The 144,179-nt window shown below is 46.7% G+C and overlaps 1 pseudogene; it reads right to left on the reverse strand.

The window, feature by feature from the left end:
- Positions 1 to 22,320: 22,320 nt before the first annotated feature.
- Positions 22,321 to 102,852, reverse strand: LOC140912933 (up-regulator of cell proliferation-like; annotated as a pseudogene).
- Between the last annotated feature and the right edge of the window lie 41,327 nt (positions 102,853 to 144,179).

Here is a 144,179-nt window from a genome sequence, read left to right on the forward strand (position 1 = left end):
GGCTAACTCTAATGCAAAACTTGTAAAGGCAAAACTGGTAAGCGTATAAAAATTGCAAAGCAAAGTTGGTTTTAACCTTGCCTTACAATAACAATAAAATGTAATTGTTTAACATTTTTTGCTACAAATAAAATATAAACAAGTATAAACAAAACAAAGCTTTATTATTACATAAATAATAAAAAGCTATAAATACTTGCTTTACATTTTTTATACTTTAAAAATTTGCGTAAGGACACTCTGTCCAAACGGACGTCTTCCTTCTTGCAATTGCCTAAAAATAAAACTGTCTCTAACTTGTTGCATCCAAACTAAAAGTAAGAACTTGTTTTCTTCCACAATTTGGTGCCGTGACTCAGATAACGATTCCCGGCTAAAACAGCAGCAACTACTACAAACCTTTCCCCTTCAAAGTCCAAAGCACCAAACAAAAGGTAAAAAAAACCTATAAAAATCGATACTGGGGTATCAAAAAAAATATCCTAACCATGGGACTGTCTGTCCCTTTGGGCTCACGCCATGCAAACTTATTTATTATGCAACAAGGCCAAATGCACAGTGGTGCTGAAAAACTTTTTTCCGCACCCCCAATATGAGGTTGAGGTCAAACCTAATCAAAGCTAAAAAATTTTGCTGCCTCAATAAGGGTGTATTACGTCCAAACATAAAACATTAAGGTTATAGATTAAAAAAATGCATCTAAATATAAAAGTAAATAAAATAAAAGTAAATAATAAATGTGTAAAAAGTAAGTGCCGTTATCGAGGTCTGGGACTTAAGCTAACTTCAGGCACACCAGGGCCCTCACTCTCTAAGTAAAAAAGTTCTAAACATAAGGGGGGAGGGGTCAGCCAAACCACATGACCCAGCAAACAGTGCAAAAAAGTAAAAGCCCTTCCTACTTATAAACTGCTACCCCGCAAACCCTTTCCCTAAAGTATATAAAAATCTTTTTAGCTTTTAAGCAGCTAACACAGCAAACAAAATAAATAAATAAAATCATACATGTCAAAAAAAAAGCTACAAAAACCTCCATAAGTCTCAAGTGCAAAAGCCAAAAAACTCCCTCCCCAAATTAAAAACTCAAGTACAAAATGTAAAAACTAAATGTAATGCAACCAAATGCCTCCCTACCCAAACTATATTGTTAACCCTCTCAGCTCTTTCATATCCCCAATTAGTTAAAGCTAAATGAAAAAAACAATAAGGGGGGGGGGAGGGTTAATTTAAAAGTCAGTTTGGCCTAAAAATAAAAAAAGCTGCCCTGCATTCAAAAATCAAAAAACAGAGACCAAGCCAAGTAGAAAAAAAACTGCTTTCACACCCAGCTGGCTGTAAAAAAAATATAAACACACATAAAACAAAAAGCAAATAAGTTGCAAAACTAAAATTACATTTGCAAAGATTGGCTGCCCGGTAAAACCCAACAGTCTGCCTTTGCAACCCTAAAGCCAGAATGGTTTGAAAACGCTAAAAAGGCCACAAACAGCCGGCCTAAACTAAAATACCAAGCAAAGATCCCTAAAAGGAACGCCCCCAAAAACCCAGGGCATAAAAATCGCTCCGAAAAGGAAAAGCAAGTTACAAAATTTTGCAGCGTACCTCTAAACAATCTATACACAAAACAACCTACCATCCACCTCTCTCTCTCTATCTCTCTCTCCTACCCCCAGGGCTGGCTAGCCCGGGCAGCGTGTGTACATGTATAAAAGTGGGTCAAGGTTTAAGTATTAACATTTTTTCTTCCTTTAAGTGACGTAAAAGCAGTTCCTACACTCACCACTGTGTTAGTTTATTAATAAAGATTTAAAATTCAGTCACATGGTGTGTGCTCTTCATCTCCGCCCCTGCGATCCTGTGGTCTTAGCCTAATTAACTAAGGCACAGGCAAATTGGTAACAAAAAATCTGAGACAGTTGAAGAAAAAATTGCAAAGGGAAAAAGCCCTGAACAGTGCACACCATCTATCTGTTTTATCCTTGTTATTTTACGCTTGCTTTGTTTGGCACTGTTGGTATTATAGGTTAAAAATTGCATAATTAAAAATAAGCCCCACTCTCCATTGTAGTATGCCTAAAAACCAAAAAAATGGTTTAGCATTCCGCTCTCCACCCCGGGCTGCAAACAAAGGGTGCAGGTGGGTCTACCCCAAGTCATAGCAAAACTAAGCAATAAAAAAAAATTTAAAAAATATGTGTACCCAACAGCTCAAAAAAATGAAGCAACTAAAAGCATAAATCACTATCCAAGCAGCAACTCAAACCTCTGCCCAAAACAAGTTGCAAGCCTTAAAACAAAACTTCCAGGCAAAAAAAGCGGAACGCACATGCCTGAAGCCCTGGCTAAGCAAGTACCAGCCCTTCAGGAACATGTGAAAATGTAACCATGTGTGCTCAGCATATGCCGCAATGGCCGTGTGTCTGCCGTAAAAAAACATGAAACAGTGAGAATGCCAATTGGCCATGCATTCTGCCCAGGTGGCCAGCCTCACACACCACCACCCGGGTAGCCCTTGGAAATAAAAATGTTTCCAAAAAAATAACCCAAAGGGGTGGGGGCTAGTTCAAAAGCCCACCCTCCTTGCTAAAGTGGTAATAAAACAAGGCTTGTACCCATAAAAAGGAACGGTTCCGCAAAAAAAGCAAAATCGGGCCCAAGCAAGCAACACAAATTTTTTTTTAAAAGTTAAAAACTTTAAAAGCATAGCTAATAACAAGCATCAAAAATTTAAATCCCTAAAACAATTAATTAACTTAGATTTTACTATTTTAAGTGTCATTTTAAAAAATAAGTAATTTTAAAAAACTAAAGTTAACTCTATAATTGCTAAAAAAATTAAGTAGTTAAATTTTACAAAATGCTGGGAAGAAAAAAGAAATTCTTGGTTTCTTTGCAGCCAGTTGAAAGAAAAAAAAAGGGCCCTTTTCAAAAAAAGGTCTGCAAATAAATCCAGGCAAAAAAAAAAATGATTTAATTAAAATCATTTGGCCATAAACATTTTAGTCAAATGAGCTAAAAATACATAAGGGGTTTTATTAAAACCTAACTGCCCCAAGAAAAAAACGGGGGCTTAAAATGGGTTCAAGCAGCCGTAAAATCTGCAGAACAATGCCAGGCATTAATAAAATGTGTTAGGTCTCTGTATTCACAGGTAAGACAAGTCCTGCTCCAAGAAACTTCACCCAGCCTGCCATTGGTTAAAAAACAGGTAACTGGGTCTACGTACAGGTCCATGAACACAAAACTGCTCTTGCCCCACGCTAAAAAGGCCCTTAGCAAGTCCTGCTAACTACCAACACTGCTGTAAAGTGCCAAGAGCTCACTGCCTGAACCCATGCTTCTTTCTGCAAAAAAGTCCCTCGGCCTCAAAATAACTCCACTTCAACTACTAATCAGCCTGTCCCTCCTTCTGGTATTGCTTTTCCTCCTTCTGGACAGCAAAACTAACAAACAAACAAACAAACTGAAGTGCTAGTAACCGCTCACTTGTCCAGTAATGAAATTACCACACAGCCAGCATTTGCCAAAAAAACCCAGACCACTGCAGGGTAACGTGCTGGTCATTCTCCCCTGCATGGTACTAAACCACAACTGCTTCAAACAAAAAAAACCCGCTCTCTCTGCTAAAACTGCCAACGTCCAAAAATTCCTAACTACAAAAAATATTAAAAACTAACCCTGGTAAAAAACCAAAAAATTATACACTGGCCAAAAAAGCCTTGTAAAACCCATGCTTAACAAAGTGGTATTAATTAAATGTGGGGCTTTATTCAACAGGCTGCGCCCTATGTTTTTAAATAAGTATCTTCAGCATGTATTGTCCTTTCTGATTGGCTGTTAAATAACAAATACCAGAAACGCCTTGTTGACACTGCCCCCGCCATTTTCTCCACTATACTATCCCCCGTAACACATCCAAGTACAGACAATACCATAGAGTCTAATAACACCCAATAGCCAAGGCCTTCCCACTTTAGTAATTTATTTAAATATTGTTTAAAAATATTTTTAACGTTCAAAATATCCCATATAAGCAAACAATTAAGTAATACAAACTGGTCAGTAAAAGTAAAGGTATATCACATGACTACAAATAAGCCTAAAAAATTTAAAATGTAAATTAGTGGGTTTTATAATGGGGTTAATATAATGGCCATTCCAGGGGTCTGTAGTATATATATAAAAAATGGGTCCTTATTGATTTTGGTGACCCAATTAGAAAATAATTAAATTCATATTTAAAAAAGGTGTGTTCTGCCACCAAAAAATTACCTGTACTAAAATAGTCCCAGTAATTAATAACCTAATCTGTACCATACTGCAATATACCCCTTCCTATGCTATTCATGTCAATGCTTCTTAAAGGTACATAAAAAAATTTAAACAAATGTGGTACCGTATTTATTGAAAAAAAAGTTTTAAAATACTAATTTACAGTAATTTATGTTCCATTAAAAATTGTAAAATTTGTTTGGCCCTATCTCATTTCAGGTCAATTTTATATATCCAAACTGCTCCAAGGGGGCTGCTGTTCTGTTGGCACAACAAAGGCCCTGGGTCTCCTCTAGAAAAAGGAAATCTGGTAAAACACCTGTAAAATGGTGCCAGGAGTGCAGCAGCAATTTAAAACATTTCAAGGCCAACAGCATAATAAAAAATTAAAACAGCTAAAAAAGGCCACTGGTCTTATTACTAAAGGACAGTCAACCCAGGTACAGGCTAAAGTTGGTAAATTACATGTTATCTCCACCCTTAGTTCAAGGACCCAAAAGCGGTTAACAAAAATGGTATTAAATATCACTAAGGCAAAAAAAAAATGCAGTAAAATCTGGCATGTTCAAACATGCAGAATTTCCCAGATAACCAGCTAACGGCCATTCAAAGTGACCTTAAGCATCAGGCTTGGTCCATTGCCCTTACTAGTGCTTCAAAAGTGCCATCTGATCTGTGGCCGTAAAAACAAACTTAAATGTTTTCAGGGTAAAGTTTCAGGCACTCTCAGTGCTCCTTCCAAGCCTACGGGCCGGTTAAAGGGGAGTGGGCTCCCACATACCAAATCCTGCCAGGTCCATAAAAAAAATGCAGGTAAAGTTAAATAATTCACCGTAATATTTAAAAAATTAAACCACCTTGTATGCCTAGCCAATTAGTTGTCAGTGCTCCTAAAATAACACCTAATGTTTAAATAAAAATAAAAAATTAATAAACACTTTGGCCTTTAAAGCCCCCACAGCTTCAGTGCGTACAAAAGCTAAAGCCAAAAAAAGTCATCACTGTTTATAACAATGGTTGTTAAAAAGGTAGCAAACAGAAAACGACCCGAACAAAACACCGAATTTCCCAGTTAGTAACAGCTGTGTAAATGTTGAGGCCACCACTTTGTAAAATATACATTTTAATCTCATCACTGCTGCCAACAATTCCATTATTGTCCTGCAAATAAAGTCCTACAATTAAATCTTAGGTTTCAAATACCTTTGAATTAAACTACCTTCATACCAAACCAATTCCAAAACCTACACTCACTCCTACCAAAGGTTCAAAAAAATTCTAAATTACAAGGTCAAATTTATGCACTTCAAGTTATATTGTATTTATGTACTTCATTGATGTACATATATATTTATGTACTTCAAAGTATATTATATTATACTTCGAATTATATATTCAATTAAAAACCATGCATTCCACAGTTTTGAAAGTGTCTATCATAATGTAGTGTGTTATGTAACTAAGGCTATAAATCAACCCCAGCAGATTGTTACAATAAAAACAGTAATGTTTATACTGTTTTCATGTAGTTTAAAAATATGTTGTTGTAAAAAATGTAATAACAAAAATACCTTTCATGTTCAAACAGTATGCTTTGTTGTTATATCCAGTCACAGTTGATAAGGCTAACCATTTAATCTAAAATCAAAAATACAAAATCTAATAAAAATAAAAAATATAAAATGGTAGTTGTGCTAAAAAATGCACAAAAGGCGGGGGGAGAGTGTAAAAACAAAATTAAAAAACATTAAATGTCGGCCTCTCAGTTGATTTAAAAACAAAGCAACAGTCAGGCTAATGCAGAACCATAATAACGCAAAATATGTAAAGGCAGACCTGCTTAAGCGTATAAAAAACTGCAAACAAAGCTGTTTAACCTTGCCTTAAAATAAAAATAAAATGTAATTGTTAGCAAAAAATTTTTAAAACAAATAAAATATCAAAAAAGTATAAACAAAGACACCATCTTATATAATCAAAGGGTATAAATACCGCTTTATATTGTTTATACTTTAAAAAACTACTAAGGCAAAGGTATTCTTCATCCATTGCATTTCTTCCCTTGCAATTGCTTAAAAATAAACTCTTTTTGGCTTGTTGCATTCAAACTAATATATATATATATATTTTCTTCCACAGTACTAAACCACAATTGCTCCAAAACAAACAAACAAACAAAACAAACAAACAAAGCCGCTCACTCTGCTAAAACCGCCAAAGTCCAAAAATTCCTAACTACAAAGAACATTAAAAACTGGCCCTGGTAAACAAGGCGAAGCGTTATACACTGGCAAAAAAAAAAAACCCTTGTAAAATCCATGCTTAATAGTGTGGTATTAATTGGGTTTGGGGGTTTATTCCAAGGCTGCGCCCTGTGTTTTTCAATAAGTACCTTCAGCATGTATTGCCCTCCCTAATTCGCTTTCAAATAACAAATACCAAAGGTGCCTTGTTGCCACTGCCCCTGCCATTCCCTCCGTGATACTTCTACCCCCGTAACACATCCAAATACAAACAACATCAGATATTCTAATAAAACCCAATGGCCAAGGCCTTCACATTTTAATAATGTAATTAAATATTGTTTAAAAAATTAGGTTAAAGGTTCAAAATATCCTATCTAAGAAAACAATTAAATAAAAAACAAACTAGTCCATAAAAAGAAAAGTATACAATATCACTACAAATAAGCCTCAAAAATCTAAAATTAAAATTCGTGGATTTTATAGCGGGGTTAATATAAAAGCCATCTTAGGGGTCTATAATATGTCATAAAAAAGGTCCTTATTGTTTTTGGTTGCCCAATTAGTAAAGAACCAAATTCATATTTAAAAAAGGGTGTGTTCTGCCACCAAAAATTTACCTGTACTAAAATAGTCCCAGTAATTAATAACCTAATCTGTACCATGTTGCAAAATACCCCTCCTATGCTATTCATGTCAATGCTTCTTAAAAGTATTTTAAATTATATAAACAACAAATTTGATATGGTACTTTACTAAAATAAATGTGTTAAAGTAATAGTAATTAATGCTATATTAAAAACTATAAAATTTACCCTTGCCCTATTTAGCTTTCAGGTCACATATATCTATCCCAACTGCTCCAAAAAAGCTGCCATTTGGTGAGCAGAGCAAAGCGCCCGTGTCTCCCCTAAAAAAATATTGGGTCAAACACCTGTCAAGTGGGGCCAATAGTGCAGCAGCAATTGAAAACATTTATAGAAGCCAACAACATAATAAAAAATCAGGGCACCTAAAAAAGGCCACTAGTCTTATGACTGAAGCACAGTTAACCAAAGTGCAAGCTGAAATGGGTAAATTACATGTTATCTCCGCCCTTAGGTTAATAACCCAAAAGCTGTTAATAAAAATGGTATTAAATATCACTAAGGCAAAAAAAATTGCAATAAAATCTGGCATGTTCAAAATTTCCTAAATAACCAGCTAATGGCCATTCACAGTGACTTTAAGCACCAGGCCTGGCCCACTGCCCTTACTCGTGCTTCAAAAGTGCCATCTGATCTGTGGCCGTAAAAACAAACTTAAACGTTTTAAGGGTAAAGTTGCAGGCACTCGCAGTGCTCCTGCCAAGCCTACGGGCCGGTGAAAGGGGTGTGGGCTCCCACATACCAAATCCTGCCGGGTCCGTAAAAACAATGCATAGAACATGAAACAATTCACGGTAATATTAAAAAAATTAATTCCCCTGGTATGCCGAGCCAATTTGTTGTCAGTGCTCCTAAAATAACACCCAATGTTTACATAAAAATAAAAAGCCAATAAACATTTTTGGCCTTTAAAGCCCCCACAGCCTCAGTGCGTACAAAAGCTAAAGCCAAAAAAAAAAAATTGTCACTGTTTCTAACAGCGTTTGTTAAAAAAGTAGAAAACAAAAACCGACCCTAACAAAACACCTGCTCTTCCAAGCTAGTTACAGCTGTGTAAACGTTAAGGTCACCATTTGCAAAACATACATTTTAATTTCACCATTGCTGCAAAAAATCCTTATCTATTGGTCTGCAAATAAAATCCTATAATTAAATCTTAGGCTTCAAATACCCTTTCATTAAACCACCTTAATACCTGACCAATTCCAAAACCTACACTCACTCCTACCAAAGGTTCAAAAAATCTCTAAATTACAAGGCCAAATCTATGTGCTTCAAAATATATATCAAATTAAAAAACATGCCTTTCATACCATCTATAAAGCATTTATCTTATGGACTAATTATAATATATTGTGCTATGCAACTAAGGCTACAGAATAACTCCAGCATATTATTACACTAAACACATTAATGTTTGTATTGTTTTTGTTTAATTAAAAAATATGTTATTGTTGTTATAAAAAACAGAATAACAAAAATACTTTTCATGTTCATACTAATTATGCATTATCGTTACATCCAACCAAAAGTTATGGAGCCGATCCTTTTAATCTAATATCAAAAATACAAGGTCTAACAAAATAAAAGTTTAAAAATGATGGTTGGGCTAAAAGCACTGAAGAGGGGAGTGTGAAAGTAAAAAAGGGCATTTAAGTGCAGCCATCTTAGTTCTGTTAAAAAAAAAAAAAAAAAGCAAAAGTCAGGGTAACTCTAACCCCTAAGAATTCAAAACTTCTAAAGTCAAAACTGGTGTAAGCGTACAAAAATTGCAAAGCAAAAACCTTGCCTTAAAAGAACAATAAAATGTAATTGTAGCAAAAACATGTTAAAAACAAATACAATATAAAAAATGTATAGACAAAGCAGAGCTTTATGTAATAAAAAGGTATAAATACTTGCTTTACATTGTTTATACTTTAAAAATTTGCATAAAAACAGACACCCTGTCCAAACGGCTGTCTTCCTTCTTGCAATTGCCTAAAAATAAAACTGTCTCTAACTTGTTGCATGCAAACTAAAAGTAAGAACTTGTCTTCTTCCACAGTATCCATTTGTTCTTGTGTCCACATTGGTACTGAGCTTAAAGAATTCCTCTCCCTCCATGGTATTTATCCCTCCGATATATTTACAGAGAGCAATCACATGTTCCCTCAGCCTTCTTTTGGTTAGGCTAAAGCAGCCAAGCTCCTTGAGTCTCCTTTCATAAGACAGGTTTTCCATTTCTCGGATCATCCTAGTAGCTCTTCTCTGTACCTGTTCCTGTATCCTTCTTAAACATGGGAGATCAGAACTGCACACAGTCTTCCAGATGAGGTCTCACCAGTGCCTTGTAGAACAGTACTAACACCTCCTTATCTCTACTGGAAATACCTCACCTGATGCATGCCAAAACCGCATTAGCTTTCTTCACGGCCATATCACATTGGTGGCCCATAGTCATCCTGCGGTCAACCAATCCTCCAAGGGCCTTCTCCTCCTCTGTTACTTCCAATTGATGCATCTCCAGCTTATAACTAAAATTCTTGTTATTAATCCCTAAATGCATGACCTTACACTTCTCACTATTAATTTTCATCCTATGACTATTACTCCAGTTTACAAGGTCATTCAGGTCTTCCTGTATGATATCCCGGTCCTTCTCTGAATTGGCAATACCTTCCAGCTTTGTGTCACACACAAACATTATTAGTGTACACTCACTTTTTGTGCCGAGGTCAGTCATAAAAAGATTAAATAAGATTGGTCCCAAAACCGATCCCTGAGGAACTCCACTGGTAACCTCCCTCCAGCCTGACAGTTCACCTTTCAGTAGGACCCTCTGTAATAATTAGTATTCTTGAACTAATAATTCCCCATGTAGCACCATAACAAACGCCTTACTGAAATCTAGCTAAATTAGATCCACTGTGTTTCCTTTGTCTAAAAAATCTGTTACTGTCTCAAGGAAGGAGATCAGGTTGGTCTGGCACGATCTACCTTTTGTAAAACCATGTTGTATTTTGTCCCATTTACCATTGACCTCAATGTCCTTAACTACTTTCTCCTTCAAATTTTTTTCTATACTACAGATGTCAAACTAACAGGCCTGTAGTTACCCGGATCACTTGTTTTCCTTTCTTAAAAATAGGAACTATGTTAGCAATTCTCCAGTCATGTGGTACAACCCCTGCGTTTACAAATTCATTAAAAATTCTTGCTAATGGACTTGCAATTTCATGTGCCAATTCCTTTAATATTCTTGGATGAAGATTATCTGGACCCCCCATTTAGTCCCATTCAGCTGTTCAAGTTTAGGTTCTACCTCGGATATGGTTATCTCTACCTCCATAGCCTCATTCCCATTTGTCATGCTACCATTACCCTAAGATCCTCATTAGCCTCATTAAAGACAAAGGCAAAGTACTTGTTTAGATATTGGGCCATGCCTAGATATCCTATGATTCTATGATTATCCTTAACTTCCACTCAGTCCTCAGTGTTTAACTGTCCCACTTCTTCTTTCTTTGTTTTCTTCTTATTTATATGGCTATAGAACCTTTTACTATTTGTTTTAATTCCCTTTGCAAGGTCCAACTCTATATGGCTTTTAGCCTTTCTCACTTTATCCCGACATGTTCTAACCTCAATAAGGTAGCTTTCCTTGCTGATCCCTCCCATCTTCCATGCCCTGTATACTTTCTGCTTTGTCTTAATCACCTCTCTGAGATGCTTGCTCATCCAGCTTGGTCTACAAGTGCTGCCTATGAATTTTTTCCCCTTTCTTGGGATGCACGCTTCTGACAGCTTCTGCAACTTTGACTTGCAGGAATCCCAGGCCTCCTCTGCCTTTAAATCCATAAGTTCTTCAGTCCAATCCACTTCCCTAACTAATGTCCTTCATTTTCTTAAAGTTAGCCCTTTTGAAATCAAAAACCTTACTCACAGATCTATTTTTTGTTATCCTTCCCTTCAGGTTAAGGTGAATTGGCTCATGATCACTGGAACCAAGGGTGTCCCCTACAACCATTTCTTCTAGGAGGTTCTCACAACTTACCAAAACCAAATCTAAAATGACATCCCCAGTTGTTGGTTCAGCAACTACTTGATGAAGGAATTCATCAGCTATCGCATCTATTAAAATCTGAGCCCTATTATTATTACTAGCACTTGTCCTCCAGTCTATATCTGGGAAGTTAAAGTCTCCCATGAGCGCACAGTTCCCATGAGTATTTACTTCATTAAAAACATTAAAGAGGTCTCTATCCATAGTGTGGAAGAAAACATGAGTTTTTCATTGTGTCCTCCACCGCTTGGGTCACCACCACTGCTGCCTCTGTGTCTGTCTTTCCCTTCTCACCTCAGTCCTTCTCCTCCAGCAGAACTCCCCCTCAACCTCCCCTGTCTCCAGCTCTGGTGGCTGGCTCCTCTGCCGCTGCAGCCACCTACACTCCTTCCGGCCAGATGAGGGATTTCAAAACGTTCTGAAGAGTGCGCAGAAATGGGTAGAGGAGCTTCACACTGAAGCTATTTCCCCACCCATTCAAGAATACAAGAGTCACCAAAGAAGACGACATTTTGTATATGAGGCACGGGAGAATCTCATAAGAGACCCCAAACAACAATTCAAAGCTGAATTCTTTAACCGGGTGCTAGACTGTGCGATACAATCCGTTGCAGAACGTTTCATGCAGCTCAAGGATCACAGCAGCATATTTGGGATGTTGTAGGATGTTCCCTCCTCACTGTACTGTACTCCTCACTGTACCTGAAGAAGACCTAAACCAGCAATGCAGGGCACTAGAGACCGTGTTGACACATGACAACATGTGCGATATTGATGCAAGTGATATAGGTGATGAACTGAAAGCCCTTTTCAGATACATTCAACAGGATCAACTCCAAAGGCTGTTCTGGAATATACGTGCACAAATAAGATGACCACCATCTTTCCAAATTATTTTGTGGCTCTGTGCATACTTCTAACACTTCCTGTAACAGCTGCCAGTGGAGAACACAGCTTCTCCAAGCTGAAATTAGTAAAATCACATCTACGCTCCACAATGACTAGCAGAGGCTAGTCGGCCTTGCAACCATCTCAACAGAGTTTGAGTTGGCCCAGACTGTGGACCTTCAGGAAGCAGAAGCAGTTCAAATCTCTGCAACTAAGAAGGCACGGAAGCACCACTTTGATTATTCAAACATCAAAATGCCAGTGTTAACTTTCAAATGCCTGAACAGCAAATGTAACTTTTCTTGTCTGCATAGTAAAGTGTACTGACAATTTTTGAACAAGGCATTTAAAGTTGTTAGTTCTCCTTTATTGGGGTAGGTAGCAGAGCAGTACCACGGGCGGAGTAGAACAGAAAGAAGGCAGAATTGAGACCTTTCAAAGTTTTGGCCCAAGCAAGGGGGCATGGGGGTGTCATTTGAGCTCCCCGCCTGATAGGGTGACCAGACAGCAAATGTGAAAAATCAGGAGAGGGGGTGGGGGGGTAATAGGAACCCATATAAGAAAAAGACCCAAAAGTCGGCACTGGCCCTATAAAGTTGGGACATCTGGTCACCCTAATGCCTGAGGTGCCAAAATGTTGTGGGCCGGCCCTGGCGGCAGGTGCAGTGTATTGAATAAAACAAACACATACAAAACAGGATGTGATTGAAGAGAATTAGTCATTAAATAACTTATTTCTCTTCTGTTTATCTTGATGGAGGTATTAAATCAGGAATCACAGACTCTGCGAGCCCCAAAGCTGTGGGAGAAAGGTGGCATAAATCCCGAGTTGGAATTAGACTTTCAACAAACCAGAGAGCCGGAGGAGACAGACCTTCCCCAAGACAATGTCCTCTTATCGCCCTTTGTTCTGTAGTGGCAGTGAACATGGTTAGAAGAGATTGGCACTGCCAGGTGTGAATGGGGCTTGTGAGAGTGAACTATTTTCATTGTATTCTGCAGATAATATCGCTCAGATTCAAAAGGAGATGCCGAGTTAACTCGAGCTACACCTTATGCATTGCCCTAACTCGACTCCTGTCCACACAGAAAAACCCTTAAGATGTGCTGCTAATAACTCAAGTGAGCTGGCCCCTCGGGGCACAGGCTAAAGCCTAAGTTAGCACAACTCACCAGCTAACATGATCTTTCTGTAGTATGGATGCAAGCTAGCTGCACTTGAGTGCTTCTAATTCTCCAATGCCTTCCCACTCTTCCCCCTGTGTCCCAAGAAAGGACAGACAAGTTCTCCCACCATCCACTGGGAAAGAATCCATACAGTGGCTCAGCTCACTGCTGGGCAAAGAGCCTTGGGATGAGCTCCTAAAAGTCTCAGTGCCCCACCTGAGTGAGTGCAGTGCCAGTCTGGAAACAGCAGGACCTTTGTTTATTCACAGTGCGGCTCTTCTCATGTGAGAGAGGCTGACTCAAGCCCAGTAACTGAGTGTAGAAAACTCAGGTTAACTCTGCAGTGAAGACAAAGCCTCAGATCTTTCAGCTGACAGGGATCTATTCTACCACAGTGGTTCTCAACTGGGGGGTCTGTGGCCCTGTTGGAGGGGGGGTGTCACAACAATAAAGAGAGACTGGGAGTGGCTAAGTCATTATGGAAGATAGCCTATTTCCCCTTGTTTTTTCCTACCCACCCCCCCGACGTTCTGGTTAAACTTGGATTTAAACTTGGAGAGCGGTCAGTTTGGATGAGCTATTGCCAGCAGGAGAGTGAGTTTGTGTGTGTGGTTTTTGGAGGGGGGTGAGGGGATGAGAGAACCTGGATTTGTGCAGAAAATGGCCCACCTTGATTATCATGCACATTGTGAAGAGAGTTGTCACTTTGGGTGGGCTATTACCAGCAGGAGAGTGAGTTTGTGTGGGGGGGTGGAGGGTGAGAAAACCTGGATTTGTGCTGGAAATGGCCCAACTTGATGATCACTTTAGATAAGCTATTTCCAGCAGGACAGTGGGGTGGGAGGAGGTATTGTTTCATGATCTCTGTGTGTATATAAAGTCTGCTGCAGTTTCCACGGTATGCATCCGATGAAGTGAGCTGTAGCTCACGAAAGCTCATGCTCAAATAAATTGGTTAGTCTCTAAGGTGCCACAAGTCCTCCTTTTCTTTCTCCCTACACATTTACTGTAATAACTCTAACTTCCCTTTTAACTAGAAATCCCCCTGCATTCAGCTTCCCTCAGTGCTGTTACAGCCTCTCCCACCCCAGCAGTTACCGAGCTGTGCCCCGTTGTGCCTGGGCACCCCAGCAGGAGCCACCGAGGTTCAGGGCTCCCTGGAGCCTTTTTACTGCCCCAGCGCCCCCATCCCCTGTGCTGAGCTGCTCGGAGAGTGCAAACCTTTCTTCTAGACTGGATGGATGTTCTTCAAACTGTTATTAACATGAAAGATCAGTGAACTGAGGGTGTGTCTGTGTCTCTCCAGCCTCTCGCTCTCCAAAACAGAGGACTGTATGTTTCTGAGCGTGTCTTCTCTCAGTTCGGAGACGTTCCTTCACATTCCCAGGCCAGGCCGTGTCGGTAGCAGTCAGAGAGACGGGGGTCAATGGCAGCAGGAGGGGACGGCTCTCTTTCACTGAATGAGAATGTGGGAGGCTTGCAACCCATGAAACAAAGAGCTAAAAATAATGAGGTGTTTTATGAAAGGGGCCCCCGCTGTTACCCCAGCATTATGACTGAGACTGGGGTATGAATGAAGCCCAGTTTGTCCTCCCTTACAGGGGGGATCCCAAGCGTGTGACAAATGCTCCAGACCTCTCCCCTGGAGCCCCACAGAGGGGGAGCTGCAGTGACTGGGGCCTCTTGTACCCAGCTCTTGCCCCACCCTGCGCAGCACCAGAGCCTCCCGCTTCCCCTGCCGGCTCTGGGGCTGGGCCCAGACCCCTCCCTGACCCTGCAGCCCGGGCTCACAGCCACAGCCCTGCCCAGGGGTCTGCAAGCCCTGAGGAGCCCTTTATAGCCCCCCCGGCACCCAGGCCAGCCCCTGATTGGCTGCTCCATTATCCTCTGTGCAAATTAGCTCCCACCCCCGAGGCTAATGAGGGCCCAGGTGGCTGTAAGTGGGGAGGGGAGCTTGGCATGTCCTGGGGTGACAGTTAAACCGACACAGCAGAGTCACCCTGTGGAGCTGGGGGTCACTAGGGAAGGGAGGGGGCAGTTCAGGGGGGCTGAGGTGCAGGAGGGGCTGCAGGGGTCAGGAGATGGGTTCAGGGGAGCAGAGGGGGTTGGGGGTTCATACAGGGCTCATTAGGGGGACTGAGGAGGGGGCCAGGATGTGGGAGGGGCAGAGTCCAGGCACGGGGTAGATTTGGGGGGCAGAGTTGAGGGGATTGTTGAGGAGGGGGAAGTTCAGGGGCAGTTTACAGGGGTCAGTGTTGGGGGGAGGTTGGGGGGGGGAGAAGTTCAGGCTGACTCCCTCCCTCCCCAAGGCAGGGCTGTGGGGCACAAACTGGCTTTATTAGCAGGCAAGGACTTTCTCCTCCTCCCAGCCCCATGCGGTTTGGGGCTGGGGGCACAGAGGTTGGAGCAGGGGAGGGGTGTTATCAAGCCAAAGGGCGCGGGGTTGTTTGCTTCAGGGCAGGGAGCAGAATGGGGCGGGTGCCGTTCAAAGGGCAAGCGAAGGAGATGGAAGCAGGAGGCGGCAGGTGGCAGTTCAGGGGGCATGAGGGGGAAAAGGCTTTTTGGGGGTCACTGAAGGGCAGGAGGTGCAGGGCGAGGCAGGGTGTCAGGAGGCGGATTCAGGGGAGCAGAGAGGATTTGGAGGGGTTAGTAGAAGACCCATGGGGAGATTTGTGGGGGGAGGGTGTGGGAAAGGTCAGATTACAGGAACTACTGCTGCTTCCCCCTGTCCCTCCCCCCCCCCCCAAATCAGCCCAGCTGGGCCCCTCTGCCCTGGGGTGGGGAACTTGCAGGATGGGGCTGCTTGCACTGCAGCCCCAGCCCCTGCTAGGGTGCACAGATAGCACGTTTGAAAAATCAGGACAGAGTGTGTGGGGGTAATAGGCACCTATACAAGAAAAAGTCCTGAGTATCGGGACATCTGGTCACCCTAGCCCCTGCAGTGTCCCTGCCCCAGGAGACCTGTTGCCCCATTGCCCCCAGGCCGAGCTGTGGGGAGGGAGACCTGAGCCACCCAAAGGAGGGAGGCCGGAGAGCCTCAGTGCAGCAGCAGGAGGGGAGAAGAGCCCAGTGCTGGGAGCAGCGGAGAGACAGAGCCCATATGTGAGGTGTAAGAATTGGATGGGGAGAGGTGGGAATTAATGATCACCTGGAGAGTGGGAGGCCCTGAGTGGCAACACTAGGATTGGTCGTGTTCTGTGTGTTTATTATTGACCTAGAATAATGGACTAAAAACTTGAGATAGGAAAACTTGGCCGGGACACCGAATTCTTTTGTTTGGGTGGATTGTGAGGAATTTCAAAAAGAGCTTGATAATGTCAGGCAACATTCAATGTGTCTGTGCAAGGTGCTGCCTTTCAAGAAGGCTGACTTAAGAAAATTCAGGGAGTTGGTAGGTAAGATCCCTGGGTAGCAAGTCTAAAGGGAAAAACAGTTCAAGAGTTGGCAGTTTCTCAGAGACATTATTATGGGCCTGTAGCAAGGCAAAGGCTCACCGGCATAGCGCCTCCTGCTGGACATCTTGGAAGTCAGCTCTTCAGCACTGGGAGCCCCCTCTGCAGGCTGGTGTCTTGCCTGCCTTAGGGCCCCCATATCCCTCCTGGACCTCGGTGCCCTTTTACCTTGGGGTGCTGCCCCCTAGCTGTACCCCCACACTCTGGGTCTCCCCTCCCAGGGGAACCCCCAACCCTCTAAACCCACCTTGCCTCAGTGGCTATTGCCAGTCATCATCTAGCCCCTGTTCACTGGAACAGACTGCAGTTTGTAATGGCCACTCATCATTGGTGAGGGGGTAGGACCTGCTGCCTTTGCCTATCCCCAGGCTGCCCCTCTGCCTCCCCAGTACCTTTCTTAGGCCTTCAGCAAGGCCTCAGCCTGGGGATTTACCAGGCTGCTGCTCCCCAGCTCCCTTTGCCCTTCCCCAGCACTGCTCCACTTCAGGTACATTGCTCCCAGGCAGCTCGCCCTTCTCCCTTCAGAACTAGAGTGACACTCCTCTCACTTCTGGCCCCAAGCCCTCTTATAAGGGCCAGCTGGACCCCGATTGAGCTGGCCACAGCTGTGGCTGCTTCCCGAATCAGCCTAGCCCAGCCACAGCCCTCTCCAGGGATGCTTTTAACCCCTGTTTTACTGGAGTGGGGCAGTTGCCCCACTACAAGGCCTAAAAGAAAACTATTCCACTGCATAGGAAAGATAGGAAGTATAGCCAGAGACCATGCTGGCTTAACCAGGAGATCCTCAATGATCTAAAAATTAAAAAAATGTTGTACGTAAAGTGGAAACTAGGTCAAATTACGACAAAGGATGAACATAAATAACACAAGTATGTAGGGACAAAACGAGAAAGGCCAAGGAACAAAACAGATCATAGCTAGAGACATAAAGGGTGACAAGAAAACATTCTACAAATACGTTAGAAGCAAGAGGAAGATCAAGGACAGGGTAGGCCCATTACTCAATGAAGAGGGAAAAAAACAATAACAGAAAATGTGGAAATGGCAGAGGTGCTTAATGACTTCTTTGTTTCAGTGTTCAAGAAGAGGGTTAGTGGTAATTGGACATCTAGCATACTGAATGCCAGTGAAAATGAGGTAGGATCCGAGGATAAAATAGGAAAAGAACAAGTAAAAAAATTATTTAGACCAATTAGATGTCTTCAGGTCACCAGGGCCTGATGAAATGCGTCCTAGAATACTCAAGAAGCTGACTGAGGAGATATCTGAGCCATTAGTGATTATCTTTGAAAAGTCATGGAAAACGGGAGAGATTCCAGAAGACTGGAAATGGGCATCTATAAAAAGGGAAATAAGGACAACCTGGGGAAATGCAGACCAGTCAGCTTAACTTCTGTACCTGGAAAGATAATGGAGCAAATAATTAAGCTCTAAATTTGCAAACATCTGGAAGATAATAAGGTGATAAGTAATAGTCAGCATGGATTTGTCAAGAACAAATCGTGTCAAACCAACCTGATAGCTTTCTTTGACAGGGTAACGAGCCTTGTGGATGGGGAGAAGCTGTAGATGTGGTATATGTTGACGGTAGTAAGGCTTTTGATGCAGTCTCACATGACCTTCCCATAAACAAACTAGGGAAAGACAACTTAGATGGAGCTACTATAAGATGCGTGCAAAACTGGTGGAAAACCATTTCCAGAGAGTAGCTATCAATGGCTAACTTCCTGTCAGGGTGGTTAAGCACTGAAATAAATTGCCTGAGGGGTTCTGGAATCTCCATCAGTGGAGATTTTTAAGAGTAGGTTAGACAAACACCTGTCCGGGATGATCTAGATAATGCTTAGTCATGCCATGAGTGCTGGGGACTGGATTAGATCAGTGGTTCTCAGCCGGGGGTCAGTGAGCCCTTTCAGGGGTGCCGCGGAGCCCCACGGCTGAAACCTGGAGCCCCAGGGCTGAAGCCTGGGGGCCCCCCCTTCCTCCTAAGCCAGGAGCGGTGCGGGTCTGAAGCCAGTGGGCCCCCTGCCCTAGTTAGGAGCAGCGCGGGGCTGAAGCCCGCGGTGCCCTCCCCATCCCCCGCAAGTCGGGAGTGACGCAGCCAGAAGCTAGGTGGCGCTGAAGCTGGCAGGGTCCCCACATCCCCTCCAAGCCAGGAGCAACGCGGTGCTCGAGCCGGCAAACCTCCCCTCCCCCACAAGCCAGGAGCAGCAGGGAGGCTGAAGCCGGGAGTCCCAGTGCCTTGCCCCTGAAGCTGGGCATTGCACTGGAAGCCCCCCTGCCTGCATACAGCCCATAGCTACCCCCTGCCTGTACCCTGAGCTACCCCCTGCCCATACACAGTCCTTAGCTATCCCCTCCCTGTACCCTGAGCTACTCCCCTCATTTCACACAGCCCCTAACTAACCTCCTGCCCGCACCTGAGCGGTTTTCAAACTTTTTGAACTGAGTCCCCCCTTTCAGTTATATTTTTGGTTGCATCCCCCCAGAGCCCAGACAAGCAGGGTGCACTCCTGAGTGAGTCAGGGGGTGGAGATGGCACATCCTCCCTGGACCCTGCTGTGTGGAGCTGGGATAAGCCATGCCAGGCCTTCCTTACCCCCCCACCACCAAAAAAAAAAAATAGAAGTAAAACTATGCCTATGCCCAAGTGTGTCCCCCTGGCCTGGAACCCACACTTCCCCCCTGCCGGCCCCTGTTGTTTTTATAGGATGTTTTTATAGGGGCCTCAGCAGGAAAAAGGTTGAGAACCCCTGGATTTGATGATCTCTCAAGGTCCCTTCCAGTCCTTTGATTCTATGTGGAAAGGAACAATTGAAACCGGGTGACATGGGCAAATCCACTGAGCAGCTGGGCTGACAGATAGAGTACGGCAACTGCGTGGCATGTGGCAATGAAGAGAAGAGATTCCCCCGTGGGACAGTACACGGAGCCACTGCCCAATCCAGCTACACTCACAGCCCCACTGTCGAGAAGGGACACAGAGAGGGAGTGTCACGGGTTGGGATCACTGCAGAGAGTTTGGGCCATCAATGTTGTTACTGGGGATTTCTTATCCTACATATTTCGGTCTGTTTGTGTGTATGTGTGTATAGTTATCTAATTTCCCTTGTAACTGTGGAAAATCCAGTCTTTGGGTTGGGGTTGAACTGCTTCACCTGGGGGTTGCTCCATTGACTCCACAGCTGGCCCTGCCTATCCCACCACAGCGATTACTAACTTGTGCCCCATTGGGTCTCCACACACACCGCCCCCCACAGTGAGAGCTCAGGGCTCCATGAAATTTTCTCACTGTTTAAGTGAGAAAACAAAGCCCATTTTTCATGAGGTCAGTCATTCTTATCAGCATCAGGCCTCTCAGAAGGGCTCATTTAAATGTTAAGGGGTCCTGTATCGCTTGGGATCTTGGGTTTGTACTTTGGAAGCATCACATCTCCTGAAATGTTTGCTGACCTCACCCACTATCCTTCCTCTCAGGGCTAAATAAAACAAAAAGTTTCAAGGCAACATTTCAAAATAAATAAGCCACCACAAAAAAGTCCGTTCCCAAGTTTATTTTGTTTAATTGTAAATGGTTTTCTGTTGCTTCTTATGCGTGATTACATTAAAACAAGAATACTAATTTCTTAATGCACAATAGGGAGAGTAAATGACAGTCATGCTCTAAATATTGCAGTTTAATTGTCTTCAACGGATTCTTATTTGGGGGGGAGAGACTCAGTTTAAACACTCAACATACATGCCAATCATTTATCTGTGTTTACAGCCTATTCTAAAGTAATTACTTCCTACTATGTAATACTCAGGTCCTGAATCTGCCCTTGTCTTGAATAAAGAAAGTTTCACTGATGTAACTTAGGCTATGTCTACACTGTCAGATGTACAGCGCCAGGAGCTGCAGTGCCCCTCAGAGAGCGCTGCAGGGAAAGCACTGCTGTGTGTTCACAATGCCAGCACAACGGCAGCTCTTGCAACGGCCACAGAGAGCAGTGTATTGTGGTAGCTATCCCAGCATGCAAGTGGCTGCAACATGCTTTTCAAATGGGGTGGAGTTGGGTGGAGTGTGACAGGGAGTGTGTTGTGTGTATGTGGGCGGAGAGAGAGTGGGTTTTGGGGGGGCTGAGAGCATGTCAGCATGCTGTCTTGTAAGTTCAGACAGCAGCAGACTCCCCTCCTCCTGCCTCTCAAGCAGCATTCCACAGTAATGGTTTGCTTTGTCCCAGAGCAGATAAGCATGCCAGCTGTCAGAAACGGAGCTTTGAAAGGACAGATCCGCATTCCTACAGCCGATTCCAAACAATGACAAGAGTGGCCACTTGACTTAAGTGGATTAGGGGACGTTTCCAGAGGCCGATCAGAGCGCAGTAATGCAACACCTCGTTCACACTGACGCTGGGGCGTTTCAGCCGAGACGCACCAAACGTTATGCTTCTGGTGGAGGTGGATTAGCAGGGGCACTCCCGCTGCAGAGTCCGGGTGCTCTACATGCCTTGCCAGTGTGGATGGGTCGCGAGTTAGGGTGCCCGGGGCTGCTTTAATGCACTCTAACTCACAAGTGTAGCCAAGTCCTTAGTGATTTTCAGCTATTAGGCTGGGCAGAAACGCTGTCCTGCCACAAGTAATTGTCAGCTCTTTTGAGCACTTAAAATAACAAAAGGCCCTATCTTCTGAACAGTGGGGAGAAACAGGTTAAACCAGACCAGGGACCCTGAGGGAGAGTTCACTCCTCCTGGCAGAGATACCTCTCCTCACCCCTCTTACTTTCACAGGAGTCAGGCATTCGAGCACCTGGCTTAATGAGTCCTTTCAGCTGAGGGTGACCCCTCATTTGAGACAGGTTAAGCACAGTTCTGCTCCCCTTTACTTATACAATAAATGCAACAACACTGACAACAACATTTCACTACCCCTTCATTCAGTACTAAAGTGATCTGTAACCCAACACAAGTCAATATTGATCACTTTGAGCAACACCTCTATATCTGATGGATATCTAGGCAGAGTAGGTGAGTTCATGTAAATACAATTTGCTCCTAAAGTCTCTCCCGCTCCCAGCTAGCTGTCATGGGAGAACTCATTCGGACCCTGTTTACATAGTTATGTTAGGAAGAAGCTTCTCCTCTAAAAACGTTTCTATACAATTTCCATTAGATGGTTTCTTGCACCTCCCACTGAGACATCTTGTAATAGCCACTGTCAGAGACAGGATGGATCACTGGTTTGATCCAGTACAGTAGGGAGATGAGATACAGAGCTAGATGGCCTTTAGGTCTGATCCAATACAGCAAGGATGTGGGATACTAGGCTATATGGGTGATTGGTCTGATCCAGTACTGCAGAGAGGTGGGGTTACCAGGCTAGATGGGCTGTTATTCTGGTTCAGCAAGGACACAGGGATACACGGACTATCAGTTTGCTTTGGTATGGCTGTTCCTGTGCAGCAGCCTTGCACTAACTGGAAGATGTGACCTGCAATTGATTTTTTTTTAGTTTTCAATTTTAAAAAACGATACAGGCTGTCAGATTTGTTCATATTCCGTTTTTTAAAATTAAGGGTTTTGTTTTGTTGAAGTGTATCCTATTTAAAGAGACTCTTGGCAGGTCTATTATTTCATGTAAAACGCTTCCTTTAGGCTCTTCAGAACCTGCTCTTTAGTTATATTTTTCCAGTCTCCTGGAAGTTCTGCTGCTTTAGCACCATACGCTCTAGCTAACTGGTCATTGAATGATTTGAAAACAAATTTCCAGAAATCAGAAGCATCAATACTGGGATCAGGCTGAATGTGCCAGTCTGGGTAGTAATGGCGGTAATCTTTGTAGGGATGAAATTTCCCATCTGCGGCTGCAGTTCGGAATTCACGATTGGAAACCACATCAGAGGAGCATATGGAATGCTCAAGCTTTTGTGAATCACAGTCCCTGAAGTTCCCTAACCCTTTGGGTCGATGGACTGATACAAAATGCTCTTTATGGTCAGTGCCTCCTGCTTCACAGGGGGCTTCACAGAACGGACACTGCTTCCCACAGCCAAACACTCGCTTGAAGATCTCATCCTGGGGTTTCACTGACAGGCTGGAGAGTTTGGTCTCAAGTTCCAAATGATTAAACTGGGTTAAGATTTGTTGTTCCAGCTCCAGAAGGAAGATTTCAATGTTACCAGAAAGCTGCTCAATTTTTGCTGTGGTTTTAAACTATACTCCAACCAAGCTATTGCTGGAAATGGCCAGGTCCTGCTGCAGCTCTTTGCAAAAGCTGTCTAAAACGGCAGAAACTGTGTTATTGTTTTTATTTATGGAGTTTTTCAGAACTCGCTTGATTTTATTTATTATTCTGGATAGAATCCCTTTCTCCAAATCTCTCAAACTTGCCTTCCCTCCATAGTGGTCTATCAGACATCTCTGTATGCGGGATTTGACAAACTCTTCATAGTTACTTTTGTATTTCACATAGGTGTCAAAGTTCATCTCCTCCAGCAGCTTCTTTAGCAAAAAGAACTGAAAGAAGCTTCGGCTGGCGTATTCAAGGGCCTGTTCACTGCTGAGAAAATTGTCAACTATTTCTAGTCCGAGCCTTTTGTTGACATAACCCACCAGGGCAGGTTTGAGACACTGATCACAGAAATTCCTCGCCCTCGTTTGGCTTTCCTTCTTTTCCAAATAGAGATCAGTAAATATGGAGAAATAATGAGGTTTCAGCTTCTCCAGACGTTGCTGAGGATCGTTTTCTTTGATAAAATCTTCATGCATCTTCTGAAATGCCCAAGCTGCTTCCCCCAAACGTGACGCTTCAGGTCAACTTCAAACAAAGGAGAAGTGTGAAGTTTCTCAATATCCTCCTCTTTTAACCTCTCATTAACCATATGCAGCAGTTCTCTGCAATAGGTTTCATCATAGTCTGTTTTGGATTTAACTTTTTCTTCAATGTATTTCTTGCATTCAGTCATTAAAGATAGAGCAAGCTCTTCAGTTTTACAGTAACATTCCTGTGAGAAGTATTCTACAACTGCTCTGGTCCATTTTAGGTTTAAGTATTCCTTCTTCATTGTGAAAGACTTCATTCTATAATCCAGCAGGCTTTTTGCATGTTGCAGTATCTGTCTGACAGCACCCGCTCTGTGCTTCAGATCCTTTCTCAGCTGGAGATCCATATCTTGAACAACTTGACATTTCTGTAAAGTACAGAGCGTTAACTCTGACAAGAAGAAAAGGAGGACTTGTGGCACCTTAGAGACTAACCAATTTATTAGAGTAGCTCTAATAAATTGGTTAGTCTCTAAGGTGCCACAAGTCCTCCTTTTCTTTTTGCGAATACAGACTAACACGGCTGTTACTCTGAACTCTGACAAGGTTTCTCGTCACATTGTTTCAAATTCTTTTTTCAGTTTCTCATAGTCGAGTTTATCTTCTCTGTTTCGGCATTCAGCCAAGAGTCTGGCAACTTCCCCTTCAATTTTCTGCTTGTGCTGTACTCTTCGTATTCGAATTGCTTCCTCACAGTTACTGGTTTTCAAGTTCTCTTTTGAGGCTATTCGTGCTCCTTTTGAAATTTTCTCTGTACTTTTCTATCAGGTTCAAATTTGGAGCTTCACCTTTAAAATACTGTTCTATGTTATTCAAGAGCTTCTGCTCTCCCTGCTGTAGTTTCCCTTGTGCTTCCATTTTTAAGCTGTGAAAGAGATCACCCTCTAGTGTCTCTGGCAGTTGATTCTGGATAAAAGTTTCTTTTTCAGATATCCAGAGATACATCTCCTTGCGAAAACCCCATTCCCATTCAGAATACTTCACAGACAGCAGGTTATAGGCTTCAGCTACAAGGCTGTTTCTAAAGCTAAAGATGAAGTTCTCATGTTTCACTGACTTCCACAAGCTCTTCAACCATACAATAAAATCAGCTCTTTTCCGTGAACGGTTCTCTATGAATTCAAACAGGTATTTCTTTAGCTCACACACACTCTCACTGTATCCAGTGTTTACGGGAGCCATGGGAGGGACTTCATGCCACAAGCCAGGCATGTACCAATTGTGTTTTTCTGGGTCATACTCCATAATATCAGAAAATGTCATTTCCCTGCTTTGCTTTTCCATCCTTGCTGCAGCTTTGGTCATTTCATTCAGCTGCTCCAGGAGGTGTTTCCTGTCCCTCATGTTTTGAACATGAGCAGACACATCGCTGACGTTCTGGTGCACAAACTGGCAGTTTGGCTGTTCTCTGTTCTGAGAAATGCATGGACCACAATTTGCAGAACATCCTTCATTTCTGTGGCATTCTCCATGGCCATGTTAACGATGGTGATGTCACTCAGTCCAATCACCAGGGTGGCCAGCTCATTGTCATGTTGATAACTGTCTTCCAGTGCTGTTTGTTCAGGGGCCTTCAGACCTTCAGTGTCTATCACCAGGATGAAATCACAGCCAAGCAGCTCCTGAACAGCTTCTGTAACTTTAATGAGCGTCATGAAGACTCCTCGCGCACTTCGACCGCTACTCACTGCAAACTGCAGGCCGAACATGGTGTTGAGAGGATGGATTTCCCAGTGCTCTGCACTCTCAGCACTGTTATAACCACCATTCTGGATCTATCCCCTAGCCTGATATGGAGATGAGTTAGAACCTCTACTACCCAGTTCATGGGGATGTTGGAGGCATCTCCATCGATCAGCTCCACAGGAAACCCTTCCAGCAGCAGGTCAGCTGCTATGCATGGGAGACGGGTGAAATGTCTTTGGCTTTCTTCCATTTTCCCTTCTTTAACCATTGAGCATTCAGCGTCATAGAACTGCCCCCACTCACGCATGAAATGCTCCACCCCCAAGGAACTATCAGATATTAATTCATCTAATTCCTCCAGCTGTTTTTGGTCCACTCCTGGAGTTTCACATTTCTCTTTATAGTCCGCCCGCATTTCAGAAAGATTCCCCCTAGCAATATTATCCAGGCTAAATTTCATCCATTTCAGAAAGTAATGTTTCTCCACTGGCTTCAGCTGTACTATTCCATTGATAAACTTAGTCAAACCATTAGTACGGTCACACTGATTCTGCTGTCTGCGTATCTCTAACCATTTCTGTTTCAGCTCAGATTTATAATTTTCAGTGGCCATGACCCCTTGCCTTTTCATTCGGCACATCTCTTCTTCCATTTTAGCCAAGTTTTTCCATAGGTCTCCTTGCAGGCTCAGCATTTCCCTTTTGTATTTTGCCCCATCTCTTATTTCTGCAGTGATTTCTTCAGTATATTTGCTCACACATTGACATGCCTGACAGTCCTCATTCACCAGGATTCCTAGGTCAGGTGCCGTCACAGCCATGGCTTCCAAACTCACTGTCTTCAGAGATGAATTCACTATGGTTCCTATGGTGGACTGCACCTTTTTCACAAATCCTGCATTATTCATGGTACGATCTTTCACCAGTAGCTGTGATTTGCTCAGCTTCAACACTGAGGACAGCTTATTAAGGAATCCCAGAGTTTCTTTGGGTTTCTTATTCTTGTAGTTGAGGATGAAGTAATATTTAGAGCTGGATTCTTTCCAAGATGATATCAGTGCCTATTCTCTCTCACCGATGCTCTCGGTAACTATGAACACTGCGGAGGAGACCTCTGTTCAAAAGCTAAACTGTAGCCAGTGGGACTCAATGCCTCCACGCAGATTTATAACTGCAATGGGTTCTGGGAAAAGATCAGAATTTTCCGTCCCCCCAGGGAAATACCAGGAAATCTCAACCAGCCCATCTGCGATTTTCCGAAGGAAGTTCCCAGACTCCATGTCCCGCACTGATAAAGAAATCGTGGTGCTGCTGGGAGGGGCTGAGAACCTCATTGAGGAGGTGGGACTTGGAGAAGCTGCAGCTCCCCATCCACACAAAAGAAATGGTTGGCATTGATGTGAGCATCAAGCTCTCCTCTCTGAACCCTCTGCTCTCTGCCAGGGAGTGCGGCCTCCACTTCCGCACAATGTCCCTCATGGCCCACAGTATTAGGGTGCACTTGGGGGTGTCAAGGGTGAGTAGCAGCAGAGGAAGGGCAAACTGACACATGGACATTTTGGACAGGATCTCCTGCTGTAAGAAACTGTCTGAGCAAAGCAGAACAGCACAGAGAACATCAAGAGGTTGCAGAGAAATTTTCATCTCAGTGTCACTAAAACAGAAAGTGCCATCAATATGCAGCTTCTCCTCATAATCACCCATTTCTTCTGCAGGAGCCTTGTGCCCAATGCTTGTATTTCTGGCCGTCCCATTCAGAGCCATGACCTTCCTCAGGAAATGCCAAGGTAAATCACCTAATGCCTCTGGAATCTTGTTCTTGATGCTTTCTGGGCAGATCTCCAGGACATCCCTCAGCCTGATCTTGATGCTTCTGTGCTTCTCCAGATTTAATCTGGACAGAACATCTTGAAATGCTTTACTTCTTTCTGCAGAAGGAAGTTAAAACAAACCAAAATTTCAGAGCAGAAAATGGTGACTTTATATACAGTTTACTCATTCCATAGACAGCCTGATGTTTGTAATTTAAAGAAAAGCAGTACCCAGTAAGTAACAGATGACTTATACATCCTGGGTTCAATTCTTCTCTTACTTATATTGGTTTAACAAAAATGAAGCCAATGGGATTACTTCCATGCAAATAAAACATAGTTCTGGCCCACTTTGAACTCCACTAGGTTGGTTTGCATTGTTTGATCCCAATCCTTATCCTCAGCGCAGTGCAGAGTCTACTTGAAAATGGCTTAAGTGGCCAACTGAGAATTTCCTAGAAAATCTTCCAGTATAACCAGCTCTATGACATCCCAGCTCACAGCTACTGGAGGAGGGGGCATAGACTCAGGACCCTGTCTCTGTGGTGATCCCAGAAGCTGGAATGATCCCTTGGCTGCTCTAAGCTGCTGCTCAGGATCAGACTGGTGCCTGGCAGTCTGAGGATCAGGTGGCTGTGATGGTAGCCTTCACCCCTCACCCTGAGCTGTGCTGGGCATCAATGGCTCATCCGGAGGATCTGACCCTTTATTTTCCTTTCAGCAGTCAGTGCAGATTACGCCTTCTGGGAAGACTCATTTTTGATTTTCTTCATATCTTCCTCCATCTCTTTGCTGGGACATGTCTTTTACAGGTGTAGCTAACAGCACTGTGGCTTTGCTTACCTCCCAGCGACCAAATCAGTCCCTTCACTCACGCTACTTCCTCTCTCCTTTTGGGGAGCTGTGAGGACTGTCATTACTTACAAAGCAAATTTACCCACATTGCAACCTGGGGAGCTAATGCTAAGACACCTCCAGGCCAGTCCTGGTATGGTAATGTCTCCAGTGCAGTGTTAGGGTATTTGGACCTGATAAACGATTAACCCATTTATTATGTGTTATAGAGACATTATTAAGGTCACAAGAGCAAACTATTCCACTGCACAGGAAAGATAGGAAGAATGGCAAGAGACCACCCTGGCTTAACCAGGAGATCTTCCATGATCTAAAAATAAAAAAAAGAGTCCTACAAAAAGTGGAAACTAGGTCAGATGACAAAGGACGAATACAAACAAACAACACAAGTATGTAGGGGCAAAATTAAAAAGGCCAAGGCACAAAAGGAAATCAAACAAGCTAGGGACATAAAGGGTAACAAGAAAACATTCTACAAATACATTAGAAGCAAGAGGAAGACAAAGGACAGAGTAGGCCCATTACTCAAAGAAGACAAAAAACCAATAACAGAAAATGTGGAAATGGCAGACGTGCTTAATGACTTCTTTGTTTCGGTTTTCACCAAGAAGGTTGGTGGCGATTGGACACGTAACATAGTGAACACCAGTGAAAATGGGGTAGGTTCAAAACAGGAAAGAGCAAGGTGAAAATTACTTAGACAAGTGAGATGTCTTCAAGTCACTAGAGCCCAATGAAGTGCATCCTAGAATACACAAGGAGCTGACTGAGGAGATATCTGAGCCATTAGCTATTATCTTTGAAAAGTCATGGAAGACGGGTGATATTCCAGAAGACTGGAAAAGGGCACATATAGTGCCTATCTATAAAAAGGGAAATAAGGACAACCCAGGGAATTACAGACCAGTCAGCTTAACTTCTGGACCCGGAAAGATAATGGAGCAAATAATGAAGGAATCAATTTGCAAACATCTAGAAGATAAGAAGGCAATATGTAATAGTCAGCATGGATTTGTAAAGAACAAATCATATCAAACTGACTCGATAGTTTTCTTTGACAGGCTGACGGCCGTGTGGATGGGGGGAAGCGGTAGATGTGGTATATCGAGACTTTAGTAAGGCATCTGATATAGTCTCAAATGACCTTCTCATTAAAAAACTAGGGAAATACAACCTAGATGGAGCTATTATAAGGTTGGTGCATAACTGGTTGGATAACCATTCCCAGAGTAGTTATCAATGGCTCACAGTCATGCTGGAAGGGCACAACGAGTCGGCTTCTGCAAGGATCAGTTCTGGGTCTAGTTCTGTTCAATATAGTCATCAATGATTTAGATAATGGCATAGAGAGTACACTTATAAAATTTGCAGACGATACCAAGGTGGGAGGAGTTGCAAGTGCTTTGGAGGATAGGATAATAATTGAAAAAGAGCTGGACAAACTGGAGAAATGGTCTGAGGTAACTAGGACGAAATTCAATAAGAACAAATGCAAAATATTCCACTTAGGAAGGAACAATCAGTTGGACATGTACAAAATGGAAAATGACTGCCTGGGAAGGATTACTGCAAAAAAGGGATCTAGAGGTCAGAGTGGACCACAAACTAAATATGAGTTAACAGTGTAAGACTGTTGCAAAAAAACCAAACATCATTCTGGGATGTATTAGCAGGAGTGTTGTAAGCAAGACATGCAAAGTAATTCTTCTGCTCCAGTCCACTTTGATTATGCCTCAGCTGGAGTATTGTGTCCAGTTCTGGGTGCCACATTTCAGTAAAGATGTGGACAAACTGGAAAAAGTCCAGAGAAGAGCAACAAAAATGATTCAAGATCTAGAAAGCATGACCTATGAGGGAAGATTGAAAAAATTGGGTTTGTTTAGTCTGGAAAAGAGAAGACTGAGAAGGGACATGATAACCGTTTTCAAGTACCTAAAAGGTTGTTTTAAGGAGGAGGAAGAAAAATTATTTTCCTATCCTCTGATGATTGGACAAGAAGCAATTGGCTTAAATTGCAGCAAGGGAAGTTTTGAGAGGAAATTTTTCCTAATGCCCGAACTGTCAGGGTGGTTAAGCACTGGAATAAATTGCCTAGGGAGGTTGTGGAATCTCCGTCATTGGAGATTTTTAAGAGCAGGTTAGACAAACACCTGTCAGGGGTGGTCTAGATGGTGCTTGGTCCTGCCTTGAGGGCAGGGGACTGGACTTGATGACCTCTCAAGGTCACTTCCAGGCCTATGATTGTATAATGAAGCACCAGCTCTGCTTTAGTTTAGGTTGAGAAGCCCTTTCTACTTAAATGTTATTTCTTCTTAGTGCTGTAAGATCTGTATGCTTACTTGGACTGTCTTGAAATTTGTTGTCTCATGGGGGAACAGGATAGGGTTAGTGACCCAAATTTTGGGGTCATTTGAGCAAGGAGTTCCCTAGGCACAGCTTGTCAAAAACACAGCATTTTGCAAAATCAGCAGTCTTATAATGGAGGGGATTGTGCACCACACAGCTCAAGATCCCCTACTTGATCTCAGTCACTCAGCATTTATTTCAGCCAGTGTGTGGCACTGACTGCCCGTTTGAGGAAGCAAAACTGAAAACATCTATTAAAGGAAACCTTTGTCTTTCTAGAACACTGCATGCAAACACTCATGAGCCAAAGAGATTGAAACGTGCATGGGCTGTGAGCCTAGGCAAGAGTCTTTCCAGACAGTCCACTCTCACAGTAGCTGGATGGCTCAAGTACATTTGAGCCCTACTCTACTCCACAGTATTAACAACCTTCCTCAGAATACCATCCTTGCCACCATGGATGTCACTTTCCTATACACCAATATCCCTCACAATGACAGGATAGCTGCCTGCCCCAAATATTTAAAAGACAATGGACAACCATCAATTATCCATCCCAAACACATAGCCAAACTCATCCAGTTCATCCTCGCCTGTCATAGATTTACCTTCAACAATAAACATTTTGTCCAAAGCATGAGAACAGCCAGGGGTACTAGGATGGCTCCCCAATATGCTAACCTCTTCATGGGTCATCCTGAAGAAGAATTACTGGAGAAGTGCATCATGAAACCAGTGATATACCTGAGAAATTTTCATCCTATGGGAAGACAGCTTAAACTCCCTCAGACTTCCACCACAACTTCAACAACCACCACCCATCCATTAAACTCTCTCTGGAGCTTTCCCACACTAGCATCAACTTCTGGACACCACAATCAGATTCAGCAATGGAACCCTACAGACAACCATATACAAGAAACCCATGGATCACCACACCTACCTTCATAGATCTAGTAACCACCCCAACCATACCAAGAAATATGTTATTGACAGCCAGGCACTCAGATACCACAGAATGTGCTCTGAGGAGAAAGTAAGTGATATATACCTTAATGAAGGGATAGCCTATTTTTGTCAAGGTCCAAATTTCTTGGTCAAGGTCCAGTCAAGGTCCAGAATCCAAGAAAAAAAATGTTTAAAAACCCATAATGATAATAAAGAAATAAAAACATTGTGGGGTCCATTCAAAAGCATCTCGCATTCCGGATTTGGCCCACGGTCCACCTATTGACTATTCCTGGCTTAACACACTTGTTGTCGATATTGTGAAGGCCAAAACTATAACCGTGGTCAAAAAAGACCTAGGTAAATTGATGGAAGATAGGTCCATCAATGACTATTAGCCAGGATGGGCAGGGATGGTGTCCCTAGCCTCTCTTTGCCAGAAGTTGGGAATGGGTGACAGGGGATGGATCACTTGATGATTACCTTTTTGATTCATTCCTTCTGAAGCACCGGGCATTGGCCTCTGTCAGAAGACAGAATACTGAGCTAGATGGACTTTGGTCTGACCCAGTATGGCTTTGAATCTAGGCACCTCTGATATGAAAAGTTTACTGAAAGTTAGAAAAGAGATAATCCAGTTGGGGTCATTATGACCTATGTGTTTTGTAGAAGTTAGTTATAAAAGATTAGCTAATAGAGTATATTGTGGAGCAGTCCTCTGAAGCCATCTTGAGACACTTTTTTCTGACACCCTTTCTCCCTGGTGGGTGAGCAACTGGCCACTGCAAACCTGCTGTTAATTACTCAATACCATTCCAGATCTTAGGAAAATATCTGGGATGTTCTAAACCTATTGCTTATGTCTCTGCATGCTTAAATCTAATAAACTGCAGTGTTAGATAAAAGCATACTTACTTGCATTTAATCCTTGATCAGACAGAAGTGCTGTGTTCCTATTGATTGATTCCTGACACTACATGGAGTGAAATAGTTAAGTTGCCCCTGCTGTGGGTTCTGAAAACCCCAGGTAACACTCATCATCAAGAGGAAGCTCCCCACAGACCAGGACACACCCACTCAAAGCAGCACCAGACTCTGCCAGAACTGTAGATGCAAAACTTGCAGACATATCTCCATTACTATAATGATCAACATTCCACACAAAACACCTTTCAAGATCCCAGGATCTTATACATACCTATCACATGTAGCACACTTCATCCAGTGCACTAAATGCCCGAATAATGATTATATGGATGAAACAGATAAGCATTATAAACTCAAATGAATATACACAGGAAAATGATAAAAGACAAAAACACCCTATCACCTGTGGGTGAACACTTTTCATAAAGTAATCACTCTATATCTGGCCTATCAGACCCAATCCTCAAAGGCAACTTGCACAGCATTTTCAAAAGAAGAACCAGGGAGCTTACATTCATTACTCTGCTGGACACCAAATCATGGATTATGGACATCATGGATTGAACAGAGACACTAGATTTATGGTTTATTAAAACAATCTGTAATCCACTAACCCCTTCTTTTTTTCCTATGTTTGCAGCGGTGCTAATGGCCCATTCTACTTTGAATGGTGCCTTACAATATCTGCTAACTAATTATGCTAAATAATCTGTTCCATCTTGCATTTTGCTCTGACATTAGGAGTAATGTTCCCAGACCTGAAGAAGAGCTCTTTGTGGCTCAAAAGCTTGTCACTCTCACCAACAGAAGTTGGTCTAAGAAAAGATATTACCTCACCCACATTGGCTTTCCAATATCCTGGGATCTACCCAGCTACAACTACACTGCAGACAACCCTATGCTTGTCAGAAATCTGAGAATAATCTCTAGGAATATTGACAGGTTTCAGAGTATCAGCCGTGTTAGTCTGTATTCGCAAAAAGAAAAGGAGTCCTTCTGGCACCTTGAGACTAACCAATTTATTTGAGCGTAAGCTTTCGTGAGCTACAGCTCACTTCATTGGATGCATTCAGTGGAAAATACAGTGAGGAGATTTATGTACACACAGAACATGAAAAAAATGGGTGTTATCATACACACTCACTTAAGATGAGCTATTACCAGCAGGAGAGTGGGGGCGGAGGGTGAGGGGAAGAAAACCATTCTTGATAACTGCTGGAAATGGCCCGCCTTGCTTATCACTACTAAAGGTTTTCTCCCGTGCCGACCCCCCCCAGTGGTAATTATTATTTTCTGCGGGTATCTGCTGCTGTTCTTGTGACACAGTGCCTTCTGATGGGCAAAAGGTGGAATGCAGCAACATTTTGGCAGAAGCTTTTTTTTTTCTTCACAAAAAATTAAAGATCTGCATGGCTTATTAATTATGCATGCCTACAGTAGTACAGAATTCCTCCAGGAGTAACGTTTGGCGAAAACCTGATTTCACAACAGCTGTTCCTTTGTGGAAGATTTTCTTCTTTGATGAAACACAAATGTCTCGTGATTACAAAAATCCCATTCCCCATGCACCAAGTGAACACTCCAAGGGTTGAAATGCAGTACTATTCAAGTTCAAAATCTTGGTCTTTATCTTCAAGGTGCTCAATGGCCTTGGCCTAGTGTATCTAAAAAATCAACTAACGCTACAGGACAAAGACTGTGGTCAACATTTAGTCTTGTCTGCCACAGTGAAATGGAATTCTTTACAAGGTAAAGCTCATCTAGGTAGGAGACAGAGTTTCCTTGAAAAGGTGACCAATAATTTAAATCTGATTGAATATCAGATGAGGAGTGAGCAGAGGGATTCAAAGAGGAAAGTGATGGGTTCAAATCAACAGGTAGAGAACATGCTTTTAGCAGCTCAACCTCAATACATTATTTCTTTAAAAAAATGCTTGTGGATACACTGGACACAGAAATATTTTGGATTGCTTTTTCCCAAAATTGGCATTTCTGAATTGTTTGGGATATATACTCAATGTGTGTCCACCTCAGATACCCATCCTACCTGACCTTCAATGAAATTGAGGAGTTCAACATTAAAAATTAAACGTTGTTTTAAAACTAAGTATTTTAAATACTTGTGGCACCTTAGAGACTAACAAATTTATTTATATGCTCAAATAAATTGGTTCGTCTCTAAGGTGCCACAAGTCCTCCTTTTCTTTTTGCGAATACAGACTAACACGGCTGCTACTCTGAAACCTATTTTACATACATTATTCTTCCTCTATAATGTGGTCATGGCCTTTCCAGTGTGCAGTAAATCAGTTACTGAATTTGCGAACTGATGGTAGTTGGCTTATTTAGGCACATTATGGTACCTTTCCTCAGTCCTCAAGTCCATGCAGTTCCATCCCCCCTCTTGAGTCACATGAGCTTGGGGAGGAGAGAAACTACGGAGACAACCCAGAAACTCAGCTGAGGGGGACTGGGGCATGCAGCTCTAATGAGGACCTGCAGATTCGGATGGTGTCATCAATCACACGTTCATAGAATCATAGAATCATAGAATATCAGGGTTGGAAGGGACCTCAGGAGGTCATCTAGTCCAACCCCCTGCTCAAAGCAGGACCAATCCCCAATTAAATCATCCCAGCCAGGGCTTTGTCAAGCCTGACCGTGAAAACTTCTAAGGAAGGAGATTCTACCACCTCCAAAGGGAACGCATTCCAGTGTTTCACCACCCTCCGAGTGAAAAAGTTTTTCCTAATATCCAACCTAAACCTCCCCCACTGCAACTTGAGACCATTACTCCTTGTCCTGTCCTCTTCTACCACTGAGAATAGTCTAGAACCATCCTCTCTGGAACCACCTCTCAGGTAGTTGAAAGCAGCTATCAAATCCCCCCTCATTCTTCTCTTCTGCAGACTAAACAATCCCAGTTCCCTCAGCCTCTCCTCATAAGTCATGTGTTCCAGACTCCTAATCATTTTTGTTGCCCTTCGCCGGACTCTCTCCAATTTATCCACATCCTTCTTGTAGTGTGGGGCCCAAAACTGGACACAGTACTTCAGATGAGGCCTCACCAATGTCGAATAGAGGGGGACGATCACGTCCCTCGATCTGCTCGCTATGCCCCTACTTATACATCCCAAAATGCCACTGGCCTTCTTGGCAACAAGGGCACACTGCTGACTCATATCCAGCTTCTCGTCCACTGTCACCCCTAGGTCCTTTTCCGCAGAACTGCTGCCTAGCCATTCGGTCCCTAGTCTGTAGCTGTGCATTGGGTTTTTCCGTCCTAAGTGCAGGACCCTGCACTTATCCTTATTAAACCTCATCAGATTTCTTTTGGCCCAATCCTCCAATTTGTCTAGGTCCCTCTGCATCCTATCCCTGCCCTCCAGCATATCTACCACTCCTCCCAGTTTAGTATCATCCGCAAATTTGATGAGACTGCAATCCACACCATCCTCCAGATCATTTATGAAGATATTGAACAAAACCGGCCCCAGGACTGACCCCGGGGCACTCCACTTGACACCGGCTGCCAACTAGACATGGAGCCATTGATCACTACACGTTGAGCCCGACAATCTAGCCAACTTTCTACCCACCTTATAGTGCATTCATCCAGCCCATACTTCTTTAACTTGCTGACAAGAATACTGTGGGAGACCATGTCAAAACCTTTGCTAAAGTCAAGAAACAACACATCCACTGCTTTCCCTTCATCCACAGAACCAGTAATCTCATCATAGAAGGCGATTAGATTAGTCAGGCATGACCTTCCCTTGGTGAATCCATGCTGACTGTTCCTGATCACTTTCCTCTCATGTAAGTGCTTCAGGATTGAATCTTTGAGGACCTGCTCCATGATTTTTCCGGGGACTGAGGTGAAAACCCGTTGTGGGTTTTTTATATATTTTCACTCTAGACATTAGTAGTATACAGCTCAATAGGATTCATCAATATATATATTTTTACAGGTTTCCACACCCTCTTTTGTCCTCCAGTTTCATATGTTGACACATACACATTTGGCACTGTTGACCATTTTTGAAGGAAAAAAAAGTATTTTTTCCTTTTCACAAGGCATATTTATTAGAGATGACCTGAAGAAGTCTTCTTCTGAAAGCAGTGAAATTGAGAAAGCCTTTACAAAATACATACACCACAGGAAGCTGAGTATTTTGTACATTGTGCAAAATGTGTTTTGCCAGGGGAAAAAAGACAAATGATTATTTTAAAAACAAAATATATGGTTCTCTTTAAAACCATGGAGATAAACTGCAAGTTACAACCCAGGCATGGCAAACGTACCCTGGGAAAACACAATTCTTTTGGGAGGCTTTTGAGGATGCTATCAAAAAGCCCAGAAGTTTCTGCTGGTGGATTTAAATGTTTTAGCACCCGAAGCCTACAGGTTAAGAACAAGCATTTCTCCCCCAGACTGGCCCTATGTATACACCTTGAAAAAAACAGAAAAGTAGTAATTTTTTTAACAATCCTTAGCCATTTTAAAAAAAAAGAGCATCCCCCTGATAAGCATGTCTAGCCATGTACACAGAAACCTAGCTCTTTTGAAACTCCTCATCAAAGCCAGACCGCATCAAAGGAAGGTTATTCTGTGCTCAGCCTCTGACAACCTGGTAGTGGCCAGCTCTGAAATAGCACTCAACTCTGTAAAAGGAAAAGTCCCCCAGAAACCCTAACAAGTAAGCATGCTAAAAAGAAAATGGGGGATTAGTAAAACACTGAGCGATTACAAAAACCTGTTCCTCAAAAGAATAAAAGATGATTGTAAAACAGATCAGGGGTTTTATCAAACATTTGTTGAGTTTTGCTGTCAGGCATTTTAAATAAAATGGTTGAAAAATTGTACCTCGTTCCTAGCCATCAGCTAGAACAAACACGCCTCTAGTGATGAAACATGCCTCTAGTGATGAAGAAAATATCAGAACCACACCTCCTCACCAATTGGATTCAGAGATGAAAGACGTTCTTGAAAGATCCAGTTTATCAGACTCTGAAAAGGCTAAACTTTACGAGAGGGTCCTACAAAGGTATCTGGTATTGGCCAAGAAGGGTGAAGAGAAAAGACTAAAAGAAGTCTCTTTCTCCCAGAGTAAGAGGAGCAGGGGGCTGGGCCCATGGCCAAAAGGCGGAGGGTCATGGCCCCTTGGCCTCCCCATCTTCCAGCATCCCTGTCACCATGTGGTCATTTTCTGGCAGGGGCATGCCTATGGACAGAACTCTAAGGCTTTCAAGCCATGTGTAGGGCAGCTTGTGTTTGGAACAAAGGAAGCACAGGCTGCATGACAAAAGACTATAAAAGGCAGCTGCATCTTCTCCATTTTGTCTTCAGTCCTGCTTCTTATCTCTGGATGAACTTTGCTACAAAATGAAGCTCTGAACAAAGGACTGAATGACCCATCCTAGCTGGGGTTGTGTTCCAGAGGGACATTCAAGCCAGCAAACTCACAAGTACTGATAGGAGCCTGATATATGGACTTTCAAATCTTTGTATATATGTAACTGCTTTACCATTTAACATCTATCTTCTTGTTCTTTCTTTTTTCTTTATAATAAACCTGGCTGGCAGAGTGGTATTTTGGGTAGTATCCAAACCTATACTGGCCTGGTGACATGGCTGACCCTTTGGGGTCAGAAGAACATTTTGTATATGTGAGCAGAGTTTTTAGATAACTTCTCACTGTACTGGACGTAGGTGTTGATTGGGAGCCAGAGACTGGAATGCAATTAAGGGGCTGTGTGATTTCATTTTTGCTTCTTGATAACCAGTGTGGGGGATTGGAAGCACAGTTTGTGACTGGTTGGGGAGTTTAACTTCAGTGTTACCCACCAGTCTGGGGAGTATCTGCTCTCCCCTTTGCAGCCTGCCCTGACATTGGCATTTCCAGTGAGGGGTTCCCCTCGCACTGCTGGTCACACCCCGTTTGGACTGTATCAGTTAGTCACCATGCCTTTTGGTTTCTGTGCGGCCGCAGCCACATTTCAGTGACTTACGGACAGGCTGCTGCAATCTCACCACCTATATGCAGCAGCCTACATAGACAATATAGTTGTAGACAGCCTCATGTGGGAAGAACATCTCCAACACCTCACAACCATCTTGCAAGCTATAGGGGAAGCCGGGCACACCATCAACCTAGTCAAGTGCCATCTTGGGCAGCGAGAGGTAACATAGTTGGGGTTCAGTGTGGACCGAGGTACCCTACACCCCCAGTTGGATAAAGTACAAGCCTTAGGGGACTGCCCGGCCCCTATGACAAAAAGGCCGGTAAGCCAAGTCTTGGGCCTAGCAGGATACTATTGCTACTTTGTGCCAAACATTGCAACGCTCATGTCACCCTTACCCGACCTAAAAAAGAGCTTCCAGCTTCACAAGATACAGTAGTCAGCAGAGTGTGAGAGAGCTTTCCTGGAACTGAAGGATCGACTAACTAGGGATCCCATCCTATTCCACCCAGACTTTGACAGAGCCTTCATATTACAGACTGACGTGTCAGAAATGGGATTGGGAGCAGTGTTTTCTCAAGAAGCTGAGGGAGAGGAGCGTCCAGTTCTTTATTTGAGCAGGAAGTTGTTTCTCTGAGAGCAGAAGTATTCAACGATAGAAAAGGAGGTGTTGGTGGTGAAGTAGGCAATCAATGCACTTAGGTATCATCTACTGGGGAACCCCTTCCATTTGGTCACTGACCACATGCAACTTCGATTGCTTAACATTATGAAGGACATCAATGCCTGGGTCATGAGGTGGTAACTTTCACTGCAGCCCTACGATTTTCAAGTTGGCCACCGACCCGGTAAGGCCCATGCAAATGGCAGACTTCTTTTCCCGAGTGGGCAGTAAAAACCCAGAAGAGAGACCACAACCAGATTCCCTCTTAAAGAGAGGTGTGCATGACGGGGCGCAGTGGTTGCCCTTGTAAGAACCATGACAAGTGCTATGTAAGTGAACTTAGCCAGTATGCCATGTTACCAACTCTTATTGTGAATTTAGAGTTACATGGTGTCTTTGTAAAGTCCAATAGGATCTCCTTATTCCTGGCTTTAAAATCCTGAAATTTCCCATATTAGAAATAATCGCTGTCTCCCATTACTTTAAATGAGATTGACACCAAAATGTCCTCAGATGAGACGATTATCATTTACCACAGGCTTTGTGCTGGGTAAAATGTCCAGAGGTGTGTTTCCAGCTGGGATAGAATCCCCTCTACACAAGAACTGATGACAGCCGCAGGACCAAGGGTGCGGTCTGAATCCCTAGGGTAGGAGGCATACCCGGGGTGGAGCTGCAGGCAATCAAAACATATCAGGGATGGACCCACAAAACGTAGCTCTGCAGAGATTGTGGGAAGTCCTGCTGCTCACAGGCAGTCAGGGACAGGCTGCTATTACTTAGAAAGCCCCTGCCTTGGAAGATGTTTTGGCCCCAGAGTAGCCCACAATCAGGAGTTTGTAAAGGTGGTTTAAAGCCATCTTGTCCTCCTCTTCATGGACTGCAAATAAAGGGCAGCACGGAATCTAAACCCATATGATCAATGTTACTATTTAATATTATTAATCATGTTTATTACATCAGTAAGAAGGGCCTAAGGCAGGGGTAATCGATAGGCAGACCGCAGGCCAAATCCAGACTGCCAGATGCTTTTGAATGGAACCCCAAATCTTTTTATTTTCTTCTTCTTATAATTTTTTTATTATTATTTCCTCTGGAGTCTGGACCTTGACTATACCTTGACCAACAAATTTGGACCGTGAAAAAAAAAAATAATTGACTATCCCTGGCCTAACGTCTAACAGGAAGAAGCCCCATTGTGCTAGCAGACAGTCCCTGCCCTGAAGAGCTTGTAATTTAACTAGTCCGGACATTTCAGCAGAGTGAACAATGTAATGGCAGCAAACATGTTAGTTCCAAGATATATTTTTTGAGGGGGTATTTAGGAGGGGATCAATTCAATGTAAAGAAAAGGGCACAGGGTATGGGAGAGGCAGGTAGGAGGCAGGCGTGATACTGTGGTGAACAGACTGGGAGGGAGGGTTGGAACAAACAGCCAATTAAGGGACTGCTGCACTAAGGTGAGGGGATAAAATTGGACCCCGTCAAGACTACCCCTCCCTCCAGTACCGGGACACAGAATGTGCCGTGGAAGTTAAGGTTAATATGAGAATCTTAACTTGAGCATTTCTCGACTTTATTAAAAATTGTAACCTTAATATTACATTAATGTAATCTGTGTGTACACGTAGTGATGATAATTGTGAGACAAGTTATAGAGGGAGCTAGTAACAAACCCTATATTTAGATTGCCTCACTATAAAAGATTCTCATGATTCCCTCTCCCCGCCACACACAATATCTAAGACCTCCATTGTTGGAAGCAGAACAGAAAGATAGTCCCTGCCCCAAACAGCTGACAATCTAAATATAAGACAAGATAGTGCAGTAAGTACTTTAGCTTTCAGCCAAAAACTTTTTCTTTCTAATATGGACACATTTCTTTCTCAAACATATATACAATTACTGATAGCTCAGAATTATACTGGATGAAGATCATGACAGGCAATGATAGACTTACCCCATTCGTACCTTTTACAAAAGACCAGGTCTAAACTTTTGACTGAAATGTTCCAACTGGAAAGTTTGGTTTGGATATAATCAAACTTTTTTTTTTTTTTGAAACTCAAAAGCCACTCCTGGAAAACACTAGTGAGTAAGGCAACAATTACAAGGGTACTATGAAAGGAGGTTTATTAATTGAGGATAGTCCTTTAACTATATCTTAAAAATACCTTTTAATATTTTATTTATATGCTATTTTATATCATATTTGGGGAGGTGTCAAGGTTCCTTCCCCACTTTGAACTCTCGGGTACAGATGTGGGGACCTGCATGAAAACCTCCTAAGCTTACTTTTACCAGCTTAGGTTAAAACTTCCCCAAGGTACAAAATTATTTTACCCTTGGATTTCCACTGCCACCAACAAACTTTATCTGGGTTTCTGAAAAAATGGAGTTTGGACACGTCTTTCCCCCCAAAATCCTCCCAACCCTTGCACACCACTTCCTGGGGAAGGTTTGGTAAAAATCCTCACCAATGTGCATAGGTGACCACAGACCCAAAGCCTTGGATCTTAGAACAATGAAAAAGCATTCAGTTTCCTTACAAGAAGACTTTTAATAGAAATAAAGGAATCACCTCTGTAAACTCAGGATGGTAGAAACCTTGCAGGGTAATGAGATTCAAAACACAGAGAAAAATCCCTCTAGGCAAAACCTTAAGTTACAAAAAAGACACACAGACAGGAACAGTCATTCTATTCAGCACAGCTCTTTTCTCAGCCATTTCAAGAAATCATAATTAACACATACCTAGCTAGATTACTTACTAAAAGTTCTAAGACTCCATTCCTGTTCTGTCCCAGGCAAAAGCAGCATACAGACAGACACAGACCCTTTGTTTTTCTCCCTCGTCCCAGCTTTTGAAAGTATCTTGTCTCCTCATTGGTCATTTTGGTCAGGTGCCAGCGAGGTTACCTTTAGCTTCTTCACCCTTTACAGGTGAGAGGATTATTCCTCTGGCCAGGAGAGATTTTAAAGGGGTTTACCCTTCCCTTTATATTTGTGACAACTATTCATCGAAAGAAAGAAAGAAATTAGTAGTCCTTACATATCCTGCTTTCTTTGTATGTGTCTGTCTTCCTTAGATCATAAGGTCTTTGTATTGTTTAGGAAAAGTTAGCACATGTGACTCCATTTTGGTTTGGGCCCACCATTGTCTAAAAGCAAGCCCATCATGCACCAGGAGGAGTGTTCCTTAGACACTGCATCCCTGTGAAAATCCTCCTCCTTGTCTCCAGCCTGCCTTGACTCCCAGTATCTGGTTTTTGTCAGTCTCTAACTCCCTATCTCCTGGCCTGTGATGTGAGGCCTCCCATCCCGATAAAAAAAGTTCCTGATGCATGGCTTTCGGACCATGCTGTGTAATTAACATACTGGTTTAGCACGAGGAATGCACCAAGCAGGGATAGGTGGTAGATAAGAAAAGGGTTTGTTTATTGGCTAAGGTTTCTGATGCACGAGGGCAATATGCTTTGCTAAAAAGTATATAACCTTTGTATAATCTGTATTCGGGGTCCCCTCCTGGCTAGCAGGGGGGCACCACGCTCGAGCGTAATAAACTTGGTGTTTTGTGGGAACTCTGCAGTTGTGGACTTTGTTTATGTGCCTCAGCCTAGATTCGAACTGTGCATGACCTATCAGGTATAATTCGTAACAGCATTTGTGTGCATGTCCTACCAGGTATAATTCGCAGCATTTGTGTGCATGTCCTACCAGGTGTAATTCACAGCATTTGTGTGCATGTCCTACCAGGTATAATTCGCAGCAGTTGTGTGCGTGTCCTATAAGGTATAATTCGTAACAGTTTTAGGGAGTGTCCTTACTCTTTCTGTTTTGTAAAGCACACACGATTGCTACTGAACAGATAAATAATGGATACATCACCAAAAAACAAACAAAAAACAAAACAAAACCCACCTTTGTCATAAAGGTTGGTCTCCTCAGTAAAGTAAGCCATAACAATTAGGACAAAGGCTACGAAGTCAAGTACTCTCAAGTTAGGAAATACCAGAATGAGTATTGCCCATGAAACATTAACTCTGCAATAAATGAGGCAGGGATCCTGCAGACAACAGACTCCTTCAATACACAGCCACAGAGCAAACAATTTTGTGCACTGAATAAGGCAGGGGTTGCGAGGGAAAAAAATAACATGGGATCATGTAATTAACGTCTGCATCATCGGGCAAAGGCACAAGAGGACTGAATTAAGGGTGCCACGGCAACACTTATTTGGACATTTGCTAACCTGAGAATACTAAACTTCTTAACCTTTTAATCCTTTTTAAAACCTTGACTTTGTATTTCCTAATTATTTGATCGTTTAATTTATTGATGAAAGCTAAGCTAAGAAGCGTTAAATGAAGGGTTTTTGGTTTCTTAATTTCCTTCCTTTTTTAATAGAAAGAACATCTATTATATATGTGCTGTTTAAACAATGAAGCTCTTACTCATCTGTTGTTTTCAGTATATATTTTATTGCCATTCTTATCTTTGTGAAGGTCCCTTTTCACCACTCAGTGCTGTGTTGATCAGAGTATAGAAAGTAATGAAATTAAACTGTATTAAAATAAAACTCATTTTCTGCAACTTCAGTATCAGTGAAAGTTCTAAGCTCTAATCCCAAATTTGTAAGAAGCAGATAAACAATATCCAAGTAAAAGAGCAGGAATTTTGCCTCTTATTTTCACTGAGCCTTTACTAAGGAAAGTAGCAAACAATTGCTCTTTGAAAAGAAACACTGTACAGTACCACAGTACAAACCCAAATAAGCGCAGCAGGCGGCTGCCCTGCTTATCCAAATCTGGTCCTGTTTCATTACAAACTTCCTTTCTGTGATGGTGTTCTGGTAAGAAGGGGGCAATCAGTTGTCAAAGGTAGCTGTTGCCATGGCAGCCAGGGGCTAGTCATTCTCCCCAGGTGTGACAAGGAGCTGGAGGCAGGGAGCGCTGAGTGGTGGATTATCTCTGATGTCACAATGCTACTGCTCAGGCAGCACCAGTGGGCAGCGAATGTGCAGTGTGTGTGTCGGGGGGGGGGGGGGGGAACAGGCTTTCCCAGTGCTCCCGTTTCCCCAGATTTCCTAAAGAAACCTACAACATAACACCGAATGCACATTAGTGATTGTTCCACACACATGCTAATTAGTAGCTGAAATTTGATTCAAAGTCCCGATGGCATGTTTAGAAACCAGTGTTCCAAAACAAGGAGAGACCTTGTAAAACAGAAAATTTGGACGCTCTGGTGTATTTGTGGTTGTGTTACAATTGAATACTGCGACTTTAAATTTTGGGCACGGTTCCTGGACCTACTTGCATGCTAAGCAGCGCAGTGGGGGTGTAGCAGCAGTCAGTCAGCAGGTACCCAGTGAATTGTGCCTCTCTGTTATAGGCAGAAGCTTACATTCTCTCCTTCTGATTTTGGGGTTCTTATGTGTTTTTGTTCTGGTCTTAAGAAACAAATTAGCGAGACATTGCAAACTTCCAGCAAGAATCATTTATGTTTTTCTCTAACTTCTCTGCTTGTGTGCCAGAAAACCTAAAAGACACAATCTCATAAAAACTGAAATAAAATTCTGCAGCCAAAAGTCCTAACTTCCCCCATACTAATTTCCCCCTACTCTTACTGACACCTTCTGGTCAACTGTTTGAAATGGGCCACCCTCATTGCCACGACAAAAGTGATTTTTCCTCCTCTGGTATCCTACTCTTAATTGAATTGTCTCGTTGGAACATGTCCATCTCCATGATATTTCGTTTGCTGGGAGTCCCAACCAAAATGGGATCGTGGGGGAGTTCAGAGGTTGTTGTAGGGGCGTTACAGCATTGCCACGCTCACTTCCGTGCTGCCTTCAGACCTGGGCTCTGAGGGCAGCAGCCAAGAAACTTTCTGAAGTGAGAGGAGGTTCTAAGATGTGCGGATGGGTCCCTGCTGCTGAGAGCACCTCAGCTGGGGGCTCCTACCTACTAGTCCCCTGGCAAATTAACGCAAGGACCAATTTGGGGGCATCCAGAAAAATGGACCCCTGAGCCCCAGAAGGAACTGCAAGGGAAGCCCTGAGCCCCAGCTGCGGATGCCGGGAAGACACCCAGAGTGCCGAGAGCAGTGGGGAGGGGCATGAAAGTCCTGAGCTCAGCACCCCAGCCTTGGCTGCAGCCACGGGGGTCAGAAGCCCCTAGCCCAGACACCCAGAGATGTGGCTGGAGCAGAAGTTCCAAGGCCAAACCCCTGAGCCCAACGCTGGGCTGATGCAGTGCACTCACTTCTGCATGCCTCTGGTGCACCTGACATCCCCAGCCCAGCAGACAAACAGCTAGGAGGCCCCTACTGGGTTCTCCTGGCTGGAGGGATCCCAGCAGGACAGGGAGATCGGATTTCATGGGGCAGGGCTAATTCGATCTTGCCAAGAAAGGCACAACAAGAACCAACAGCTGTCAGTTGAAGCCAGAGAAATTCAGATGAGAAGTAAGGCACACATTTTTGACAGTGAGGGAGACTAACCACTGGAACAAACAGAAAAGGAGGACTTGTGGCACCTTAGAGACTAACACATTTATTTGAGCATAAGCATTCGTGAACTACAGCTCACTTCATCAGATGCATGCAGTGGAAAATACAGTGGGGAGATTTCATATACACAGAGAACATGAAACAATGGGTGTTAGCATACACACTGTAATGAGAGTGATCAGGTAAGGTGAGCTATTACCAGCAGGAGAGAGGGAAAAAAACAAAAAATAAAAAATCTTTTGTTGTGATAATCAAGGTGGGCCATTTCCAGCAGTTGACAAGACCGTCTGAGGAACAGCGGGTGCTGGCGGGGGGATAAACATGGGGAAATAGTTTTATTTTCTGTAATGACCCATCCACTCCCAGGCTATATTCAAGCCTAAATTAATTGTATCCAGTTTGCAAATTAATTCCAATTCAGCAGTCTCTCACTGGAGTCTGTTTTTGAAGTTTTTTTTTGTTGAAGACTTGCCACTTTTAGGTCTGTAATCGAGTGACCAAAGAGATTGAAGTGTTCTCCAACCCAGTTTTTGAATGTTATAATTCTTGACATCTGATTTGTGTCCATTTATTCTTTTACATAGAGACTGTCCAGTTTGGCCAATGTACATGGCAGAGGGGCATTGCTGGCACATGATGGCATATATCACGTTGGTAGATGTGCAGCTGAACGAGCCTCTGATAGTGTGGCTGATGTGATTAGGCCCTATGATGGTGTCCCCTGGATAGATATGTGGACACAGTTGGCAACGGGCTTTGTTGCAAGGATAGGTTCCTGGGTTAGTGGTTCTGTGGTGTGGTGTGTAGTTGCTGGTGAGTATTTGCTTCAGGTTGTGGGCCTGTCTGTAAGCAAGGACTGGCCTGTCTCCCAAGATCTGTGAGAGTGATGGGTCATTCTTAAAGATAGGTTGTAGATCCTTGATGATGCGTTGGAGAGGTTTTAGTTGGGGGCTGAAGGTGATGGCTAGTGGCGTTCTGTTATTTTCTTTGTTGGGCCTGTCCTGTAGTAGGTAACTTCTGGGTACTCTTCTGGCTCTGTCAATCTGTTTCTTCCCTTCAGCAGGTTGGTATTGTAGTTGTAAGAATGCTTGATAGAGATCTTGAAGGTGTTTGTCTCTGTGTGAGGGGTTGGAGGAAATGCAGTTGTATCGTAGAGCTTGGCTGTAGACAATGGATTGTGTGGTGTGGTCTGGATGAAAGCTGGAGGCATGTAGGTAAGCATGGCGGGCAGTAGGTTTCCGGTATAGGGTGGTGTTTATGTGACCATCCCTTCTTAGCACCGTAGTGTCCAGGAAGTAGATCCATTGTGCGGACTGGTCCAGGCTGAGGTTGATGGTGGGATGGAAATTGTTGAAATCATGGTGGAATTCCTCAAGGGCTTCTTTTCCATGGGTCCAGATGTTGAAGATGTCATCAATGTAGCGCAAGTAGAGTAGGGGCATTAGGGGACGAGAGCTGAGGAAGCATTGTTCTAAGTCAGCCATAAAAATGTTGGCATACTGTCAGGCCATGCGGATACCCATGGCAGTGCCGCTGATTTGAAGGTATACATTGTCCCAAATGTGAAATAGTTGTAGGTGAGGACAAAGTCACAAAGTTCAGCGACCAGGTTTGCCATGACATTATCGGTGATACTGTTCCTGATGGCTTGTAGTCCATCTTTGTGTGGAATGTTGGTGTAGAGGGCTTCTACATCTATGGTGGCCAGGATGGCCTTTTCTGGAAGATCACCGATGGATTGTAGTTTCCCCAGGATGTTGGTGGTGTCTCGAAGATAGCTGGGAGTGCTGGTAGCGTAGGACCTGGGGAAGAGGTGGATTCTCTGTTTCCTGGTATCCTCCCATCACAACTGGTTATCATTCTGGAAGGTGCCATGGCACCTTTTTGTGAATTACAAGCAATTGGGCTTAATATGGTGGTAAGTGTGTGAAATGTCATAGCCAGTGAAATAGAGGCCGGATTCGGAGATCAAATAGTTTCACAATCTATGTCTGTGTGGAAAACCCAGTGTGGGGTGAGGAATAGACTCTGCTGTTTTACTGGGTGGCCTGCTCGCTCCCCAGAATCAATAATGAGCAAGCGGGGAGATCCAGGGTGCAGCTCAAACATCCAGCTGGGCTGGCCAGGGGCAGACATCAGGCCTGCAAGGGAAAGGTGAGTGTGGCAGTGACTTCACAAAGGCCTTTGGCAGGAACTCAGCCTATTGGGCAAAGATGATGAGGCGGGTGTGACCCCACAGAGCTCCCTTGACAACAGCCCGGCAGGACAGGGGTGCGGGGCAGGGGGAACCTCGGAGACCCCTGTAGCCTTGCTGCAGCAAGCCTCCATCTCGCGGTCTCTCAGTGGGGACCAAGAGACGGTTGGTGTGGAGGAGATTCTCGGGATTATTTTTATGACTGTATTGATTGTGTGGAAAGAAATCGTCATCTGTGTAGAAGGTAAGAAAAAATATAGGCTCTAAGTAGAAGATGGGGGACCCTATCCTAGCAGATTGAAAGGCATCCCCACCCTCCCAGTGAAAAAGTTTTTCCTAATATCCAAGCCTTCCACACTGCAACTTGAGATCATTGCTCCTTGTTCTGTCATCCGCCAGCTCTGTGAATTTCATGAGAATCAATCTTTCATTAGGAAAATAATTCAAAAATACAAAGACAAAAAATGTGAATTGAAATCTATCCATCCTGATCTTCAGTGTCTGGGGGGTGTGGGCCTCGGAGGCCAGACTGAGACCCTCATTGGCTAGGGACACCCAGGAAGCCAGTAAAAAAATTCCAGTCCTCTTTGCAACCAAGCCTCCATAATCCAAGGAACACCTGAGGGCTGCGGGAGATAGAGGAGTGCTGAGAATGTCTAACTCATGATTGAAAATACAGAGATGTGTTATTGGCTTTGGATGGGGGACAAGTATCAAATCTGTTGGGGTTCTTGCCCCAAACAACAATCACCCATTGTCCTTTAGAGCACAAGGGCTCTAACACGCCTGACGTGCTCAAATCTCTTGCCTGCTAGGACTTAGAGAATTTTCTCCATCTCCATGATAGAGAGGGAAAGAGAAAAGAAGTGACCTCTCTTTGGTCACAAACCACGGTCATGCTGGAGCTAGAAAGAGAAGCATAAGAAAAACGTTGCATGAAAATGTTTTGCATTTAAAACTGATTTCTTAAACAAAGGAAATTTGAAGTGTGGTTAGTGAACTAAAATGATACGTTCTGGTTTTCACGTGTTTCTAGATTTATGAACTTGTATATCCATCCCCTCACACCTAGTTTTTATCCATAGATTGAGGGAGGAAAAGAAGTTGCCTGTTTTGTGAACTCTCAATGGCTTTCTTGAATTTCAACGAACGAGTCATTGAACTGAACTCTTTGAATAAACTGAAAAGAAGACAATAGTTTCTGCACCTTCCAAGGAAGCTATTGCTGTCCAAAGCTGGCTTAGCATTTCAGCTAACTTTGCTTCCAGGGCTTTAGCTATCATGTCAGTGGTGTGACTCTCTCAAAAACTTGGCAGTGAACATGTTCGATTTCATGTTATTTTTTCCTCTTCTCTTTAAATTATTGAAGAGATTTTCATAAATTTTGCCCTTAATTTAAAATAGATGATTTTTTTGGTCAAGCTGGGCCTTACAAATCTCTAAGGATGAAGATTCCACCACCTCCATAGGTCACACTCAGGGCCAGGGAGACTGGGAATAGAAGAAAATCACCAGTGAAAGCCAGGAGTCCAGATTCCCACCCCCCTGCCTCAGTCACAACAACAAGTCACACTCAGAGCCAGGGAGACTGGGAATCGAGTCCCGCTGGCACTTCCCAGCTCTGGAAGGGACTGTTCCTCTAGTGGTTAGTGCGGGAGCCTGGACAAAGGCTCCATCCCCGGCTCTATCCCTGACTCCCTCAACGACCCTGAGGCAGTGGCTTCTCCTGCCCAGGCCTCTGTTTCCCTCACTGGGGCTGGGGACACTCCCCTACAGCCCTTGGGTCATCACGCTTCAGGAATGTGCGTGAGGTACGAGGAGACCTGGAGATGGGAGGTGTGCTGCTGGCCATAGGTCAGTGTTGTGAACCCCCGGTTGCTAGGCTGAGTTTATCCATCCCCTGGCAGTAAAACATCATCTTTTTTTCACAGCCACTTTCGATCTGCAGGCTTCTACTCCCTGCTCTGCTGGCAGGGCATTGGGCAGCACCCTTACCAGCCCACCTGGGTGCAGGAGATCAAGGAGGAGGGCAAGAGACTAGGCCTCGGTGAGTATCTGCCACCCAGCGCTTTCCCATCTAGAGCAAGTGAGTGGAGTTCTCCAGAGCCATCCCCAGTGTGGTGGGAATGGGCCAGCAAGAGGGCTCCCAGCCCTTCCCTTGCAGGAGATTGTTCCCCACGTCGAGAGTCTTTGGGGAGGGCAGAACCTGCCAGGTGCTGAACACCCACAACCGCAATCAGTGGGAACTGAGGGCGACTCCTCCCTCCCAGCATTGGCACCTTGTGAACTTTTGCTGGGGACTGTCCGGGTGCTGCTCTTTCCCTGGCCTGGGAGGGAGCGGGACCTTCTGGGGTGGAGGGAGCTCCTTGTACAAACTAACAGAGAGCCCCACTGCTCTGAAAGGACGAGACTCCCCTGGTGTCACAGGGCCCCAGGGGTGAGGGGGAACGTTGGGAGCAGCCTGTGCTGTGAGCTGCTGCCAGTGGGTGTGGACGGCAGCCCCCATGCTCTGGGGTGGGGTGTGTGGTGAGGAGAAATTGCCTCAGCGGAGGGGAGGTGGATGGAGGAACAGGCAGGCACATTAATGAGAGGCTGCCTTGAACCCAGACTCATGGCTGCTCCCCACTCATTCCCAGGATGCAGCGGCTGAGGCGGATGCTGAGGAGGAAGGCCGGGCTGGTGGCTCCGGAGCCGGTAGGGAGCAGCGGCCGGCTTTCCCAGGAGGAGAGCGGCCCCTCTGTCCCCGCGGGCGGGGAAGAGGCCAGTGGCCAGGCGAGGAGGAGGAGCTCCCTGGCTTTCTGGAGGAGGAGGAAGACATCGGCTCCCTTAGCATGCCCTGAGGCCCCTTCTGGTCCCAAATGGAGGTGGCCCAGTGTGATGCTATGTAGGAGGGACCCAAGAGAGGGTGGGAGCCTGGGAAGGTGGCTCTGCAGCTTCCTTCACAGGAAGCGGAGGAGCCAGGAGCCGCACCCCAGTGCCCAACCGGAGCCATCCACCAGCCTGGCCACCGAGGAGCCCCCAGCCAGCCCAGAGCAGGAGCTGGGCGACTCTGGCACGGGGACCAGCAGCTCCTCCTTCTCCCGAGGGGCCAGCAGCCCCTCCGTGGGGTCTGAGAGCCCTGAGGCTGAAGGCTCCCTCTGTGCAGGTGAGGGGAGACCCACGGGACAGGGGGGAGGACAGGGGCAGCGGGGGACTAGTAACACCCTGTCAAGGTTTCTTCCCTACTCTGAACTTTACGGTACAGAGGTAGGGACCTGCATGAAAGACCCCTAAGCTTATTTTTACCAGCTTAGGTTAAAAAAACTTTCCCAAGGTATAAACTTTGCCTTGTCCTTGAACAGTCTGCTGCCACCACGAAGCATTTTAAACAAAGAACAGGGAAAGAGACCACTTGGAGACGTTTTCCCCCAAAATATTTCCCCCAGCCCTACACCCCCTTTCCTGGGGAAGGCTTCATAATAATTTTTACCAATTGGTAAAGGTGAACACAGACCCAAAGTCTTGGATTTTAAGAACAATGAAAAATTAATTAGGTGTTTAAAAGACGAATTTTAATTAAAGAAAAGAGAAAAGAATCACCTATATAAAGTTAGGATGGTAAATACCTTACAGGGTAATTAGATTTAAAACAGAGAATTTCTTGAGGCAAAACCTTAAGTTACAAAAAGACACAAAAACAGGAATATACATTTCCTTCAAAGTTAGTAACAGCCCGTTTGTTGAGCCATTTATGAAACAGATTTGTTATTTGGTTTACATAAGCCACATTAGTTCAGGCCTTTTTTAAGGGTTTGAAATTTAACTTTGTAAGTTTTAGGTGTAACTTGAAATTGGCAATTTGGCTGTATTGCGCAACAAATGGCCTGTAATATCTGGCCAAGCCTAAGAAGGATTGGACCAGTTTTTTTTTTTTTACTTTGGGACAGGCCACTTTTGGATAGCATTCACTTTGGCCTGTAGGGGGTTGATAGTTTCTTGACCCACCTGATGTTCAAGGTAAGCTACTCTGTTTAGGCCTATTTGACACTTTTTAGTCTTAACAGTTAGTTTTGCCTCCCTTATGCTCTTGAAGACTTTTTGTAGGTGTTCCAGGTGTTTTGCCCAGGATTCCAAAAATATGGCCACATCATCAAGGTCTGTGACTGCACATTTTTCCAATTCCGCTAGGAGACCATCTACAAGTTTTTGGAAGGTGGCGGGTGCATTCTGCAGCCTGAAAGAGAGCACATTAAATGCATACAGCCCGACATGTGTGATGAAGGCGGACATTTTCTTGGCGGATTTATTTAGCGGTACCTGCCAGTACCCCTGGGTTAAGTCCAAGATAGGGATGAACTGGGCCCGTCCCAGTTTCTTCACTAGTTTATTTGTTCGTGGCATTGGATAGTTGTTTGGGAGCGTTACAGCATTCAGCTTATGGTAGTCCATGCAAAAACGTATTTCCCTATTTGGGTTGGGAACTAGAACCACTGGAGATGCCCATGCACTGCCAGAGGGGCAGATTACACCCATTTGTAGCATATCCTGGATCTTCCATTCTATAGCAGTTTTAGCTTGAGGAGACACCCGGTAAGGTCGGGCTCTAATTGGGTGAGCATTACCTGTGTCAATGGAGTTGTATGCCCATTCAGTCAGTCCTGGGTGGCTGAGAACGTCGGCGTGTAGCTAGTGCACAGCTCCTTGATTTGCTGTCGCTGCATATGCCCAAGGGTCATGGAGAGGTTTGCCTTTTCCACACCACCAGCACTTTTTCCTTTGTAGTAGACACCTTTAGGCCACTCAGCGTTATCTCCTCCCTGGGCTGTAAACTGACAAATCTTTAATTCTTTGGAATAAAAGGGCTTTAGAGAATTAATATGGTACACCTTAGGCTTTCAGTTGGAGGTGGGGAATGCTATGAGAAAATTAACAGCTCCCAGGAGCTCTTGGACCATTAATGGCCCTTCCAACAAGCTTTTATTCTGTGGGCCTAGAGTGCCTTCAAGACCATGACCTGGTCCCCTACACTGAAGGAATGCTTTCTGGCATGTTTATCATACCAGGCTTTTGGCTCTTTTTGAGCATCCTGTAGGTTTTCTTTGGCAAGGGCTAAAGAGGTTTGGCAGGTGTTTTGCAGGTTAGTTACAAAGTTCAGAATGTTAGTTCCTGGAGAAGGTGTAAACCCCTCCCATTGCTGCTTTACCAACTGTAATGGCCCCTTAACCTCGTGGCCATATACAAGTTCAAATGGTGAAAACCCTAAACTGGGATGTGGTACAGCTTTGTAGTCAAAAAGCAACTGCTGCAACACTAGGTCCCAATTATTGGAGTGCTTATTTACAAATTTACATATTATGGCCCCCAAAGTTTCATTAAAATTCTCCACCATGCCATTTGTTTGATGGTGGTAAGGAGTGGCAACCAAGTGGTTCACCCCATGAGCTTCCCAAAGGCATTCCATAGTTCCTGCCAGGAAATTAGTTCCTGCATCTGTAAGGATGTCGGAGGGCCAACTTACACTGGCAAAAATGTCTGCTAGTTCCTGGCACACACTTTTAGCCCTGGTGTTGCTTACAGCTACTGCTTCTGGCCATCGGGTGGCAAAATCCATGAAAGTCAGTATGTACTGCTTTCCTCTGGCTGTCTTTTTTGGAAAAGGAGCCAGAATATTTACAGCTACTTGCTGAAATGGAACCTCAATGATGGGGAGTGGCTGGAGAGGGGCTTTGACCTGGTCTTGGGGTTTTCCCACTCTGTGGCACACCTCACAAGACCGGACATAGGTAGAAACATTCTTGCCCATTCCCTCCCAGTGGAACGACTTTCCCAAATGGTTTTTGGTTCTGTTCACCCCAGCATGGCCACTAGGATGATCATGGGCTAAGCTTAATAGCATTACCCGATACTTAGTTGGAACTACCAACTGTCTCTGAGGATGCCAGTTTTCCTCGTATCCACCAGAAAGAGTTTGCTTGTATAAAAGTCCTTTTTTTACAACAAACCTGGATTGATTCGAAGAGCTGAGAGGCGGTGGGTTGTTCCGTGCCGCTGTCCAAGCTCTCTGGAGGCTTTGATCTGCTTTCTGTTCCGTCTGGAACTGTTCCCTTGATGCTGGAGACATCAATTCCTGATTGGATTGTGGACCTGGGCTTGGTCCCTCTGGAAGCGATGCAGGTGATGGGGCTGTTTTAGTTGACTGTGAACCGCTCTTGGCTGGTGCACTATGTTGGGGTTTAGGCTCTGGCTGAGCCTCTTGTGTAGGGTTATCTGCTGCTGCCAGTGCAGGTTGGGTGGGGCCCTCTGGTGTTGGGGTTGCAAGTACTGGATTCAGTGCTGGCAATGGGTCTGGTGCTGGTTTTTTTGCTGGTTCCAGTTCTGGGACTGGCTCTGTCTGGGTCTCTGTGACTGGATTCACTCCTGCTGTTGCAGACGTTTGTATGGGGTCGGGTTCCAATATCTTTGAGTGCGTCCTGGTAGAAGTCTCCGAAATAGAGCTAGGTGTGACAGCTTGCTTAGCCTGTCTGCGGGTGACCATTCCCAACTTCTTGGCTAGCTTCACATGATTGGCCAAGTCTTCCCTCAACAGCATGGGGATGGGATAATTATCATAGACTGCAAAAGTCCACGTTCCTGACAAGCCCTTGTAGCGAACAGACAACTTGTCTGTAGGCAAGTCAAAACAGTTGGCCTTGAAGGGTTGAATTGTCACTTGGACCTCTGGGTCAATTAAATTGGGGTCCACTAAGGAAGCCTGGATAGCCAATACTCCGGTGTCCCTCCATTTTGTGACCTTCTTCCTGCCCACACTCACAGTTTCCCTCCACTCTGAGGGTGTCTGGGAGGCATCTGGGCCTGAGGACCTCTGGTGTGATTTTGGTGCAATGAACTATAATTTCCAGGGGTTCTTGGGGCAGTTGGGCTTGACATGTCCCGGCTTGTTACATTTAAAACTTTGCCCAGCTGACTGGTCACTGGGGCGAGGTGGGTTGCTGGAGAACGGTGTGGTGGGACAACAAGGTGTCTGGAGTGTTCCTTGGGGTGTAGTTGGGGCCTTGGGCTGCCCCGGGTAGTAGGATGTGGTCTGAGGGTGTCCCTTCTGGTATCCGCTCCAACTGTGACCAGGGTTGTTCCTCTCTCCTCCCTCCACCCGTTTTGTTCCGGTTTGCCCCGCCTCTCTGGCAGTCTGGGACTGCTTGTATAGATCAGCATAAAAAGCAAGACTTCCTGCTGAGTCCATTTTTTTATCCCATAAACACTGCCATCTATCATCCTTGGACATATTCAGGAATTGCTCCTGTATTATCAAATCCCGTATTCCTCCAAAGCTAGTTACATCCTGTCCATTGAGCCATTTCTCAAACAGATCTGTTCTCTGGTTTACATAAGCCACATTACTTAATCCAGGTCCTCTCTTAAGGGCTTTCACTTTTACTCTGTAAGTTTCAGGTGTAACTTGAAATTGTTTTAAAACCAAACCCTTGGATTTATTATAGTTCGAAGCCTCCTCAATCACCATCTTATTGAATATGTCCAGAGCTCTTCCAGGCAATCTTGCGGCCGATCTGGTCATCTTGTGAGCTTCAGGGATTTGATGGAGTGTGCAAAGTCTCTCAAAGGTGAGAAAATATTCAGCAATATCACTGGATTCATTATACTGTGGACATAGTGTAATGGATTGTTGGGGAAGGATTTGTGGATTGTTGGGGAAGGATTGTTAGGGTTATTTAGTATATTCTGCTGAGCCTTTGCCTTCTCCATCTCCACTGTATGCTTCCTCTCTTTTTCCTTCTTCTCCTCTGCATGCTTCTTTTCTTTTTTCCTCTCCTCCATTTCTTTTTCCTTTGCCTCCATTTCTTTTTTTGCCTTCATTTTCTCTGCCTGAGTTCGACCCATCTTTTATGTTCCTTTTGTTTTTCCTCAGCCTCAAATCTGGCTAATTGCAGCTTCTGTTGAACACGGCATTCTGTCCTCCTAACCTCTCTGTTTTTAACTCACTTTACACCCAAGAGTTAGAAATAAAGCAAAAAACCCAAAAACCCTGACTTGTAAAATTTTGCTGTGCTGTAACCCGATACCTTTTTTCTTTGATAGCTGTTCTCAGCCTACAGAAAACTCCTTTTGTTATGCCTGCTGCTCTGTCCCCCAGACAGAGAGACAAAATCTACAGCTGCAATCACTTTTTACAAAACCTTTTAAAATCCTGCTGTGCTTCTGGTCCAAAATGATCCCACCACTGCCACCATGTCAAGGTTCCTTCCCCACTCTGAACTTTAGGGTACAGATGTGGGGACCTGCATGAAAGACCCCCTAAGCTTGTTTTTACCCGTTTAGGTTAGAAACTTCCCCAAGGTACAAACTTTGCCTTGTCCTTGAACAGTATGCTGCCACCACCAAGCATTTTAAACAAAGAACAGGGAAAGAGACCACTTGGAGACATCTTCCCTCAAAATATCCCCCAAGGCTCTACACCCCCTTTCCTGCAAAGGCTTAATAATAATCCTCACCAATTGGTACAGGTGAACCGAGACCCAAGCCCTTGGTTCTTAAGAACAATGAAAAATTAGTTAGTTTTTTAAAAGAAGAATTTTAATAAAAGTAAAGGTAAAAGAATTATCTCTGTAAAATCAGGATGGTAAATACCTTACAGGATCATCAGATTTATAACACAGAGAATCCCTCTAGGCAAAACCTTAAGATACAAAAAGACACAAAAACAGGAATATACATTCCCTCCAACACAGCTTATTTTACCAGCCATTAAACAAAAGAAAATCTAACACATTTGCTAGTTAGATTACTTACTAACTTAACAGGAGTTGGAAGGCTTGCATTTCTGATTTGTCCCCAGCAAAAGCATTACACAGACAGACAAAACCCTTGATTAGTCCCCCGCCCCCCTCCAGATTTGAAAGTATTTTGTTCCCTCATTGGTCATTTTGGGTCAGGTGCTAGCGAGGTTATCTTAGCTTCTTAACCCTTTAGAGGTGAAAGGGTTTTGCCTCTGGCCAGGAGGGATTTTATAGCACTGTATACACAAAGGTGGTTACCCTTCCCTTGATATTTATGACACACCCTGTGCCCATTGGCTCACCAAGGCGCCAGGACGGAGCCACGGGAGCCCCACTGACACTAGTGGGAGTGGCCCAGCCACACTCCATGGCAGGAGATGCTGGGCAGAGTTGGGGGAACTCCAGCCTCCCCTGGTAATGTTGGGTGGGGGCTGATGGCCACGGGGCCCTGAGGCTGATGGGGCTGAGGTCATCTCTGGGAAGGGCAGGGTGGGGACCTTGATGCCATGGGGTTCCTTGTTGAGGATGGGGGACATTGAGCCATTTCTCTACCCTGCATTCTCACAGCAGTAGCATAAATGATGCTTTTCTCCTTCTCTCCCTGGTGCAGAGACCCTCAGTGCCCAGCTGGAGGAGGAGGAGGAGGAGGAGGAGGATGTCTCCCCTGAACAAGACACCATCAGGGTCATCCAGCAGCACCTCCAGGGCAGAGTTGAGGTACAAAAATCTTCCAGCTGCACTGCCCCCAAGTCTGTCCTGCCCCTTGTTCCATCCCCACCCACATTCGGGATCTTGTCCCAGAGAATCCATCACCCGCAATGGGGGGCACTTCTCCCCTGTTACCTGGCACCCCAAAGTGGGGGTGTTCATCTCATGCAGGCCAAGGTGTCCGCTCCCCGCAGACACTGCCCCAGTTACAACCCTAGTCTGTGCAGGGTGACACTGGTTTTGGGAAGAGGGGCGGCTTTCCCTGTCCAACTCCAGGGAGGTCCTGAGACCTGGAGCTTTTGTAGGTGGGGTGGGGAGGTCCCTACCTGACCATCTCTCTCTCTCTCTCCCACAACCCCACTCTTAGTGGGTGGAGGACAGGGCCAAACAGCTCCGCTTCCTCCACGCTGTCCCACGTCTGTGCTTGTCGGCACAGCAGCAGGGGTGGGACACTCTGGAGCCGCACTTCTCCAAAGCGGCCCTTGTGGAGAGCATTGCGGTGAGTGGGACCCCGTGCCCGGCTCCTGGGGTGAGGGAGCCCAACATGGGAGGAAGAGTTAGTGGGGCTGGAGGGAGAAGCAGAGGACAGGGCTTCCTGGGGATGAGGGCTGGGGAGCAGGGAAAGAGGAAATTCTGACACTGATGGGGAACTGGCAGTGGGGAAACTGTAAGGCCGGAGGGGCAGCTGAGGCTGAGGGGAGGGAAGAATTGGGTGGGAGAGGAGGAAGGAAAGAGTAAGTTTGATGGATGGGAGGAATGGGGAGGCCAGCTGGTTGGGGGTGGGGGTGACACTGACTGTTTCTGCAGAGCACTTTGGCCTCCTCCCTGGGAAGCGCCTGTGGGTCTACAGGGCCTGAATCTCACATGCAATTTTATCTCCTTGGGGTCTCTCAGGAGCTGATTGAAGATCTGCCCGTGGTGTCTGAGCCGAGCTCCATCGTCTCCAGCTCCATGGCCGCGGTTTGCAGCCTCAGGTACCAGGACCCTCCCATCCAGCTGCTCTAACCCTGGTGCAGATCCTCTCAGGCCTAGATTAACCCCAGCCATGTCTGTTTGCATCCCCCAGCAGAGGAGGTGGGAACATCCCCTCTTTCCTGGCTGGGGGTGATTTCACTCCCGTAACGTTACAGTGGCAATAGGGAGGGATCATTGCAGGGGAGGAGGGTCATGTGCATGACACTGCCAGCGCCACTCCGGTGCTGCCAAGCATAACACGGGCTCCTCTTTCCCTCCAGCAAACTGAAGCCACCACTTGCCCTGGAGCTGGAGTCACGCCTCCTGCGGGCTCTACAATACACCATTTTCACCATGGGCACGGGGCAGGACACCACCCACTTCCGGGTAGGTCATGATCCTACTTCTCTGTCCCAGGAGCAGGAGCGGCCTCTGGTCCCTGCCCCCTCGGTTTGATGGAGCTGCTGAGAATAGGGGAGGGGTGAGCAGAGCTGGGGGCAAGCCCGGGCAGGGAGTGTGGGGTGGGGGGGATGACACAAACTGCAAGGGAGGGCCCCTTCCCGCCAGTGAGGATTGCGTTACCCCTCTGTGGCTGATCCCAGCCTTCCCTCTTCTCCTCATTGTGTGCTCTGCTGCCTGGACTTTCCCAGGGATCCTACCTCCCACCCATTGCTGTTTGGCTTTTCCATATTCTGCTGGGTACCAGGCCCTGCGCAGAGAACTGCTAAGGGCAAGGATTGAAGAGCCAGCAGGCATCCAGCCATGAACTCTTTTTAAGTGTCCCTGCAGGGTTGTGAATGGCAGAGGCCAGGATGTACCTTTTGGGTCTGGCCAGGGCTCCCCAGAGAACCCTCCTGGTCCCCTGAGAGGAGTAGCCCCATGTCCCATGACTGACGGGTGCTCCCTCTTCTTGCAGGCTGTCAAGGTTCCTTCCCCACTCTGAACTCTAGGGTACAGTTGTGGGGACCTGCATGAAAACCTCCTAAGCTTACTTTTACGAGCTTAGGTTAAAACTTCCCCAAGGTACAAAGTATTTCACCCTTTGCCCTTGGATTTCCACTACCACCACCAAACTTTATCTGGGTTTACTGGGAAAACAAAGTTTGGACACACCTATCCACCCAAAATCCTCCCAACCCTTGCACACCACTTCCTGGGGAAGGTTTGGTAAAAATCCTCACCAATGTGCATAGGTGACCACAGACCCAAGCCCTTGGATCTTAGAAGAATGAAAAAGTATTCAGTTTCCTTACAAGAAGACTTTTAATAGAAGTAAAAAGAAAAGAATTACCTCTGTAAAATCAGGATGGTAAATACCTTACAGGGTAATTAGATTCAAAACATAGAGAATCCCTCTAGGTAAAACCTTAAGTTACAAAAAAGACACACAGACAGGAATATTCATTCTATTCAGCAAAGCTCTTTTCTCAGCCATTTCAAGAAATCATAATCTAACACCCACCTAGCTAGATTACTTACTAAGTTCTAAGACTCCATTCCTGTTCTGTCTCCGGCAAAAGCATCACACAGACAGACACAGACCCTTTGTTTTTCTCCCTCTTCCCAGCTTTTGAAAGTATCTTGTCTCCTCATTGGTCATTTTGGTCAGGTGCCAGATAGGTTACCTTTAGCTTCTGAACCCTTTACAGGTGAGAGGATTTTTCCTCTGGCCAGGAGGGATTTTAAAGGGGTTTACCCTTGCCTTTATATTTATGACACAGGCTCTGCACAACACCTACTTAGAGAGCCTGGACACCATGCTCGGGGGCCTGCTGGCAGAGACCCCCACCACGGACAAGCTGCAGCACCTCTTGGAGGTGAGCAGAATGGGAGGGTCTGGGGGGGAATTTACCATGAACCCCGTGGGAGGGCTGCAAAGGAGAGACTAGAAGAACCATGTTTCCATTGTGTCCTCCCAGCTTGGACCCAGATGGCCACGCTTTCCCAGAGCCATCAGTGCAGTTGAATGCTGGGACCCTTCCGCCATCCGGGGTAGCGGTGGCGGGGAAGGGGCGGGGGCAGAGGGAAGGAGCTGGGACTGTCAGCCAGAGCTCTGCATGGTTCCATTGAGCACTAACAGTGAGCACCAGGCCTGGCTGGGGACTGACAGACTGAAACCCCTGTGCGATATGGGACACAGGCCTCTGAGAAAAGTTACTGGCTCCTTTCTAGGGAGACCCTGAGATACAGGAGAAGACTGAGGGAATCAGCTCTTCTGTCCTAGGGACACGGCAGTTCCTGGAGTGATTGTCCCCACGGCCCCTCCATCCATCCTACCAAGGCCTCTGGAGCTGGGGTCTGGGGGCACAGGGCATGTGCCTCGATCCTGATGGGCTGTTGATGGATCAGGGGTTCAGAGCAAATAGACCAGCCCCAAGGCTGAGCTTTGTCCCAGGCTGGAGAGACAGTGACAGCTTGTGCCCAGCAAGATGTGGGCAGTGTCATGAACCCCCACATGAGGAGTCAGATATTGCACCCTGAGCACAAGTTCTCTGCCCCATGTGGAGTGGGAGAGGCTCGTTTGTAGAGCATGTAAGCCTGCCGGCTGACTGTCCCCTGCCTTCTTCTCCCGCAGCACCTCCATTTCTGGCTCGACTCCAGAAACACCCAGGAGAGAGCTAGGGCCATACGGAGCAGCGCTGCCCTGCTCCGATTTGCCACCTCCCTCTCCGGATTTGACGTAAGTGACCTTTGACCCCAGCATCCTGCAGAGCCAGGGCTTGAGTCAAATTCCTCATCCCCTGGTTAAGTGGTCCCCCCTGGCTTCGTAAGGGACTGCGACATTCCATAGGCCACTGGCTGGCAGGGTCGCGCCTGGCCTCAGTGCCCTTGTTACTCTGGAGAAGCCTGGCAGCTAGTGCTCATAGAGGGCCCAGGCCGTGGGTCCCTTTGCTCCAAGCTCCCTTGGGGGCAGAGAGAAAGAGGGCTCTAGTTCCTCTCCCTCAGTGCCTCCTACAGATGGATGGGAGCAGAGCTCTAGCCCCGGGGAGCTGGGGAGCTGAAGGCAGAATGTTGATGGATTCCCCCCTTCTCCTCCTCCACCAGACCTCCTCCGATTTCCCCAAGGCGGGCAACTTTGTGCTGCGGCTGGGTCTCTACCTCTCTGACCCAGCCGATGACATCAGCCGGCAAGCCAGGGCTGGGATCTATTGGCTGCAGAGGCTCCTGCTGCAGAGGAGGGGTAAGAAACTCAGCTGGGCAATGGGACCCCATAGAAATGAGTCCCTTGGAGACTAGCTCCAGCTGGCCATTGGGACACCAATAGAACTAAGGTCTCTGCTCTTAGACCAACTGCAGCAGGGCAGAGGGACCCCAATGGAAAGAAGGCCCCTGTTTTGGGCCCCCCACTTACTGGCCAAGGGACCCTACAGAAAGAAGCTCCCTCCTCTGAGACTGACCCCAGCTTAGATGATGACTCACACTCATCTCCCTAATTCAGGGAGAGAGGAAGGGGACGAAGATGCCAGGGAAATTGGCTGCTTTACCTCATAGCCTGGCTCTGTCCCCCAGTCCAGAGAAATCAGCCCCCCCAGGGGGCTGCCAGCTGGTGAGGGGACAGGAACGGACCTATTGAGACACATGGAGGGAAAGAGCCCATCATGAAGGCAGGGGCAGGGACCACAGGGGATGGACACAAAGCTTGTAGAATGTCACCAGTTGGGTAGCTGGGGCCAGATCCTGAAGTCAGTGGCTGTGGGGCGTTTTCAGCATTAGCAGCCACCATTAACAGGCACCCATGCCCAGAGCACAAGGACCGTAAGGGTCACCTGATTACTGTGATGAATGAGACAAATCCCCCTTCAGGTACTAAAGCACCTGGTGGGGACCCTGCCAGTCCATTGGGCCTTGGATGCCATGAGAACCCCAGCCAGTGTTCACCCAGCAAAGGGAAGAGAAGGAAACAGGCATTAAAGCCAGATGCCAAACCTCCCCAATGGGTGTGTCTTTCTCCCCCAGGGCTGAACATCAGAGAGGAGAGCGATCTGTGGTGTCGGGACGGGCTCCAAGACACCGAGCGCCTGGCGTACAGAAACATGGCCAGGGTGGGGGAGGTAAGGACTCTCCGCCAGGGCATTGCAGTAGCTCAGGTGTGGAGCTGTCTCCCCCTGCAGTGAGTGTGTTCTGTAAGGGGAGGGATAGCTCAGTGGTTTGAGCATTGGCCTGCTAAACCTAGGGTTATGAGTTAAATCCTTGAGGAGGCCATTTAGGGACCTGGGACAAAAATCTGTTGGATGATTTAGTTGGGGATTGGTCCTGCTTTGAGCAGGGGGTTGGACTAGATGAACTCCTGAGGTCCCATCCAAACCTGATATTCTATGATACTTATTTCCAGCAGACAGTGTTTGGCTGCAAGAGGCCGAGGAGCCTGGGCTGGAGCCTTGCTAACGGTCCAGGCTTGTGTGTGTTGCATGGATCCATGGTTACATGGCATAAAAGGGATCCTCTGGTGGGTTGAGTTAATGAAGGATTGTATCTCCAGGAATCTGGCTCTGCTCACTGTCTCCCTGGCTGACACCCTGGTGTCTGAGAGGTGAGCCCCTGGGTCAGTGAGTTGGGAAGCTCACACGAGCAATTCCTGGACCAGATCCTTGTTGGATTCCCTGCACCTCTGGAAGCACAGGCAGGGTGTGGGGTTTGCCGAGCACCAGGGCGAGTCAGGAAGCAGAACCTGCCCCTGCCCTGGGCCTTGTGTGAGGGACACTGAGCTCCTTTCCTGGGCTGAGTCACTGCAGCATATGTGACGCTCGTGGGATTGTCGGTGGGATGGGGAGCAGGAACAGAAGCAGATCGAAAAGGTCCCTAACCTCTAGCGGGTGAGCTGCAGAAAATAGCGCTGCTGGGAGCAGTAGCGGGTCCTTTGTTGTCTTTGTGAGCTGGGTTCCAGACTGCGCAGACACGTTCCCAGCCTGTCATGGCACCTGTGGTGACTCCCGCTCCAGAAAGAGCTATTCCTCAGTGCCTGCAACCTCTTCCTGAAGGGGGCTCCTTGGTCCATGGGACCCCAAAAGTTGGCTGCACAAGGAGGACTCTTGTCCACCTTGTGAGATACTAGAGGGATTTGGAGCCTGGTTCTGGACAATTGACAAGGGCTCTGGTGCTGTTGGTTTTAGGTCTTTGGAGAGATCTTCACAGAAGGCCAGAAAAGATCTTTCCTCCAGGCAGCGCTTCTGGCCATACATGACCCCCAGCTCCGTGTCAGCCAGGCTGGGCTTGTGCTGACATATTCTATCCTGGGGGAAGCCGGCCAGCTGATCGGGAATGAGGTAACCAAAGAAGGATCAATTGGGGAGGGACACCCAGGGCCTTTCACCTCCAGGCCATTGACAGTCACTCCCATCCCATCCCCTTGCACTGACCCGGGCAGGTGCCATTGGTAGGTGTCAGCTTCTCCCCTGAGCAGCTCAAAGCAGAGCAGACCCAGCTTGGCTATTTCCTAACAGGTGTCACATCAACATGACACACTGCTATTGCTCATGCTAGGGGCTGCCAACTCCCCCTGTGAGAGTTTCATACCCCTCCAGGCCTCAGGCTGGTTCCTAGGGCCCTAGTATCATGTTATCCCAGCCACCACCTGCTCTGGGAGAACTGGAGGAGTCAGTCAGCAGAGGCTGCTGAAGTGCCCCATTCCCCAGAGCTACTGTCCATGGCATCATCTTAATAACAGGGGGGGGTCCCCTTGGGAAAGGTTTCCACCTCCTCTCACCCCATAGCACTGCTGCCCAGAGCCTTCCAGCCCCTCAGCTGGAGGGGGAGAGGGTGGATAAGGGGATTCTGGGGAGTGGAGCTTAATCCCTGGCTGGGTTGGGAGGTAGAATAGCTCTCACAGGGGGACTGAGAGGAAGGGGACAGGAGTTCATTCCACAGTGGTGGGAGTGGGGTTGGAGGTCACTCGAGAGGAGAAAAGAGTTCGTCTCGGAGGGTTGGGTGCGGGAATCTGTCCCTTGGATGTGGGGAGGGTTGGGGTGGAAATTTTGCTGGCTCCCAGTGCCGTTCATGCCCTTCATTGCCATGGGTGTCGGAGGCTCTGACCGATCCTTGTTCCCTTGCAGCAGGAGGACGTGACAGCAGCGATCATGGCGCACCTGTTCTACATCCGGTGCTTGCGCCAGGTGCCCAAAGCGCTGCAGGGGCTGTGCTCCGTGGGACAGCCTTGAAGGGCCCCCCCTTCCCATGCCCAGAAGCTCCCACTCCCTGCTGCAGGTACTGCTCTTTCCTGCTGGGCCTGGGGGAGAAGGGCTAGGGGGAGGGGCCATAAACCCCACAGCACTGAGAGAAACCCAGGCTGAGCATCTCGCTCTCACCACCCTGCCCCACCCTGACCCCTGGAGCTGGGGCCAGGCCAGATACGGTCCCTGCCCCCATGCCCAGAGGCCAGTTTCAGAAGCATCAGGCTTTCAGGGCCATGGGACTGGCCCAGAAATGGGAGCATCCGCAGAGCCAGGGTTTATCCTCAGTAATCATTGCATTCTGGGAGGGGTGGCCCGATGTGGAGCCCTCCCCTGTCGTCACTGCTCAGACCTCCCCATTGCCCATGTTACCCCGTCGCAGTGAATGTCTGACCATCCCCCACCTGGAGCCCAAGCCACACACATGGTATCTGAACCCTTCCCAGACAGGAATGAAACTCCCCCCTAACACCTTGGGGCAAGGAAGGATCCTCCCCATCTGGCAGGTGGGGACTGAGACACAGAAGAAGGGCTGCAATCCTGGTCACACACTCCTGGGGGTAGATCTGGGAACTGGAGTGGATCCCAGGCTAGTCCCTTTCCCCAAGAGGCAACTTCACTTTCTGCCCTTTATTCTCCCCTCCTGCTGGGGGGGCGGGTCTCTGAGTGTGAAATGAACCAGGAGGGGGATGGGGTCCTGGCACAATGCTTGGGTGGGAGCTCCCCTTGGCTTGGACCCCAGGGTCAGAGACATCTTTGTCATCTTGCTCTCCTTCTTTTATTCCTAGGAAGGGAGTCCCCCGCTTAGGGGTCTCTAGGGATCCAGCTGGGCAGTGCCTAGGAGAACCTGTCAGTCATCCTGGTTCCCGCCTGCATGCACCACCCTGTCCTGCCCTGCCCTCCGGTTCTTCATTGTTGACTCTGCTTTGACCCTTGGCTCCGGTCTCTGATTATGACTTTGGCGTGACCCTTCTTGGCTCCAGATGTTGCCTGCCCACCTTGATTCCATATCTCCTTGCCCTTCTTTAGCCCCGCTCCAGGCCCCCCACTGACCCGCTCCAGCATTGCCTTCTCCTCCTGATCTTCCCCAACCACTCGGACGTTGACTACCCGGCTTTGACCCTCGGCCTGTATCTGGACTCTGGCTTGACACTGACTTGGCTGATCTTTGCTCTCTGATAAAAGATGATAATGATAAAAGACAAAAACACCCTATCACCTGTGGGTGAACACTTTTCATAAAGTAATCACTCTATATCTGGCCTATCAGACCCAATCCTCAAAGGCAACTTGCACAGCATTTTCAAAAGAAGAACCAGGGAGCTTACATTCATTACTCTGCTGGACACCAAATCATGGATTATGGACATCATGGATTGAACAGAGACACTAGATTTATGGTTTATTAAAACAATCTGTAATCCACTAACCCCTTCTTTTTTTCCTATGTTTGCAGCGGTGCTAATGGCCCATTCTACTTTGAATGGTGCCTTACAATATCTGCTAACTAATTATGCTAAATAATCTGTTCCATCTTGCATTTTGCTCTGACATTAGGAGTAATGTTCCCAGACCTGAAGAAGAGCTCTTTGTGGCTCAAAAGCTTGTCACTCTCACCAACAGAAGTTGGTCTAAGAAAAGATATTACCTCACCCACATTGGCTTTCCAATATCCTGGGATCTACCCAGCTACAACTACACTGCAGACAACCCTATGCTTGTCAGAAATCTGAGAATAATCTCTAGGAATATTGACAGGTTTCAGAGTATCAGCCGTGTTAGTCTGTATTCGCAAAAAGAAAAGGAGTCCTTCTGGCACCTTGAGACTAACCAATTTATTTGAGCGTAAGCTTTCGTGAGCTACAGCTCACTTCATTGGATGCATTCAGTGGAAAATACAGTGAGGAGATTTATGTACACACAGAACATGAAAAAAATGGGTGTTATCATACACACTCACTTAAGATGAGCTATTACCAGCAGGAGAGTGGGGGCGGAGGGTGAGGGGAAGAAAACCATTCTTGATAACTGCTGGAAATGGCCCGCCTTGCTTATCACTACTAAAGGTTTTCTCCCGTGCCGACCCCCCCCAGTGGTAATTATTATTTTCTGCGGGTATCTGCTGCTGTTCTTGTGACACAGTGCCTTCTGATGGGCAAAAGGTGGAATGCAGCAACATTTTGGCAGAAGCTTTTTTTTTTCTTCACAAAAAATTAAAGATCTGCATGGCTTATTAATTATGCATGCCTACAGTAGTACAGAATTCCTCCAGGAGTAACGTTTGGCGAAAACCTGATTTCACAACAGCTGTTCCTTTGTGGAAGATTTTCTTCTTTGATGAAACACAAATGTCTCGTGATTACAAAAATCCCATTCCCCATGCACCAAGTGAACACTCCAAGGGTTGAAATGCAGTACTATTCAAGTTCAAAATCTTGGTCTTTATCTTCAAGGTGCTCAATGGCCTTGGCCTAGTGTATCTAAAAAATCAACTAACGCTACAGGACAAAGACTGTGGTCAACATTTAGTCTTGTCTGCCACAGTGAAATGGAATTCTTTACAAGGTAAAGCTCATCTAGGTAGGAGACAGAGTTTCCTTGAAAAGGTGACCAATAATTTAAATCTGATTGAATATCAGATGAGGAGTGAGCAGAGGGATTCAAAGAGGAAAGTGATGGGTTCAAATCAACAGGTAGAGAACATGCTTTTAGCAGCTCAACCTCAATACATTATTTCTTTAAAAAAATGCTTGTGGATACACTGGACACAGAAATATTTTGGATTGCTTTTTCCCAAAATTGGCATTTCTGAATTGTTTGGGATATATACTCAATGTGTGTCCACCTCAGATACCCATCCTACCTGACCTTCAATGAAATTGAGGAGTTCAACATTAAAAATTAAACGTTGTTTTAAAACTAAGTATTTTAAATACTTGTGGCACCTTAGAGACTAACAAATTTATTTATATGCTCAAATAAATTGGTTCGTCTCTAAGGTGCCACAAGTCCTCCTTTTCTTTTTGCGAATACAGACTAACACGGCTGCTACTCTGAAACCTATTTTACATACATTATTCTTCCTCTATAATGTGGTCATGGCCTTTCCAGTGTGCAGTAAATCAGTTACTGAATTTGCGAACTGATGGTAGTTGGCTTATTTAGGCACATTATGGTACCTTTCCTCAGTCCTCAAGTCCATGCAGTTCCATCCCCCCTCTTGAGTCACATGAGCTTGGGGAGGAGAGAAACTACGGAGACAACCCAGAAACTCAGCTGAGGGGGACTGGGGCATGCAGCTCTAATGAGGACCTGCAGATTCGGATGGTGTCATCAATCACACGTTCATAGAATCATAGAATATCAGGGTTGGAAGGGACCTCAGGAGGTCATCTAGTCCAACCCCCTGCTCAAAGCAGGACCAATCCCCAATTAAATCATCCCAGCCAGGGCTTTGTCAAGCCTGACCGTGAAAACTTCTAAGGAAGGAGATTCCACCACCGCCAAAGGGAACACATTCCAGTGTTTCACCACCCTCCGAATGAAAAAGTTTTTCCTAATATCCAACCTAAACCTCCCCCACTGCAACATGAGACCATTACTCCTTGTCCTGTCCTCTTCTACCACTGAGAATAGTCTAGAAGCATCCTCTCTGGAACCACCTCTCAGGTAGTTGAAAGCAGCTATCAAATCCCCCCTCATTCTTCTCTTCTGCAGACTAAACAATCCCAGTTCCCTCAGCCTCTCCTCATAAGTCATGTGTTCCAGACTCCTAATCATTTTTGTTGCCCTTCGCTGGACTCTCTCCAATTTATCCACATCCTTCTTGTAGTGTGGGGCCCAAAACTGGACACAGTACTCCAGATGAGGCCTCACCAATGTGGAATAGAGGGGGACGATCACGTCCCTCGATCTGCTCGCTATGCCCCTACTTATACATCCCAAAATGCCACTGGCCTTCTTGGCAACAAGGGCACACTGTTGACTCATATCCAGCTTCTCGTCCACTGTCACCCTTAGGTCCTTTTCCGCAGAACTGCTGCCTAGCCATTCGGTCCCTAGTCTGTAGCTGTGCATTGGGTTTTTCCGTCCTAAGTGCAGGACCCTGCACTTATCCTTATTAAACCTCATCAGATTTCTTTTGGCCCAATCCTCTAATTTGTCTAGGTCCCTCTGTATCCTATCCCTGCCCTCCAGCATATCTACCACTCCTCCCAGTTTAGTATCATCCGCAAATTTGCTGAGACTGCAATCCACACCATCCTCCAGATCATTTATGAAGATATTGAACAAAACCGGCCCCAGGACCGACCCCTGGGGCACTCCACTTGACACCGGCTGCCAACTAGACATGGAGCCATTGATCACTACCCGTTGAGCCCGACAATCTAGCCAACTTTCTACCCAACTTATAGTGCATTCATCCAGCCCATACTTCTTTAACTTGCTGACAAGAATACTGTGGGAGACCGTGTCAAAAGCTTTGCTAAAGTCAAGAAACAACACATCCACTGCTTTCCCTTCATCCACAGAACCAGTAATCTCATCATAGAAGGCGATTAGATTAGTCAGGCATGACCTTCCCTTGGTGAATCCATGCTGACTGTTCCTGATCACTTTCCTCTCATGCAAGTGCTTCAGGATTGAATCTTTGAGGACCTGCTCCATGATTTTTCCGGGGACTGAGGTGAAAACCCGTTGTGGGTTTTTTATATATTTTCACTCTAGACATTAGTAGTATACAGCTCAATAGGATTCATCAATATATATATTTTTACAGGTTTCCACACCCTCTTTTGTCCTCCAGTTTCATATGTTGACACATACATATTTGGCACTGTTGACCATTTTTGAAGGAAAAAAAAGTATTTTTTCCTTTTCACAAGGCATATTTATTAGAGATGACTTGAAGAAGTCTTCTTCTGAAAGCAGTGAAATTGAGAAAGCCTTTACAAAATACATACACCACAGGAAGCTGAGTATTTTGTACATTGTGCAAAATGTGTTTTGCCAGGGGAAAAAAAGACAAATGATTATTTTAAATACAAAGTATATGGTTCTCTTTAAAACCATGGAGATAAACTGCAAGTTACCACCCAGGCATGGCAAACGTACCCTGGGAAAACACAATTCTTTTGGGAGGCTTTTGAGGATGCTATCAAAAAGCCCAGAAGTTTCTGCTGGTGGATTTAAATGTTTTAGCACCCGAAGCCTACAGGTTAAGAACAAGCATTTCTCCCCCAGACTGTCCCTATGTATACACCTTGAAAAAAACAGAAAAGTAGTAATTTTTTTAACAATCCTTAGCCATTTTTAAAAAAAGAGCATCCCCCTGATAAGCATGTCTAGTCATGTACACAGAAACCTAGCTCTTTTGAAACTCCTCATCAAAGCCAGACCGCATCAAAGGAAGGTTATTCTGTGCTCAGCCTCTGACAACCTGGTAGTGGCCAGCTCTGAAATAGCACTCAACTCTGTAAAAGGAAAAGTCCCCCAGAAACCCTAACAAGTAAGCATGCTAAAAAGAAAATGGGGGATTAGTAAAACACTGAGCGATTACAAAAACCTGTTCCTCAAAAGAATAAAAGATGATTGTAAAACAGATCAGGGGTTTTATCAAACCTTTGTTGAGCTTTGCTGTCAGGCATTTTAAATAAAATGGTTGAAAAATTGTACCTCGTTCCTAGCCATCAGCTAGAACAAACACGCCTCTAGTGATGAAACATGCCTCTAGTGATGAAGAAAATATCAGAACCACAGCTCCTCACCAATTGGATTCAGAGATGAAAGACGTTCTTGAAAGATCCAGTTTATCAGACTCTGAAAAGGCTAAACTTTACGAGAGGGTCCTACAAAGGTATCTGGTATTGGCCAAGAAGGGTGAAGAAAAAAGACTAAAAGAAGTCTCTTTCTCCCAGAGTAAGAGGAGCAGGGGGCTGGGCCCATGGCAAAAAGGCGGAGGGTCATGGCCCCTTGGTCTCCCCATCTTCCAGCATCCCTGTCACCATGTGGTCATTTTCTGGCAGGGGCATGCCTATGGACAGAACTCTAAGGCTTTCAAGCCATGTGTAGGGCAGCTTGTGTTTGGAACAAAGGAAGCACAGGCTGCATGGCAAAAGACTATAAAAGGCAGCTGCATCTTCTCCATTTTGTCTTCAGTCCTGCTTCTTATCTCTGGGTGAACTTTGCTACAAAATGAAGCTCTGAACAAAGGACTGAATGACCCATCCTAGCTGGGGTTGTGTTCCAGAGGGACATTCAAGCCAGCAAACTCACAAGTACTGATAGGAGCCTGATATATGGACTTTCAAATCTTTGTATATATGTAACTGCTTTACCATTTAACATCTATCTTCTTGTTCTTTCTTTTTTCTTTATAATAAACCTGGCTGGCAGAGTGGTATTTTGGGTAGTATCCAAACCTATACTGGCCTGGTGACATGGCTGACCCTTTGGGGTCAGAAGAACATTTTGTATATGTGAGCAGAGTTTTTAGATAACTTCTCACTGTACTGGACGTAGGTGTTGATTGGAAGCCAGAGACTGGAATGCAATTAAGGGGCTGTGTGATTTCATTTTTGCTTCTTGATAACCAGTGTGGGGGATTGGAAGCACAGTTTGTGACTGGTTGGGGAGTTTAACTTCAGTGTTACCCACCAGTCTGGGGAGTATCTGCTCTCCCCTTTGCAGCCTGCCCTGACATTGGCATTTCCAGTGAGGGGTTCCCCTTGCACTGCTGGTCACACCCCGTTTGGACTGTACCAGTTAGTCACCATGCCTTTTGGTTTCTGTGCGGCCGCAGCCACATTTCAGTGACTTACGGACAGGCTGCTGCAATCTCACCACCTATATGCAGCAGCCTACATAGACAATATAGTTGTAGACAGCCTCATGTGGGAAGAACATCTCCAACACCTCACAACCATCTTGCAAGCTATAGGGGAAGCCGGGCACACCATCAACCTAGTCAAGTGCCATCTTGGGCAGCGAGAGGTAACATAGTTGGGGTACAGTGTGGGCCGAGGTACCCTACACCCCCAGTTGGATAAAGTACAAGCCTTAGGGGACTGCCCGGCCCCTATGACAAAAAGGCCGGTAAGCCAAGTCTTGGGCCTAGCAGGATACTATTGCTACTTTGTGCCAAACCTTGCAACGCTCATGTCACCCTTACCCGACCTAAAAAAGAGCTTCCAGCTTCACAAGATACAGTAGTCAGCAGAGTGTGAGAGAGCTTTCCTGGAACTGAAGGATCGACTAACTAGGGATCCCATCCTATTCCACCTAGACTTTGACAGAGCCTTCATATTACAGACTGACGTGTCAGAAATGGGATTGGGAGCAGTGTTTTCTCAAGAAGCTGAGGGAGAGGAGCATCCAGTTCTTTATTTGAGCAGGAAGTTGTTTCCCTGAGAGCAGAAGTATTCAACGATAGAAAAGGAGGTGTTGGTGGTGAAGTAGGCAATCAATGCACTTAGGTATCATCTACTGGGGAACCCCTTCCATTTGGTCACTGACCACATGCAACTTCGATTGCTTAACATTATGAAGGACATCAATGCCCGGGTCATGAGGTGGTAACTTTCACTGCAGCCCTACGATTTTCAAGTTGGCCACCGACCCGGTAAGGCCCATGCAAATGGCACACTTCTTTTCCCGAGTGGGCAGTAAAAACCCAGAAGAGAGACCACAACCAGATTCCCTCTTAAAGAGAGGTGTGCATGACGGGGCGCAGTGGTTGCCCTTGTAAGAACCATGACAAGTGCTATGTAAGTGAACTTAGCCAGTATGCCATGGTACCAACTCTTATTGTGAATTTAGAGTTACATGGTGTCTTTGTAAAGTCCAATAGGATCTCCTTATTCCTGGCTTTAAAATCCTGAAATTTCCCATATTAGAAATAATCGCTGTCTCCCATTACTTGAAATGAGATTGATGCCAAACTGCCCTGGGATGAGACGACTATCATTCACTACAGGCTTTGCATGTGGAAGTAAGGCTGCCCCAAATAGAGATGGCTGCCATCTCCCACAGTTTTCCATTATACTGAAGCCAGGGTGCCCTCAGAGACAATGGCCACTTTCTGGACTCTGTGGTTAATGGCTGGACAAGTAATTCTGAGGAACTGGGAGGAACGTGGGAAGCAGGAGACATCCTCATGAGGAGAAGAGGCTATTCAGAGAGGTTGGGGGGGAGGACTGAGGAGATCTCAGGGAAATAGGGGGTGAAAGAGGGAAAATGTGAGGGGTAAGATACTGTAAGGGCAGGGGAGAGGGTGGGAAAATGTGGGGGCAAGTGAATGCAAGGTGGCACTGGGGACAGAAGCCTCTGGGGGCAATGGGAGGAGCGTGGAGTGGAGGAGGGGACTTAGTGGGGCAGGGAGGGGAAGGGGATAGGATAGGGGTAAGGGAGAGAGATGAAGAGGCACAAAATGGCAGCTTCACCCTTGCAGGGGTTAGGAGTAGATAAGGGGAGTCATCTTCAAGCAGATAGGGGGGAAGTCTGCAGTTTGCATATTTGTTTAGTGTTGAATTTGACCCTAAGGCACTCCACAGACTAAAGCAGGAGGCAGCTTTCCCCTAAAGGCTCACAAACCAGACAAGAAATTTACAAACCGTGAAGTATAGTATAATTATAGTTTTACTCTTGTGATATTTAGGCCAATCTCATGTGTATTTGGTTTTTGAAGGTCCTAATGGATCATTTTTGTAAACTTAAGTGAAGCATGTTGGGTGAAATTCTGGCTCCACTGAAGTCAGTGACAAATTCCTGTTGGAGGAGAGAGGTTCTTCAACAGCCACCCAATAGGAGAAGTGGGGGGAAACAACCTAACTAGTTTGAAGATGGAGCTTGAAAAGTTTATGAATGAAATGATGTCATGGGGTTGCCTATGACAGCAGGGACTGAATTCGATGACCGAGGAGATTCCTCCAAGTCCTACGTTCTATTGACTTCAAAGGCACCAGAATTTCACCCACTGAATTTAGGTACAGTGCAAAAATTATGAGAGGAAATACCGTAAAGTCCTTCTGTCTCCTCCAGCTCCAGGACCGGCTCAATGAACCCTTCTTGCTCCAGCTTTAAGACATCTTTCTGCCTTGACTTTGGAGCTCTCTGTGTCGCTGAATCTTGCCCCTGATTTAAACCATCTGATAGTGAAATTAAAGAAAATAAATTATCGGTACTTCATCAATAATTGACTTTCTCACTAGACACAAACACATGTATTTTCTTCCCCGTTTGTGTGAATACAAACAAACTGAAAATGTGGAAGGATCACTGCTAATTTCTTTGTAATAATCTGAGAAGTGCAATGTATAAGATGGAGTCCTCAGCTATTTGTAGGGAATTTTACTATGAAATCCTGGGCCATATGTGAAATAGATGAAGATGCAAAAATGCAACCTTTACTTCTGCAAAAATATATTAAGTGTTGGGTTTGTTTGTGGGGGTTTTATTATTGTTTTGGTTTCACTCAAATAATTTTAAAAGCAGCTGAAGATTGCAGGTGAAAATTTCTTAGGAGGCTTTTCTATTCCTCACTGAGGCCCAATATCCAGGTTAATTTAGAAAAAAGAGGTGTTAAATAATAACAGTTATAACCAAAAGAAAAAAAAATGTTTTTGTCATACGGTACAATGAAATGTCTTCTAAATTCAGAGGTGCTTTCGTATTTATAGGACTACTGAATGTCACACAGGTTACACGTTGCTATTTTACTGGGACGTTCTGCAAGCTTCATACACTTTTGACTTTGTGCAACTGTACAAGTACATAGTGAAATCAGGATAGACCGTTTTGTTTGTTTTTTGCTTGAGTTTATTTTATTTCTTTTTTCCCTGGGGAAAAAAAAAGCACTGGGTGATATTTTCATTCCTGCTCTGGACACTTTATGCTGGGTAAAAGGGCCAGAGGAATGGTTCCAGCCGGGGGAGAATCCCCTCTATACAGGAAGTGATGCTTTGCCACTGTTAAAAAAAAATTACAACTGTTTCTCTGAGAAGGTCTAACAGCTCCATACTTTAGAACAGGGACTTGACATTTGGAGCAAGGGGGCCTTTCGTTGTCTCTCAGAAAATTCTTCCAGAACTACCCAATTTATACACCTCTGAAAATAACTCTTGGCACATGCTCAGTAGAGGCTTGTTAGAAGCTGGCAGCCAAAATCTAAGATTCCATCCTCACTGAGCATGATCCATCCCCACACAGCTCCAAGTTAACCTTAGTGAATGTGCTCCATCCCTGAAATTCTCTGTGCCAACCGCACTGAGCATGATCTGCCTGCAAAGAACTCACAGAGTATCCTCTCGCCCAGGGCTTGAGGCTGACAAAAACTTTCCCTGCAATTGCTCCTTGCAGTTGCTGGTGGCCACCGTGGCATCGGGCATTGAACTGCTAGCAGGGTGAGTGTCTGCTGTGGTCTCAAAGCTCCCCCTGCTGGCACCCTGGCAGTGAGGATGAAAGCCTGATTCCACTGTAGATGGGGTGAGAAGCAGAACAGGGACTGGGGCAGCTGGAGGATATTAATGGAATGTGGCAGAACGCAGTGTAATGGGAATCAGAGGCAGAATGGTGTAGGCGCCCCCGGTATCCGTCCCCTTTCTACCACCCCACCCAAAAAAACCTCATCCTCTTATACCCACAAGCTGCCTGTGATGGCCCCGATTTCCATGAGTTGCTTCAGGCTCCCAGCATTGCCGATAGTGCACCCGTCACAGTTCCTGGGAGTGAGGAGTAGAGCCCCAAACCAAATGAGAAGACTCCCGCTTACCTACAGATCCTTTGCTTTTTCTACGGAATGGGGAACATGGAAAGCATCCTTTTTTCTTCTTCCTTTTCCATTTTTCTTTGGGCTCTAGTGTCTCCTTAGCTAATAAAGAAGAACAGATTAAAAGAGTATTCAGCGGTTACCCTTGTAATAGGCATGATAAGTGAGATGTAAGTGAACTTGGCCAGTATACCATGTTGCCAACTCACATTGTGAATTTAGAGTTACATGGTGTCTTTTAAAAGTCCAATAGGATCTCCTTATTCCTGGCTTAAAAATCCTGAAATTTCCCATATTAGAAATGATTGCTGTCTCCCATTACTTTAAATGAGATTGACACCAAAATGTCCTCAGACGAGACGATTATCATTTACCACAGGCTTTGTGTTGGGTAAAATGTCCAGAGGAGCGTTTCCAGCTGGGATAGAATCCCCTCTACACAAGAACTGATGACAGCCGCAGGACCAAGGGTGCGTTCTGAATCCCTCGGGTAGGAGGCATACCCGGGGTGGAGCTGCAGGCAATCAAAACATATCAGGGATGGACCCACAAAACGTAGCTCTGCAGAGATTGTGGGAAGTCCTGCTGCTCACAGGCAGTCAGGACAGGCTGCTATTACTTAGAAAGCCCCTGCATTGGAAGATGTTTTGGCCCCAGAGTAGCCCACAATCAGGAGTTTGTAAAGGTGGTTTAAAGCCATCTTGTCCTCCTCTTCATGGACTGCAAATAAAGGGCAGCACGGAATCTAAACCCATATGATCAGTGTTACTATTTAATATTATTAATCATGTTTATTACATCAGTAAGAAGGGCCTAAGGCAGGGGTAATCAATAGGCAGACCGCAGGCCAAATCCAGACTGCCAGATGCTTTTGAATGGAACCCCAAATCTTTTTATTTTCTTCTTCTTATAATTTTTTTATTATTATTTCCTCTGGAGTCTGGACCTTGACTATACCCTGACCAACAAATTTGGACCGTGACAAAAAAATAATTGACTATCCCTGGCCTAACGTCTAACCGGAAGAAGCCCCATTGTGCTAGCAGACAGTCCCTGCCCTGAAGAGCTTGTAATTTAACTAGCCCGGACATGCCAGCAGAGTGAACAGTGTAATGGCAGCAGACATCTTAGTTCCAAGATATATTTTTTGAGGGGGTATTTAGGAGGGGATCAATTAAATGTAAAGAAAAGGGCACAGGGTATGGGAGAGGCAGGTAGGAGGCAGGCGTGATACTGTGGTGAAGAGACTGGGAGGGAGGGTTGGAACAAACAGCCAATTAAGGGACTGCTGCACTAAGGTGAGGGGATAAAATTGGACCCCGTCAAGGCTACCCCTCCCTCCAGTACCTGGACACAGAATGTGCCGTGGAAGTTAAGGTTAATATGAGAAGTTAAGGTTAATATGAGAATCTTAACTTGAGCATTTCTCGACTTTATTAAAAATTGTAACCTTCATAATACATTAATGGAATCTGTGTGTACACGTAGTGATGATAATTGTGAGACAAGTTATAGAGGGAGCTAGTAACAAACCCTATATTTAGATTGCCTCACTATAAAAGATTCTCATGATTCCCTCTTCCCGCCACACACAATATCTAAGACCTCTATTGTTGGAATCAGAACAGAAAGATAGTCCCTGCCCCAAACAGCTGACAATCTAAACATAAGACAAGATAGTGCAGTAAGTACTTTAGCTTTCAGCCAAAAACTTTTTCTTTCTAATATGGACACATTTCTTTCTCAAACATATATACAATTACTGATAGCTCAGAATTATACTGGATGAAGATCATGACAGGCAATGATAGACTTACCCCATTCGTACCTTTTACAAAAGACCAGGTCTATTCTTTTGATTGAAATGTTCCAACTGGAAAGTTTGGTTTGGATATAATCAAACTTTTTTTTTTTTTTTGAAACTCAAAAGCCACTCCTGGAAAACACTAGTGAGTAAGGAAACAATTACAAGGGTACTATGAAAGGAGGTTTATTCATTGATGATAGTCCTTTAACTATATCTTAAAAATACCTTTTAATATTTTATTTATATGCTAGTTTATATCATATTTGGGGAGGTGTCAAGGTTCCTTCCCCACTCTGAACTCTAGAGTACAGATGTGGGGACCTGCATGAAAACCTCCTAAGCTTACTTTTACCAGCTTAGGTTAAAACTTCCCCAAGGTACAAAATTATTTTACCCTTGGATTTCCACTGCCACCACCAAACTTTATCTGGGTTTCCTGGGAAAACGTAGTTTGGACACGTCTTTTCCCCCCAAAATCCTCCCAACCCTTGCACACCACTTCCTGGGGAAGGTTTGGTAAAAATCCTCACCAATGTGCATAGGTGACCACAGACCCAAAGCCTTGGATCTTAGAACAATGAAAAAGCATTCAGTTTCCTTACAAGAAGACTTTTAATAGAAGTAAAGGAATCACCTCTGTAAACTCAGGATGGTAGAAACCTTGCAGGGTAATTAAATTCAAAACATAGAGAATCCCTCTAGGCAAAACCTTAAGTTACAAAAAAGACACACAGACAGGAATAGTCATTCTATTCAGCACAGCTCTTTTCTCAGCCATTTCAAGAAATCATAATCTAACACATACCTAGCTAGATTACTTACTAAAAGTTCTAAGACTCCATTCCTGTTGTGTCCCCGGCAAAAGCAGCATACAGACAGACACAGACCCTTTGTTTTTCTCCCTCCTCCCAGCTTTTGAAAGTATCTTGTCTCCTCATTGGTCATTTTGGTCTGGTGCCAGCGAGGTTACCTTTAGCTTTTTCACCCTTTACAGGAGAGGATTATTCCTCTGGCCAGGAGAGATTTTAAAGGGGTTTACCCTTCCCTTTATATTTGTGACAACTATTCATCGAAAGAAAGAAAGAAAGAAATTAGTAGTCCTTACATATCCTGCTTTCGTTGTATGTGTCCGTCTTCCTTAGATCATAAGGTCTTTGTATTGTTAAGGAAAAGTTAGCACATTTGACTCCATTTTGACTCCAATTAAACTGTATTAAAATAAAACTCATTTTATGCAACTTCAGTATCAGTTGAAGTTCTTAGCTCTAATCCTCAATTTGTAAGAAGCAGATAAACAATATCCAAGTAAAAGAGCAGGAATTTTGCATCTTATTTTCACTGAGCCTTTACTAAGGAAAGTAGCAAACAATTGCTCTTTGAAAAGAAACACTGTACAGTACCACAGTACAAACCCAAATGAGCCCAGCAGGAGACTGTCCTGCTTATCCAAATCTGGTCCTGTTTCATTATAAACTTCCTATCTGTGATGATGTTCTGATAAGAAGGGGGCAATCAGTTGTCAAAGGTAGCTATTGCCAATGCAGCCAGGGGCTAGTCATTCTCCCCAGGTGTGACAAGGAGCTGGAGGCAGGGAGTGCTGAGTGGTGGATTATCTCTGATGTCACAATGCTACTGCTCAGGCAGCACCAGTGGGCAGCAAATGTGCACTGTGGGGGGGGGGGGGAAATAGGCTTTCCCAGTGCTCCCGTTTCCCCAGATTTCCTAAAGAAACCTACAACATAACACCGAATGCACATTAGTGATTGTTCCACACACATGCTCATTAGTACCTGAAATTTGATTCAAATTCCCGATGGCACATTTAGAAACCAGTGTTCCAAAACAAGGAGAGACCTTGTAAAACAGAAAATTTGGATGCTCTGATGTATTTGTGGTTGTGTTAAAATTGAATACTGCGACTTTAAATTTTGGGCACGGTTCCTGGACCTACTTGCATGCTAAGCAGCTCAGTGGGGGTGTAGCAGCAGTCAGTCAGCAGGTACCCAGTGAATTGTGCCTCTCTGTTATAGGCAGAAGCTTACATTCTCTCCTTCTGATTTTGGGGTTCTTGTGTGTTTTTGTTCTGGTCTTAAGAAACAAATTAGCGAGACATTGCAAACTTCCAGCAAGAATCATTTATGTTTTTCTCTAACTTCTCTGCTTGTGTGCCAGAAAACCTAAAAGACACAATCTCATAAAAAAATGAAATAGAATTCTGCAGCCAAAAGTCCTAACTTCCCCCATACTAATTTCCCCCTACTCTTACTGACACCTTCTGGTCAACTGTTTGAAATGGGCCACCCTCATTGCCACGACAAAAGTGACTTTTCCTCCTCTGGTATCCTACTCTTAATTGAATTGTCTCGTTGGAACATGTCCATCTCAATGATATTTCGTTTGCTGGGAGTCCCAACCAAAATGGGATCGTGGGGGAGTTCAGAGGTTGTTGTAGGGGGGTTACAGCATTGCCACGCTCACTTCTGTGCTGCCTTCAGACCTGGGCTCTGAGGGCAGCAGCCAAGAATCTTTCTGAAGTGAGAGGAGGTTCTAAGATGTGCGGAGGGGTCCCTGCTGCTGAGAGCACCTCAGCTGGGGGCTCCTACCTACTAGTCCCCTGGCAAATTAATGCAAGGACCAATTTGGGGGCATCCAGAAAAATGGACCCCTGAGCCCCAGAAGGAACTGCAAGGGATGCCCTGAGCCCCAGCTGCAGATGCCGGGCAGACACCCAGAGTGCTCAGGGCAGTGGGGAGGGGCATGAAAGTCCTGAGCTCAGCACCCCAGCCTTGGCTGCAGCCACGGGGGTCAGAAGCCCCTAGCCCAGACACCCAGAGACGTGGCTGGAGCAGAAGTCGCCAAGGCCAAACCCCTGAGCCCAACGCTGGGCTGATACAGTGCATTCACTTCTGCATGCCTCTGGTGCACCTGACATCCCCAGCCCAGCAGACAAACAGCTAGGAGGCCCCTACTGGGTTCTCCTGGCTGGAGGGATCCCAGCAGGACAGAGAGATCGGATTTCATGGGGCAGGGCTAATTTGATCTTGCCAAGAAAGGCAAAACGAGAACCAACAGCTGTCAGTTGAAGCCAGAGAAATTCAGATGAGAAGTAAGGCACACATTTTTGACAGTGAGGGAGACTAACCACTGGAACAAACAGAAAAGGAGGACTTGTGGCACCTTAGAGACTAACACATTTATTTGAGCATAAGCATTCGTGAACTACAGCTCACTTCATCAGATGCATGCAGTGGAAAATACAGTGGGGAGATTTCATATACACAGAGAACATGAAACAATGGGTGTTAGCATACACACTGCAATGAGAGTGATCAGGTAAGGTGAGCTATTACCAGCAGGAGAGAGGGAAAAAAACAAAAAATAAAAAACCTTTTGTAGTGATAATCAAGGCGGGCCATTTCCAGCGGTTGACAAGACCGTCTGAGGAACAGCGGGTGGTGGCGGGGGGATAAACATGGGGAAATACTTTTACTTTGTGTAATGACCCATCCACTCCCAGGCTATATTCAAGCCTAAATTAATTGTATCCAGTTTGCAAATTAATTCCAATTCAGCAGTCTCTCACTGGAGTCTGTTTTTGAAGTTTTTTTGTTGAAGACTTGCCACTTTTAGGTCTGTAATCGAGTGACCAAAGAGATGGAAGTGTTCTTCAACCAGTTTTTGAATGTTATAATTCTTGACATCTGATTTGTGTCCATTTATTCTTTTACATAGAGACTGTCCAGTTTGGCCAATGTACATGGCAGAGGGGCATTGCTGGCACATGATGGCATATATCACGTTGGTAGATGTGCAAGCGAACGAGCCTCTGATAATGTGGCTGATGTGATTAGGCCCTATGATGGTGTCCCCTGGATAGATATGTGGACACAGTTGGCAACGGGCTTTGTTGCAAGGATAGGTTCCTGGGTTAGTGGTTCTGTGGTGTGGTGTGTAGTTGCTGGTGAGTATTTGCTTCAGGTTGTGGGCCTGTCTGTAAGCAAGGACTGGCCTGTCTCCCAAGATCTGTGAGAGTGATGGGTCATTCTTAAAGATAGGTTGTAGATCCTTGATGATGCGTTGGAGAGGTTTTAGTTGGGGGCTGAAGGTGATGCCTAGTGGCGTTCTGTTATTTTCTTTGTTGGGCCTGTCCTGTAGTAGGTGAATTCTGGGTACTCTTCTGGCTCTGTCAATCTGTTTCTTCACTTCAGCAGGTGGGTACTGTAGTTGTAAGAATGCTTGATAGAGATCTTGTAGGTGTTTGCCTTTGTGTGAGGGGTTGGAGCAAATGCAGTTGTATCGTAGAGCTTGGCTGTAGACAATGGATTGTGTGGTGTGGTCTGGATGAAAGCTGGAGGCATGTAGGTAAGCATGGCGGTCAGTAGGTTTCCGGTATAGGGTGGTGTTTATGTGACCATCCCTTCTTAGCACCATAGTGTCCAGGAAGTAGATCTCTTGTGCGGACTGGTCCAGGCTGAGGTTGATGGTGGGATGGAAATTGTTGAAATCATGGTGGAATTCCTAAAGGGCTTCTTTTCCATGGGTCCAGATGATGAAGATGTCATTAGTGTAGCGCAAGTAGAGTAGGGGCATTAGGGGACGAGAGCTGAGGAAGCGTTGTTCTAAGTCAGCCATAAAAAATGTTGGCATACTGTCGGGCCATGCGGATACCCATGGCAGTGCCGCTGATTTGAAGGTATACATTGTCCCAAATGTGAAATAGTTATAGGTGAGGACAAAGTCACAAAGTTCAGCCACCAGGTTTGCCATGACATTATTGGTGATACTGTTCCTGATGGCTTGTAGTCCATCTTTGTGTGGAATGTTGGTGTAGAGGGCTTCTACATCCATGGTGGCCAGGATGGCCTTTTCTGGAAGATCACCGATGGATTGTAGTTTCCCCAGAATGTCGGTGGTGTCTCGAAGATAGCTGGGAGTGCTGGTAGCGTAGGGCCTGGGGAAGGGGTGGATTCTCTGTTTCCTGGTATCCTCCCATCACAACTGGTTATCATTCTGGAAGGTGCCATGGCACCTTTTTGTGAATTACAAGCAATTGGGCTTAATATGGTGGTAAGCGTGTGAAATGTCATAGCCAGTGAAATAGAGGCCGGATTAGGAGATCAAATAGTTTCACAACCGATGCCTCTATGAAAAACTCAGTGTGGGGTGAGGCATAGACTCTGCTGTTTTACTGGGTGGCCTGCTCGCTCCCCAGAATCAATAATGAGCAAGTGGGGTGATCCAGGGTGCAGCTGAAACATCCAACCGGGCTGGCCAGCGGCAGACATCAGGCCTGCAAGGGAAAGGTGAGTGTGGCAGTGACTTCACAAAGGCCTTTGGCAGGAACTCAGCCTATTGGGCAAAGATGATGAGGCGGGTGTGACCCCACAGAGCTCCCTTGACAACAGCCCGGCAGGACAGGGGTGCGGGGCAGGGGGAACCTCGGAGACCCCTGTAGCCTTGCTGCAGCAAGCCTCCATCTTGCGGTCTCTCAGTGGGGACCAAGAGACGGTTGGTGTGGAGGAGATTCTCGGGATTATTTTTATGACTGCATTGATTGTGTGGAAAGAAATCGTCATCTGTGTAGAAGGTAAGAAAAAATATAGGCTCTAAGTAGAAGATGGGGGACCCTATCCTAGCAGATTCAAAGGCATCCCCACCCTCCCAGTGAAAAAGTTTTTCCTAATATCCAAGCCTTCCACACTGCAACTTGAGATCATTGCTCCTTGTTCTGTCATCTGCCAGCTCTGTGAATTTCATGAGAATCAATCTTTCATTAGGAAAATAATTCAAAAATACAAAGACAAAAAATGTGAATTGAAATCTATCCATCCTGATCTTCAGTGTCTGGGGGGTGTGGGCCTCGGAGGCCAGACTGAGACCCTCATTGGCTAGGGACACCCAGGAAGCCAGTAAAAAAATTCCAGTCCTCTTTGCAACCAAGCCTCCATAATCCAAGGAACACCTGAGGGCTGCGGGAGATAAAGGAGTGCTGAGAATGTCTAACTCATGATTGAAAATACAGAGATGTGTTATTGGCTTTGGATGGGGGACAAGTATCAAATCTGTTGGGGTTCTTGCCCCAAACAACAATCACCCATTGTCCTTTAGAGCACAAGGGCTCTCACACGCCTGACGTGCTCAAATCTCTTGCCTGCTAGGACTTAGAGAATTTTCTCCATCTCCATGATAGAGAGGGAAAGAGAAAAGAAGTGACCTCTCTTTGGTCACAAACCACGGTCATGCTGGAGCTAGAAAGAGAAGTATAAGAAAAACATTGTATGAAAATGTTTTGCATTTAAAACTGATTTCTTAAACAAAGGAAATTTGAAGTGTGGTTAGTGAACTAAAATGATACGTTCTGGTTTTCACGTGTTTCTAGATTTATGAACTAGTATATCCATCCCCTCACACCTAGTTTTTATCCATAGATTGAGGGAGGAGAAGAAGTTTGCCTGTTTTGTGAACTCTCAATGGCTTTCTTGAATTTCAACGAACGAGTCATTGGACTGAACTCTTTGAATAAACTGAAAAGAAGACAATAGTTTCTGCACCTTCCAAGGAAGCTATTGCTGTCCAAAGCTGGCTTAGCATTTCAGCTAACTTTGCTTCCAGGGCTTTAGCTATCATGTCAGTGGTGTGACTCTCTCAAAAACTTGGCAGTGAACATGTTCGATTTCATGTTATTTTTTCCTCTTCTCTTTAAATTATTGAAGAGATTTTCATAAATTTTGCCCTTAATTTAAAATAGATGATTTTTTTGGTCAAGCTGGGCCTTACAAATCTCTAAGGATGAAGATTCCACCACCTCCATAGGTCACACTCAGGGCCAGGGAGACTGGGAATAGAAGAAAATCACCAGTGAAAGCCAGGAGTCCAGGAGTCCCCCCTGCCTCAGTCACAACAACAAGTCACACTCAGAGCCAGGGAGACTGGGAATCGAGTCCCGCTGGCACTTCCCAGCTCTGGAAGGGACTGTTCCTCTAGTGGTTAGTGCGGGAGCCTGGACAAAGGCTCCATCCCCGGCTCTATCCCTGACTCCCTCAACGACCCTGAGGCAGTGGCTTCTCCTGCCCAGGCCTCTGTTTCCCTCACTGGGGCTGGGGACACTCCCCTACAGCCCTTGGGTCATCACGCTTCAGGAATGTGCTTGAGGTACGAGGAGACCTGGAGATGGGAGGTGTGCTGCTGGCCAAAGGTCAATGTTGTAAACCCCCGGTTGCTAGGCTGAGTTTATCCATCCCCTGACAATAAAACGTCATCTTGTTTTCACAGCCACTTTCGATCTGCAGGCTTCTACTCCCTGCTCTGCTGGGCAGCACCCTTTCCAGCCCACCTGGGTGCAGGAGATCAAGGAGGAGGGCAAGAGACTAGGCCTCGGTGAGTATCTGCCACCCAGCGCTTTCCCATCTAGAGCAAGTGAGTGGAGTTCTCCAGAGCCATCCCAAGTCTGGTGGGAATGGGCCAGCAAGAGGGCTCCCAGCCCTTCCCTTGCAGGAGATTGTTCCCCATGGGGGAACATTGGGAGCAGCCTGTGCTGTGAGCTGCTGCCAGTGGGTGTGGACGGCAGCCCCCATGCTCTGGGGTGGGGTGTGTGGTGAGGAGAAATTGCCTCAGCGGAGGGGAGGTGGATGGAGGAACAGGCAGGCACATTAATGAGAGGCTGCCTTGAACCCAGACTCATGGCTGCTCCCCACTCATTCCCAGGATGCAGCGGCTGAGGCGGATGCTGAGGAGGAAGGCCGGGCTGGTGGCTCCGGAGCCGGTAGGGAGCAGCGTCCGGCTTTCCCAGGAGGAGAGCGGCCCCTCTGTCCCCGCGGGCGGGGAAGAGGCCAGTGGCCAGGCGAGGAGGAGGAGCTCCCTGGCTTTCTGGAGGAGGAGGAAGACACCAGCTCCCTTAGCATGCCCTGAGGCCCCTTCTGGTCCCAAATGGAGGTGGCCCAGGGTGATGCTATGTAGGAGGGATCCAAGAGAGGGTGGGAGCCTGGGAAGGTGGCTCTGCAGCTTCCTTCACAGGAAGCGGAGGAGCCAGGAGCCACAACCCAGTGCCCAACCGGAGCCATCCACCAGCCTGGCCACCGAGGAGCCCCCAGCCAGCCCAGAGCAGGAGCTGGGCGACTCTGGCACGGGGACCAGCAGCTCCTCCTTCTCCCGAGGGGCCAGCAGCCCCTCCGTGGGGTCTGAGAGCCCTGAGGCTGAAGTCTCCCTCTGTGCAGGTGAGGGGAGACCCACGGGACAGGTGGGAGGACAGGGGCAGCGGGGGACTAGTAACACCCTGTCAAGGTTTCTTCCCTACTCTGAACTTTACGGTACAGAGGTAGGGACCTGCATGAAAGACCCCTAAGCTTATTTTTACCAGCTTAGGTTAAAAAAACTTTCCCAAGGTATAAACTTTGCCTTGTCCTTGAACAGTCTGCTGCCACCACGAAGCATTTTAAACAAAGAACAGGGAAAGAGACCACTTGGAGACGTTTTCCCCCAAAATATTTCCCCCAGCCCTACACCCCCTTTCCTGGGGAAGGCTTCATAATAATTTTTACCAATTGGTAAAGGTGAACACAGACCCAAAGTCTTGGATTTTAAGAACAATGAAAAATTAATTAGGTGTTTAAAAGACGAATTTTAATTAAAGAAAAGAGAAAAGAATCACCAATATATAGTTAGGATGGTAAATACCTTACAGGGTAATTAGATTTAAAACAGAGAATTTCTTGAGGCAAAACCTTAAGTTACAAAAAGACACAAAAACAGGAATATACATTTCCTTCAAAGTTAGTAACAGCCCGTTTGTTGAGCCATTTATGAAACAGATTTGTTATTTGGTTTACATAAGCCACATTAGTTCAGGCCTTTTTTAAGGGTTTGAAATTTTACTTTGTAAGTTTTAGGTGTAACTTGAAATTGGCGATTTGGCTGTATTGCGCAACAAATGGCCTGTAATATCTGGCCAAACCTAAGAAGGATTGGACCAGTTTTGTTTTTTTTTACTTTGGGACAGGCCACTTTTGGACAGCATTCACTTTGGCCTGTAGGGGGTTGATAGTTTCTTGACCCTCCTGATGTTCAAGGTAAGCTACTCTGTTTAGGCCTATTTGACACTTTTTAGTCTTAACAGTTAGTTTTGCTTCCCTTATGCTCTTGAAGACTTTTTGTAGGTGTTCCAGGTGTTTTGCCCAGGATTCCAAAAATATGGCCACATCATCAAGGTCTGTGACTGCACATTTTTCCGATTCCGCTAGGAGACCATCTACAAGTTTTTGGAAGGTGGCGGGTGCATTCTGCAGCCTGAAAGAGAGCACATTAAATTCATACAGCCCGACATGTGTGATGAAGGCGGACATTTTCTTGGCGGATTTATTTAGCGGTACCTGCCAGTACCCCTGGGTTAAGTCCAAGATAGGGATGAACTGGGCCCGTCCCAGTTTCTTCACTAGTTTATTTGTTCGTGGCATTGGATAGTTGTTTGGGAGCGTTACAGCATTCAGCTTATGGTAGTCCATGCAAAAACGTATTTCCCCATTTGGGTTGGGAACTAGAACCACTGGAGATGCCCATGCACTGCCAGAGGGGCAAATTACACCCATTTGTAGCATATCCTGGATCTTCCATTCTATAGCAGTTTTAGCTTGAGGAGACACCCGGTAAGGTCGGGCTCTAATTGGGTGAGCATTACCTATGTCAATGGAGTTGTATGCCCGTTCAGTCAGTCCTGGGTGGCTGAGAACGTCGGCGTGTAGCTAGTGCACAGCTCCTTGATTTGCTGTCGCTGCATATACCCAAGGGTCATGGAGAGGTTTACCTTTTCCACACCACCAGCACTTTTTCCTTTGTAGTAGACACCTTTAGGCCACTCAGCGTTATCTCCTCCCTGGGCGGTAAACTGACAAATCTTTAATTCTTTGGAATAAAAGGGCTTTAGAGAATTAATATGGTACACCTTAGGCTTTCGGTTGGAGGTGGGGAATGCTATGAGAAAATTAACAGCTCCCAGGAGCTCTTGGACCATTAATGGCCCTTCCCACAACGCTTTTATTCTGTGGGCCTAGAGTGCCTTCAAGACCATGACCTGGTCCCCTACACTGAAGGAATGCTTTCTGGCATGTTTATCATACCAGGCTTTTGGCTCTTTTTGAGCATCCTGTAGGTTTTCTCTGGCAAGGGCTAAAGAGGTTTGGCACGTGTTTTGCAGGTTAGTTACAAAGTTCAGAATGTTAGTTCCTGGAGAAGGTGTAAACCCCTCCCATTGCTGCTTTACCAACTGTAATGGCCCCTTAACCTTGTGGCCATATACAAGTTCAAATGGTGAAAACCCTAAACTGGGATGTGGTACAGCTTTGTAGTCAAAAAGCAACTGCTGCAACACTAGGTCCCAATTATTGGAGTGCTTATTTACAAATTTACATATTATGGCCCCCAAAGTTTCATTAAACTTCTCCACCAGGCCATTTGTTTGATGGTGGTAAGGAGTGGCAACCAAGTGGTTCACCCCATGAGCTTCCCAAAGGCATTCCATAGTTCCTGCCAGGAAATTAGTTCCTGCATCTGTAAGGATGTCGGAGGGCCAACTTACACTGGCAAAAATGTCTGCTAGTGCCTGGCACACACTTTTAGCCCTGGTGTTGCTTACAGCTACTGCTTCTGGCCATCGGGTGGCAAAATCCATGAAAGTCAGTATGTACTGCTTTCCTCTGGCTGTCTTTTTTGGAAAAGGAGCCAGAATATTTATAGCTACTTGCTGAAATGGAACCTCAATGATGGGGAGTGGCTGGAGAGGGGCTTTGCCCTGGTCTTGGGGTTTTCCCACTCTGTGGCACACCTCACAAGACCGGACATAGGTAGAAACATTCTTGCCCATTCCCTCCCAGTGGAACGACTTTCCCAAATGGTTTTTGGTTCTGTTCACCCCAGCATGGCCACTAGGATGATCATGGGCTAAGCTTAATAGCATTACCTGGTACTTAGTTGGAACTACCAACTGTCTCTGAGGATGCCAGTTTTCCTCGTATCCACCAGAAAGAGTTTGCTTGTATAAAAGTCCTTTTTTTACAACAAACCTGGATTGATTCGAAGAGCTGAGAGGCGGTGGGTTGTTCCGTGCTGCCGTCCAAGCTCTCTGGAGGCTTTGATCTGCTTTCTGTTCGGTCTGGAACTGTTCCCTTGATGCTGGAGACATCAATTCCTGATTGGATTGTGGACCTGGGCTTGGTCCCTCTGGAAGCGATGCAAGCGATGGGGCTGTTCCAGTTCCGGGACTGGCTCTGTGACTGGATTCACTACTGAATCCCACAGTTCCGGGACTGGCTCTGTGACTGGATTCACTACTGCTGTTGCAGACGTTTGTATGGGGTCTGGTTCCAATATCTTTGAGTGCGTCCTGGTAGAAGTCTCCGAAATAGAGCTAGGTATGACAGTTTGCTTAGCCTGTCTGCGGGTGACCATTCCCAACTTCTTGGCTAGCTTCACATGATTGGCCAAGTCTTCCCTCAACAGCATGGGGATGGGATAATTATCATAGACTGCAAAAGTCCACGTTCCTGACAAGCCCTTGTAGCGAACAGACAACTTGTCTGTAGGCAAGTCAAAACAGTTGGCCTTGAAGGGTTGAATTGTCACTTGGACCTCTGGGTCAATTAAATTGGGGTCCACTAAGGAAGCCTGGATAGCCAATACTCCGGTGTCCCTCCATTTTGTGACCTTCTTCCTGCCCACACTCACAGTTTCCCTCCACTCTGAGGGTGTCTGGGAGGCATCTGGGCCTGAGAACCTCTGGTGTGATTTTGGTGCAATGAACTATAATTTCCAGGGGTTCTTGGGGCAGTTGGGCTTGACATGTCCCGGCTTGTTACATTTCAAACTTTGCCCAGCTGACTGGTCACTGGGGCGAGGTGGGTTGCTGGAGAACGGTGTGGTGGGACAACAAGGTGTCTGGAGTGTTCCTTGGGGTGTAGTTGGGGCCTTGGGCTGCCCCGGGTAGTAGGATGTGGTCTGAGGGTGTCCCTTCTGGTATCCGCTCCAACTGTGACCAGGGTTGTTCCTCTCTCCTCCCTCCACCCGTTTTGTTCCGGTTTGCCCCGCCTCTCTGGCAGTCTGGGACTGCTTGTATAGATCAGCATAAAAAGCAAGACTTCCTGCTGAGTCCATTTTTTTATCCCATAAACACTGCTTTCTATCATCCTTGGACATATTCAGGAATTGCTCCTGTATTATCAAATCCCGTATTCCTCCAAAGCTAGTTACATCCTGTCCATTGAGCCATTTCTCAAACAGATCTGTTCTCTGGTTTACATAAGCCACATTACTTAGTCCAGGTCCTCTCTTAAGGGCTTTCACTTTTACTCTGTAAGTTTCAGGTGTAACTTGAAATTGTTTTAAAACCAAACCCTTGGATTTATTATAGTTCGAAGCCTCCTCAATCACCATCTTATTGAATATGTCCAGAGCTCTTCCAGGCAATCTTGCGGCCGATCTGGTCATCTTGTGAGCTTCAGGGATTTGATGGAGTGTGCAAAGTCTCTCAAAGGTGAGAAAATATTCAGCAATATCACTGGATTCATTATACTGTGGACATAGTGTAATGGATTGTTGGGGAAGGATTTGTGGATTGTTGGGGAAGGATTTGTGGATTGTCGGGGAAGGATTGTTAGGGTTATTTAGTATATTCTGCCGAGCCTTTGCCTTCTCCATCTCCACTGTATGCTTCCTCTCTTTTTCCTTCTTCTCCTCTGCATGCTTCTTTTCTTTTTTCCTCTCCTCCATTTCTTTTTCCTTTGCCTCCATTTCTTTTTTTGCCTTCATTTTCTCTGCCTGAGTTCGACCCATCTTTTATGTTCCTTTTGTTTTTCCTCAGCCTCAAATCTGGCTAATTGCAGCTTCTGTTGAACATGGCATTCTGTCCTCCTAACCTCTCTGTTTTTAACTCACTTTACACCCAAGAGTTAGAAATAAAGCAAAAAACCCAAAAACCCTGACTTGTAAAATTTTGCTGTGCTGTAACCCGATACCTTTTTTCTTTGATAGCTGTTCTCAGCCGACAGAAAACTCCTTTTGTTATGCCTGCTGCTCTGTCCCCCAGACAGAGAGACAAAATCTACAGCTGCAATCACTTTTTACAAAACCTTTTAAAATCCTGCTGTGCTTCTGGTCCAAAATGATCCCACCACTGCCACCATGTCAAGGTTCCTTCCCCACTCTGAACTTTAGGGTACAGATGTGGGGACCTGCATGAAAGACCCCCTAAGCTTGTTTTTACCCGTTTAGGTTAGAAACTTCCCCAAGGTACAAACTTTGCCTTGTCCTTGAACAGTATGCTGCCACCACCAAGCATTTTAAACAAAGAACAGGGAAAGAGACCACTTGGAGACATCTTCCCTCAAAATATCCCCCAAGGCTCTACACCCCCTTTCCTGCAAAGGCTTAATAATAATCCTCACCAATTGGTACAGGTGAACCGAGACCCAAGCCCTTGGTTCTTAAGAACAATGAAAAATTAGTTAGTTTTTTAAAAGAAGAATTTTAATAAAAGTAAAGGTAAAAGAATTATCTCTGTAAAATCAGGATGGTAAATACCTTACAGGATCATCAGATTTATAACACAGAGAATCCCTCTAGGCAAAACCTTAAGATACAAAAAGACACAAAAACAGGAATATACATTCCCTCCAACACAGCTTATTTTACCAGCCATTAAACAAAAGAAAATCTAACACATTTGCTAGTTAGATTACTTACTAACTTAACAGGAGTTGGAAGGCTTGCATTTCTGATTTGTCCCCAGCAAAAGCATTACACAGACAGACAAAACCCTTGATTAGTCCCCCGCCCCCCTCCAGATTTGAAAGTATTTTGTTCCCTCATTGGTCATTTTGGGTCAGGTGCTAGCAAGGTTATCTTAGCTTCTTAACCCGTTAGAGGTGAAAGGGTTTTGCCTCTGGCCAGGAGGGATTTTATAGCACTGTATACACAAAGGTGGTTACCCTTCCCTTGATATTTATGACACACCCTGTGCCCATTGGCTCACCAAGGCGCCAGGACGGAGCCACGGGAGCCCCACTGACACCAGTGGGAGTGGCCCAGCCACACTCCATGGCAGGAGATGCTGGGCAGAGTTGGGGGAACTCCAGCCTCCCCTGGTAATGTTGGGTGGGGGCTGATGGCCACGGGGCCCTGAGGCTGATGGGGCTGAGGTCATCTCTGGGAAGGGCAGGGTGGGGACCTTGATGCCATGGGGTTCCTTGTTGAGGATGGGGGACATTGAGCCATTTCTCTACCCTGCATTCTCACAGCAGTAGCATAAATGATGCTTTTCTCCTTCTCTCCCTGGTGCAGAGACCCTCAGTGCCCAGCTGGAGGAGGAGGATGTGTCCCCTGAACAAGACACCATCAGGGTCATCCAGCAGCACCTCCAGGGCAGAGTTGAGGTACAAAAATCTTCCAGCTGCACTGCCCCCAAGTCTCTCCTGCCCCTTGTTCCATCCCCACCCACATTCGGGGTCTTGTCCCAGAGAATCCATCACCCGCAATGGGGGGCACTTCTCCCCTGTTACCTGGCACCCCAAAGTGGGGGTGTTCATCTCATGCAGGCCAAGGTGTCCGCTCCCCGCAGACACTGCCCCAGTTACAACCCTAGTCTGTGCAGGGTGACACTGGTTTTGGGAAGAGGGGCGGCTTTCCCTGTCCAACTCCAGGGAGGTCCTGAGACCTGGAGCTTTTGTAGGTGGGGTGGGGAGGTCCCTACCTGACCATCTCTCTCTCTCTCTCTCCCACAACCCCACTCTTAGTGGGTGGAGGACAGGGCCAAACAGCTCCGCTTCCTCCACGCTGTCCCACGTCTGTGCTTCTCGGCACAGCAGCAGGGGTGGGACACTCTGGAGCCGCACTTCTCCAAAGCGGCCCTTGTGGAGAGCATTGCGGTGAGTGGGACCCCGTGCCCGGCTCCTGGGGTGAGGGAGCCCAACATGGGAGGAAGAGTTAGTGGGGCTGGAGGGGGAAGCAGAGGACAGGGCTTCCTGGGGATGAGGACTGGGGAGCAGGGAAAGAGGAAATTCTGACACTGATGGGGAACTGGCAGTGGGGAAACTGTAAGGCCGGAGGGGCAGCTGAGGCTGACGGGAGGGAAGAATTGGGTGGGAGAGGAGGAAGGAAAGAGTAAGTTTGATGGATGGGAGGAATGGGGAGGCCAGCTGGTTGGGGGTGGGGGTGACACTGACTGTTTCTGCAGAGCACTTTGGCCTCCTCCCTGGGAAGCGCCTGTGGGTCTACAGGGCCTGAATCTCACATGCAATTTTATCTCCTTGGGGTCTCTCAGGAGCTGATTGAAGATCTGCCCATGGTGTCTGAGCCGAGTTCCATCGTCTCCAGCTCCATGGCCGCGGTTTGCAGCCTCAGGTACCAGGACCCTCCCATCCAGCTGCTCTAACCCTGGTGCAGATCCTCTCAGGCCTAGATTAACCCCAGCCATGTCTGTTTGCATCCCCCAGCAGAGGAGGTGGGAACATCCCCTCTTTCCTGGCTGGGGGTGATTTCACTCCCGTAACGTTACAGTGGCCATAGGGAGGGATCATTGCAGGGGAGGAGGGTCATGTGCATGACACTGCCAGCGCCACTCCGGTGCTGCCAAGCATAACACGGGCTCCTCTTTCCCTCCAGCAAACTGAAGCCACCACTTGCCCTGGAGCTGGAGTCACGCCTCCTGCGGGCTCTACAATACACCATTTTCACCATGGGCACGGGGCAGGACACCACCCACTTCCGGGTAGGTCATGATCCTACTTCTCTGTCCCAGGAGCAGGAGCGGCCTCTGGTCCCTGCCCCCTCGGTTTGATGGAGCTGCTGAGAATAGGGGAGGGGTGAGCAGAGCGGGGGGCAAGCCCGGGCAGGGCGTGTGGGGTCGGGGGGATGACACAAACTGCAAGGGAGGGCCCCTTCCTGCCAGTGAGGATTGCGTTACCCCTCTGTGGCTGATCCCAGCGTTCCCTCTTCTCCTCATTGTGTGCTCTGCTGCCTGGACTTTCCCAGGGATCCTACCTCCCACCCATTGCGGTTTGGCTTTTCCATATTCTGCTGGGTACCAGGCCCTGCGCAGAGAACTGCTAAGGGCAAGGATTGAAGAGCCAGCAGGCATCCAGCCATGAACTCTTGCTAAGTGTCCCTGCAGTGATGTGAATGGCAGAGGCCAGGATGTACCTTTTGGGTCTGGCCAGGGCTCCCCAGAGAACCCTCCTGGTCCCCTGAGAAGGGTAGCCCCATGTCCCATGACTGACGGGTGCTCCCTCTTCTTGCAGGCTCTCAAGGTTCCTTCCCCACTCTGAACTCTAGGGTACAGTTGTGGGGACCTGCATGAAAACCTCCTAAGCTTACTTTTACCAGCTTAGGTTAAAACTTCCCCAAGGTACAAACTATTTTACCCTTTGCCCTTGGATTTCCACTACCACCACCAAACTTTATCTGGGTTTACTGGGAAAACAAAGTTTGGACACGCCTTTCCACCCAAAATCCTCCCAACCCTTGCACACCACTTCCTGGGGAAGGTTTAGTAAAAATCCTCACCAATGTGCATAGGTGACCACAGACCCAAGCCCTTGGATCTTAGAAGAATGAAAAAGTATTCAGTTTCCTTACAAGAAGACTTTTAATAGAAGTAAAAAGAAAAGAATTACCTCTGTAAAATCAGGATGGTAAATACCTTACAGGGTAATTAGATTCAAAACATAGAGAATCCCTCCAGGTAAAACCTTAAGTTACAAAAAAGACACACAGACAGGAATATTCATTCTATTCAGCACAGCTCTTTTCTCAGCCATTTCAAGAAATCATAATCTAACACCCACCTAGCTAGATTACTTACTAAGTTCTAAGACTCCATTCCTGTTCTGTCTCCGGCAAAAGCATCACACAGACAGACACAGACCCTTTGTTTTTCTCCCTCTTCCCAGCTTTTGAAAGTATCTTGTCTCCTCATTGGTCATTTTGGTCAGGTGCCAGAGAGGTTACCTTTAGCTTCTGAACCGTTTACAGGTGAGAGGATTTTTCCTCTGGCCAGGAGGGATTTTAAAGGGGTTTACCCTTGCCTTTATATTTATGACACAGGCTCTGCACAACACCTACTTAGAGAGCCTGGACACCATGCTCGGGGGCCTGCTGGCAGAGACCCCCACCACGGACAAGCTGCAGCACCTCTTGGAGGTGAGCAGAATGGGAGGGTCTGGGGGGGAATTTACCATGAACCCCGTGGGAGGGCTGCAAAGGAGAGACTAGAAGAACCATGTTTCCATTGTGTCCTCCCAGCTTGGACCCAGATGGCCACGCTTTCCCAGAGCCATCAGTGCAGTTGAATGCTGGGACCCTTCCGCCATCCGGGGTAGTGGTGGCGGGGAAGGGGCGGGGGCAGAGGGAAGGAGCTGGGACTGTCAGCCAGAGCTCTGCATGGTTCCATTGAGCACTAACAGTGAGCACCAGGCCTGGCTGGGGACTGACAGATTGAAACCCCTGTGCGACCTGGGACACAGGCCTCTGAGAAAAGTTACTGGCTCCTTTCTAGGGAGACCCTGAGATACAGGAGAAGACTGAGGGAATCAGCTCTTCTGTCCTAGGGACACGGCAGTTCCTGGAGTGATTGTCCCCACGGCCCCTCCATCCATCCTACCAAGGCCTCTAGAGCTGGGGTCTGGGGGCACAGGGCATGTGCCTCGATCCTGATGGGCTGTTGATGGATCAGGCGTTCAGAGCAAATAGACCAGCCCCAAGGCTGAGCTTTGTCCCAGGCTGGAGAGACAGTGACAGCTTGTGCCCAGCAAGATGTGGGCAGTGTCATGAACCCCCACATGAGGAGTCAGATATTCCACCCTGAGCACAAGTTCTCTGCCCCATGTGGAGTGGGAGAGGCTCGTTTGTAGAGCATGTAAGCCTGCCGGCTGACTGTCCCCTGCCTTCTTCTCCGGCAGCACCTCCATTTCTGGCTCGACTCCAGAAACACCCAGGAGAGAGCTAGGGCCATACGGAGCTGCGCTGCCCTGCTCCGATTTGCCACCTCCCTCTCCGGATTTGACGTAAGTGACCTTTGACCCCAGCATCCTGCAGAGCCAGGGCTTGAGTCAAATTCCTCATCCCCTGGTTAAGTGGTCCCCCCTGGCTCCGTAAGGGACTGCGACATTCCATAGGCCACTGGCTGGCAGGGTCGCGCCTGGCCTCAGTGCCCTTGTTACTCTGGAGAAGCCTGGCAGCTAGTGCTCATAGAGGGCCCAGGCCGTGGGTCCCTTTGCTCCAAGCTCCCTTGGGGGCAGAGAGAAAGAGGGCTCTAGTTCCTCTCCCTCAGTGCCTCCTACAGATGGATGGGAGCAGAGCTCTAGCCCCGGGGAGCTGGGGAGCTGAAGGCAGAATGTTGATGGATTCCCCCCTTCTCCTCCTCCACCAGACCTCCTCCGATTTCCCCAAGGCGGGCAACTTTGTGCTGCGGCTGGGTCTCTACCTCTCTGACCCAGCCGATGACATCAGCCGGCAAGCCAGGGCTGGGATCTATTGGCTGCAGAGGCTCCTGCTGCAGAGGAGGGGTAAGAAACTCAGCTGGGCAATGGGACCCCATAGAAATGAGTCCCTTGGAGACTAGCTCCAGCTGGCCATTGGGACACCAATAGAACTAAGGCCTCTGCTCTTAGACCAACTGCAGGAGGGCAGAGGGACCCCAATGGAAAGAAGGCCCCTGTTTTGGGCCCCCCACTTACTGGCCAAGGGACCCTACACAAAGAAGCTCCCTCCTCTGAGACTGACCCCAGCTTAGATGATGACTCACACTCATCTCCCTAATTCAGGGAGAGAGGAAGGGGACGAAGATGCCAGGGAAATTGGCTGCTTTACCTCATAGCCTGGCTCTGTCCCCCAGTCCAGAGAAATCAGCCCCCCCAGGGGGCTGCCAGCTGGTGAGGGGACAGGAACGGACCTATTGAGACACATGGAGGGAAAGAGCCCATCATGAAGGCAGGGGCAGGGACCACAGGGGATGGACACAAAGCTTGTAGAATGTCACCAGTTGGGTAGCTGGGGCCAGATCCTGAAGTCAGTGGCTGTGGGGCGTTTTCAGCATTAGCAGCCACCATTAACAGGCACCCATGCCCAGAGCACAATGACCATAAGGGTCACCTGATTACTGTGATGAATGAGACAAATCCCCCTTCAGGTACTAAAGCACCTGGTGGGGACCCTGCCAGTCCATTGGGCCGTGGATGCCATGAGAACCCCAGCCAGTGTTCACCCAGCAAAGGGAAGAGAAGGAAACAGGCATTAAAGCCAGATGCCAAACCTCCCCAATGGGTGTGTCTTTCTCCCCCAGGGCTGAACATCAGAGAGGAGAGCGATCTGTGGTGTCGGGACGGGCTCCAAGACACCAAGCGCCTGGCGTACAGAAACATGGCCAGGGTTGGGGAGGTAAGGACTCTCCGCCAGGGCATTGCAGTAGCTCAGGTGTGGAGCTGTCTCCCCCTGCAGTGAGTGTGTTCTGTAGGGGGAGGGATAGCTCAGTGGTTTGAGCATTGGCCTGCTAAACCTAGGGTTATGAGTTCAATCCTTGAGGGGGCCATTTAGGGACCTGGGACAAAAATCTGTTGGATGATTTAGTTGGGGATTGGTCCTGCTTTGAGCAGGGGGTTGGACTAGATGAACTCCTGAGGTCCCATCCAAACCTGATATTCTATGATACTTATTTCCAGCAGACAGTGTTTGGCTGCAAGAGGCCGAGGAGCCTGGGCTGGACCCTTGCTAACGGTCCAGGCTTGTGTGTGTTGCATGGATCCATGGTTACATGGCATAAAAGGGATCCTCTGGTGGGTTGAGTTAATGAAGGATTGTATCTCCAGGAATCTGGCTCTGCTCACTGTCTCCCTGGCTGACACCCTGGTGTCTGAGAGGTGAGCCCCTGGGTCAGTGAGTTGGGAAGCTCACACCAGCAATTGCTGGACCAGATCCTTGTTGGATTCCCTGCACCTCTGGAAGCACAGGCAGGGTTTGGGGTTTGCCGAGCACCAGGGCGAGTCAGGAAGGAGAACCTGCCCCTGCCCTGGGCCTTGTGTGAGGGACACTGAGCTCCTTTCCTGGGCTGAGTCACTGCAGCATATGTGACGCTCGTGGGATTGTCGGTGGGATGGGGAGCAGGAACAGAAGCAGATCGAAAAGGTCCCTAACCTCTAGCGGGTGAGCTGCAGAAAATAGCGCTGCTGGGAGCAGTAGCGGGTCCTTTGTTGTCTTTGTGAGCTGGGTTCCAGACTGCGCAGACACGTTCCCAGCCTGTCATGGCACCTGTGGTGACTCCCGCTCCAGAAAGAGCTATTCCTCAGTGCATGCAACCTCTTCCTGAAGGGGGCTCCTTGGTCCATGGGACCCCAAAAGTTGGCTGCACAAGGAGGACTCTTGTCCACCTTGTGAGATACTAGAGGGATTTGGAGCCTGGTTCTGGACAATTGACAAGGGCTCTGGTGCTGTTGGTTTTAGGTCTTTGGAGAGATCTTCACAGAAGGCCAGAAAAGATCTTTCCTCCAGGCAGCGCTTCTGGCCATACATGACCCCCAGCTCCGTGTCAGCCAGGCTGGGCTTGTGCTGACATATTCTATCCTGGGGGAAGCCGGCCAGCTGATCGGGAATGAGGTAACCAAAGAAGGATCAATTGGGGAGGGACACCCAGGGCCTTTCACCTCCAGGCCATTGACAGTCACTCCCATCCCATCCCCTTGCACTGACCCGGGCAGGTGCCATTGGTAGGTGTCAGCTTCTCCCCTGAGCAGCTCAAAGCAGAGCAGACCCAGCTTGGCTATTTCCTAACAGGTGTCACATCAACATGACACGCTGCTATTGCTCATGCTAGGGGCTGCCAACTCCCCCTGTGAGAGTTTCATACCCCTCCAGACCTCAGGCTGGTTCCTAGGGCCCTAGTATCATGTTATCCCAGCCACCACCTGCTCTGGGAGAACTGGAGGAGTCAGTCAGCAGAGGCTGCTGAAGTGCCCCATTCCCCAGAGCTACTGTCCATGGCATCATCTTAATAACAGGGGGGGGGGTCCCCTTGGGAAAGGTTTCCACCTCCTCTCACCCCATAGCACTGCTGCCCAGAGCCTTCCAGCCCCTCAGCTGGAGGGGGAGAGGGTGGATAAGGGGATTCTGGGGAGTGGAGCTTAATCCCTGGCTGGGTTGGGAGGTAGAATAGCTCTCACAGGGGGACTGAGAGGAAGGGGACAGGAGTTCATTCCACAGTGGTGGGAGTGGGGTTGGAGGTCACTCGAGAGGAGAAAAGAGTTCGTCTCGGAGGGTTGGGTGCGGGAATCTGTCCCTTGGATGTGGGGAGGGTTGGGGTGGAAATTTTGCTGGCTCCCAGTGCCGTTCATGCCCTTCATTGCCATGGGTGTCGGAGGCTCTGACCGATCCTTGTTCCCTTGCAGCAGGAGGACGTGACAGCAGCGATCATGGCGCACCTGTTCTACATCCGGTGCTTGCGCCAGGTGCCCAAAGCGCTGCAGGGGCTGTGCTCCGTGGGACAGCCTTGAAGGGCCCCCCCTTCCCATGCCCAGAAGCTCCCACTCCCTGCTGCAGGTACTGCTCTTTCCTGCTGGGCCTGGGGGAGAAGGGCTAGGGGGAGGGACCATAAACCCCACAGCACTGAGAGAAACCCAGGCTGAGCATCTCGCTCTCACCACCCTGCCCCACCCTGACCCCTGGAGCTGGGACCAGGCCAGATACGGTCCCTGCCCCCATGCCCAGAGGCCAGTTTCAGAAGCATCAGGCTTTCAGGGCCATGGGACTGGCCCAGAAATGGGAGCATCCGCAGAGCCAGGGTTTATCCTCAGTAATCATTGCATTCTGGGAGGGGTGGCCCGATGTGGAGCCCTCCCCTGTCGTCACTGCTCAGACCTCCCCATTGCCCATGTTACCCCGTCGCAGTGAATGTCTGACCATCCCCCACCTGGAGCCCAAGCCACACACATGGTATCTGAACCCTTCCCAGACAGGAATGAAACTCCCCCCTAACACCTTGGGGCAAGGAAGGATCCTCCCCATCTGGCAGGTGGGGACTGAGACACAGAAGAATGGCTGGTTTCAGAGGAACAGCCGTGTTAGTCTGTATTCGCAAAAAGAAAAGGAGTACTTGTGGCACCTTAGAGACTAACCAATTTATTTGAGCATGAGCTTTCGTGAGCTACAGCTCACTTCATCAGATGTTTACCGTGGAAACTGCAGCAGACTTTATATACACACAGAAATCATGAAACAATACCTCCTCCCACCCCACTGTCCTGCTGGTAATAGCTTATCTAAAGTGATCAACAGGTGGGCCATTTCCAGCACAAATCCAGGTTTTCTCACCCTCCACCCCCCCACACAAATTCACTCTCCTGCTGGTGCTAGCCCATCCAAAGTGACAACTCTTTACATAATCAAGTCGGGCTATTTCCTGCATAGATCAAGGTTTTCTCACATCCCCCCCACCCCCATACACACACAAACTCACTCTCCTGCTGGTAATAGCTCATCTAAACTGACCATTCTCCAGGTTTAAATCCAAGTTAAATTAGTTATCTAATTTCCCTTGTAACTGTGGAAACTCCAGTCTTTGGGTTGGGGTTTAACTGCTTCACCTGAGGGTTGCTCTGTTGACTCCAGAGCTGGCCCTGCCTATCCCACCACAGCGGTTACTAACTTGTGCCCCATTGGGTCTCCACCCCATCCCCCCCAGTGAGAGCTCAGGGCTCCGTGAAATTTTCTCACTGTTTAAGTGAGAAAACAAAGCCCGTTTTTCATGAGGTCAGTCATTCTTATCAGCATCAGGCCTCTCAGAAGGGCTAATTTAAATGTTAAGGGTTCCTGCATCACTTGGGATCTTGGGTTTGTTCTTTGGAAGTATCACATCTCCTGAAATGTTTGCTGACCTCACCCACTATCCTTCCTCTCAGGGCTAAATAAAACAAAAAGTTCCAAGGCAACATTTCAAAATAAATAAGCCAGCACAAAAAAGTCCGTTCCCAAGTTTATTTTGTTTAACTGTAAATGGTTTTCTGTTGCTTCTTATGCGTGATTACATTAAAACAAGAATACTAATTTCTTAATGCACAATAGGGAGAGTAAATGACAGTCATGCTCTAAATATAGCAGTTTAATTGTCTTCAACGGATTCTAATTGTCTTCAACTAAGCTATTGCTGGAAATGGCCAGGTCCTGCTGCAGCTCTTTGCAAAAGCTGTCTAAAAAGGCAGAAACTGTGTTATTGTTTTTATTTATGGAGTTTTTCAGAATTCCCTTGATTTTATTTATTATTCTGGATAGAATCCCTTTCTCCAAATCTCTCAAACTTGCCTTCCCTTCATAGTGGTCTATCAGACATCTCTGTATCCAGGATTTGACAAACTCTTCATAGTTACTTATCTATTTCACATAGTTGTCAAAGTTCATCTCTTCCAGCAGCTTCTTTAGCAAAAAGAACTGAAAGAAGCTTTGGCTGGCGTATTCAAGGGCCTGTTCACTGCTGAGAAAATTGTCAACTATTTCTAGTCCGAGCCTTTTGTTGACATAACCCACCAGGGCAGGTTTGAGACACTGATCGCAGAAATTCCTCACCCTTGTTTGGCTTTCCTTCTTTTCCAAATAGAGATCAGTAAATATGGAGAAATAATGAGGTTTCAGCTTCTCCAGATGTTGCTGAGGATCATTTTCTTTGATAAAATCTTCATGCATCTTCTGAAATGCCCAAGCTGCTTCCCCCAAAACGTGACGCTTCAGGTCAACTTCAAACAAAGGAGAAGTGTGAAGTTGCTCAATCTCCTCCTCTTTTAACCTCTCATTAACCATATGCAGCAGTTCTCCACAATAGGTTTCATCATAGTCTGTTTTGGATTTAACTTTTTCTTCAATGTATTTCTTGCATTCAGTCATTAAAGATAGAGCAAGCTCTTCAGTTTTACAGTAACATTCCTGTGAGAAGTATTCTGCAACTGCTCTGGTCCATTTTAAGTTTAAGTACTCCTTCTTCATTGTGAAAGACTTCATTCTATAATCCAGCAGGCTTTTTGCATGTTGTAGTATCTGTCTGACAGCACCCGCTCTGTGCTTCAGATCCTTTCTCAGCTGGAGATCCATATCTTGAACAACTTGACGTTTCTGTAAAGTACAGAGCGTTAACTCTGACAAGGTTTCTCGCCACATCGTTTCAAATTCTTTTTTCAGTTTCTCATGGTCTAATTTATCTTCTCTGTTTCGGTATTCAGCCAAGAGTCTGTCAACTTCCCCTTCAATTTTCTGCTTGTACTCAGACTGGGTATTGTCTATCTTGTGCTGTCCTCTTCGTATTCGAATTGCTTCCTTACAGTTACTGGTTGAAGAATTTTCAAGTTCTCTTTTGAGGCTATTTGCGCTCCTTTTGAAATCTTCTCTGTACTTTTCTATCAGGTTCAAATTTGGAGCTTCACTTTTAAAATACTGTTCTCAGTTATTCAAGAGCTTCTGTTCTCCCTGCTCTAGCTTCCCTTGTGCTTCCATTTTTAAGCTGTGAAAGAGATCACCCTCTAGTGTCTCTGGCAGCTGATTCTGGATAAAAGTTTCTTTTTCAGATATCCAGAGATACATCTCCTTGCGGAAACCCCATTCCCATTCAGAATACTTCATAGACAGCTGGTGATAGGCTTCAGCTACAAGGCTATTTCTAAAGCTAAAGATGAAGTTCTCATGTTTCACTGACTTCCACAGGCTCTTCAACCATACAATAAAATCAGGAATATCCTTTCCAGCTCTTTTCCGTGAACGGTTCTCTATGAATTCAAACAGGTATTTCTTTAGCTCACACACACTCTCACTGTATCCAGTGTTTACGGGAGCCATGGGAGGGACTCCATGCCGCAAGTCAGGCATGTACCAATTGTGTTTTTCTGGGTCATACTCCATAATATCAGAAAATGCCATTTCCCTGCTTTGCTTTTCCATCCTTGCTGCAGCTTTGGTCATTTCATTCAGCTGCTCCAGGAGGTGTTTCCTGTCCCTCATGTTTTGATCATGAGCAGACACATCACTGACATTCTGGTGCACAAACTGGCAGTTTGGCTGTTGTCCTATTTCCTTCATTCTGAGAAATGCATGGACCACAATTTGCAGAACATCCTTCATTTCTGTGGCATTCTCCATGGTCATGTTAACGATGGTGATGTCACTCAGTCCAATCACCAGGGTGGCCAGCTCATTGTCATGTTGATAACTGTCTTCCAGTGCTGTTAGTTCAGGGGCCTTCAGACCTTCAGTGTCTATCACCAGGATGAAATCACAGCCAAGCAGCTCCTGAACAGCTTCTGTAACTTTAATGAGTGTCATGAACGCTCCTCGCGTACATCGATCGCTACATTGATCAACTGCAGGCAGAACATGGTGTTGAGAAGAGTGGATTTCCCAGTACTCTGCACTCCCAGCACTGTTATAACCACCATTCTGGATCTACCCCCTAGTCTGATATGGAGATGAGTTAGAACATCTACTACCCAGCTCATGGGGATGTTGGAGGCATCTCCATCGATCAGCTCCACAGGAAACCCTTCCAGCATCAGGTCAGCTGCTGTGCATGGGAGATGGGAGAATTGTCTTTGGCTTTCTTCCATTTTCCCTTCTTTAACCATTGAGCATTCAGCGTCATAGAACTGTCCCAACTCACGCATGAAATGCTCCACCCCCAAGGAACTATCAGATATTAATTTATCTAATTCCTCCAGCTGTTTTCGGTCCACTCCTGGAGTTTCACATTTCTCTTTATAGTCTGCCCACATTTCAGAAAGATTCCCCCTAGCAATATTATCCAGGCTAAATTTCATCCATTTCAGAAAGTAATGTTTCTCCACTGGATTCAACTGTACTATTCCATTGATAAACTTAGTCAAACCATTAGTACGGTCACACTGATTGTGCTGTCTACGTATCTCTAACCATTTCTGTTTCAGCGCAGATTTATAGTCTTCAATGGCCACGTCCCCTTGCCTTTTCATTTGGCACATCTCTTTTTCCAATTGAGCCAAGTTTTTCCATGGGTCTCCTTGCAGGCTCAGCATTCCCCTTTTGTATTTCGCCCCATCTCTTATTTCTGCAGTGATTTCTTCAGTATATTTCCTCGCACACTGACATGCCTGACACTCCTCATCCACCTGGATTCCTAGGTCACGTGCCGTCACAGCCATGGCTTCCAAACTCACTGTCTTCGGAGATGAATTCACTATGGTTCCTATGGTGGACTTCACCTTTTTCCACAAATCCTGCATTATTCATGGTACTATCTTTCACCAGTACTAGTGATTTGCTCAGTTTCAACACTGAGGACAGCTTATTAAGAAATCCCAGAGTTTCTTTGGGTTTCTTATTCTTGCAGTTGAGGATGAAGTAATATTTAGAGCTGGATTTTTTTCAGAGATGATAACAGCTCGTATTCTCTCTCACCGATGCTCTCGGTAACTATGAACACTGCGGAGGAGACCGCTGTTAAAAAGCTAAACTGTAGCCAGTGGGACTCAATGTCTCTGTGCAGATTTGTAACTGCAATGGGTTCTGGGAAAAGATCAGAAATTTCCGTCCCCCCAGGGAAATACCAGGAAATCTCAACCAGCCCATCTGCGATTTTCTGAAGGAAGTTCCCAGACTCCATGTCCCAATGGATAAAGAAATCGTGGTGCTGCTGGGAGGGGCTGAGAACCTCATTGAGGAGTTGGGACTTGGAGAAGCTGCAGCTCCCCATCCACAGAAAAGAAATCATTGGCATTTCTGTGAGCAACAGGCTCTCCTCTCTGAACCCTCTGCTCTGTGCCAGGGAGTGCGGCCTCCACTTCCTCACAATGTCCCTGATGACCCACAGTAGTAGGGTGCCCTTGGGGGTGTTGAGGGTGGGTAGCAGCAGAGGGAGGGCAAACTGGCACATGGACATTTTGGACAGGATCTCCTGCTGTAGGAAACTGAGCAAAGCAGAACAGCACAAAGAACATCAAGAGATTGCAGAGAAACTTTCATCTCAGTGTCACTAAAACAGAAAGTGCCATCAGTATGCAGTTTCTCCTCATAATCATCCATTTCTTCTGCAGGAGCCTTGTGCCCAATGCTTGTATTTCTGGCCGTCCCATTCAGAGCCATGACCTTCCTCAGGAAATGCCAAGGTAAATCACCTAATGCCTCTGGAATCCTGTTCTTGATGCTTTCTGGGCAGATCTCCAAAACATCCCTCAGCCTGATCTTGATGCTTCTGTGCTTCTCCAGGTTTAATCTGGACAGAACATCTTGAAATACTTTACTTCTTTCTGCAGAAGGAAGTAAAAACAAACCAAAATTTCAGAGTAGAAAATGGTGACTTTATATACAGTTTACTCATTCCATAGACAGCCTGATGTTTGTAATTTAAAGAAAAGCAGTACCCAGTAAGTAACAGATGACTTATACATCCTGGGTTCAATTCTTCTCTTACTTATATTGGTATAACAAAAATGAAGCCAATGGCATTACTTCCATGCAAATAAAACATAGTTCTGGCCCACTTTGAACTCCACTAGGTTGGTTTGCATTGTTTGATCCCAATCCTTATCCTCAGCGCAGTGCAGAGTCCACTTGAAAATGGCTTAAGTGGCCAACTGAGAATTTCCTAGAAAATCTTCCAGTATAACCAGCTCTATGACATCCCAGCTCACAGCTACTGGAGGAGGGGGCATAGACTCAGGACCCTGTCTCTGTGGTGATCCCAGAAGCTGGAATGATCCCTTGGCTGCTCTAAGCTGCTGCTCAGGATCAGACTGGTGCCTGGCAGTCTGAGGATCAGGTGGCTGTGATGGTAGCCTACACCCGTCACCCTGAGCTGTGCTGGGCATCAATGGCTCATCCGGAGGATCTGACCCTTTATTTCCCTTTCAGCAGTCAGTGCAGATTACACCTTCTGGGAAGACTTATTTTTGATTTTCTTCATATCTTCCTCCATCTCTTTGCTGGGACATGTCTTTTACAGGTGTAGCTAACAGCACTGTGGCTTTGCTTACTTCCCAGCGACCAAATCAGTCCCTTCACTCACGCTACTTCCTCTCTCCTTTTGGGGAGCTGTGAGTACTGTCATTACTTACAAAGCAAATTTACCCACATTGCAACATGGGGAGCTAATGCTAAGACACCTCCAGGCCAGTCCTGGTATGGTAATGTCTCCAGTGCAGTGTTAGGGTATTTGGACCTGATAAACAATTAACCCATTTATTATGTGTTATAGAGACATTATTAAGGTCACAAGAGCAAACTATTCCACTGCACAGGAAAGATAGGAAGAATGGCAAGAGACCACCCTGGCTTAACCAGGAGATCTTCCATGATCTAAAAATAAAAAAAAGAGTCCTACAAAAAGTTGAAACTAGGTCAGATTACAAAGGATGAATACAAACAAACAACGCAAGAATGAAGGGGCAAAATTAGAAAGGACAAGGCACAAAAGGAAATCAAACAAGCTAGGGACATAAAGGGTAACAAGAAAACATTCTACAAATACATTAGAAGCAAGAGGAAGACCAAGGACAGAGTAGGCCCATTACTCAAAGAAGACAAAAAAGCAATAACAGAAAATGTGGAAATGGCAGACATGATTAATGACTTCTTTGTTTCGGTTTTCACCAAGAAGGTTGGTGGCGATTGGACGCCTAACATAGTGAACACCAGTGAAAATGGGGTAGGTTCAAAACAGGAAAGAGTAAGTTGAAAATTACTTAGACAAGTGAGATGTCTTCAAGTCACTTGAGCCCAATGAAGTGCATCCTAGAATACACAAGGAGCTGACTGAGGAGATATCTGAGCCATTAGCTATTATCTTTGAAAAGTCATGGAAGACGGGTGATATTCCAGAAGACTGGAAAAGGGCACATATGGTGCCTAACTATAAAAAGGAAAATAAGGACAACCCAGGGAATTACAGACCAGTCAGCTTAACTTCTGGACCCGGAAAGATAATGGAGCAAATAATGAAGGAATCAATTTGCAAACATCTAGAAGATAATAAGGCAATATGTAATAGTCAGCATGGATTTGTCAAGAACAAATCATATCAAACCGACTCGATAGTTTTCTTTGACAGGGTGATGGCCTTGTGGATAGGGGGAAGCAGTAGATGTGGTATATCGAGACTTTAGTAAGGCATCTGATATAGTCTCAAATGACCTTCTCATTAAAAAGCTAGGGAAATACAACTGAGATGGAGCTATTATAAGGTTGGTGCATAACTGGTTGGATAACCATTCCCAGAGTAGTTATCAATGGCTCACAGTCATGCTGGAAGGGCACAACGAGTCGGCTTCTGCAAGGATCAGTTCTGGGTCTAGTTCTATTCAATACAGTCATCAATGATTTAGATAATGGCATAGAGAGTACACTTATAAAATTTGCAGACGATACCAAGGTGGGAGGAGTTGCAAGTGCTTTGGAGGATAGGATTATAATTGAAAATGATCTGGACAAACTGGAGAAATGGTCTGAGGTAACTAGGATGAAATTCAATAAGAACAAATGCAAAATATTCCACTTAGGAAGGAACAATCAGTTGGACATGTACAAAATGGAAAATGACTGCCTGGGAAGGATTACCGCAAAAAGGGATCTAGAGGTCAGAGTGGACCACAAGCTAAATATGAGTGAACCGTGTAAGACTGTTGCAAAAAAAGCAAACATCATTCTGGGATATATTAGCAGCAGTGTTGTAAGCAAGACATGAAAAGTAATTCTTATGCTCCAGTCCACGTTGATTATGCCTCAACTGGAGTATTGTGTCCAGTTCTGGGTGCCACATTTCAGTAAAGATGTGGACAAATTGGAAAAAGTCCAGAGAAGAGCAACAAAAATGATTAAAGATCTAGAAAACATGACCTATGAGGGAAGATTGAAAAAATTGGGTTTGTTTAGTCTGGAAAAAAAAAGACTGAGAAGGGACATGATAACAGTTTTCAAGTACCTAAAAGGTTGTTATAAGGAGGAGGAAGAAAAATTATTTTCCTATCCTCTGGTGATTGGACAAGAAGCAATTGGCTTAAATTGCAGCAAGGGAAGTTTAGATAGGAAATTTTTCCTAATGTCCGAACTGTCAGGGTGGTTAAGCACTGGAATAAATTGCCTAGGGAGGTTGTGGAATCTCCATCATTGGAGATTTTTAAGAGCAGGTTAGACAAACACCTGTCTGGGGTGGTCTAGATGGTGCTTGGTCCTGCCATGAGGGCAGGGGACTGGACTTGATGACCTCTCGAGGTCCCTTCCAGTCCTATGATTCTGTAATGAAGCACCAGCTCTGCTTTAGTTTAGGTTGAGAAGCCCTTTCTACTTAAATGTTAATTCTTCTAAGTGCTGTAAGATCTCCATGCTTACTTGGACTGACTTGAAATTTGTTGTCTCATGGGGGAACAGGATAGGGTTAGTGACCCAAATTTTGGGGTCATTTGAGCAAGGAGTTCCCCAGACACAGCTCGTCAAAAACACAGCATTTTGCAAAATCAGCAGTCTTATAATGGAGGGGATTGTGCACCACAGAGCTCAACATCCCCTACTTGATCTCAGTCACTCATCGTTTATTTCAGCCAGTGTGTGGCACTGACTGCCCGTTTGAGGAAGCAATACTGAAAACATCTATTAAAGGAAACCTTTGGCTTTCTAGAACACTGCATGCAAACACACATGAGCCAAAGAGATTGAAACGTGCATGTGCTGTGAGCCTAGGCAAGAGTCTTTCCAGACAATCCACTCTCACAGTAGCTGGATGGCTCAAGTACATTTGAGCCCTACTCTACTCCACAGTATTAACAACCTTCCTCAGAATACCATCCTTGCCACCATGGATGTCACTTTCCTATACACCAATATCCCTCACAATGACAGGATAGCTGCCTGCCCCAAATATTTAAAAGACAATGGACAACCATCAATTATCCATCCCAAACACATACCAAACTCATCCAGTTCATCCTCGCCTGTCATAGATTTACCTTCAACAATAAACATTTTGTCCAAAGCATGAGAACAGCCAGGGGTACTAGGATGGCTCCCCAATATGCTAACCTCTTCATGGGTCATCCTGAAGAAGAATTTCTGGAGAAGTGCATCATGAAACCAGTGATATACCTGAGAAATTTTCATCCTATGGGAAGACAGCTTAAACTCCCTCAGACTTCCACCACAACTTCAACAACCACCACCCATCCATTAAACTCTCTCTGGAGCTTTCCCACACTAGCATCAACTTCTGGACACCACAATCAGCTTCAACAATGGAACCCTACAGACAACCATATACAAGAAACCCATGGATCACCACACCTACCTTCATAGATCTAGTAACCACCCCAACCATACCAAGAAATATGTTATTGAAAGCCACTCAGATACCACAGAATGTGCTCTGAGGAGAAAGTAAGTGATATATACCTTAATGAAGGGATAACCTATTTTTTGTCAAGGTCCAAATTTCTTGGTCAAGGTATAGTCAAGGTCCAGACTCCAAGAAAAAAAAATTGAGAAACCCATAATGATAATAAACAAATAAAAACATTGTGGGATCCATTCAAAAGCATCTCGCAGTCCGGATTTGGCCCATGGTCCGCCTATTGACTATCCCTGGCTTAACACACTTGTTGTCGATATTGTGAAGGCCAAGACTATAACAGTGGTCAAAAAAGAGCTAGGTAAATTGATGGAAGATAGGTCCATCAATGGCTATTAGCCAGGATGGGCAGGGATGGTGTCCCTAGCCTCTCTTTGCCAGAAGTTGGGAATGGGTGACAGGGGATGGATCACTTGATGATTACCTTTTTGATTCATTCCCTCCGAAGCACCCGGCATTGGCCTCTGTCAGAAGACAGAATACTGAGCTAGATGGACTTTGGTCTGACCCAGTATGGCCGTTCTTATGTTCACTTAAAACCACCTTCACCAAACAAGGACACTCCATCAGAGAAGTAGATTGCATCATGCAACAGGCCACCCAAATACCCCAGGAGAACCTGCTTCAGTACAGAAATAAACCCCCTTCTCACTGCATACCCCTATTTGTCACCTACCACCCCGCACTGGAACCCATACAGTAAAGCTAGTGTAACCACCAATGGGTGTAAACAACTACACCCCATACGCGATGGGTACCCCATCATGAAAGAAATATTTCAAGAATCATCTCTTCTGGTCTTCAAACAATCTCTTCAAACTCATTGTTGCCCTGGTTTGAGGGATATGTATACCCCATTATGTGATCAAACTAATTGCAACCATATTATGTGCATTCTGCCAATAGGAATTAATGAAATAGAACACCACATAGTTAAGGGTTAAGTTGGAGAGAGGCTTTTAGAAGCGAGGTCATATCTAGCTGATAGTTTTTGCTAATCAGAATGGGAGGAGGGGACAGACAAGTAAACAACTGAGACTGAAAACCTTGGTGGTTGGAAAACTTTGAATCTAGGCACCTCTGATATGAAAAGTTGACTGAAAGTTAGAAAAGAGATGATCCAGTTGGGGTCATTATGACCTATGTGTTTTGTAGAAGTTAGTTATAAAAGATTAGCTAATAGAGTATATTGTGGAGCAGTCCTCTGAAGCCATCTTGAGACACTTTTTTCTGACACCCTTTCTCCCTGGTGGGTGAGCAACTGGCCACTACAAACCTGCTGTTAATTACTCAATACCATTCGAGATGTTAGGAAAAATATCTGGGATGTTCTAAACCTATTGCTTATGTCTCTGTATGCTTAAATCTAATAAACTGCAGTGTTAGATAAGAGCATACTTACTTGCATTTAATCCTTGATCAGACAGAACTGCTGTGTTCCTATTGATTGATTCCTGACACTGCATGGAGTGAAATAGTTAAGTTGCCCCTGTTGTGGGTTCTGAAAACCCCAGGTAACACTCGTCATCAAGAGGAAGCTCCCCACAGACCAGGACACACCCACTCAAAGCAGCACCAGACTCTGCCAGAACAATAGATGCAAAACTTGCAGACATATCTCCATTACTATCATGATCAACACTCCACACAAAACACCTTTCAAGATTCCAGGATCTTATACATGCCTATCACATGTAGCACACTTCATCCAGTGCACTAAATGCCCGAATAATGATTATATGGATGAAACAGATAACCACTATACACTCAAATGAATATACACAGGAAAATGATAAAAGACAAAAACACCCTATCACCTGTGGGTGAACACTTTTCTTAAAGTAATCACTCTATATCTGACCTATCAGTCCCAATCCTCAAAGGAAACTTGCCCAGCATTGTGAAAAGAAGAACCAGGGAGCTTACATTCATTACTCTGCTGGACACCAAATCGTGGATCATGGACATCATGGATTGAACAGAGACACTAGATTTATGGTTTATTAAAACAATCTGTAATCCACTAACGCCCTCTTTTTTTCCTATGTTTGCAGAGGTGCTAATGGCCCACTCTACTTTGAATGGTCCCTTACAATATGTGCTAACTACTTATGCTAAACAATCTGTTCCATCTTGCATTTTGCTCTGACATTGGGAGTAATGTTCCCAGACCCGAAGAAGAGCTCTTTGTGGCTCAAAAGCTTGTCACTCTCACCAACAGAAGTTGGTCTAAGAAAAGATATTTCCTCACCCACATTGGCTTTCTAATATCCTGGGATCTACCCAGCTACAACTACGCTGCAGACAACCCTATGCTTGTCAGAAATCTGAGAATAATCTCTAGGAATATTGACAGGTTTCAGAGTATCAGCCATGTTAGTCTGTATTTGCAAAAAGAAAAGGAGTCCTTCTGGCACCTTAGAGACTAACCAATTTATTTGAGCGTAAGCTTTCGTGAGCTACAGCTCACTTCATCGGATGCATTCAGTGGAAAATACAGTGAGGAGATTTATGTACACACAGAACATGAAAAAATGGGTGTTATCATACACACTCACTTAAGATGAGCTATTACCAGCAGGAGAGTCAGGGCGGAGGGGGGGGGGGAGAAAACCTTTCTTGATAACTGCTGGAAATGGCCCACCTTGCTTATCACTACAAAAGGTTTTCTCCTGTGCCCCCCCCCAGTGGTAATTATTATTTTCTGCGGGTATCTGCTGCTGTTCTTGTGACACAGTGCCCTCTGGTGGGCAAAAGGTGGAATGCAGCAACATTTTGGCAGAAGCTTTTTTTTCTACACAAAAAATTAAAGATATGCATGGCTCATTAATTATGCATGCCTACAGTAGTACAGAATTCCTCCAGGAGTAATATTTGGAGAAAACCTGATTTCACAACAGCTGGTCCTTTGTAGAAGATTTTCTTCTTTGATGAAACACAAATGCCTCATAATTAAAAAAATCCCATTCCCTATGCACCAGGTGAACCCTCCAAGGTTGAAATGCAGTAGCATTCAAGTTCAAAATCTTGGTCTTTATCTTCAAGGTGTTCAATGGCCTTGGCCTAGTGTATCTAAAAAATCAACTAACGCTACAGGACAAAGACTGTGGTCAACATTTACTCTTGTCTGCCACAATGAAATGGAATTCTTTACAAGGGTAAAGCTCATCTAGGTAGGAGACAGAGTTTCCTTGAAAAGGTGACCAATAATTTAAGTCTGATTGAATATCAGATTAGGAGTGAGCAGAGGGATTCAAAGAGAAAAGTGATGGGTTCAAATCAACAGGTAGAGAACGTGCTTTTAGCAGCTCAACCTCAATACATTATTTCTTGAAAAAAATGCTTATGGATACACTGGACACAGAAATATTTTGGATTGCTTTTTCCCAAAAATGGCTTTTCTGAATTGTTTGGGATATATACTCAATGTGTGTCCACCTCAGATACCCATCCTACCTGACCTTAAATGAAATTGATGAGTTCAGCATTAAAAATTAAACATTGTTTTAAAATTAAGTATTTTAAATACTTGTGGCACCTTAGAGACTAACAAATTTATTTATATGCTCAAATAAATTGGTTAGTCTCCAAGGTGCCACAAGTCCTCCTTTTCTTTTTGCGAATACAGACTAACACGGTTGCTACTCTGAACCCTATTTTAAATACGTTATTCTTCCTCTATAATGTGGTCATGGCCTTTCCAGTGTGCAGTAAATCTGAAATTACTGAAATTGAAAATTTCTGAAGCTTACTTTTACCAGCTTAGGTTAAAACTTCCCCAATGTACAAAATTATTTTACCCTTGGATTTCCACTTGTCAAGGTTCCTTTCCCACTCTGAACTCTAGGGTACAGATGTGGGGACCTGCATGAAAACCTCCTAAGCTTACTTTTACCAGCTTAGGTTAAAACTTCCCCAAGGTACAAAATTATTTTACCCTTGGATTTCCACTGCCACCACCAAACTTTATCTGGGTTTCTGAAAAAATGGAGTTTGGGCACGTCTTTCCCCCCAAAATCCTCCCAACCCTTGCACCCCACTTCCTGGGGAAGGTTTGGTAAAAATCCTCACCCATGTGCATAGGTGACCGCAGACCCAAACCCTTGGATCTTAGAAGAATGAAAAAGCATTCATTTTCCTTACAAGAAGACTTTTAATAGAAGTAAAGGAATCACCTCTGTAAAATCAGGATGATAGAAACCTTGCAGGGTAATTAGATTCAAAACATAGAGAAAAATCCCTCCAGGCAAAACCTTAAGTTACAAAAAAGACACACAGACAGGAATAGTCATTCTATTCAGCACAGCTCTTTTCTCAGCCATTTCAAGAAATCATAATCTAACACATACCTAGCTAGATTACTGACTAAAAGTTCTAAGACTCCATTCCTGTTCTGTCCCCGGCAAAAGCATCATACAGACAGACAGACCCTTTGTTGTTCTCCCTCCTCCCAGCTTTTGAAAGTATCTTGTCTCCTCATTGGTCATTTTGGTCAGGTGCCAGCGAGGTTACTTTTAGCTTCTTCACCCTTTACAGGTGAGAGGATTATTCCTCTGGCCAGGAGGGATTTTAAAGGGGTTTACCCTTCCCTTTATATTTGTGACAACTATTCATCGAAAGAAAGAAAGAAAGAAAGAAAGAAAGAAAGAAAGAAAGAAAGAAAGAAAGAAAGAAAGAAAGAAAGAAAGAAAGAAAGAAAGAAAGAAATTAGTAGTCCTTACATATCCTGCTTTCTTTGTATGTGTCCATCTTCTTTAGATCATAAAGTCTTTGTATTGTTAAGGAAAAGTTAGCACATGTGACTCCATTTTGGTTTGGGGCCCACCATTGTCTAAAAGCAAGCACATCATGCACCAGGAGGAGTGTTCCTTAGACACTGCATCCCTGTGAAAATCCTCCTCCTTGTCTCCAGCCTGCCTTGACTCCCAGTATCTGGTTTTTGTCAGTCTCTAACTCCCTATCTCCTGGCCTGTGATGTGAGGCCTCCCATCCTGATGATAAAAGTTCCTGATGCATGGCTTTAGGACCATGCTGTGTAATTAACATACTGGTTTAGCACGAGGAATGCACCAAGCAGGGATAGGTGGTAGATAAGAAAAGGGTTTGTTTATTGGCTAAGGTTTCCAATGCAGGAGGGCAATATGCTTTTCTAAAAAGTATATAATCTTTGTATAATCTGTATTCGAGGTCCCCTCCTGGCTAGCAGGGAGGCACCACGCTCGAGCGCAATAAGCTTGGTGTTTTGTGGGAACTCTGCAGTTGTGGACTTTGTTTATGTGCCTCAGCCTAGATTCGAACTGTGTGTGACCTATCAGGTATAATTCATAACAGCATTTGTGTGCGTGTCCTACCAGGTGTAATTCGTAGCATTTGTGTGCGTGTCCTACCAGGTATAATTCGCAGCAGTTGTGTGCGTGTCCTATCAGGTATAATTCGTAACAGTTTTAGGGAGTGTCCTTACTTTTTCTATTTTGTTAAGCACACACGATTGGTACTGAAGAGATAAATAACGGATACATCACCAAAAAACAAACAAAAAACAAAAGAAAACCCACCTTTGTCATAAAGGTTGGTCTCCTCAGTAAAGTAAGCCATAAAAATTAGGACAAAGGCTACGAAGTCAAGTACTCTCAAGTTAGGAAATACCAGAATGAGTATTGCCCATGAAACATTAACTCTGCAATAAATGAGGCAGGGATCCTGCAGACAACAGACTCCTTCAATACACAGCCCCAGAGCAGAGAATTCTGTGCACTGAATAAGGCAGGAGTCGCGAGGGAAAAAAATAACATGGGATCATGTAATTAACGTCTCCATCATCGGGCAAAGGCACAAAAGGACTGAATTAAGGGTACCACGGCAACACTTATTTGGACATTTGCTAACCTAAAAATGCTAAACTTTGTAACCTTTTAATCCTTTTTAAACCTTGACTTTGTATTTCCTAATTATTTGATGGTTTAATTTATTGATGAAAGCTAACCTAAGAAGTGTTAAATGAAGGGTTTTTGGTTTCTTAATTTCCTTTGTTTTTGAATAGAAAGAACATCTGTTATATATGTGCGGTTTAAGCAATAAAGCTCTTACTCATCTGTTGTTTTCAGTATATATTTTATTGCCATTCTTATCTTTGTGAAGGTCCCTTTTCACCTCTCCGTGCTGTGTTGATCAGAGTATAGAAAGTAATGAAATTAAACTGTATTAAAATAAAACTCATTTTCTGCAACTTCAGTATCAGTGAAAGTTCTAAGCTCTAATCCTCAATTTGTAAGAAGCAGATAAACAATATCCAAGTAAAAGAGCAGGAATTTTGCATCTTATTTTCACTGAGCCTTTACAAAGGAAAGTAGCAAACAATTGCTCTTTGAAAAGAAACACTGTAGAGTACCACAGTACAAACCCAAATGAGCCCAGCAGGAGACTGTCCTGCTTATCCAAATCTGGTCCTGTTTCATTACAAACTTCCTTTCTGTGAGGATGTTCTGGTAAGAAGGGGGCAATCAGTTGTCAAAGGCAGCTGTTGCCATGGCAGCCAGGGGCTAGTCATTCTCCCCAGGTGTGACAAGGAGCTGGAGGCAGGGAGCGCTGAGTGGTGGATTATCTCTGATGTCACAATGCTACTGCTCAGGCAGCACCAGTGGGCAGCAAATGTGCAGTGTGTGTGTGTGTGGGGCAGGGGGGGGGAAATAGGCTTTCCCAGTGCTCCCGTTTCCCCAGATTTCCTAAAGAAACCAACAACATAACACCGAATGCACATTAGTGATTGTTCCACACACATGCTAATTAGTAGCTGAAATTTGATTCAAATTCCCGATGGCATGTTTAGAAACCAGTGTTCCAAAACAAGGAGAGACCTTGTAAAACAGAAAATTTGGATGCTCTGGTGTATTTGTGGTTGTGTTAAAATTGCATATTGTGACTTTAAATTTTGGGCACGGTTCCTGGACCTACTTGCATGCTAAGCAGCTCAGTGGGGGTGTAGCAGCAGTCAGTCAGCAGGTACCCAGTGAATTGTGCCTCTCTGTTATAGGCAGAAGCTTACATTCTCTCCTTCTGATTCTGGGGTTCTTATGTGTTTTTATTCTGGTCTTAAGAAACAAATTAGCGAGACATTGCAAACTTCCAGCAAGAATCATTTATGTTTTTCTCTAACTGCTCTGCTTGTGTGCCAGACAACCTAAAAGACACAATCTCATAAAAAAATGAAATAAAATTCTGCAGCCAAAAGTCCTAACTTCCCCCATACTAATTTCCCCCTATTCTTACTGACACCTTCTGGTCAACTGTTTGAAATGGGCCACCCTCATTGCCACGACAAAAGTGATTTCTCCTCCTCTGGTATCCTACTCTTAATTGAATTGTCTCGTTGGAACATGTCCATCTCAATGATATTTCGTTTGCTGGGAGTCCCAACCAAAATGGGATCGTGGGGGAGTTCAGAGGTTGTTGTAGGGGGGTTACAGCATTGCCACGCTCACTTCTGTGCTGCCTTCAGACCTGGGCTCTGAGGGCAGCAGCCAAGAATCTTTCTGAAGTTAGAGGAGGTTCTAAGATGTGCGGATGGGTCCCTGCTACTGAGAGCACCTCAGCTGGGGGCTCTACCTACTAGTCCCCTGGCAAATTAATGCAAGGACCAATTTGGGGGCATCCTTAAAAATGGACCCCTGAGCCCCAGAAGGAACTGCAAGGGATGCCCTGAGCCCCAGCTGCAGATGCCAGGCAGACACCCAGAGTGCCGAGAGCAGTGGGGAGGGGCATGAAAGTCCTGAGCTCAGCACCCCAGCCTTGGCTGCAGCCACGGGGGTCAGAAGCCCCTAGCCCAGACACCCAGAGACGTGGCTGGAGCAGAAGTTGCCAAGGCCAAACCCCTGAGCCCAACGCCGGGCTGATGAACTCACTTCTGCATGCCTCTGGTGCACCTGACATCCCCAGCCCAGCAGACAAACAGCTAGGAGGCCCCTACTGGGTTCTCCTGGCTGGAGGGATCCCAGCAGGACAGGGAGATCGGATTTCATGGGGCAGGGCTAATTCGATCTTGCCAAGAAAGGCAAAACAAGAACCAACAGCTGTCAGTTGAAGCCAGAGAAATTCAGATGAGAAGTAAGGCACACATTTTTGACAGTGAGGGAGACTAACATCTGGAACAAACAGAAAAGGAGGACTTGTGGCACCTTAGAGACTAACACATTTATTTGAGCATAAGCATTCGTGAACTACAGCTCACTTCATCAGATGCATGCAGTGGAAAATACAGTGGGGAGATTTCATATACACAGAGAACATGAAACAATGGGTGTTACTATACACACTGTAATGAGAGTGATCAGGTAAGGTGAGCTATTACCAGCAGGAGAGAGGGAAAAAAACAAAAAATAAAAAATCTTTTGTTGTGATAATCAAGGTGGGCCATTTCCAGCAGTTGACAAGACCATCTGAGGAACAGCGGGTGCTGGTGGGGGGATAAACATGGGGAAATAGTTTTATTTTCTGTAATGACCCATCCACTCCCAGGCTATATTCAAGCCTAAATTAATTGTATCCAGTTTGCAAATTAATTCCAATTCAGCAGTCTCTCACTGGAGTCTGTTTTTGAAGTTTTTCTTTGTTGAAGACTTGCCACTTTTAGGTCTGTAATCGAGTGACCAAAGAGATTGAAGTGTTCTCCAACCCAGTTTTTGAATGTTATAATTCTTGACATCTGATTTGTGTCCATTTATTCTTTTACATAGAGACTGTCCAGTTTGGTCAATGTACATGGCAGAGGGGCATTGCTGGCACATGATGGCATATATCACGTTGGTATATGTGCAGGTGAACGAGCCTCTGATAGTGTGGCTGATGTGATTAGGCCCTATGATGGTGTCCCCTGGATAGATATGTGGACACAGTTGGCAACGGCCTTTGTTGCAAGGTTAGGTTCCTGGGTTAGTGGTTCTGTGGTGTGGTGTGTGGTTGCTGGTGAGTATTTGCTTCAGGTTGGGGAGTTGTCTGTAAGCAAGGACTGGCCTCTCTCCCAAGATCTGTGAGAGTGATGGGTCATTCTTAAAGATAGGTTGTAGATCCTTGATGATGCGTTGGAGAGGTTTTAGTTGGGGGCTGAAGGTGATGGCTAGTGGCGTTCTGTTATTTTCTTTGTTGGGCCTGTCCTGTAGTAGGTAACTTCTGGGTACTCTTCTGGCTCTGTCAATCTGTTTCTTCACTTCAGCAGGTTGGTATTGTAGTTGTAAGAATGCTTGATAGAGATCTTGAATGTGTTTGTCTCTGTGTGAGGGGTTGGAGGAAATGCAGTTGTATCGTAGAGCTTGGCTGTAGACAATGGATTGTGTGGTGTGGTCTGGATGAAAGCTGGAGGCATGTAGGTAAGCATGGCGGTCAGTAGGTTTCCGGTATAGGGTGGTGTTTATGTGACCATCCCTTCTTAGCACCGTAGTGTCCAGGAAGTAGATCCATTGTGCGGACTGGTCCAGGCTGAGGTTGATGGTGGGATGGAAATTGTTGAAATCATGGTGGAATTCCTCAAGGGCTTCTTTTCCATGGGTCCAGATGTTGAAGATGTCATCAATGTAGCGCAAGTAGAGTAGGGGCATTAGGGGACGAGAGCTGAGGAAGCATTGTTCTAAGTCAGCCATAAAAATGTTGGCATACTCTCAGGCCATGCGGATACCCATGGCAGTGCCGCTGATTTGAAGGTATACATTGTCCCAAATGTGAAATAGTTATAGGTGAGGACAAAGTCACAAAGTTCAGCCACCAGGTTTGCCATGACATTATCGGTGATACTGTTCCTGATGGCTTGTAGTCCATCTTTGTGTGGAATGTTGGTGTAGAGGGCTTCTACATCCATGGTGGCCAGGATGGCCTTTTCTGGAAGATCACCGATGGATTGTAGTTTCCCCAGGATGTCGGTGGTGTCTCGAAGATAGCTGGGAGTGCTGGTAGCGTAGGGCCTGGGGAAGAGGTGGATTCTCTGTTTCCTGGTATCCTCCCATCACAACTGGTTATCATTCTGGAAGGTGCCATGGCACCTTTTTGTGAATGACAAGCAATTGGGCTTAATATGGTGGTAAGCGTGTGAAATGTCATAGCCAGTGAAATAGAGGCCGGATTAGGAGATCAAATAGTTTCACAATCTATGTCTGTGTGGAAAACCCAGTGTGGGGTGAGGAATAGACTCTGCTGTTTTACTGGGTGGCCTGCTCACTCCCCAGAATCAATAATGAGCAAGTGGGGAGATCCAGGGTGCAGCTCAAACATCCAGCTGGGCTGGCCAGGGGCAGACATCAGGCCTGCAAGGGAAAGGTGAGTGTGGCAGTGACTTCACAAAGGCCTTTGGCAGGAACTCAGCCTATTGGGCAAAGATGATGAGGCGGGTGTGACCCCACAGAGCTCCCTTGACAACAGCCCGGCAGGACAGGGGTGCGGGGCAGGGGGAACCTCGGAGACCCCTGTAGCCTTGCTGCAGCAAGCCTCCATCTCGCGGTCTCTCAGTGGGGACCAAGAGACGGTTGGTGTGGAGGAGATTCTCGGGATTATTTTTATGACTGTATTGATTGTGTGGAAAGAAATCGTCATCTGTGTAGAAGGTAAGAAAAAATATAGGCTCTAAGTAGAAGATGGGGGACCCTATCCTAGCAGATTCAAAGGCATCCCCACCCTCCCAGTGAAAAAGTTTTTCCTAATATCCAAGCCTTCCACACTGCAACTTGAGATCATTGCTCCTTGTTCTGTCATCTGCCAGCTCTGTGAATTTCATGAGAATCAATCTTTCATTAGGAAAATAATTCAAAAATACAAAGACAAAAAATGTGAATTGAAATCTATCCATCCTGATCTTCAGTGTCTGGGGGGTGTGGGCCTCGGAGGCCAGACTGAGACCCTCATTGGCGAGGGACACCCAGGAAGCCAGTAAAAAAATTCCAGTCCTCTTTGCAACCAAGCCTCCATAATCCAAGGAACACCTGAGGGCTGCGGGAGATAGAGGAGTGCTGAGAATGTCTAACTCATGATTGAAAATACAGAGATGTGTTATTGGCTTTGGATGGGGGACAAGCATCAAATCCGTTGGGGTTCTTGCCCCAAACAACAATCACCCATTGTCCTTTAGAGCACAAGGGCTCTAACACGCCTGACGTGCTCAAATCTCTTGCCTGCTAGGACTTAGAGAATTTTCTCCATCTCCATGATAGAGAGGAAAAGAGAAAAGAAGTGACCTCTCTTTGGTCACAAACCACGGTCATGCTGGAGCTAGAAAGAGAAGCATAAGAAAAACCTTGTATGAAAATGTTTTGCATTTAAAACTGATTTCTTAAACAAAGGAAATTTGAAGTTTGGTTAGTGAACTAAAATGATACGTTCTGGTTTTCACATGTTTCTAGATTTATGAACTAGTATATCCATCCCCTCACACCTAGTTTTTATCCATAGATTGAGGGAGGAAAAGAAGTTTGCCTGTTTTGTGAACTCTCAATGGCTTTCTTGAATTTCAACGAATGAGTCGTTGAACTGAACTCTTTGAATAAACTGAAAAGAAGACAATAGTTTCTGCACCTTCCAAGGAAGCTATTGCTGTCCAAAGCTGGCTTAGCATTTCAGCTAACTTTGCTTCCAGGGCTTTAGCTATCAATTCAGTGGTGTGACGCTCTCAAAAACTTGGCAGTGAACATGTTCGATTTCATGTTATTTTTTCCTCTTCTATTTAAATTATTGAAGAGATTTTCATAAATTTTGTCATTAATTTAAAATAGATGATTTTTTTGGTCAAGCTGGGCCTTACAAATCTCTAAGGATGAAGATTCCACCACCTCCATAGGTCACACTCAGGGCCAGGGAGACTGGGAATAGAAGAAAATCACCAGTGAAAGCCAGGAGTCCAGATTCCCACCCCCCTGCCTCAGTCACAATAACAAGTCACACTCAGAGCTATGGAGACTCGGAATCGAGTCCCGCTGGCACTTCGCAGCTCTGGAAGGGACTGTTCCTCTAGTGTTTAGTGCGGGAGCCTGGACAAAGGCTCCATCCCCGGCTCTATCCCTGACTCCCTCGGCAACCGTGAGGCAGTGGCTTCTCCTGCCCAGGCCTCTGTTTCCCTCACTGGGGCTGGGGACACTCCCCTACAGCCCTTGGGTCATCACGCTTCAGGAATGTGCTTGAGATACGAGGAGACCTGGAGATGGGAGGTGTGCTGCTGGCCATAGGTCAGTGTTGTAAACCCCCGGTTGCTAGGCTGAGTTTATCCATCCCCTGACAATAAAACGTCATCTTGTTTTCACAGCCACTTTCGATCTGCAGGCTTCTACTCCCTGCTCTGCTGGCAGAGCATTGGGCAGCACCCTTTCCAGCCCACCTTGGTGCAGGAGATCAAGGAGGAGGGCAAGAGACTAGGCCTCGGTGAGTATCTGCCATCCAGCGCTTTCCCATCTAGAGCAAGTGAGTGGAGTTCTCCAGAGCCATCCCCAGTGTGGTGGGAATGGGCCAGCAAGAGGGCTCCCAGGCCTTCCCTTGCAGGAGATTGTTCCCCACGTCGAGAGTCTTTGGGGAGGGCAGAACCTGCCAGGTGCTGAACACCCACAACCGCAATCAGTGAAATCAGTGGGAACTGAGGGCGACTCCTCCCTCCCAGCATTGGCACCTTGTGAACTTTCGCTGGGGACTGTCCGGGTGCTGCTCTTTCCCTGGCCTGGGAGGGAGCGGGACCTTCTGGGGTGGAGGGAGCTGCTTGTCCAAACTAACAGAGAGCCCCACTGCTCTGAAAGGACGAGACTCCCCTGGTGTCACAGGGCCCCAGGGCTGAGGGGGAACGTTGGGAGCAGCCTGTGCTGTGAGCTGCTGCCAGTGGGTGTGGACGGCAGCCCCCATGCTCTGGGGTGGGGTGTGTGGTGAGGAGAAATTGCCTCAGCGGAGGGGAGGTGGATGGAGGAACAGGCAGGCACATTAATGAGAGGCTGCCTTGAACCCAGACTCATGGCTGCTCCCCACTCATTCCCAGGATGCAGCGGCTGAGGCGGATGCTGAGGAGGAAGGCCGGGCTGGTGGCTCCCGAGCCGGTAGGGAGCAGCGGCCGGCTTTCCCAGGAGGAGAGCGGCCCCTCTGTCCCCGCGGGCGGGGAAGAGGCCAGTGGCCAGGCGAGGAGGAGGAGCTCCCTGGCTTTCTGGAGGAGGAGGAAGACACCAGCTCCCTTAGCATGCCCTGAGGCCCCTTCTGGTCCCAAATGGAGGTGGCCCAGGGTGATGCTATGTAGGAGGGACCCAAGAGAGGGTGGGAGCCTGGGAAGGTGGCTCTGCAGCTTCCTTCACAAGAAGCGGAGGAGCCAGGAGCCGCACCCCAGTGCCCAACCGGAGCCATCCACCAGCCTGGCCACTGAGGAGTCCCCAGCCAGCCCAGAGCAGGAGCTGGGCGACTCTGGCACGGGGACCAGCAGCTCCTCCTTCTCCCGAGGGGCCAGCAGCCCCTCCGTAGGGTCTGAGAGCCCTGAGGCTGAAGTCTCCCTCTGTGCAGGTGAGGGGAGACCCACGGAACAGGGGGGAGGACAGGGGCAGCGGGGGACTAGTAACACCCTGTCAAGGTTTCTTCCCTACTCTGAACTTTATGGTACAGAGGTAGGGACCTGCATGAAAGACCCCTAAGCTTATTTTTACCAGCTTAGGTTAAAAAAAACTTTCCCAAGGTATAAACTTTGCCTTGTCCTTGAACAGTCTGCTGCCACCACAAAGCATTTTAAACAAAGAACAGGGAAAGAGACCACTTGGAGACGTTTTCCCCCAAAATATTTCCCCCAGCCCTACACCCCCTTTTCTGGGGAAGGCTTCATAATAATTTTTACCAATTGGTAAAGGTGAACACAGACCCAAAGTCTTGGATTTTAAGAACAATGAAAAATTAATTAGGTGTTTAAAAGACGAATTTTAATTAAAGAAAAGAGAAAAGAATCACCTATATAAAGTTAGGATGGTAAATACCTTACAGGGTAATTAGATTTAAAACAGAGAATTTCTTGAGGCAAAACCTTAAGTTACAAAAAGACACAAAAACAGGAATATACATTTCCTTCAAAGTTAGTAACAGCCCGTTTGTTGAGCCATTTATGAAACAGATTTGTTATTTGGTTTACATAAGCCACATTAGTTCAGGCCTTTTTTAAGGGTTTGAAATTTTACTTTGTACGTTTTAGGTGTAACTTGAAATTGGCGATTTGGCTGTATTGCGCAACAAATGGCCTGTAATATCTGGCCAAGCCTAAGAAGGATTGGACCAGTTTTTTGTTTTTTTTTTTACTTTGGGACAGGCCACTTTTGGATAGCATTCACTTTGGCCTGTAGGGGGTTGATAGTTTCTTGACCCACCTGATGTTCAAGGTAAGCTACTCTGTTTAGGCCTATTTGACACTTTTTAGTCTTAACAGTTAGTTTTGCCTCCCTTATGCGCTTGAAGACTTTTTGTAGGTGTTCCAGGTGTTTTGCCCAGGATTCCAAAAATATGGCCACATCATCAAGGTCTGTGACTGCACATTTTTCCAATTCCGCTAGGAGACCATCTACAAGTTTTTGGAAGGTGGCGGGTGCATTCTGCAGCCTGAAAGAGAGCACATTAAATTCATACAGCCCGACATGTGTGATGAAGGCGGACATTTTCTTGGCGGTTTTATTTAGCGGTACCTGCCAGTACCCCTGGGTTAAGTCCAAGATAGGGATGAACTGGGCCCGTCCCAGTTTCTTCACTAGTTTATTTGTTCGTGGCATTGGATAGTTGTTTGGGAGCGTTACAGCATTCAGCTTATGGTAGTCCATGCAAAAACCTATTTCCCCATTTGGGTTGGGAACTAGAACCACTGGAGATGCCCATGCACTGCCAGAGGGGCAGATTACACCCATTTGTAGCATATCCTGGATCTTCCATTCTATAGCAGTTTTAGCTTGAGGAGACACCCGGTAAGGTCGGGCTCTAATTGGGTGAGCATTACCTGTGTCAATGGAGTTGTATGCCCGTTCAGTCAGTCCTGGGTGGCTGAGAACGTCGGCGTGTAGCTAGTGCACAGCTCCTTGATTTGCTGTCGCTGCATATGCCCAAGGGTCATGGAGAGGTTTACCTTTTCCACACCACCAGCACTTTTTCCTTTGTAGTAGACACCTTTAGGCCACTCAGCGTTATCTCCTCCCTGGGCTGTAAACTGACAAATCTTTAATTCTTTGGAATAAAAGGGCTTTAGAGAATTAATATGGTACACCTTAGGCTTTCGGTTGGAGGTGGGGAATGCTATGAGAAAATTAACAGCTCCCAGGAGCTCTTGGACCATTAATGGCCCTTCCCACAACGCTTTTATTCTGTGGGCCTAGAGTGCCTTCAAGACCATGACCTGGTCCCCTACACTGAAGGAATGCTTTCTGGCATGTTTATCATACCAGGCTTTTGGCTCTTTTTGAGCATCCTGTAGGTTTTCTTTGGCAAGGGCTAAAGAGGTTTGGCAGGTGTTTTGCAGGTTAGTTACAAAGTTCAGAATGTTAGTTCCTGGAGAAGGTGTAAACCCCTCCCATTGCTGCTTTACCAACTGTAATGGCCCCTTAACCTTGTGGCCATATACAAGTTCAAATGGTGAAAACCCTAAACTGGGATGTGGTACAGCTTTGTAGTCAAAAAGCAACTGCTGCAACACTAGGTCCCAATTATTGGAGTGCTTATTTACAAATGTACATATTATGGCTTCCAAAGTTTCATTAAACTTCTCCACCAGGCCATTTGTTTGATGGTGGTAAGGAGTGGCAACCAAGTGGTTCACCCCATGAGCTTCCCAAAGGCATTCCATAGTTCCTGCCAGGAAATTAGTTCCTGCATCTGTAAGGATGTCGGAGGGCCAACTTACACTGGCAAAAATGTCTGCTAGTGCCTGGCACACACTTTTAGCCCTGGTGTTGCTTACAGCTACTGCTTCTGGCCATGGGGTGGCAAAATCCATGAAAGTCAGTATGTACTGCTTTCCTCTGGCTGTCTTTTTTGGAAAAGGAGCCAGAATATTTACAGCTACTTGCTGAAATGGAACCTCAATGATGGGGAGTGGCTGGAGAGGGGCTTTGACCTGGTCTTGGGGTTTTCCCACTCTGTGGCACACCTCTCAAGGCCGGACATAGGTAGAAACATTCTTGCCCATTCCCTCCCAGTGGAACGACTTTCCCAAATGGTTTTTGGTTCTGTTCACCCCAGCATGGCCACTAGGATGATCATGGGCTAAGCTTAATAGCATTACCCGGTACTTAGTTGGAACTACCAACTGTCTCTGAGGATGCCAGTTTTCCTCGTATCCACCAGAAAGAGTTTGCTTGTATAAAAGTCCTTTTTTTACAACAAACCTGGATTGATTCGAAGAGCTGAGAGGCGGTGGGTTGTTCCGTGCCGCCGTCCAAGCTCTCTGGAGGCTTTGATCTGCTTTCTGTTCGGTCTGGAACTGTTCCCTTGATGCTGGAGACATCAATTCCTGATTGGATTGTGGACCTGGGCTTGGTCCCTCTGGAAGCGATGCAGGTGATGGGGCTGTTTTAGTTGACTGTGAACCGCTCTTGGCTGGTGCACTATGTTGGGGTTTAGGCTCTGGCTGAGCCTCTTGTGTGGGGTTATCTGCTGCTGCCAGTGCAGGTTGGGTGGGGCCCTCTGGTGTTGGGGTTGCAAGTACTGGATTCAGTGCTGGCAATGGGTCTGGTGCTGTTTTTTTTTGACGGTTCCAGTTCTGGGACTGGCTCTGTCTGGGTCTCTGTGACTGGATTCACTACTGCTGTTGCAGACGTTTGTATGGGGTCTGGTTCCAATATCTTTGAGTGCGTCCTGGTAGAAGTCTCCGAAATAGAGCTAGGTGTGACAGCTTGCTTAGCCTGTCTGCGGGTGACCATTCCCAACTTCTTGGCTAGCTTCACATGATTGGCCAAGTCTTCCCTCAACAGCATGGGGATGGGATAATTATCATAGACTGCAAAAGTCCACGTTCCTGACAAGCCCTTGTAGCGAACAGACAACTTGTCTGTAAGCAAGTCAAAACAGTTGGCCTTGAAGGGTTGAATTGTCACTTGGACCTCTGGGTCAATTAAATTGGGGTCCACTAAGGAAGCCTGGATAGCCAATACTCCGGTGTCCCTCCATTTTGTGACCTTCTTCCTGCCCACACTCACAGTTTCCCTCCACTCTGAGGGTGTCTGGGAGGCGATCTGGGCCTGAGGACCTCTGGTGTGATTTCGGTGCAATGAACTATAATTTCCAGGGGTTCTTGGGGCAGTTGGGCTTGACATGTCCCGGCTTGTTACATTTAAAACTTTGCCCAGCTGACTGGTCACTGGGGCGAGGTGGGTTGCTGGAGAACGGTGTGGTGGGACAACAAGGTGTCTGGAGTGTTCCTTGGGGTGTAGTTGGGGCCTTGGGCTGCCCCGGGTAGTAGGATGTGGTCTGAGGGTGTCCCTTCTGGTATCCGCTCCAACTGTGACCAGGGTTGTTCCTCTCTCCTCCCTCCACCCGTTTTGTTCCGGTTTGCCCCGCCTCTCTGGCAGTCTGGGACTGCTTGTATAGATCAGCATAAAAAGCAAGACTTCCTGCTGAGTCCATTTTTTTATCCCATAAACACTGCTTTCTATCATCCTTGGACATATTCAGGAATTGCTCCTGTATTATCAAATCCCGTATTCCTCCAAAGCTAGTTACATGCTGTCCATTGAGCCATTTCTCAAACAGATCTGTTCTCTGGTTTACATAAGCCACATTACTTAGTCCAGGTCCTCTCTTAAGGGCTTTCACTTTTACTCTGTAAGTTTCAGGTGTAACTTGAAAGTGTTTTAAAACCAAACCCTTGGATTTATTATAGTTCGAAGCCTCCTCAATCACCATCTTATTGAATATGTCCAGAGCTCTTCCAGGCAATCTTGCGGCCGATCTGGTCATCTTGTGAGCTTCAGGGATTTGATGGAGTGTGCAAAGTCTCTCAAAGGTGAGAAAATATTCAGCAATATCACTGGATTCATTATACTGTGGACATAGTGTAATGGATTGTTGGGGAAGGATTTGTGGATTGTTGGGGAAGGATTGTTCGGGTTATTTGGTATATTCTGCCGAGCCTTTGCCTTCTCCATCTCCACTGTATGCTTCCTCTCTTTTTCCTTCTTCTCCTCTGCATGCTTCTTTTCTTTTTTCCTCTCCTCCATTTCTTTTTCCTTTGCCTCCATTTCTTTTTTTGCCTTCATTTTCTCTGCCTGAGTTCGACCCATCTTTTATGTTCCTTTTGTTTTTCCTCAGCCTCAAATCTGGCTAATTGCAGCTTCTGTTGAACATGGCATTCTGTCCTCCTAGCCTCTCTGTTTTTAACTCACTTTACACCCAAGAGTTAGAAATAAAGCAAAAAACCCAAAAACCCTGACTTGTAAAATTTTGCTGTGCTGTAACCCGATACCTTTTTTCTTTGATAGCTGTTCTCAGCCGACAGAAAACTCCTTTTGTTATGCCTGCTGCTCTGTCCCCCAGACAGAGAGACAAAATCTACAGCTGCAATCACCTTTTACAAAACCTTTTAAAATCCTGCTGTGCTTCTGGTCCAAAATGATCCCACCACTGCCACCATGTCAAGGTTCCTTCCCCACTCTGAACTTTAGGGTACAGATGTGGGGACCTGCATGAAAGACCCCCTAAGCTTGTTTTTACCAGTTTAGGTTAGAAACTTCCCCAAGGTACAAACTTTGCCTTGTCCTTGAACAGTATGCTGCCACCACCAAGCATTTTAAACAAAGAACAGGGAAAGAGACCACTTGGAGACATCTTCCCTCAAAATATCCCCCAAGGCTCTACACCCCCTTTCCTGCAAAGGCTTAATAATAATCCTCACCAATTGGTACAGGTGAACCGAGACCCAAGCCCTTGGTTCTTAAGAACAATGAAAAATTAGTTAGTTTTTTAAAAGAAGATTTTAATAAAAGTAAAGGTAAAAGAATTATCTCTGTAAAATCAGGATGGTAAATACCTTACAGGATCATCAGATTTATAACACAGAGAATCCCTCTAGGCAAAACCTTAAGATACAAAAAGACACAAAAACAGGAATATACATTCCCTCCAACACAGCTTATTTTACCAGCCATTAAACAAAAGCAAATCTAACACATTTAGAGGTTGGAGAATTGCTAACATAGTTCCTATTTTTAAGAAAGGGAAAAAAAGTGATCCAAGTAATTATAGGCCTGTTAGTTTGACATCTGTAGTATGCAAGGTCTTGGAAAAAATTTTGAAGGAGAAGGTAGTTAAGGACATTGAAGTCAATGGTAAATGGGACAAAATACAACATGGTTTTACAAAAGGTAGATCGTGCCAAACCAACCTGATTTCCTTCTTTGAGAGAGTAACAGATTTTTTAGATAAAGGAAACGCAGTGGATCTAATTTATTTAGATTTTAGTAAGGCGTTTGATACTGTGCCACATGGGGAATTATTAGTTAAATTGGATAAGATGGGCATCAATAGGAAAATTGAAAGGTGGATAGGGAATTGGTTAAAGGGGAGACTACAACGGGTCCTACTGAAAGGTGAACTGTCAAGTTGGAGGGAGGTTACCAGTGGAGTTCCTCAAGGATCAGTTTTGGGACCAATCTTATTTAATCTTTTTATTACTGACCTGGGCACAAAAAGTGGGAGTGTGCTAATAAAGTTTGCAGATGATACAAAGCTGGGAGGTATTGCTAATTTAGAGAAGGACAGGGATACCCTACAGGAGGATCTGGATGACCTTGTAAACTGGAGTAATAGGAATAGGATGAAATTTAATAGTGAGAAGTGTAAGGTCATGCATTTAGGGATTAATAACAAGAATTTTAGTTATAAGCTAGGGACGCATCAACTAGAAGTAACGGAGGAGGAAAAGGACCTTGGAGTATTGGTTGATCATAGGTTGACTATGAGCTGCCAATGTGATATGGCTGTGAAAAAAGCTAATGTCGTCTTGGGATGCATCAGGAGAGGTATTTCCAGTAGGGATAAGGAGGTTTTAGTACCGTTATATAAGGCACTGGTGAGACCTCACCTGGAATACTGTGTGCAGTTCTGGTCTCCCATGTTTAAGAAGGATGAATTCAAACTGGAACAGGTACAGAGAAGGGCTACGAGGATGATCCGAGGAATGGAAAACTTGTCTTATGAAAGGAGACTCAGGGAGCTTGGCTTGTTTAGCCTAACTAAAAGAAGGTTGAGGGGAGATATGATTGCTCTCTATAAATATATCAGAGGGATAAATACCAGAGAGGGAGAGGAATTATTTAAACTCAATACCAATGTGGACACAAGAACAAATGGATATAAACTGGCCACTAGGAAATTTAGATTAGAAATTAGACGAAGGTTTCTAACCATCAGAGGAGTGAAGTTTTGGAATAGCCTTCCGAGGGAAGTAGTGGGGGCAAAAGATCTATCTTGCTTTAAGATTAAACTCGATAAGTTTATGGAGGAGATGGTATGATGGGATAACATGGTTTTGGTAATTAAATATTCATGGTAAATAGGCCCAATGGCCTGTGATGGGTTTTTAGATGGGGTAAGATCCAAGTTACCCGGGAAAGAATTTTCTGTAGTATCTGGCTGATGAATCTTGCCCATATGCTCAGGGTTTAGCTGATCGCCATATTTGGGGTCGGGAAGGAATTTTCCTCCAGGGCAGATTGGAAGGCCCTGGAGGTTTTTCGCCTTCCTCTGTAGCATGGGGCACGGGTCACTTGCTGGAGGATTCTCTGCTCCTTGAGGTCTTCAAACTACAATTTGAGGACTTCAATAGCACAGATATAGGTGTGAGGTCTTTTTTAGGAGTGGTGGGTGAAATTCTGTGGCCTGCATTGTGCAGGAGGTCAGACTAGATGATCATAATGGTCCCTTCTGACCTAAATATCTATGAATCTATGAAACATTTGCTAGTTAGATTACTTACTAACTTAACAGGAGTTGGAAGGCTTGCATTTCTGATTTGTCCCCAGCAAAAGCATTACACAGACAGACAAAACCCTTGATTAGTCCCCCGCCCCCCTCCAGATTTGAAAGTATTTTGTTCCCTCATTGGTCATTTTGGGTCAGGTGCTAGCGAGGTTATCTTAGCTTCTTAACCCTTTAGAGGTGAAAGGGTTTTGCCTCTGGCCAGGAGGGATTTTATAGCACTGTATACACAAAGGTGGTTACCCTTCCCTTGATCTTTATGACACACCCTGTGCCCATTGGCTCACCAAGGCGCCAGGACTGAGCCACGGGAGCCCCACTGACACCAGTGGGAGTGGCCCAGCCACACTCCATGGCAGGAGATGCTGGGCAGAGTTGGGGGAACTCCAGCCTCCCCTGATAATGTTGGGTGGGGGCTGATGGCCACGGGGCCCTGAGGCTGATGGGGCTGAGGTCATCTCTGGGAAGGGCAGGGTGGGGACCTTGATGCCATGGGGTTCCTTGTTGAGGATGGGGGACATTGAGCCATTTCTCTACCCTGCATTCTCACAGCAGTAGCATAAATGATGCTTTTCTCCTTCTCTCCCTGGTGCAGAGACCCTCAGTGCCCAGCTGGAGGAGGAGGAGGAGGAGGAGGATGATGTGTCCCCTGAACAAGACACCATCAGGGTCATCCAGCAGCACCTCCAGGGCAGAGTTGAGGTACAAAAATCTTCCAGCTGCACTGCCCCCAAGTCTGTCCTGCCCCTTGTTCCATCCCCACCCACATTCGGGGTCTTGTCCCAGAGAATCCATCACCCGCAATGGGGGGCACTTCTCCCCTGTTACCTGGCACCCCAAAGTGGGGGTGTTCATCTCATGCAGGCCAAGGTGTCCGCTCCCCGCAGACACTGCCCCAGTTACAACCCTAGTCTGTGCAGGGTGACACTGGTTTTGGGAAGAGGGGCGGCTTTCCCTGTCCAACTCCAGGGAGGTCCTGAGACCTGGAGCTTCTGTAGGTGGGGTGGGGAGGTCCCTACCTGACCATCTCTCTCTCTCTCTCCCACAACCCCATTCTTAGTGGGTGGAGGACAGGGCCAAACAGCTCCGCTTCCTCCACGCTGTCCCACGTCTGTGCTTGTCGGCACAGCAGCAGGGGTGGGACACTCTGGAGCCGCACTTCTCCAAAGCGGCCCTCGTGGAGAGCATTGCGGTGAGTGGGACCCCGTGCTCGGCTCCTGGGGTGAGGGAGCCCAACATGGGAGGAAGAGTTAGTGGGGCTGGAGGGGGAAGCAGAGGACAGGGCTTCCTGGGGATGAGGACTGGGGAGCAGGGAAAGAGGAAATTCTGACACTGATGGGGAACTGGCAGTGGGGAAACTGTAAGGCCGGAGGGGCAGCTGAGGCTGAGGGGAGGGAAGAATTGGGTGGGAGAGGAGGAAGGAAAGAGTAAGTTTGATGGATGGGAGGAATGGGGAGGCCAGCTGGTTGGGGGTGGGGGTGACACTTACTGTTTCTGCAGAGCACTTTGGCCTCCTCCCTGGGAAGCGCCTGTGGGTCTACAGGGCCTGAATCTCACATGCAATTTTATCTCCTTGGGGTCTCTCAGGAGCTGATTGAAGATCTGCCCATGGTGTCTGAGCCGAGTTCCATCGTCTCCAGCTCCATGGCCGCAGTTTGCAGCCTCAGGTACCAGGACCCTCCCATCCAGCTGCTCTAACCCTGGTGCAGATCCTCTCAGGCCTAGATTAACCCCAGCCGTGTCTGTTTGCATCCCCCAGCAGAGGAGTTGGGAACATCCCCTCTTTCCTGGCTGGGGGTGATTTCACTCCCGTAACGTTACAGTGGCCATAGGGAGGGATCATTGCAGGGGAGGAGGGTCATGTGCATGACACTGCCAGCGCCACTCCGGTGCTGCCAAGAACAACACGGGCTCCTCTTTCCCTCCAGCAAACTGAAGCCACCACTTGCCCTGGAGCTGGAGTCACGCCTCCTGCGGGCTCTACAATACACCATTTTCACCATGGGCACGGGGCAGGACACCACCCACTTCCAGGTAGGTCATGATCCTACTTCTCTGTCCCAGGAGCAGGAGCGGCCTCTGGTCCCTGCCCCCTCGGTTTGATGGAGCTGCTGAGAATAGGGGAGGGGTGAGCAGAGCGGGGGGCAAGCCCGGGCAGGGCGTGTGGGGTGGGGGGGATGACACAAACTTGAAGGGAGGGCCCCTTCCCGCCAGTGAGGATTGCGTTACCCCTCTGTGGCTGATCCCAGCCTTCCCTCTTCTCCTCATTGTGTGCTCTGCTGCCTGGACTTTCCCAGGGATCCTACCTCCCACCCATTGTGGTTTGGCTTTTCCATATTCTGCTGGGTACCAGGCCCTGCGCAGAGAACTGCTAAGGGCAAGGATTGAAGAGCCAGCAGGCATCCAGCCATGAACTCTTTTTAAGTGTCCCTGCAGTGATGTGAATGGCAGAGGCCAGGATGTACCTTTTGGGTCTGGCCAGGGCTCCCCAGAGAACCCTCCTGGTCCCCTGAGAGGGGTAGCCCCATGTCCCATGACTGACGGGCGCTCCCTCTTCTTGCAGGCTGTCAAGGTTCCTTCCCCACTCTGAACTCTAGGGTACAGTTGTGGGGACCTGCATGAAAACCTCCTAAGCTTACTTTTACCAGCTGAGGTTAAAACTTCCCCAAGGTACAAATTATTTCACCCTTTGCCCTTGGATTTCCACTACCACCACCAAACTTTATCTGGGTTTACTGGGAAAACAAAGTTTGGACACGCCTTTCCACCCAAAATCCTCCCAACCCTTGCACCCCACTTCCTGGGGAAGGTTTGGTAAAAATCCTCACCAATCTGCATAGGTGACCACAGACCCAAGCCCTTGGATCTTAGAAGAATGAAAAAGTATTCAGTTTCCTTACAAGAAGACTTTTAATAGAAGTAAAAAGAAAAGAATTACCTCTGTAAAATCAGGATGGTAAATACCTTACAGGTTAATTAGATTCAAAACATAGAGAATCCCTCTAGGTAAAACCTTAAGTTACAAAAAAGACACACAGACAGGAATATTCTTTCTATTCAGCAAAGCTCTTTTCTCAGCCATTTCAAGAAATCATAATCTAACACCCACCTAGCTAGATTACTTACTAAGTTCTAAGACTCCATTCCTGTTCTGTCTCCGGCAAAAGCATCACACAGACAGACACAGACCCTTTGTTTTTCTCCCTCCTCCCAGCTTTTGAAAGTATCTTGTCTCCTCATTGGTCATTTTGGTCAGGTGCCAGAGAGGTTACCTTTAGCTTCTGAACCCTTTACAGGTGAGAGGATTTTTCCTCTGGCCAGGAGGGATTTTAAAGGGGTTTACCCTTGCCTTTATATTTATGACACAGGCTCTGCACAACACCTACTTAGAGAGCCTGGACACCATGCTCGGGGGCCTGCTGGCAGAGACCCCCACCACGGACAAGCTGCAGCACCTCTTGGAGGTGAGCAGAATGGGAGAGTCTGGGGGGGAATTTCCCATGAACCCCGTGGGAGGGCTGCAAAGAGGAGACTAGAAGAACCATGTTTCCATTGTGTCCTCCCAGCTTGGACCCAGATGGCCACGCTTTCCCAGAGCCATCAGTGCAGTGGAATGCTGGGACCCTTCCGCCATCCGGGGTAGTGGTCGCGGGGAAGGGGTGGGGGCAGAGGGAAGGAGCTGGGACTGTCAGCCAGAGCTCTGCATGGTTCCATTGAGCACTAACAGTGAGCACCAGGCCTGGCTGGGGACTGACAGACTGAAACCCCTGTGCGACCTGGGACACAGGCCTCTGAGAAAAGTTACTGGCTCCTTTCTAGGGAGACCCTGAGATACAGGAGAAGACTGAGGGAATCAGCTCTTCTGTCATAGGACACGGCAGTTCCTGGAGTGATTGTCCCCATGGCCCGTCCATCCATCCTACCAAGGCCTGTGGAGCTGGGGTCTGGGGGCACAGGGCATGTGCCTCGATCCTGATGGGCTGTTGATGGATCAGGGGTTCAGAGCAAATAGACCAGCCCCAAGGCTGAGCTTTGTCCCAGGCTGGAGAGACAGTGACAGCTTGTGCCCAGCAAGATGTGGGCAGTGTCATGAACCCCCACATGAGGAGTCAGATATTCCACCCTGAGCACAAGTTCTCTGCCCCATGTGGAGCGGGAGAGGCTCATTTGTAGAGCATGTAAGCCTGCCGGCTGACTGTCCCCTGCCTTCTTCTCCCGCAGCACCTCCATTTCTGGCTCGACTCCAGAAACACCCAGGAGAGAGCTAGGGCCATACGGAGCAGCGCTGCCCTGCTCCGATTTGCCACCTCCCTCTCCGGATTTGACGTAAGTGACCTTTGACCCCAGCATCCTGCAGAGCCAGGGCTTGAGTCAAATTCCTCATACCCTGGTTAAGTGGTCCCCCCTGGCTCCGTAAGGGACTGCGACATTCCATAGGCCACTGGCTGGCAGGGTCGTGCCTGGCCTCAGTGCCCTTGTTACTCTGGAGAAGCCTGGCAGCTAGTGCTCATAGAGGGCCCAGGCCGTGGGTCCCTTTGCTCCAAGCTCCCTTGGGGGCAGAGAGAAAGAGGGCTCTAGTTCCTCTCCCTCAGTGCCTCCTACAGATGGATGGGAGCAGAGCTCGAGCCCCGGGGAGCTGGGGAGCTGAAGGCAGAATGTTGATGGATTCCCCCCTTCTCCTCCTCCACCAGACCTCCTCCGATTTCCCCAAGGCGGGCAACTTTGTGCTGCGGCTGGGTCTCTACCTCTCTGACCCAGCCGATGACATCAGCCGGCAAGCCAGGGCTGGGATCTATTGGCTGCAGAGGCTCCTGCTGCAGAGGAGGGGTAAGAAACTCAGCTGGGCAATGGGACCCCATAGAAATGAGTCCCTTGGAGACTAGCTCCAGCTGGCCATTGGGACACCAATAGAACTAAGGCCTCTGCTCTTAGACCAACTGCAGGAGGGCAGAGGGACCCCAATGGAAAGAAGGCCCCTGTTTTGGGCCCCCCACTTACTGGCCAAGGGACCCTACAGAAAGAAGCTCCCTCCTCTGAGACTGACCCCAGCTTAGCTGATGACTCACACTCATCTCCCTAATTCAGGGAGAGAGGAAGGGGACGAAGATGCCAGGGAAATTGGCTGCTTTACCTCATAGCCTGGCTCTGTCCCCCAGTCCAGAGAAATCAGCCCCCCCAGGGGGCTGCCAGCTGGTGAGGGGACAGGAACGGACCTATTGAGACACATGGAGGGAAAGAGCCCATCATGAAGGCAGGGGCAGGGACCACAGGGGATGGACACAAAGCTTGTAGAGTGTCACCAGTTGGGTAGCTAGGGCCAGATCCTGAAGTCAGTGGCTGTGGGGCGTTTTCAGCATTAGCAGCCACCATTAACAGGCACCCATGCCCAGAGCACAAGGACCGTAAGGGTCACCTGATTACTGTGATGAATGAGACAAATCCCCCTTCAGGTACTAAAGCACCTGGTGGGGACCCTGCCAGTCCATTGGGCCGTGGATGCCATGAGAACCCCAGCCAGTGTTCACCCAGCAAAGGGAAGAGAAGGAAACAGGCATTAAAGCCAGATGCCAAACCTCCCCAATGGGTGTGTCTTTCTCCCCCAGGGCTGAACATCAGAGAGGAGAGCGATCTGTGGTGTCAGGACGGGCTCCAAGACACCGAGCGCCTGGCGTACAGAAACATGGCCAGGGTGGGGGAGGTAAGGACTCTCCGCCAGGGCATTGCAGTAGCTCAGGTGTGGAGCTGTCTCCCCCTGCAGTGAGTGTGTTCTGTAGGGGGAGGGATAGCTCAGTGGTTTGAGCATTGGCCTGCTAAACCTAGGGTTATGAGTTCAATCCTTGAGGGGGCCATTTAGGGACCTGGGACAAAAATCTGTTGGATGATTTAGTTGGGGATTGGTCCTGCTTTGAGCAGGGGGTTGGACTAGATGAACTCCTGAGGTCCCATCCAAACCTGATATTCTGTGATACTTATTTCCAGCAGACAGTGTTTGGCTGCAAGAGGCCGAGGAGCCTGGGCTGGACCCTTGCTAACGATCCAGGCTTGTGTGTGTTGCATGGATCCATGGTTACATGGCATAAAAGGGATCCTCTGGTGGGTTGAGTTAATGAAGGATTGTATCTCCAGGAATCTGGCTCTGCTCACTGTCTCCCTGGCTGACACCCTGGTGTCTGAGAGGTGAGCCCCTGGGTCAGTGAGTTGGGAAGCTCACACCAGCAATTGCTGGACCAGATCCTTGTTGGATTCCCTGCACCTCTGGAAGCACAGGCAGGGTGTGGGGTTTGCCGAGCACCAGGGCGAGCCAGGAAGCAGAACCTGCCCCTGCCCTGGGCCTTGTGTGAGGGACACTGAGCTCCTTTCCTGGGCTGAGTCACTGCAGCATATGTGATGCTCGTGGGATTGTTGGTGGGATGGGGAGCAGGAACAGAAGCAGATCGAAAAGGTCCCTAACCTCTAGCGGGTGAGCTGCAGAAAATAGCACTGCTGGGAGCAGTAGCGGGTCCTTTGTTGTCTTTGTGAGCTGGGTTCCAGACTGCGCCGACACGTTCCCAGCCTGTCATGGCACCTGTGGTGACTCCCGCTCCAGAAAGAGCTATTCCTCAGTGCCTGCAACCTCTTCCTGAAGGGGGCTCCTTGGTCCATGGGACCCCAAAAGTTGGCTGCACAAGGAGGACTCTTGTCCACCTTGTGAGATACTAGAGGGATTTGGAGCCTGGTTCTGGACAATTGACAAGGGCTCTGGTGCTGTTGGTTTTAGGTCTTTGGAGAGATCTTCACAGAAGGCCAGAAAAGATCTTTCCTCCAGGCAGCGCTTCTGGCCATACATGACCCCCAGCTCCGTGTCAGCCAGGCTGGGCTTGTGCTGACATATTCTATCCTGGGGGAAGCCGGCCAGCTGATCGGGAATGAGGTAACCAAAGAAGGATCAATTGGGGAGGGACACCCAGGGCCTTTCACCTCCAGGCCATTGACAGTCACTCCCATCCCATCCCCTTGCACTGACCCGGGCAGGTGCCATTGGTAGGTGTCAGCTTCTCCCCTGAGCAGCTCAAAGCAGAGCAGACCCAGCTTGGCTATTTCCTAACAGGTGTCACATCAACATGACACGCTGCTATTGCTCATGCTAGGGGCTGCCAACTCCCCCTGTGAGAGTTTCATACCCCTCCAGGCCTCAGGCTGGTTCCTAGGGCCCTAGTATTATGTTATCCCAGCCACCACCTGCTCTGGGAGAACTGGAGGAGTCAGTCAGCAGAGGCTGCTGAAGTGCCCCATTCCCCAGAGCTACTGTCCATGGCATCATCTTAATAACAGGGGGGGGGTCCCCTTGGGAAAGGTTTCCACCTCCTCTCACCCCACAGCACTGCTGTCCAGAGCCTTCCAGCCCCTCAGCTGGAGGGGGAGAGGGTGGATAAGGGGATTCTGGGGAGTGGAGCTTAATCCCTGGCTGGGTTGGGAGGTAGAATAGCTCTCACAGGGGGACTGAGAGGAAGGGGACAGGAGTTCATTCCACAGTGGTGGGAGTGGGGTTGGAGGTCACTCGAGAGGAGAAAAGAGTTCGTCTCGGAGGGTTGGGTGCGGGAATCTGTCCCTTGGATGTGGGGAGGGTTGGGGTGGAAATTTTGCTGGCTCCCAGTGCCGTTCATGCCCTTCATTGCCATGGGTGTCGGAGGCTCTGACCGATCCTTGTTCCCTTGCAGCAGGAGGACGTGACAGCAGCGATCATGGCGCACCTGTTCTACATCCGGTGCTTGCGCCAGGTGCCCAAAGCGCTGCAGGGGCTGTGCTCCGTGGGACAGCCTTGAAGGGCCCCCCCTTCCCATGCCCAGAAGCTCCCACTCCCTGCTGCAGGTACTGCTCTTTCCTGCTGGGCCTGGGGGAGAAGGGCTAGGGGGAGGGGCCATAAACCCCACAGCACTGAGAGAAACCCAGGCTGAGCATCTCGCTCTCACCACCCTGCCCCACCCTGACCCCTGGAGCTGGGGCCAGGCCAGATACGGTCCCTGCCCCCATGCCCAGAGGCCAGTTTCAGAAGCATCAGGCTTTCAGGGCCATGGGACTGGCCCAGAAATGGGAGCATCCGCAGAGCCAGGGTTTATCCTCAGTAATCATTGCATTCTGGGAGGGGTGGCCCGATGTGGAGCCCTCCCCTGTCGTCACTGCTCAGACCTCCCCATTGCCCATGTTACCCCGTCGCAGTGAATGTCTGACCATCCCCCACCTGGAGCCCAAGCCACACACATGGTATCTGAACCCTTCCCAGACAGGAATGAAACTCCCCCCTAACACCTTGGGGCAAGGAAGGATCCTCCCCATCTGGCAGGTGGGGACTGAGACACAGAAGAAGGGCTGCAATCCTGGTCACACACTCCTGGGGGTAGATCTGGGAACTGGAGTGGATCCCAGGCTAGTCCCTTTCCCCAAGAGGCAACTTCACTTTCTGCCCTTTATTCTCCCCTCCTGCTGGGGGGGCGGGTCTCTGAGTGTGAAATGAACCAGGAGGGGGATGGGGTCCTGGCACAATGCTTGGGTGGGAGCTCCCCTTGGCTTGGACCCCAGGGTCAGAGACATCTTTGTCATCTTGCTCTCCTTCTTTTATTCCTAGGAAGGGAGTCCCCCGATTAGGGGTCTCTAGGGATCCAGCTGGGCAGTGCCTAGGAGAACCTGTCAGTCATCCTGGTTCCCGCCTGCATGCACCACCCTGTCCTGCCCTGCCCTCCGGTTCTTCATTGTTGACTCTGCTTTGACCCTTGGCTCCGGTCTCTGATTATGACTTTGGCGTGACCCTTCTTGGCTCCAGATGTTGCCTGCCCACCTTGATTCCATATCTCCTTGCCCTTCTTTAGCCCCACTCCAGGCCCTCCACTGACCCGCTCCAGCATTGCCTTCTCCTCCTGATCTTCCCCAACCACTCGGATGTTGACTACCCGGCTTTGACCCTCGGCCTGTATCTGGACTCTGGCTTGACACTGACTTGGCTGATCTTTGCTCTCTGACTACCGGGCTATGACCTTTGGCATGGATTTAGACTCTGGCCCTGGTTCTGCTTCTGCTTTGTCGATGGACTCTGATCTCGGTTTTGACCCTGCTGTGTCCCTGGACCTTGATTCTAGGACCACTCTTAGCCTCGGCACAATCCTGCACCTTGCTGCGACCTGTGCTCCCACCCCTGGGCATCATTATCAGATGCAATATGTGACATTAGGTGGTGCAACTTTTTGGAGAAAAGCAGGATCTCCGCAAGTCAGTGGCCTGTATGCAACAGGGACACACCACACCAGGTGTGAACCAGGGCCTCACTACATGAGCCTGGCCCGATGATGTCCCTGCTGGAGCTGCACAATGGAAATGATTGAAAATGTCGGGGTTCCTTGAACCAGCCTCTGCCTCTGGACCTACTCCACCTTCTTGACTCGGACACCCGGCATTCCTGATCAATACCCGGATTACATGGATACCTTTGAAAGAAATGGGGACTTGTTGCCTCTGCACCAGGACTATGACTGCCCCCTTGACCTGCAACCTTGGTTGAAAGTTGCCTTCACCAGTATTTACACATTGGTGGAACCAGAATTAGTGGCTCTCCCTGCGTACAGGCTTGAAAACTGGTCCTAAGAGTTTATGAGCAAATTAGCGTTTCCCACGGGTGCCCAGGCCCTTTTGGGGAAGAAGAAATGTGGGACTCTACTATGTCTCTCTTTAGACAATCAGCCCCTGAAAAAAAGGATCATTTGGAACCATAACCCCCAGTTAGGAATCCCACAATTGTTTGCTCGCAGGAAATCTGCAAAGTTGTTCATCAAACTTCATCTGTGAGGATTTCCAATCTAACACTCATTTGGGCAGGGGACAAATGGAAGGCAGATTTCAATGCACACTATGGACATTTTAACTGTCAGACATGCCATTTGAGCTAACTAACGGTCCCCTGCCCTTGCAACACTTCATCAGTGATGTATTTGGGGCCATTGTGGATCTGCACAGTGTCATCTATTCAGGTGACAGACTTCTTTTTTTTTGGAGAACCAAGAGCAGCATGCGCACCATACCTGAACCTGGAGAGGTTTCGGCAGCATGGTCTCAGCACAGAATTGGAAAAGCGTAACTCCGGCCAACTCTCCACAGAGTTTTTGGGCTACATCCTCTCCCCGGAAAATGTTACGATTGATCCAAATAAGGTGGAAGCCATTCATAGATGGGACACCCGCTTTACTGCCGCTTTACTGCTGCTTCGGCCCAGGGTTCTCAGAGCCAATAACCCCCACGAGAGCTCTCCTCCACATAATGGCCACGTTTGTTTGGTCACCCAAGTTCCAAAAAGCCCACAAACAGCTCACAACTGCCTTCACTACTGCACCTATTTGGAGGCTCAGTGCTCATCCTGCAAGTAGATGCATCTACTATGACCACCAGGGCCTGCTTCATTAGCTGGTGCCAGATGTGGGCTGAAATTCAGACTTAGCTTGACTGATGTGACTTCTGCGCTTTCAGCAAGGCACCACGCACCAAACTCCTTGGCATTTCAGGCCTCTGGAGACCCTGCCCTGGCCATGGGCAGTCATTGCCAGGAATTTTACCGAATCAAATGGCCACATGATGGAACTGACTCTCATAGATCACCTGACCACGATGGCGTGCTTCATCCTCTTCTGAACATGTACCGTCGATTGATAGGACAGATCAGTTCCAAATTTGCAAAGGCCATTGAAACCTTTATTTTGCTAAATGTAGATTTCCCACTGATTTCATGTCATGCTACAAATGACCTCTCCGAAATTCCCAACTATCGACCTGGGTCAACAAATCCATCACCTGCAAGAAGAATGAAGGGAGCCCCTTCAGGACACTTGGAAGGAGTTCAGATACTGTATGGACTGCTGATGACAAGAGGGAAGCCATTTGCTGAAGGGAGGTACAAAGTCCCTGGCACTGACCAAATCCCTAAGCTCTGTCCATGGCAGCAGTTCCTGGCCCATCCCCTTTGCTGACCTTCTGATAACATCTTCCTCCCCTGGGTCTAGGGAGCAAACTCTGGGTCCCTTCCCTCACTCTGGCACAATCTGTGCCCAGAGTGTCTGAGTCCCTCACCGAAAATGGGTCTCTCCTCCCTTCTCCTCCCTGTGGGGCGGGGGAGACTTGTACCCCCATTTTAAGGACAGGGAATGAAGGTGAGGAAGTGACCTCTCCAAGGTCACACCGAGCAATGTCGGGGAGAGCTGGGAACTGACTGGGTTCTACAGGAGTGCCCTCCCCAGAGGGGCAGCTTCACTTTCTGCCCTTCCTCCTCTCCTTCCCTCTTGACCCGTCTTTGAAGGGGGCTCTGAAAGGGAAATGAGCAAGGGTTTCCTCCCTGCTCTGTCTTCCAGGTTCTGGGATCTGTCCATGTCGCCAACAGCAATGCAGCCTGCAGCTGGCCCGGCTTGGGGAGCCATGGCCTCATCCTGTGAAATCGAGAAGTACTGGCTCTCAGGGATGCTTAGATGGAAAACCACACACCCCACCCGGAGGTAGGAGCCACCCATTCCCAGGTTGTCCTGAGGAGCCGCAATTCCTCCAGGAGCTGGGGAAGGGCACAGTGATCAGTTTATCAAAAGGTAGGGAAGGATCGTGTAAGAAGAAGGTCTAAGAGAGAAGGAGCATGAGCTACTCTCTGTATTTGGGCGTGGCAGGGATCAAGAGAAGGGACAGGGGCTGTTAGAGAGCAATGGTGAGGTACAAGGGGTGTCAGAGGTGGGGGCAAGGCCTGAAAAGTTCAGATACATTAGAACAATTGTGCCAGAGACTCACCGGTTGACGTGACTGAAAGCTCTGAACTTGGGTTGGCCAAAATCATCCTCCTCAGATGGGAACATCCCAAAAGTCTGTAGAAGCTTAGCCTCTGAGGTGAACGTTGTGGCCCCAACCTCTCTGCTCTGTACCTCACAGGATTCCCACTGGCTGTTCCAATCCAGGATGAAAATTATGCCACCGAAGTCTCACAGCACCTGGGCAGTGAAGTGGCCACTTAAACCCACTGTGATGCACAGACCTTGCCCTGGCTGTCTGCACAGGGCTGAATTTCACCCATTCAGAGTGTAAGGAAATAATTGGCTGAAGGCCTTTTTCTGGTCGGATGTGGTTCTAGGGGGAAAGAACCATGGAGATTTTTAACCCGTATTGCTCCCGGGACTGGTGCTGCAGTGATGCAGAGAAGTGCTGATGCACTGGATTTTTTTGGATCCCCCCCCCCACTATTAATCCATTCTCTTCCTCTCTTTTAACTGGTAGTCTAAGGGCACCCCATGCTTCATGTGGGTATTCTTGGGTGGGCAGATTGCATCAGACCTGCACCACAATAAATACTTGTGAACGACATATGCAGACACTAAAGTTCTGCAGCTTAATTCTCAGAAACTTTTCTCTTCAATGTAGAATCAGGATTTTGTTTTTAATTTATTTTTTGAAGGTGCTAAGCAGATGCTATCCTGTAATAAGAGGAAACAGAAGCAAAAACGGAAAGAATGTTACTTAAACCAATGAACAGATGCAGAGAGTGGAAACACAGGAAAGCAAACGAATGAATCCTGTGAGTAAATAACCTGGAAGCAAATGGGGGAGAAAACCTCATCTGGGTAATTGTGGTTCTTGGGATAAAGATCAGGTTCCTGGTGCGTAGCCTGGCTGAGATTCTGCCTTTTCCCTGGATCCCAGACCTGGGCTTCACATGTCATTCTCCTTATTTTATTCTTAGGGAAAAAGGATCCCCAAAGGAGGTGTGAGGATCTTCGACTAATGTCTGCAAGAAGCTTCAGCCACCTTTACAGGTAGAAGTCACTGTCTTTCCTACAACGCCACTAGTGCCCTTTCTGCTCTCCAGACCTGCTCCCTGCAGCAGGACAGAGACACCCCTTAACTCCCCGAGTCCTGATTTCCTGCCATTCAAGGGGCTGGGGGCTTGCATTGCCCCCACCCCCACCATCAGTTACTTTTCCGATGGGAATCTCCCTAGAGCAGGGGAGAAATCTGTTCTTCCCTTAGAACCAGTCTGCTCAGTAAATCAACCCACACTGACCTCATCTTGGCTGCTTTGTTTATCCATGATTAGTGGTGTTGCCGGCACCGAGCGCCGAGAGGCTGAACAACAGCTTGAGTTGGTTCGTTACCTGGTGTGCTGCACCCAATAATCACAACGGGGTGGAGAAACAGAAAAGTTTATTTGCAGCTGCAAAAAGGTACAGGGAGAATAAAATCTCAAATCCTGCACACAGAGCAGGAAGTTACACAGGCTTTTATACATTCTTTTTTCCAGCATACTTATCCAATAGCAAGCTGCCCCAAGTATCCATATAGCCAGCCAATCCAGTTCCCAGCTAGTTCCCTGATTTTCTGTATCATTTGTTAAACTATACATAAAGCTGCTTTATTTAGCATTGTTCTTCCATCTTTCCCCTGTTTGGCCTTGCTTAGTTGCAGGCAGTCTGACTCTGCAACATATTGTTGCAGATTCTTAGCATAACTGCTGTGTGTGCCTCCAGGCAGGAGGGGGGGCCAAGGACACCTGGGCCTAGTGCGAGGGGGCTTTATCGACAGTCGTGGTCTTCCATCCCCTCGAGTTACCTAGTGGCCATGCCCCAGTGTCCCCAACAGTGGTATCTTTGGAAATTCCTTCGCGTGTGGGGGAGAGAGCTGGAGCGGGGGATACGGGAGCTCCAGCAGATTCCCCTGAAGAACACCACCCTGTCTTTCTCTGGTCAGGGTCAGACTAGCCGTCCATTGCAGAGGTGAAGACCAGATGGGAGCTGCTGGATTGACCTTGATATGCCATGTCCTTGTGTGGATGAAGGACCTACATCTCAGGGATGGCCAGCAGCAGATGTATCATGTGTCCAGGAATAGTCTGAACAACCTACACTGACAGGTAAGTAAAGTCGTGGCCACATGCAGTGGTGAGCTGGAGCCGGTTCGCACGAACCGGTTGTTACATTTTGAAGCCATTTTAGAACCAGTTGTTAACCCGCTTCCCTGCAGGGGGCGCTGAGGCTTTGATGGGCTCCGGCCGGGAAGTGATGTAATTCCTCCTCCGGCCGCCGGGGGCGCTGCACTGTGGGAGCCACGTGGGCTGCCGCCTGGCCCTGAGCATGAGCCCTGGGGCTGCTGCTGCTCCCCTGGCCCTGGGGCTCCCACTACTGCCTGCTGGGTCCCTGGCTGCTCTGCTGGGCCTGGGCTGCGTCCTGCTGCTCTCCCCGTGAGCACCCACCACCCTGCCTGCAGCCAGCCCCTGCCGCACCCCCTGCCCGCAGCCAGCCCCTGTCTCCAGCCACCCCCTGCTGCTCCCACCCCCACATCCACTCGTGCCCTGCTGTTCCCAGGGCAGTAACCCTGCACACCTGCTTCAATGGGGGGGGGAGGGAGCAGCTGGGACCTACACATGTGCACACCCTAGGGTGACCAGACAGCAAGTGTGAAAAATCAGGACATGGGGTGGGGGGTAATAGGAGCCGGGGGGTAATAGGAGCCTATATAAGAAAGACCCCAAAATCAGGACTGTCCCTATAAAATCAGGACTTCTGGTCACCCTAGCACACCCCCAGGGAGTGGCAGGGACCCACACATGTGAAACGGAGCTCATTTCTAGTACAGGCCCATCTTTTTAAAAAAGAACTTTAGGCAGGATTAATATACATCCATATTTTCCCAGACAGGTCAGGCTTTTTGGTTCTTAAATCGCCGTCCAGGAATACAGACGTATGCTGACCCTGTTTGTACAAAAAATACATACTGGGGCACATCCCTTAAATCAGAACTTTTTATAGGGAAGCGGTTGTTAAGATTTTGGCAGCTCATCACTGGCCACATGTAGACACCACAGGAACTGGGGGGATTGAACCAGGGTCCTTCAGCACAAGCTCCGCTCACTCATTGTCAACCAATCCAGCTCCACCCACTAGATCTCACCCCCTTTCACAGTCACAGAATCAAGGAGCCCTAAGTCTCAGATCCATGCCTCACATCACAAGGCCAAATATCCTCCCTTTATGGGTGCTGTAGAAGGGACCATCTGCACAGACCCCTCTACATTACCCATCAGAGACTGCAGCCACTGGTGACCAGTGAATGAGCAGAGATCTCCCCTGTGGGAATCAGAGGGGCTGCACATTTGGGGTTTCACAGGGAAGGCGTCTGGCAGCCATTAACAGAGTGACCCTGTGAAGAGATTTTCCATCTCTAACGAAGGGTTTCTGTTCCCCCAGATCTCAGCCGCTCAGCAGAATGCAGGAGAGCCGAGTGCTGATGGGCTAGAGGGGTCACAGGAGTCACCGTGCAG

This window comes from Lepidochelys kempii, chromosome 6 (genome assembly GCF_965140265.1).
Source record: "Lepidochelys kempii isolate rLepKem1 chromosome 6, rLepKem1.hap2, whole genome shotgun sequence".
Taxonomy (NCBI): domain Eukaryota; kingdom Metazoa; phylum Chordata; order Testudines; family Cheloniidae; genus Lepidochelys; species Lepidochelys kempii.